We start from the raw sequence: 144179 nt of genomic DNA, 5'->3' as shown, positions 1-144179 counted from the left end.
ATCACATGATTGTATGGGCATGGAAGTAAGGTCGCAGTTCTGGACGCGACCAGCAGAGCAAAAGCTAGTCGCTCCATTTCCGGATACGCATCTCGGCATCCGATAGACGCTAATGCATAATTACTGGCCACTGAGCCTTTCCTCTTCCCGTATTAAAGATGCACTGACCGCGAACTGGGGAGACGGACAGGTAGATGAACAGGATTTCCTGTGGAAGAGGTTTAGAGAGGAGAGATGGCTTCCAAGGTGTTCTTTTATACTCTGGAATGTCTGCTCGCATTCGGGAGTCCATTCGAATTTCTTATTGGCCTTCAGAACATTGAAGAATGGTAAACAGCGGTCTGTTAGCCTTGATATGAAGCGACTAAGTGCCGCTACCCGCCCGTTCAGACTCATGACCTGCTTTTTGGGTCGGGCTTCCATATCGAACAGAGCTTGAATCTTCTCGGGGTTTTTCTTAGCCCGCTGATTGACCATATATCCAGGAACTTTCTGATGATACCCGAAGGACATTGAGAGGGTTCAACTTCATTCTGTAGAGTCGGAGTATGTCAAAATCTCGCGGAGATGCGCAATATGTTCTGAGGCAACCTGAGATTTGACCACCATGTCTTCCACATAGACCTCCATTGTCCTCCCGATATGGTCGGAGAACATTCGATTGAAACCTCTGATAGGTCGCACCCCGCATTCTTGAGGCGAAGGGCATGACTTTGTAACAGTATAGCCCCCGGTCCGTAATGAAGGTCGTATGCTCCTCATCTGGTCTATACATCGGGATTGTGGATCCCGAGTACGCATCCATGAAGCTTAACAGCTCGTGCCCGAGGTGGCATCAACGAGCTGGTCGATTCTGCAGGGGGAAGCTGTCTTTCAAGCAAGCTTTGTTGAGGTCGCTGAAGTCTACGCAGGTCCCCACTTGCCATTCGGCTTCTTTACCAGGACCGGGTTGGCAACCCAGGTCGGGTAGAGAGCCTCACGAATGGATCCATTTCGGAGAAGGTTTTCCACTTCTGATTTTAACGCGGCGTACCGCTCGGATCCATCGCCCTTCTTTTTTGGCGAACTGGTTGGCTTCACTGCTGACATTCAATGAATGGCAAATAATGTCTGGGTGATCCCGACCATATCTGCGTGCGACCAGGCAAACACGTCAATGTTCTCCTTTAAGAAGCTTACCAGCTCGGAAGTGAGTTGTGGGTTGAGACAGCTTCCAATCCTTAACACTCGGCTCGGCTCTTTCGGATCGACCGAAACCTCGGACAGATCACACCAAGCCGCTGGGGGGATTTCTTGGATTCGCGGACTATGTTATCCTCCGCTGGACCAGGTGTGGCTTGATCCGGCTAATTGCCATAGCCTGGCGGGGCACACATCGCAAAACGCCCTTATCTGCCATTTGTACCGCTTTTACATAGCATTCGCGAGATGCGCTTTGCGATCCGCTTACTTCTCCGATCCCCGTTGGAGTGGGAACTTTTCTTGAGGTGATAAATGGAAGTGACTGCCCTGAAGGTTCTCAGCAGAGGTCGCCCAAGATCCATTAAAGGCCGACGGGCAGTCCACGACCAAAAATTCAGTAACCCTAGCACCTCGTGTAGTCGTCGAGCGTGACTGGAAGCTGGATCGTCCTTTGGGGATCAGGTGATCCCCTGTAAAACCGTTCAGAGGCATCGAGGCTGGCTTAGGTCGGCTCGATAGGTTCATTCTATCGAAAGCGGACTTGAACAGGATGTTCACACGCCGTTGTCTACAAGCATGCAGACATTATGACACCCTATCAGGGGCGTGATCACCAGAGCATCCTCATGAGGATGGTGCAAGCGAGCTGCTCCTTCTCGAGAAGGTGATTGGTTCTCCTTTGGCTTTTGAGGGTGCGCGAAGTGTCATACCCTGATCGGGTCGTGATGCGCTTCGCGAGCATACCTTCCTGCGCTCCTCGTGTGTTTCCCACGAGGTGCGGACCTCCGAAAATTATGTTCACTACTGTACCCGCTGCGATCACCGACGCTTTTCTTTTGCTCCCTGGTTTCTTTTGGGGAGTCATCAATGTAATCCTTGAAGTGCCTCTTCTTGATGAGCTCTTCGATAGCGCTTTGAGAGCTCGGCATTCATCAGTGTGATGCCCGTTATTCCGATGGTAACGACAGTATTTTTTGCTGTTTCTGGCCGTAGCAGGAGTTTTCATTGGTTGGGCTCACCGAGCAAGCTGGCCTCCTCAGATTGTCGAGGATTGCAGATATGGACACGTCAGCGGAGGGTATGATCCTGTCGCGGTCGCGACGAGGAACGGGAGCATAGGATTTTTTTGGTCGTAGCGGGGTTTCTGCCCTTTTCGCTGACGTCAATGTCTCCTTTGCGATCAGCTCTCCTATATCTCCCCGACCAGACATACTACTGGAAGTGCCGTGATCGCAACGGCGGAGTGCCGCCAATGAATTCTCTATTCGGAGATACTTTTCTACAGGTTGTAGAATCTGGTGAGGGAAATATCGTCAGCAGCTGCAGTTCTTTCCACAGGTCGGTTTTGCGGGCGAACTCCAGCTATTATAAGTGTTCGGATGGACTTTTTGGAGCGTGGGCCACCTTGTGAGTTCCCTGTGGAATCGGTCAATGTAAGAATGCAGGGATTCGTCTTTTCTGCCTTATGTGGTGAGGTAGCTCAAAGGCATCGAAAACTTCCGATTAGCTTGGAAATGCCGCAGGAACGTCGCGCTCATCTGAGGCCACGAACTGATCGATCCCGTCGGGAGCGACCTTAACCACCGCTGGCGTGAGAAGTCAGTGTCACGCCAAACAACGGCATTTTGCAAGGTCTGAAACTAGTGGAGCTCCATCAGGTCGTTGAACTCATATAGTGATCGCGGATCATAGTTCCCATCAAACGGTCGCATATCTGGCATTCTGAACCCTGGTGGAAGTGGAGAGCTAGCACTTCGGGAGAAAAAGGGGATGCAGAGGTGACCTGCGCCTGTTCGTTTTGCTGCTCCCAACCTGTCCAAAGCTGCGTGTAGCTCCTCAATTTGTGGTAACGGAGCCAATGGGGATTGCTTTCACCCGTGCGAGTCCGGCCTTCTCGATTGCGGTTCAAGAAGGTCCGGAGGTCAGATTCTCCTCGCCTCGGCCGACATTTTCAGCCGCACTCGACACACGCTGACTAGAGGCGTGTGAAGGCGGTGGATTGTGGGGCATTTTCACGACCCTGCGGTGGTACGAACCGCCCCGCGAGGTGTGGGGGCCACCCGCATGTAACGATCGGGGTCGTTCTGCTAGTGGTGGATAGGAATCATGCGCCCAGCATTTTCGCTTGGGTTTGCCGCGAAATGGCATGGGACAGCTCGGGATTCACTCTTTCGCCGAGTCTCAGCTTTGCCGATACCCTGCTCGGGGCACCTTTTGTGTTGCTGGTCTTGGGAGCCCGTAGGCTTACTTTTGACTTGTTACCCTTGCGCCTACGCGCTGCAGTGCTCGCGGCACGGGCTATTGCCTTTGCCGCGCTTTCGCGACGACCTGCAGACGTCTTTGGCGGTTGCACCGCCCTAGCTGTGGTAGATGACATGCCTTGGTCCAAAAGGTCCAACCTTTGGTTGACCGTCTGGAGAGTATTGTCGAACCTCTCCAGGTAGTTTCTGATGGCAGGTCAAGTTGTGGAGCTGCCGGGACATCCCCCGCAACATTTTGTGAAACTGGAACTTCTTTACTACGCTGATTAGCTTGCTCTGGCTCAGATTGGCTGGCCATTTGCTGTTGTAGGACCAGTAGGTCAAAGATTCTCCTGATGAAGGGTAGACGCTAAATCAGGCCCCTCCTTCTAGCGCCAAACTGTTGATGCGAAATTTAGACACCAACTAACTGTCACGTGGTGGAACGTTGATTGGTCAAAAAGCACACGTGATAATGAATATAGAAAGCGAAATAAATGCAATGAGGGTTTTAAAGTGGTTCGGATGCTAAGGTAGCAAATCCTACATCCACTTATTTGTATTGATATGGTGGGTCAGGTCGCTAAAAGCGGACTGACTTACAAATGATTGAAGAGTAAAAATACAGAGCTTTCTTAGAGAGAGAGAGTCAATGTCAAAGATGATCCCCTCCCCTTAATGAAGGGGTAGTCTTTTTCTTATACCAAGCGGAATGCATGTAATCATCATTAAATCCTTGGGTTTGTCTGAATGTCAGAACGTAATCAGGCTTTACGTCCCATTACCCACTTTCCCAGCAGATTTTACGCGATTTGGAGCAGGTAAGCGGACACGTGGAAGCTCTAGGATGCATGGCAGGCCTGACGTGCGCTTATCATTCTGATGGGAGCAGGCCACATCTCGTCACGCGCTCCCACGTCAACTCTTTATTTCCCAGGCATAACAGGGGATATGTTTTGTGGGGTGCACCGATATCCGAAAGAACATTCTTGTACTTTCGATTTCAAGAAAGCTGATACTGAAAGTAAAATAATAAGGATAAAAGTGAGAGAATTGAGAGCTGTGAGACTCAACTGATATTTATATGAGAATGGCTTGTTACAAGCTCTCGGATTGAGTATAAACACAATTCTCTGAGCTCTCTTTGTTTTGTGGTCCCATTTTTTTCTGAATTTTTGAAATTTAAAATTGGTCGTAATTACTCTTCAGCTAGCCTTTTGCTTAATTATTTTGCTTAAAAATTAAAGTTCAAACTTATATTTATGCATATGAGCCATAATCATGGAGTTTTATATATAAAAATGGTATTTTTTTTTATTTTTTAGAAAAAACTATATTTCAAGTATGGTAATTAACGTCAATCTCCTTGAAGTTTCAAGGCCCCTCTACTGTTTGAAGCTTTAACTAATTTCATACATTGGCATAAATTAATGGTGATCATGCAGGTTCTAATGGAGACGCTAAAATCATTCGTGAAGGAAACAAACAAAGCAAAATCAACCCCAGCACCGTTAATACAAATAGTATCAACAATATCAATTGCAGCTACAACAAAAACAATAATACCAAAAGACAACGTCGCAAAGTTAGAAAGACTGAAGAACAGCTTCAAGATATGCAGGCCACAAGGAAGCGTTATATGGCCAGACATGGCAATGTTTCATGATAAGGCTGAAGATGCGGTCCCTCTTGAAGATCTCATTATGGTCCCAACACCTATGTCAATTTCCTCTTTCTCCACCCCACCACCACAACTCCTCCTCTCTCCCGGCCTTTCCCAAATGGGAAACCATTCAATATCCCTGGTCAAGCCACGGCCTGAGAGACACCCCATTGTTGTCACTTTGATTAATATTCTCTTCCTCTTGAAACCACCACCACCCAAACCCAATTTGTGAAAAATACAACTACTGCTGTTACCATTAGTACAAGCACCAAAACTTCTCTTATTAACCTCAATGTTAATGGATGGGTAGTTCAAGTTTCGACGTGCAGCTCGCTCACGCTTGTGGGCATTTTAGTGGCCGCCCAAAGCTCGAGACTTGTTGAACTTTCTGGGACAGTAGAGGCATTGAAGAGGGAGGTGGCGGAGGTTGGTGGAGGGGGAGGTGGTGAAGGTTGGTGGTGTTGGTAAGGGTGATAAGCTTGTTGTTTGGTGGGTCTTTGATTGTCGGAGGTGAGGAAGTTGTAAAAGATACGGTTTGCCATTTTCAAGGAATAACAGAGTCTCACTCTCACTGTGGTGTGGGCAGACCCAAAATCCGTTGTGCTCTCTTTGTTTTCTGGTCCCATTTTTTTTCCTGAAGTTTTAAAATTTAAAATTAGTCGTAATTACTCTTTAACTAGCCTTATGCTTTATTATTTCGCTTAAAAATTAAAGTTCAAACTTATATTTATGCATATGAGCCATAATCATGGAGTTTTATATATATATATATAAATGGTATTTTTTTTTTTTTTTTTTTTAGAAAAAACTTTATTTCAAGTATGGTAATTAATTATCGTCATCTCCTTGAAGTTTCAAGACCCCTTTACAGCATGAGTTGGAAGGCACTGTTGGCGGTCTGATTGCAGTCACATGGAAACCAGATTCTAAGAGATGCCTGCTCCATAAAATTGGAACAGTATGAAGCAATTGTAGCCATGGCTTTAAGCTCTCAAACCAGAAAGAGCTGAGAGAGAAGAAAGAAGATACCTGCTAGCTAGGAGGGCCTTCTGTTAACTCCCTACAGTAAGAGATATAATTGGACTTGAGATTCGGATTCCAGTAAGAGCATGAAAGTCTTGAACCTGGTTCCAAATAGCCCTTCTACGCCATGTTTCCTATTTTGCACCAAACATTATATACCAAGTTAGGGCAATGAAAAGTTTGATATGTTTTAGCTTCAAAAGCTAATATGAGAATATGTTTTAGGTTGTTATATTTCAAATATGTTCATCAAAAGGAAAATCCTATGAAGACCAATTAAATTTATGAATCTATAATGACTTAGAGCGGATTCAATTAATATCGTGGGGTATTGTAATGGTATGAAGTTGAAATCAAAGAATAATGTGTAACGGAATAAATGTCTAAGTGTAGTGGTAATTAAAGTCATGAGTAATGTAAAGTGTTAAACTTATACTAATAGTAATAAATTTTTAGGTCTAAATTTTATATTTACTACTTCATTTTAGAGTAAACGACATGTTTCCACCCAAGGTTTGACGAAATCCCAAGTTAGTATCACTGGTTTCATTTATTCCAGATTCTCACCCTTAAAGTAACGGTGTTATGAATTTTTAGGGTTTAGAGGGTGCAATTACCATAATGCCCTTAACCCTAAATTAATAAATTATGTTTTAACCCCTAAATTAGTAAATTAGTAGAATTACAAAACTTACCATTTTATCAAAAACACCCTCGGTCACTATACACCCTCGCCGGAAACAGCCCGATTTGGGCTGTTTCCGACGACGTCAAACCCCCTGGTCACCTCCATCACCTTCCCTGTAGTCCGTCATCCAAAACCCCTCTGGTTCCCGACTCATTTGCCCCTCCAATTGCCGGCACTGTTAGGCTTAGGGTTTTGGTGTTCTTTACAGGATTCCGATCGATTCCGGCAGTGAAAATCCAATTGGACACCACCAATGCAACCACCGTCCCCAAATCTATAAAACCCTATGTCCCCAGCAACCGTTTCGTCGTCATTTGCCGGCCGAGAGTTCGTGTTCATCGACCGTTTTTCGTTGTCGTGGCCAGAGATCGGCGAGTGATGAGGGGTTGTGAATGGTATGGTTTTGTAGAGGGGAGGATTGGAGTTCAAATGGTGGTGACAAGGGTGATTTTGGGTGGAAGAATTGCTGGAAAAAAACGAAAAACGTCTGGAACGACGGCTGCTAATGTGCGCCGGAGGACTGTTAGAGGCGGTGGTCTGCTAACGTGTGTCGCCCATGTAAAATGAACAATTTACCCCTTTACCGTTACATCAAACGTTTTTCCGTCACTTTAAGGGTGAGAATCTGGAATAAATGAAACGAGTGGTACTAACTTGGGATTTCGTCAAACCTTGGGTGGGAATATGTTGTTTACTCCTTCCTTTTATAATAAATAGTATAATTTAATATAATTTTCTAATTAATGTTTTTAAAACTTTTCCTTTTATAAAAATTTAACATTTTATTCTCTTTTATGGAAAATAAAAGAGTTACTTTCCAAAGTTTTTTTCTTCATAATATCATTCAAAACTATACATAGTATTAATATAATCATTCTCTAATGTGAATGTGGTAAATCTTAAGACATTCCTACTTAATAATATACAAATATATTATATATTAGTTGTCAAATCTAAAAATATTTGAAATATAACAAAGTAAAACATACCCGTGCGGGTTTTAACCCTATTTACATAAATACTATCACATTAACTTCAATAACAATTAATAAAAAAACACTACTTATTTACTAAATATATTTTATCACACAAAGCAACAATAATTAAAATAAAATTCTATAAACATACCCGTGCAACGCACGGGCTTTAACCCTAGTAAACCTATAAGATAAAAGATAAATTTTAAGAGCTCTAAATTATTGCATTTATAACTAATAATATTTTTGTAAGAATTGGTTCCCAGAAATGAAATTAATAATAATTTCCTTGAGTTTGCAGTAATAAGAAGAATCTCCCTTCTGTTAAGTTTTATTTGTTAAAAGAAATGGAAAGATGACAAATATTTATGTTCACTCATGGTAGAGTAAAATTTAACAGTTCATTAACAACACAGGGGGGTTTATGTCTTTTTCTGAAACCCTCAGATGGAATGTTAATTAACTAAACCTCAGGGCCAGATGAAGAATAAAAATAAGAGAGAGAGAGAGAGAGAGAGAGAGAGAGAGAGAGAGAGAGGAATCGGCCCATTGGAGTAGGACCTTGGCTTCCCTTCGATGTGGGTTTAGGAAATCAGCCCAACACACAACTCTGGAGAAACTCCTCTCTTTCGTAACAAGATGATTAAACCCATCAACTCATAAAGAAGTATTTCTTGTAATATTTACTCCCTCTTCCGTTTTCTTTCAGTACTAAATTTTCAAAATACAAGAACAACTAATATCCACAACATCTTTTTTTTTTTTTTTTTTTTTTTTTTATGTTGAACGAAGGTGTCTAGGTCAACTTACGTGTATTTCAACTAATCTTTTCAGACCTGAAGTTGACAACCGAGTAAATCCTCTCAGTGGTCACCCCTATTAGGGTCTGTGGAGACTTGAACTATTAATTAAGAAGAATAATACTAGTCTCACTAACACCTCTCACTAACCCCATGTGATAACTTGCGGGACCCATACGAGTTGACCAATTGTAAGCCAACATGTAACGTTTGTGAGAGAAAGTTAATGAGAAGTGTTTGTGAGTGTAGTGTCTGATTGTTAGTATCCACGATACCCAATACGTATCATACGATATGATTCGATACAAGTTGCCAACGATACGTATCAGAAAGTGTATCATAAACCTTTCGATACGTTGATATGTATTTTACGATACGATATGATATATATCCGTTCATATCCTTAAAAATATCGATATAAATCAATACAACTTTATTAATTTGGGCCAAAGGCTCAAAAAAAAATACGGTTCGAAACCAGATCACCCAACCCGATTCACTAAAACCTATTCAAATTTACCTATTTTGTATGGAGAAAGTGAATAGGAATATGTGTTACTCATTTTACATAATAATAATAATATAAGTAGAGATATAGATATTGACATTGATCTTGGAAATGATATGAATGGTTGAGAAAAAATATTATAAATTCTTAATTTTGATTACGTAATACTATAATTTAAAGCTAATAATACCACAAAATTATTTAATTAATCTTGGGAACGATATTAATTTTTAGAAAATTTTGATTATTTTATTAATTTTTTTGAAAAAAGTGTATTCTACGATATGATATACGATTCAAAAAATTAAGCTTTCGATATAAGATATGATACGCTATTGACAATCATGGTGTAGTGTTACTCAATTAAGAATTTAGTAAATTTACAATTATCAAATCTTGGTCGTCCATGGAATCTAGCAGAAATCAGACAACCACATTCATCAATTTAATATGAAAGAGAGAAGCTTGAATTATAAATTATATAATAATCCTCCCCATATGAACACAGTTTGTTTCTAATTAGTAATGATTAATTAACTAGAAATTATCTCCACTAATCTCACAATAAGTCAAAATGCACAGCCCCCATCATTTCAATTTTAAATTAAATACTGTCTCTGTCTGGACCATTAGACGTGGTCCAGTAGGAAAATTTGTCTGCTTTCGAATTACATTTAATATTAGATTTAGGTACGATTAACAATATGTTTTAAGTAATGATGTAATTGGAGGAATATTAGAGGATTATAATTAGTTTTTTTGGGTAGTAAGTGTAAATCATCATTATTATATATTATATGGGCCCTTGCCTACTGATTTTGTTTTCTTCTTTAAATTTCTAATTTATAAAAATTAATAAATAAATAAAATAGCTTTATATGAATACCCTATTCCACAAGGGTTCAACATTTTATTTGAAATAATTAAAAAGCATTTACATGTCTAATAAATAGTTTTTTTATGAAGCGTTAACCCCAAGAGGGGTAGCTTTTGACTGTTAAAAGGTATGTGTTCTTCTTTAGCTTATAGAGTGTTCAATAGATCTCGAAGATTAGTTAAAGTACATGCAAACTAACCCAAACACTTCGATACCAAAAAATAAAACACCATTGTAGAACCATTTAACATTATTTCTTATATATTTACTTATTAAAAAACAATACCCATAATTTTTTTTTTTTAATTTAAATTATCTATTTTAAAAATTTTATAAGCTTTGACCCAATGGGCCAATGAAAAAGACAAAAAGGGTTTAATTTGTTGCATTTGTGCTTTTTTCCTAGAAAATTTGTCAAAGTATTTGGTGCCCGAAACTGGCTCTTTTTAATGGATTAGAATTAGATGCCCAGACAAGTAGATAACGAGAGGAAAAGAACAAAGAAAAGAAAAGCCAAATGCATGTGAGGTTGCATAAAAAAACCATTATTAAATAGCAGGATCAATTATTCTTGGATCATTTATACCTATTAACAACCACTATCCATAATTTCTTTTCATTACCAAACCAAAATTCTTGCCTTTAAACAATCATTTATCCAGCCTCCTCCTCAACCCACCTAAAAGTAAACAAAAAATCAAATACATCTAATTTTACCCTAATCTGTTTTTGAATTCTCTTCTAGTGGAAAGTGTAGTTACATGATGTGAGACATCAGTAAGCATTAAAGTCACAAAAAAACTGCATAATAAGTATAGCAATCCATTTCACAAGAATGGATTTCAATTTCATTTACTATCAAGAGTTGTTGTATAAGTGAAAGTAAAAAAGAGAGATGATGAAAAGAGAGATTAATGATGGAGGATGATTGAAAGTGAGAAGATTCTTGTATAAAGAGAGTTGTGTTTTCAGTACTAATCATTATACTTATTCCTTTTGAACAAGAAGATAAGTGGAGAGAACAATGAAACCATACCATACGATTGAAAAAGCTCTCCTTTCTGGTTGGTGAGCAGTCAACATTACTGACCTTGCCGACAGGATCCTTCCTGCATATCTCCACCAAATTGAGTAGCCAAGGTAAATACAAACTCTACTAATAAACTTGACTATAAAAAGTGAGAATCCAATTCGTTTTCACATTTAACTCAATAAGGTTATTTCACTTTTACTGAAGAGAAAAAAGGTGGGTGAGCGAATTTAAGCCCATGCATGGAGAGAGAATGAAGGAGGGGGTAGGGGGTCCAAAGCTCAAACTGTTTTATGGGGTCTCCTATGATAAGAGAAAATGATGGAGTATGATTTTTCAACCAAAAGAAAGAAAGAAAGAAAGAAAAGAAAAAGGAAATCTACCAAAACTACCATTAAAGGTCTAACACCAAACATGATGAGCATCTGAAAACTAGAGCACTGTTTTACTACTACTGGAACATAATAATAGCAACCAACTAATTATCCCATATGCTATTTTGTCACCCATCTGTAATTTTCAGTCATAGTTCCCTCTTCCATTTGACAATGTTTCCATCTTCATGGATTATTTGTAACATGGGCAGTAGAATTTAATGTTTCACCTGCCATAAACTGCATTTCATGCATTCCACCAACAAAGTTCTGCAAGTGATAGGAAAAGGAAAGAGAGCAAATCATTCCATGCATGTGCTTTTTTTACTTTTTTATTTTTATTTTTTTCTGTTCTTATATGTTTTGAGTTTCGATGACTCTGTTGGGGATAGCAGGGAGAAAAGGATCAAGGGACATATTAGATGCTTACTGGTCAATACCACAACCTATATTGTGTTTTCAGCATTGTGTATAACATGTAATGTTTAACATTGTCCCAACCACATTAGTTCAACAGCCAGTCTAAATCTTTTAGCAAACCATTATTATTATTGACTCAAAAGATCTCAATTTTAGAGTAGAACATTGGCCCTAGATCTTGGATGAGGATAAAAATGCTTCAATGTGTATACACATAACCACATGACAAGCCAAAAAGTTAACTACATTTGACATAAAGAAGTCATCACCATTGTAACCACCAACCTGCTGAGTTATAGTCAACAACACTTGCTGAAATGTAGAACCTGCTAACACGTTCAAAGTTGCTGCAATATACCTATCAGCCATCGTATGTGCCTCCTTATGCCGACAAGCCTCCTTGCTTCTGTTTTGCTCAATACTTTTTTGGTAATCATGGCTACTCTAACGGACAGCTCTCCACGGTTTAATTTTCAACCTTGACATCAAAATTTTGAAAAAGGTCCCATCAACAATGTAAGAATGTCACAATAATTTGCACTGTTTAAAAAAGAAGCCACTGGATTTGATGCATTATAAGCCTAGCAAAAACAATAAACAAATAGATAAATAGTGAGAGAAAAAGAAATGATGGGAAAGAAGGCCCCTTTGTCCTCACTTTTCTTTGACTATGACAATTAAAGCACTGAGATGGACATCCACTCCTCACGGTGGGGCTCCACATTTTTAGAAACAGACACCTTAGGTGATTCAGCTGACTCATATCACCAAGAAGTGCAGCTTCGGCAACAAAGATCTGCTCTCCATTTCTTCCGAGGTTGACCCATGTCAAGACCCAAGTCTGATTTGCCATTTTCCCGACCGGTTCAAGCAATCCCTGGTCTGCAGCAAAAATATTGTATCACATATTTCAGAACAAAACTATTTTGTGTCTTTTTTCAACATCTTCTACCAAGAATTAATCTTATAACAGTGGCCATTCCAGCCCAAACATATACTGGTCTCTTGCTTCTGTCACCAAACAGTCAAATATGCAACATGACAAATTTCAGCATATTCTGTTCCTTTCAATGTTGTAATAAAAAGTTCACCAACTATATAAAGATTCTACTTTATTTTTTACTTAAATATCGTTTGAACACAGATTATAAGGTTTTTTTATGTTAGTTACATATGCTCTCTGTAGAAATCAGAGAAAGAAAAAAGATAAATACCAAAAAGATGAAAGAGTTAAAGAGTACAATAGTTATGAAAAAGGATAATCTCGAACTAGAGTATTAGTTTTTAGTCAAGAATGTTGGATCATGAATTTGAAATGGTTCATGCCTGTCTTCAACACTTTTATATTGGGTTTTAATAGTTATGACAGATGTTGGGTGAGTCACAGTCTCTAGGTACTGAATTCCTCTAATTCTGAATCTGAGGACATTAGGACATGGTTCAACAGGCTACAGTGTAAAATTGTCAGATAGAAACCTAGGTGTTGTAATGTATAAAAAGTGTGATGTAGGCGCCTATACAGAAATAGTCTAAGAGAAAAATTAGGGATGCCTTCTCCATAGTCAGGCAAGCTCTTCTGCTATCTGCTCTAAAACTTCTTGAGAACATATACTATAATCTTGTTCCATATTTTGCCAAAGAAGTATTTCGTGTATTGAAGTGTGAGTATAGCATGGAATAACAAAACTCCCTCTAATCAAAGAGTTTTACAATAGACATTTCAAGCAAAGCATTTAAACATTTTGTCTCGGGGTCATAAGATGACTAGAGCAAACTTCCTAATATAAGCAAAAACTGAGGATTGTATGAGAACTATTACAATTGACAGGGAAAAAGTTACATTTTCCTCTTTGGCCGAGACTCAGAATATGTAGCAAGATAAAAGGCAGTGGATGATTGTGCTCATGATATAACTAGCCGTGCCCTCGTTGTTGAGATCAAATGATCACTTGCATAATAAGTTATATCCTCATTTATCAAGAAATGCAAGTGAAAATTTAATTACAAGTTAGGTGGGAGTAAAATGAAGGTAATAACTTCAAACTGGAAAAGTGTCATTAAGCCACAACTAGGTCTTTTGAAAAACTTTCACAAATGAAGAATATCAACCTACACTTGCACTTATGCTCTCACTACATGTTATCACATCACATAATGTCTTTTTTTTATTACATCACAAAATCATGTAAAACCACAAGAGATTTGACCATCTATATTAGTTGGTATCCTTTTAAAATCACTGATGTGATGCATAATGGTATTAGTTTGAAAGAAAATTTCTTAAAATGAGTATTACATGAAAAAAATGATATCTAGAACCTCCCCGGGGATGAATAAGTTCAGCCCTTATTATGTCTTCAACATCCAACCATCTGCTGCTCTTAATTTAGCTAATTTTACCTTTTGGTTTATATCATTTTCCCTAATCTCTTTCTATTGATCCAGACAATTGTACATGCATCTCTGCCAGTCACCATTTTGGACAGAAAAACTAGTAATAAAGTTCTGTTCTTTTCAGAGTAGCATACGTTTAGCAACATGTCCACGTTGATTCGTGCTTGAGTCTATTATTCCATTGATAGTCTTCAACAAATGAAAAATTACTCACCAATTCAAAAAACGTAAGCAGTGAAATTTATCAGGAAGGCATCTACCAGCAGATTGTAGAAGATGACCTTATAATGTCTATTCACAAGAACAGTATAGATATTAGACACACAAAGGAATGTAAAAGCAGTAATAAATGTCAGACAAAGTCAGTAAAACATTCATTCTGGTTAGTATTTACAAAAAAACATTGATTTTGAACTCATAAACATGAAATATTAACAAAAATTAGGATATAATAAAATATATCTCTATTATTCTACCACAAAGTTCAACATCCTTCCTGTTATGATCAGAGCCTTTTTAATGTTATGTTTATAAACAAGGAAGGGTCTCTTCCCTACAAACTGTGCTGCAGGAGATGTCAAATCCCTTCCTATATATATATATATCTGTGCCAGCAATAACTCTCTAAATCTTCGACTATGTAAAGATGGACAAGAGAAGAGCAGTGGAAAAATAATTCAATAAATCCTACAGCTTCATAAGTTTACAGGAGTTAAAAAGAAAAACATTACATTGATGAAGCATCAGCAAAGACTTCGTTGAGCATGTCATCCTCACAGCCTGATGTAGCAAAGAGCTCTGCATCCTTTTCTTCCTCATTAGAGAAATCCCGTCTTTCAAGCTTGGCATGAGCTGCAACAAATATCATCTTCTGAGCCCTTTCAAGGCCCACACGTGAGTGTCTATGCACACAAACCCACTTCGTAAAGGACCAATTACATTTAAACCCAGATGAGGTTGCATGTAGGAAAATTAACCTCACTGCAACTTTCCCTAACGATTTGTACTCACTAAGGCAAGTTTCCCAGACAAGCCTACTGCTCTGGGGATTTGCAATTTTCATCTTTCCGGTTATAGGATCTCTCTGCTTAACCTGGACAGCCTGAGCATAGAGTGGGTCCAGCCCTTCTGATCTCCATTTCATGAGCTCCATCAATGCGAGATGAGCTTCTTCCCTTGAAACAAGCCGGGTTATGAGCTTATCCACATCCTTTTCCTGCTCTTGTGTCAAGCATTTGAACGGGGGAAGGTATTTTCCGCTATTGTCCCTCACCAAGTAAAGAGGGTCAAGAATAAAAGCAGCCGACCATGCTGGATGATAGTTTTTTCTAAATCTTTTTTCAACTATTTTCTCAACAGGTCCTTCGCAGATACCAAATTTGGCACACCAATTCTTGACTTTTGATTTCAACTCCTCCCAAAGAGGGAGGCATTGTCCAATTAACGGTCTCTCAGCCTCAATCTCTTGAGTCATCCCTTTGATGAGCTTCACAAGGGAATAAACAGCTTCCAGTTCATTCCAAAACACCTCACTTTGAATCATTGCAACAACTTCCCTAGCAACTGGATCCTCCATGCAACTTAACTTAAACGACTCATCCAACACAACCATTTGAAGCACACGGGCAGAACTTAATATATCCTCCAACATTGCAAAAACAGGTACAAAGTTGTTTTCACAATCACATTTGTTTGAAGGAACTCGAATCAAACCAACATACTCAAGCTCCAACATCTTGTACTTCCGTAAACTATTCCTAATCTGCGATTTATTATTTACAAAATTCGCAATCCTCAAGCAATTCTCAGTAACAGTCCTAAACACCGGAAGGTCTTTGCTAAAATCTTTAATCAAACTAACAAACCCCTGAAGCTGGCATGAGAGATTAACCATCCACTGATTCTGAATCTCTAAATTCCTCAATGCCTTAGCCTTATACTTATCAGCAACTATCCCTACACATCTCTGAACACCACTCCCACATATTCCAGTCACCGTCTCCCATAAAATCTCTTCTGCATACTTAGACGAAACTAATCCTCCAGTAATGACAGCCTTTTGGTACACACTAGTCCCATTAGGTAAATTAACAGTAAACTTAACTAAATTATCTTCACCTCCACAACTCTTAATCTTCCACCCATCAGAAGCAAGTTGAAAAAACATAGCCTCCCTAATTCGAGCTTCTGACTCAGTTTTAGCCTCAACAAACTTGCTATCAAGTCGAGCTTCCAAAACCTCCCTACGGGACACGAATGGCAAACCCACTTGATTGAGGAAAGCCTTGAACTTAGGATGGTCGAGACTCGAAAATGAAACTGACCCACACGAATCATAAAACCAATCAGCTAATAATTCAACAGCTGAATCAATCTGGTCCTTGCTTAGGACAGGACCAGGCCTAGTTTTAGGACTCTTTAGCTTCTTGACACTATCTTCCAACATTGCTAACGCTCCCAAGTCTTCTTTTCCACCAGATAGAACCAAATGTTGCTGAGTCTGCCCCGCATTACTCGGAGAATAACTCAGTTCATTACAACCACGAGTTGACTCAACTATCGCTAGTGAATTGCTGTTGCTAAGTTGGTGATAATGAGAAGAGTTACCTGTTTCTGATTGGTTCTTACTTCGCTTTCTGTTAATGTTGTTACTATTATTGTTCATAGAATTGTTATTAACATGAACAACAGAAGGCGAAGCCAAGGAAGATAACGGTAACGGAGAGAGAGAATGGTTGGTTCTCAAAACGGCACTGAAATTGGGGCAGGTGCCGCGTTTAAGGTGTTCGGAGGCCGTCCTTGAAGGGTTAGACGCAGAGAAAACGGCGTCGCATAACGAACACTTGAGTTTGACAGCTTTAGAGATATTTGTGTCCGGGTTCTTAATAAGGATGGGCTCTAGGTGAGCCCAGTACCACGCTCCTTTCCCTTTTATAGCCTTGGTTCGGACCATCATCAGACCTTCGAATCGCTTGTTCACGGCCTTCGCTGCAACGTCGTCGTTTGTCGAAGATGACGGGTCAGCTGGCGGCAGTAGCGGTGGTGGCGGTTGTGGAGGTGGTGGCGCTGGTGAGCTTGTTGAAGCCATAATTTTTTTAAAAAAATATTAAAAAAAAAAAAAAAAACAAGAAAAAAACAAAAACTAGGCAGCTTTTGGATGTGATTTACTAATCACTTTGAAGGGGTGTGAAAGTGAAAGTGGTTTTTGCTCTTCATAAGTGTGATCAACCAAACAAAAAAAAACTGAAAGTGAATTGAATTGAGAGTTTTTGCAGAGGAAATGCGTGAGTGTGAGAGGTGTTTGTGGAATTGTTTTAGCTTAAGTTGACGTTAAAGACTTGAAGGAGAGAGAGAGAGAGAACAAAGGTGCTATGTTTTGTTTGATTATACTCGTGGCTAATTATTATATAATAAGATCAAAAAGCTGAATATATTTTTCTCTTTTCTACTGTTAATTTATTATACAGTAATAATTAATAATAATAATAATAATATTTATAGGTTATTTCATGAACATTTTTAGCTATTATTTATATTTTCCATATTATAACAAAAACAGCAATTCAGAATCTTAATTTTTAACTCATTGACAACTTGAATGTTTCTTTTTATGAATCCGTTTTCTGTATTTCAAATTATTAATAATGATTAGAAATACGAAAATTAAAAACATATTTGTCTGAAAAAAAAAAATTTAAAATATGGCTTATACCAGAGAGACAATTAAGATAATCGAAGTATATTCAAGAGATATATTTGAGAGGGTAAGAGACACATCTAAGAGAAATTCAATTTAATAGTATTAGATTGTATTGAGTTTTTTTTTTTTTTTTTTTTTGTTGACCGAAGGTGTCTGGACGAGCTTACGAGTACTTGAACTAATCTTCTGGAGCCCTGAAGTTAACAACCGAGTAAATCCCCTCAGTAGCCACCTTTATTAGCGTTTATGAAGACTCGAACTCGGACACTCAAATTGGATCTCTTTACTCTTTTACTACCTGATCATCTAATGGTGGTTAGATTGTATTAAGTTGTTCTATTTGTAATTTTGTAATAAAAATATTGATTTAAAATTAAATATCGATTTTATGAGAGAAGAGGAGTAAGATAAAAAGAAAAGGAGAAAAAATAAGTTTATAAATGAATATAAGAAACTAATTGAAAGTATTAAAAAAAATAATAATAATAATAATAAAAATAAATGATGGTTAATTAATGACAAGATTTATGCAATTATGATATAGGAGGGTTGCTTATATTGGGAGTAAACGGGAGAACAAGTGAAGAGGGATGGCGTGATTATTGCATAGAATATTGAAAATGGAAGCTTAACCCATGACTTGATTTGGGTATAATTCTTATTTCAAAATAACTATTTGTTATAATGTTTAATGATGATTACACTTAAAAATGGTGTAGAGAGAAATGATGGAGAGAATTAAAAAGCATAATTGGATGTAACTAAAAGTAATTAAAATAAGTGGAACTAGGCCTTAACTATTTGATGGTGATGCCTAAATCATACTATATGGTTTGGTGAAGTGGTTACAACATAATAATACTATTATATCACCCTTCTCCAATCTCCCCCTCTTTTTCTCTAACAATCTCTAAATCCACATAAATTATATTTATTTTTTTTTATTATTTTTTTTTTTTATCAAAGGTATCCGAACAAGTTTATGTGTCTCTTTTTCTCTAACAATAATTCACTTCACTAATCCTTAAGGACCTTAAAATCACAGGCTGGATAAGAGCTCCAATGACTATCCCTATTAACAATTGAGGGTCACGTATATATATTCGGGGGTCCCGTCGACATAGGCAATTTTGACCTTTTCCATTAAGAGTAATTGCAAGATTTCTCTAAGTTATTAATTCATTATTAGGCTTGGACTTGAGCTTAGAAATAGAAGTTTTTGTAATATTATATTTTAGTCTTTTAAACCTAATATATAAACATACATTTTCTCTTGTGTGAGTAATAGAAAATCATAAGATAAATTACATTCATTGTAAACAAGAGAGGTGGGACAATATTGCAATAATATTGACTCTACTGGACAGAACCTGTTAATTTAGTGAATCAGGGTAAATCACAAGTATTTTTTTTTCTCTTAACTATCTGTGGTTTACTATTTTTTGTTTCATATTACTCTCTATTCTTTCAAGAGAATATACCCAAGAGTTTTTATTGAATTACTCGACCAACTTGAAATACTTAATTATATTTGATCTTCTTTTACTGTGAAGCGAATTATTGAGCAAACAGTTTTGTTGTTTTTGAATGAAAATTTAAAGGAGAAAGATGATTGCCAGTATCTATAAACAGTTGAAAAAAATCTAAATAAACAAAACAAATATTATAATAATATATAAAATAAAAATAAATAATGGTAATGATGAATTACCAGAATAATGGAAACAAGAATCCATGAACTTTTTAATAAAACCTGAAAATTGATACAAAAATACAAAGTACAGGCAGGTATATGTGATTGTGGGGTGTGATCAAAAGTCAAAAAAGTGATTTTGTAACGATGACAAGTGATTGGTATTTTCACCTAAAGCTAACCAAATTGGTGCTGTGTTGTCTTCCTGTCTGACCCCTCAACTTTCATAAATTTACACTTTAATGCCCTTCATTTCACTTTCATTATGAGTGAGAAAATTTTCTCTAATCATTTTAAAGTTTGAAGGGTTGAGTCCATGGAGGACCCATTCCACTTTTATCTTCTCATTATAATGCCAAAGATTCCCAACATTCAAATTCTAGGCATTTCTATTCATTTACCTCCTCTCTTTTTCTCTAAAATTGACTGTTGTAAATGTATTTGTCGGTCTTTTCACAAATCAAGATTACTTGATTACGTTAAGAGAGAAATTTGTGTTTGAAATTTAATAAAGTGAAGTTGAAGAAAGAAATTTAAGTAGACGTGTTGTTTTTATGTCGTGGTGTTTAGGACACTTTACATGCGTTTCAATTAATTTCTTAGGATCCTGAAACTATCAATTGAGTGAAAACTTTAGTGACTATCCTATTAGTATTAGCATCTAAGGAGAGACTCGAACTCAAGAGGGGTTAATTTCATTTACCTCAATATTTAAAAAAAAAAAAACTTTTTATCAAGGGTTTTTCTGTTTTTGATATTTTATAAAAGGTTTTGTGATATTCTTAAGGGTAAGGGTGGAATTAGAATTTAATTTTTAGGAGGGCCGGCAACAATTTGAAGTATGAATTAAAAAACAAAAAATTATGAATAAATCTCATTAAAAAAAAGAAAATATTTAATATTACGAGTTTTGTCAATGAAGACAACACCCTTATAATAAATTAAATTTATAATAATCTTGTTGAAAAGAGAATAGGGTATGAAAACAAAAGAAAAATAAAATGGTATAAAATGCTAGCAAAAACGTGTTGAAAAAAAAAAAAAAAAAAAAAAGAACTAATGTTTTCTTTTTGATGACTAGGGGTGTTCGGATCAGCTTATATACATATCAACTAATTCTCTAAGATCTTGGAAATACAAGTCGTGTAAGAGCTCTAGTGACTATCTTTATTAGTAATCGAGGAGAGACTCGAACTTAAGATCTAATGAGTAATACATCAAAGACTCCTATTAAACCACAAATGACCTAACATTATTTGTTAGAGTTCAGATTTTTTTTTTTTACAACAAAAAAAATCTAATGATATTATATAGTAAATTATAATTTTAAATAGAATTATAAAATTATAACATGTTTAATTATTTTTTCTTGGAAGTTTCTTCCATGCTCGACACTTACAAAATTTTATAATTCCAGAAAAATATATAATAATTTTTTAAAAATCACTAGACTCGATAGGGAATAAAATTACCCATAAGTTAACTACTTATAGATAATCGAGTGATTCGATAAAGACTTTTGAGTATATTATTTAAGAAGTCATGAGTTCGAATCTTTTTTTTATTATTAATAAAGGGTATTATTGGAGTTCTTACTTGACCGATAATTTCAGAATCTTAAAGGATTAATTAGATGTGTATAAACTGATTTGAACACTCAAAATATTAAAAAAAAATAAAAAAAAAATATCACCCTTAGGTTTAGAAATGAGAAAAGATATTTTAGGTTTAGAAATGAGAAAATGGTTTCGTTATACGGCGTAAAAAGAATAGTATATACATTTTAGGTGGCGACAAAAAACTCAAAAGTTTCGGCGACCGCGAACATCACATCCAACAACCAGGATCATAATGAACACCATCGCATTCATTTCTGTGTGAAGAATTGCGTTAAGCCGTCAGTATTAATATATAAATATAGAGAATATATAAAAATCTATGAACAAGTGTCCATAAATAATACTATGAAAGTGAAATCGGATTACTGTTCTTCATTCAATAGCTGTAGAGTATAAATAAAGATATTAATTAATTAAATATTTTTTGTTTGTCGTTGTTCCAGAATTTGAAGCAGATTATCCCCTTGTCCTGATGCTTTTCAAAAGAATATTTTTTGAAGCCTGGGTTTACGGTTCTCTTTTCTTCGTCTGACTTCACGTTGCTTTTTCCGGGTACAAAAGAGAGAAAGAAGAAGAATAAATAATTTATTTTTTTATATTAATAGTAGAATTACATTCGAACATATATATATATATATATATATATATATAAGCTTAATATTTATATTATAAAGATTGAAAAAAAAAAAAAAAGGTGGGGAAAATACCAGCTGGGCAGCTCTTTTCATTGTTCCAATAAGGAAATAGTGTGGGGGCGAATAAAAATTTACATCATTATTAATCATTATAAATTGAGACAAAAAGAATCATTATATTAAATGGATTAGCACACGTGCTTTGATTATAAGCTCTATACTATTGAATTTTTTTTTTTTTATTTCTTTTGGGAGTGCAGGTATAGTGGAATCCAACAACTCTAACTAGATTCAAATTTATAATTTTTAATATAATTAAAATATTTTGATTATGTTTCACTCTACCTTATAACTATTAATTAATTAACTAATTAACAAATCTTTATAATGTGAAAAATCAAATGCTAACTTATCATATGGTCAAAATCAAATCTTCTTGTATATACGGAGAGAGATTGGAGATGGCTTTTTCGTAGACCCAACATTTTAAGCTATTAACCATCATTGGATGGTTTGATGACAAAATAGGGAAAATAGTTTTATGAGCTCCTGAGTTCAAGTCTCGTCACTAGGGTTTTTATTCGACATACAATTTCAATATTTGGGGAATGAATCAAGGTATGTACAAGTTGGCTCGGACATCCTTGACGATAAAAAAAAAAAAAATTAAGTTATTGGGTTTTTTGTTTGTGGTTTTTTCGCCAACCTCGGGTCAACTCAAGGATATAACTCGATCCAAAATGAGCTCGGCAACTATGATTGATCGACCCAAAATAAGCTTGTCGAGCCATAGCTCGACCCAACATAAGCTAGTCGTGAATAATTCAAGGAATCATTCAATCCATCCCCATATTGTTTCAGATTCTAGATATTGCGGGGAAGACTGGATCAACGGTGATCATTGTGCAATCACAGCGCCCAATTGCTTGGATATCAGAATTATGATTCGAATCAGTTGTAATTCCCTGAATTTCGTTTCTTCTTTTGTACAAATCTTGTATATAAACCCCCCTCAGACAATAAGGAGGGGGTTACAAATTTCAGATAAAAATCGCTTTGTAAGCTGTCACAGCAAATATAAAGACACAGTGGACGTAGACTGTTAACCTGACCGAACCACTTTAAAAATCTCTTTGTTCTTAGTTCATTTCATTCAAATTCATCGCTAATTTTCATTAATCACGCAAACATCGGTTCCGATTCCAACAAAGTCGATCGGATCACGCTGGCTGGTACAGAATTTTGTATCAACAAGGCTCACCGTGGTTACTTTAAACATTAGATTAAGTTTATGTAATACAATTTGATTAAATAGAATTGAAGAAATTGTGTTTCATAATTCATATATGTTAAAAATTGCTTTCACAATCAAGAAGAAAGCACATTTTTCTTATGTGAGGAAAGTTATAAAATTTAGTAGCGGATATTAAAGGAACCCGGCACTAAAGGCTGCAAAATGGGGTTGGGGTCCACGTGAGAATCATTTTGATTGAATTGCAAAAGTCTTGAGATTCGATGGGCCTATTTGAAAACCAAAAAAAAAAATGTGGAAAAAAAAGCCCATATGAACCCAATTCCCATTATCCTTCCTTTGTCTTAAACCCACTAAAATCATATTTAATATTATTCAACTAATATGATTCGGGTTTTTATGTTTAAAGAGTGCTGAGAATCGTTATATGATTGCCATTTAGGATGTCGTTAATTGGTTTCCATGTTTGTTGCTTATTGGTGTTGATAAAATAGGGATGATTCACATGCATTCAATTAATATATGCAGTATAGATCTTTCACATTCCTCTTTTAAAATGCAGGTGATGGAAGATCAAATTGAAATTGTCAGTTTGTAATTTAGCAGGAATTCAACATTATATACTTTTATTTTAATTATGTTATTGATAACAGAGGGAAAAAGGAAAAACTATATACATAGCGTTTTTCTAATTATTTTGATGTCTTATCTGTAGTTCAACCTCTTTAACAGCAACTAAAAACTCATATCGAGTTAAATCAGAGATAATATCCATGGTTGAACTCATTAAATATAAGATATATGGTTCAATGTTTATTACCGTGTGTTGTTGTTCTTGATACTTCTGTCATTGCGAATAAAATTTTTTAAAGTAGAACAAAATTAGTATTGTTTAATATTTCAAATTGTATTTTGTTATGTTTATATAGGAACAACAAAATGCGAAAAGGCAGAATAGCAAGAGATTGTTTCTCATAAATAGTTACATTTATTGAACATATTTAGTGCATAGTTTCCGCTAAATTGTTGGGATAATTGAAGGGATGATAAATATTATCATGTTCAGATTAAATGTACATATGTAGAATATCAATAGTTAAGAGATTGTGATAAATAGTTAGATTTAGTGAGTATATTTAAAATATTATTTTGAGAAATTATTACTGGTAATTGAAACCATGAAGTCAAAAATTATCTGAATTTGCAGTTTAAATATAAATAGGTCGAATTTGAACAGTTATTTTTTGCTAATTAGACATAATTGTTGAAGGATGTTATTATGATGGTTGATATAATGAGCACTAGAAATGAAAAGGTGGAAAAAACGTTTGGGTTTCCAGTAATTTTGAATCATACTTTTTTTTTTTAATATGAAAGTTAAAAATAAAAAAAATTATTTTTTTATTTTATTTAAGTTTCTTTAAGTCATATAACTATACAATTTAAAAAATTATTGGAAACATTAATCAGTTGTGTTTGGGTATTCATTTTTGTTAATATAACATTTAATAATTATTATGCATTAACTGTAGAATAAACAATATTTATATTAGCTTTTGGTATCATCATTCAATGGAAACAATATACTGTGAATCTTTTATCGATTTTATTGATAATAGAATTGTTTTATATATAGTTTTATTTTTTTCCTTGAGGAATACCAAGTTCCTTTTCTTTAGCAATAATCAGGGATTCATATTTCCGTAAATCAAATATTACATGCATGATTGAGCCTGTTATTTCTAACAAAGCATTCATTGTATCTATGTTCATCACTTTGGCAGTGTTGAGTTTGTCCAGCATGACTTTAAGGTTTTATAGAATACCTTCCAGTTCAGGTGAACCATCTGACGTTGCTGCTTGACCTGCTAAAAATAAAAAAATGGACATATAAAAGTAGATATGTAGAAGGAATATAAGAGTAATCAGTTGATGTTATTTATCGCACGCTTCTAGTTGTTTGGATTTTGGATTGACAATAGTTGATCTTTTGTCTTCCATTTGTTAATGGTATCTGTGTGAAATGAAAGAAATTTTTGAAGGTGTATAGATTGTTGAATTCTTTATTCTTATATAACTTTAGATGTCATTAAGTAATATTATATGATAATTAATTATTACAACAACTGTTCGTGTTCTTATCAGTGTAATTGGATTATTGCTAATTAATATGACTTTTAATATTTTTTAGTAAGTGTTTGCATGTTATTGGTTATGGTTATTTTGATTTAAATGTTTTATTGCTATTGGATGAGTTTAAAATTTTCAGATTTATATTAAATGCTAAATGATAATACGTTCTATAAATTATAAAACATTTTTCGTTATTATGTTTAACTATATTTGATAAATTTAGGTTGATTCTTTGTTTTTGTATAATTGAATGATTAACAATAAATTGTTGGATCTTCCATTTAAACAATACATTTATAAGTAACTAAAGTGGAAAATAATAGTCGGGTGAAAAGTTTGATAAAACACTTTATCACAATTTGCTTTTGAGTATGCCAAATAGACCTGGCAAATGGATGGGTTGGACGGGTATGATCCGGATAGCAATGGGTCACGGGTCAATAGGTGAAAAATTCTTACGAGTCAATATTTTCATAATTTATACCCGTCTGTTCGGGTACGGGTCACCCGTGCAAATGGAAGCAGCCTTTTACATTTTCCATATTTTCACCTACGCCTGCAACTTTCAGCTTTACAGCCACACAACTTGCATGAACTATGAAACAATTCAATGTTTTCACCTACGCCTTAATTAATACTCACCATTAGCAACACAATTAGATACTTAGATCAAAACATACTCCATCCAGATCTTGCCACGTCATATAATATCACATTAATTTACCATATTCTGACGTGGCGACATATCTGTCCAAGTTGACACGCTGTTGACTGCCACCTGCCTTGCCCTTGCGTTTGGCCTACGAAAATAGTTGAAAGTGAAACCTGCCAAATCCACCTTCTTCTCCAAACTAGAATTCTATTTTATATAAATTTATAATAGAAAATGTAATTTATGAAATGATATAATTTATTGACTTAAAAGTTCTTTTACTAAAATTAAAAACAATTATTTCTACCTCTTTTTTATATTAGAATTGTTTAACCCATGCTATTTATTTTAAAGCAATATTATATGTGATGCAAATCGAAATATATAAACATAATATATACAATATTATGGTTTATAAAGTTTAATACTATCTTTAAATTACAGTAGCAGCTATTATCTGATTGAAAAATAAATAAATAATTTATATCAATGTGAAAATATTTTTTTTTGGGGATTCCAAACATTGTAATATAACGTTGCACTTAACTTTAAATTTGTAACATAAAACAATTTAGTGTGTAAAACTTAAAATTTCAACATAATAAATTAAATATTATGATAGTAAAAAATAAAAATTATAATTTTTATAAAGTATTAAAAGTTATCCATGTTGGTCAAATTCTTTATCTAACCAATTTGTTTTTTAAAGGTTGACCATATTTTTATGAAATATTAAACTAAACCAGTCTTTATAAATTTTTTTATTGAATTACTAAGAAAATATCAATTTGGCTTATTTATATTTTTACTGATGCTAATTGCTGCCCTGCTGCTACCGTGCTGCTGTGAGAGGAGATTTGCTGCTGCAGTGCTGGTGCTACCATGAGAGGAGATCTGTTGCTGCCGTGAGAGGAGATCTGCTGCTGCCGTGAGAGAATGGGCTGCCGTGACCTGCTGCTGCTGCCGTGAGAGAATTCAGAGAATGAGGGAGAGTGGAGCTGCTGTGAGAGTGAGAGAGTGAGGGAGTGGAGCTGCTGTGAGAGGACTAAGGAGTGGTCGTGGAGCTACTGTGGCCTGTGAGAGAAGAGAATGAGCTACTACGTTTTTTAACTTTTTTGTTTTTTTCACTGATAAGTTTTGGTTTAGATTAGGGTTTGACGTTTGAGAGTGAGACTTTGAGACTGAGAATGAGAATTTTTTTTTTTTTTTTAAATTTCAAATTTACGAGTACGCGGGTACCCACGGGTAGTACCCGATCCATCCGCAAAAATCACGAGTGAGCCGGGTACGAGTCAGATTCTCACGGGTCGCAGTATGTGTTACCCGTACTCGCCCATTGGGTACGGGTATCCATTGACCCGCGGGTACACCCACCCGTTTGCCAGGTCTAATGCCGAACAATAGTTTATATAATGGTTTTGGAAAACTAAATTTTGTAACAAAGCAGTTTTTTAAGACAAAATCTATTATATAGGCATGTGATCTATTTATCATATAGGCATGTGATATTATCAATATCTAGATAATATCATGATATATTATGATTTATTGGTTCAAAATATATAATATTTATTATATGATGTTAATTATCGATTTAAAAGTATTTGTATTAGTATATGTTGTTATTATAATCATAAAAAGCAATATAATGCGAAATTGCGAAATATCTATATCTTTTATTCATAATAATAATGTGTACATAGATCATGTCTGATTATTCCATCATGGATATCAAGTGCTATTTCTTTCGCAATTATCAGAGATCGGCATTGATTTAGATCCGAGATTATATCCATGATTGAGATTGTTATTTCTAATAAGCCATTCATCATTTCTCTGCTCCTCTCTCTAGCAGCAGACAGTTTCTCTAGGTTGGCTTTTATGTTTTGCAAGATATCTTTTAGTTCGAGAGGCTTATCTGACATTGTTGTTTCAACGGTATGAATGGAAAACAAACTTGTAAGTGTAGATGTATCGGAGAAATATTAAAGAAATTGTTGGGGAAATATAAGAGATATTTTTCAATGCTATTTACTACTTGCTCTTGCTTTTTTGGCTTCTGGATTGACAATTGTTGGTTTCCTGTCTGCCATTCATTAACGATATGCAAATGAATTGAAAATAGAGATTTGAGGATGCTTGAGTTGTTGAACTGGTTATGTTTACATACATATAAATACTAGTGAATGGCGTTTTACAAAGAAAGAACATAAACGGACATAATGTGAACAGGCAACTGTTCATTAAATAATATTATATGTTAAGTTATGTTTAAAGCAACTGTTCATTCTCTGTACACTGTATTTGGAATCGTGTTTTGTTGGTTTTTCGGTTTCTGGGTTGACAATGGTTCGTCTTCTGTCTGGTATTTGTCAATAATATGTTAGTGATATGATATAATTAAAGCAACTGTTCGTATTTTGTTAAATGTAATTGGAATATTTAATATTTCAACTTTTGAATTATCAATAATATAGTTTCACCAAAGTCAACAATACATTTTATCAATCAGATTATATTTATGTTTATCTTTGCAAGAAAATATGTAATATATGTGTTGAATATATGCGAATCATCATGACTTAATCAAATTAAGATGGGCATGTGAAAGATATTAACAATCAATATTGTTTGTCCAATTGTTATTTTTTTCCATTTTAGTTATTCAATTTATTTGCAATTTTATCAACTAATAACCGTAGATTTAATATGAATGTGGTATGATTATTAATATTAGTAATAATTAATTGAATGTGAAAGGGTACAAATATATTAATGTTAATAAATAATAATAATTGATGAATTTAATTTGATTCATTGTTTTTGTTTAATTGAATGTAAAGGGGTAAAGATATATTAATATTAATAATAATTAATGGGTATAAAAATATTAATATTAATTGATAATAATAATTAATATGCATGAATAAACGTTGAATATTAATGGATTAATAAGGTGTATTATTGAATTTTATGAATGTGAAAAGATATGTTGTATCAGTTAAAAAATTCATTACTTTGAATCCTATATAAATGTCAATATATTAATAGTTTGTCACATGATTTATCTGAAGAAAGAGAGGTAGTCAATTTTTATTTGTTATTTGAAAAAGTTTTCTTTTTCTATCTATATATCTACCCTTTCGTGTTCTGTACCCCTCCACATTCAATTAAACATAAAAACTAAAAACTAACGTATAATCATAAAACATTTATTATGAATTTGAAGAGTTTCTCTTAATCTAAAAATAATAAAACATTTCCATGAAACATTGAATTTATCTGTTATTGTGAAGAGTTTCTCTTGATCTAATAATAATAAAACATTTAACATCCACAAAACATTAAATGTATCTATTATTAATAATACAAAATAACCTAAACCAATAACATGCATACACTTACAATAATTATAGTCTAAACCAATAACATGCTAACACTTGTAGTAATTATATAGTCCTACATGGTGCTCAAATAGTAAATGCTTTAGGATTATATAGATCTTAAATTGAAAAAGGAATGTGAAAGATATGTATTGAATATATTAATTGAATGCATGCGAATAATTTCTATTGTAGAATCTCTTAATATTCATGGAAATCAATAACACACACGTGAATCATTAATAATTTATCAAATTAAAAAAGGAATGTGAAAGATCTCAAATTAAAAAAAAAAAAAATGAAAGATTTGTATTGAATACATAAATTGAATGCATGTGAATAATCCCTATTATAGCACGCCCAATAAACAGCAAACATGTGGACCAATTAACGATATCCTACATGGCGATTATATATCAATCCTATGTGACGTCAGAAGAAGCAGTTTGCTTCAGCATTATATAGATAATGTGAATAATCTATATTATAGCAAGCCCAATAAACAGCAAACATGCGGACCATTTAACGACATCCTACATGACGATCATATATCAATCCTACGTGGCATCAGAAGAAGCAGTCTGCTTCAGCATTATATAGATATATAAACTCTTGTGTGTTTGACCTTTTTTGTATTGAGCATCCACTTGTTTCTAAAATGTAACCCTAACCCCTATTTTTGACGAACTGTTAGGTTATTATGTTTAAGTTTGTAAGAAAATGACGTTTTAACTATTCATCAAAATTCAATAAATCTAACACCAACATTTGTCAACAATGTTGAGGGGTTCATATATTTCTTGGAGGTTAAATTGATGAGATTTCCGAAATCAATGGGTGCTCACTACAAAAAAAAAAGCCTAACACACAAGGATTAGGGTTGCATTTCTGAAACTAGTAGGATCTTGTCACAAGACAACCAAAACACATAAGGGTTGGGCTTTACACACACACACACACATATATATATATATATTACTAATTATGTTTAAATATAATGTTTATAAATAATATTAATATTTCATTATATTAACATTACGTAACTAATTTCTTATGAGTTTGTTACTAAAATTAGATTTATGTTCATCAACATCAAAAGCTGCACATTACAACATTTTTGATGATTTAGATCAGGTATGTTTAGTTATAATATTTGATTATGACAGAAACATAATGATTATAATAAATTAAAATTAGTATATATTTTTTTATTTTACATTTTATAAGAAATAATGTATTAATGATTCTCGAGGAGGAGGTATCAAGAAGATGCAACGAAATATACGATGTTGTGGCATATTATAAATTATTTTACAATTTAGTCTTTTTTTAAATTATTACTTCGGCTATCACTTGTTTAAAGTTTTACTTTTTAATATTCTTACAATATGTTGTGATTTTTTTTTTTTTTAAATATCAATACTATGTAGTTCTAATTTATTTAATTATAATGCCTTTTATTTTTAATGTAATTATTTATTATTTTGTAATTAAATAAATTAAGAAATGTAGTGGATTTAGGAAACGCTCGCTTTATGTGGGGAGTTCTCCGTCCCCGTCTCACTTAAATAATTTGGAGGATGATGTGTGAAATGGGAACCAAATATGGAATGATTGATAATGAAGAAGACCTTACTCAAAGGGCTTTATTGTCATTTTTGATAGAATTTGAGGTGGGTCTGACTCTTTATCCAAGGAGGCCTTATACGTTCCTTGAGGTAGGTTTGACTTCTTACCCAAAGAGGCCTTGGGCGTTACATTCAAGCGGTGTAATAAGGCCAAGCGATTTGAGGTGGGATTGACTCCTCATCTAATAAAGCGTTGTTGAATGAAATAATTATCCTCTTTTATAAATCAGTAGGTTGGAATGTATATAATCGGTGTGAGATTGCAACAATTCTTATATTTAATTAGGCTGTTTCATTTTGTAAAACCCTTTTTTATTAAAGAAAAAGCATTTCTCAAAAAAATATCATGAAATTTTATTTATATCCCGTTATTTCAAATCTCAAACATACACGCACACCACAAATATAAATTTTTGCATATTCTTTCACATAAAGAGAGGTACTTTCGTCCTAGAGGATCATGCGATCATTCAAATGGTACTATAAACGTGAACTTTTCGTTAATTTATGGTAAGAGATTAATAAAACCAGAGTGGACATTTGCGCTAAATCTTTAAATAAATAATTTACGGAAAAGATACAGTCAGGTTATACATCGAATGATGTGATATAATGATGCACTACTTTAGTGACTTTAGCATTTTTCAATAATTTATAGTAAGACATAAATATGACAGAATATTTAGACATGATTATCAAATCGTGTATCGAAAACCTAATTTTTTTAATCGTGTATCGCGTATCGTATCGTATTGTAAGATACGCCTTTTTCAAAAAATTAATAAAATAATCAAAATTTTCTAAAAATTAATATAATCTCCAAGATTAATTAAAGAATTTGTGGTATTATTGACTTTAAATTACGGTATTACATAATCAAAATTAATCACAAAATTTCAAGATCAATGTCAATATCTATATCTCCACTTATATTATTATTATCATGTAAAATGAGCAATACATATTCCTCTTCACTTTCTTCATGCAAAATAGGTAAATTTGGACAGGTTTTAGTGAATCGGGTTGGGTGACCCGGTTTCGACCCGATTTTTTTTTTTTGACCTTTGGCCCAAATTAATAAAGTCGTGTCGATTTATATCGATATTTTTAAGGATACGAACGGATACGTATCGTATCGTAGGATACATATCAACGTATCGAATGGTTTAGGATACACTCTCTGATACGTATCGTTGGCGACCTGTATCGAATCATATCGTATGATACGTATCGGGTATCGTAGGATACTAACAACCATGTTAATCCAAGTCCACTCATGGTTGTCAAATCGTATATCGTATCGTGTATCGAAAACCTAATTTTTCCAATTATGTATCATATATCGTATCATATCGCAGGATACGTCTTTTTCAAAAAAATTAATAAAATAATACAATTTTTCTAAAAATAAATATCATCCCCATGATTAATTAACAAACTTTGTGGTATTACTGGCTTTAAATTATGGTATTACACAATCAAAATTAATCACAAAATTAAGAATTTATATCATTTCCTCTTAACCATTCATATTATTTTCAAGATTAATGTCAATATCTATAACTCCGTGTTATTATTATCATGCAAAATGGGCAACACATCTTCCTTTTCACATTCTCTATGCAAAATGGGTAAATTTGAGTAGGTTTTAGTGAACCAGGTTGGGTGACCCGGATTCGACTTAAAATTTTTTTTGGACCTTTAGCCCAAATTAATAAAGTCGTATTGATTTGTATCGATATTTTTAAGGATACAAATGGATACGTAACGTATCGTAGGATACATATCAACATATCAAAAGGTTTAGATATACTCTCTAATACGTATCGTTGACGACTCATATCGAATCGTATCATAGGATACGTATCGCGTATCGTAGGATACTAAAAACCATGGGTCCACTACCATATTTGGGATGGGTTTGAAAATTAACACATTGAGTTATAATATATTTCGCAGACCCATAGATTCTAGCATGTCCCGTGAACCCAAATGTTAAGATAAATTAACATTCTTCCCCCCAAAACTAACGGACGTCATGAATGTCAAAGTTTTGTGACACAAATTTCTTTTAAAATTAATTAAATATTTATATTATCTGAATTCAATGAAAAAGAAAGAAAAGAAAAAAGAAGACATTTATTGTCACAAATTAAAATACAATACAAACACATTGTATTCGTGCTCATTTGTCATAACACGATTTAACTTGTTTATCACATGTTTAACTTATTTAACAGTTTATTAGGGAGTGTTTGTCTAAGCTTAATTTTAAAATTCTATAGTATACCCTTATTTAATGCAGTACCATTTTTAGTCATTTTATAATAAAATGTACTTATAAACCACATTTTACCAAACACGTCAACTACTTATCAGTCACTTATAAGTGCTTTAACCAAACACATAATTGCTTAAAATTTCAAATGCTTATATTAGCTTATAAGTACTTGTTGCTTATAAGCTAATTTTCATAAGCTCAGACAAACACCTCCTTAATCACGTCTTAATTGTCATAATAGGACATTCGTGTCATAAACAAATCATCGTGTTATAAATGGTTAATTGTGTTACATACAAATAATCATATCATAAATAATTTACAATTCGCATAATTAATTGTCACTGAATGAGTTGTAAGTTGAGACTCTTCAACCCAAATACAACATGATTAATAATCAGGTTGAATTTGTCAATACCAATAGGACACAATACGATTAAGATCAGCCATATTCCATTTAAATTATGTTGAATTTGTGTCATGTCAAAAATTAGCCCTAACCATACCATCCACTTTTGAGATTGATCAAATGCCAAGAGACATAACAAAGTACATATATTGTCTACTTTTTCCAATATGTATAGTTGAACTTCATACAAACAATGATTAGGAACCCAGCCCGTGTGACAACCCAGCTAGGGGACCGGGTCACGGTTTGACTAGCGTTTTAACCGTCAATCCAATAGGTTTAAAATCTAGCAAACACATACTGATAAATACACATTAGTCCCTTCAAAATTGAAATCTAACAAAAACACCCCTACAAACAGGTGACGATCAACGAGCAATCAAGGTTGGGCGTGTTGGGGTTTTTGGTGGGGAGATGTCAATGAGGCCAATGGAGGGTTCGAGGGTGATTTTAGGCACCAGAATCTGTTGAAATGAGGGAGAAAGTGTCAGAATGTGACAGGGGGTGAGTGGAAGAAGCACAGGGTGTTTGTAATTTTGAGGGCTGGTTTCTACCTTTGTCGGTTAAACTGGTGAAGGCCTCAGATCCCTGTTTAACTAGTTAAATCGACCGGGCTGAGTTCTTAATCAGTGCGTACAAACATCCTTAATCTATAATGCCTAATAAGGAGAATTAAAGCTTATAAACTAACATATATTTTATTTGCTAAGGATATAAGACTTGAAAATACACCAAAACTGATCATTAAAAAATAAAAATAAAATTAATTAAATCACAGATGGTCTAATGTATATTTTTACTAGCACTTTTAATATCAGTTTGTTTTAAAGTTTGGGTTTCTAGTTTAATTTTTATTTAATTATCATAAATCACTCTCATCCATTACAGTTCCGTTTAATGTCACTTTATTGTAAAGTTTGGGTTTACAGTTAATTTTTTAGAGTATTTGGATCTAAATTTGACACTAAACTTCGGGGTCTTAAATTTTTTGATTTCAATGTGTAGGGACATGAGCCCATTGGTAACATATATAAAACCTTCTGTAAGTTAGGGTTTTAGCAGCTTACAGTGAGGTGTCTTCTAGGGTTTTAGAGAAAGTGCTCAAATTAACACAATTCTCTGGACCAAGGGCAACCGAAAAAATGGGTTTCTGGGGTCAGTTCTCTCATAAACTCCCAAGAGCACCTCAATTTCCCTTCCACTTGAATTCTTTTTGATCTTGAATTTGTTTTTGTTAAATGTGTTTGGTTGCCAAGAAACCTTGAGAAAGAAACAAGAAAATAAATGATCATTTTATTAAGAGTATTGAGTTCCGATTTTGTTCCTGAACGATTCGATTTCAAGATTATTTTTGTGTTTTTGTTGATTTCCTTTTATATCAGGAATCGAAGTGAAACCTGGAAAACCTCATCCTTATCATTCTGATAACGTGCAAGGAACGCTGCATGTAACTCAGGCATGTACCTGTTTTAATAGACATTAACCTATATTAAATTTCCATTTCTTGTTAAATTTTGCATTTTCAGCATTTCTTTTTATGATCACTTTGCTGTTAATAATTTATGTTTTGGATATATATTAAACTGGCTCTTTCAAATTATCTGAATGGATATACTCTAGATAAAGTTGGGTGAAATAGTATAGAAGGATATGTGTGTTTAGGATTGAGGCTTAGTGGCTATATGTATTGAGGTCATTGGATGTCATAGATGATTTTGTATGTCTATAGAGATTATTTTTCCAAATTCATAAAACTTTATGAGTATTTTGTTCATGCCATGGAAGATGCATAATTTTTTTTTTTTTTTGCTGATACGTGGCTTGATATTAGTATGGCTTGAAATTTCATCAATACTGTTATACAATTGATTTATTGCATCTGTCTCATTCCGATTTAACTATTTATTTTGTAAAATGTTTAAATTGAATATATTATTTTCATTTTTCTTTCTTGTTGACAATGCTTGACATGCAATCTAAGTAAATAATGTGATTTCGGAACAACTCTGAGCATTTTCTGAAATTAATTTTTTTGACTTGATATCGTTAAAAATTTGAAGCTTGTATGCACCCTAATGGGCCCTGTACTTCCTTTTTTGCATCTGGCTAAAACTTGAAGCAGTCTTACGGCTCTGTTTACTGACGGGAAAATGTAATTAGAGTCTAGAGGAAGCACACTTTTGATACTGACATTGAGCTACATGTTGTAGGTGGTCGTGAATTATAGAGAGGCTCAAATGAGCAATATGTAACTGGTTTTAGACTTACTAGTTTTGATGGTTGATGACTTGTGTTGGTGCATTAGTGTCTATTGAAAGAGTAGTTTTTTTAATTGATTTTTGATAGTTTGTACATCTTTGTTTGTCTATTGATCTTAGTTGATCTGTTGAAAGTTGTGTAATCCTAAGTTTATTATGTTTTATGTGATGATTCAGGCAACTTTAGGCCTTGGTTCGTCAACAGAGAAGACCATACTTCAGTGCTCTGTAGGAGATAAGAATCCAATATTCTTATGTTCTTTATTGCCAAATAAGAATGAATCTTGCTCCTTGAATCTTGAATTCGACGAGGATGATTTGGTAGCCTTCTCAGTAATTGGTCCAAGAAGCATCCATCTTTCTGGCTACTTTGTGGCTGATGATGGAGATCACCTTCGAGATGAATATGATTCGTATCTTTTTTTAATATTCCTTTGCTATTGATATTTTATTTTGTTTAATTGTGTGCCAAAAGTATTATTCAAATATAATGGAGGTCATTTTGTTGTTATATTGAATTTCCTTTACTTAATATGAAGTGATTCTTATGGGGAGGATATCATGGAGACTGATACAGATGAGTCCTCTGAATTTGATACTGGAGATGAGTATGAGGATGACTTCGTTGATGATGATGACTTATTCCCACCTTCACCTGCCCGTAATAGTGGAGGTAATTTGCCATTGAAAATTTTCGCTCTTGAAAATGAAACTTTAAGATTTTCTACAGCCTTCCAAACATGATGAAGTTTCAAATAGTTTTGATATACTAATTTTATCCTATTTATTACCTTTAAATATAGTTACAATTGACCTCCAAATTTAGAACCTTCATGAAAGGATTGTTGAAAAGAAGAAGCTGTACTGAATTTAAGAAGATTTTGTCTCTTCTTGACAGCAAAAGAACAATTTAGTCGACTTGATGAAGTTTCAAATAGTTTTGAAATATAATTTTATTGTATTTATTACCTTTAAATGTAGTTACAACTGACATCCAAATTTAGGCCTTTCATGAAAGGATTGTTGAAAAGAAGAAATTTTACTGAATTTAAGAAGATTTTGTCTTTTCTTGACAGCAAAAAAAAATTTAGGTAAACTTGATAATTTTTTCTTTTACCAAATAGCCTAAAATTGCATTTTGGATGTCTTGAAACTGTTAAATTAGGAACGACCGAAGAAATCTTCGCTGAAAAATGGTTGGTTACTAAACATGCATACTCAGCCATGGTCATTCCAGAAAAATGGTTTACAAACACTTCTACTGGGCTATTGTAGATTAACTGTTAGACATAGAAGCAATTTAGATCTCAATTGGTTTATGTATTGGTGCTTTCTCATTTGTGCAGTATATTTGCTCCATATGTTTATCTTCCAACCCTTCAGTATAAGATTTGATGACACTTAAGATGTTTGCCTCTTGATGTTTTATATGCTTTGTTAATGTAGTTGTGATTGAGGAGATAGTGGATGATGAGAAACCAACAAATGGGAATGATCGGTCAAAACAACTAAAGAAAAAGGGTCAATCAAGTGACTCTGAGCGACAAATTGTTGTCAAGAATGGTGCTGGTGTCTCAGTCTTGGAAAGTGAAGATGAAGATGGATTTATGATTTCTAGCTCGCGTAAAAGCAAAGGATCTTCTCAAGATTCCCAAGTGGGAGCAGATGAAGAGACGGATAAGAAAACAAGTGAAAACTCTGAGAAGAAGAAAGCCAAAGACATCAGTGATGATGGTACTGGGAAAAAAAGAAAAGTTAAAAGTGTGGACCAAGATGATCAACCAGAGAAGTGAGTTTATCAGTCTATTGATTTTAATTATGCAATTGCTCCTTTTTTTTTTCTTTGGAGATGTCACTTTTTTATATAGCATTTGAAAAGGAGGCCTTGTTCAAACAAGGACTTGATCTTTTTCTTTCTCTTTTTTAAAGTGGGTGTGCTATTAGGTTAAGAGATTTTGGATGGGACCATCTATTGTTGATTTGTACTTGCAGCGAGAAATTGATTGCTGTCATTGTGTTAGCTTAGATTTATGATAAACAATGGAGCCTGCTAGTAGTGGATTTATCATGTTATATAAGTGGCTTCTAATTTTGATTTTAGGAAAAAGAAGAACAAGAAGAAGAAGAAGCAAAAAGAAAATGGTGAACGGGGACAAGTTAATAAAGTTTTTACCAGTAACGAGACTGAGGATCTCTCTGAGGGTGAAAATCAGCAGGAGTTGAAGAGCCACAACAGGAAACAGAAGTGAGAATTTTCATCTGCTATTTTGTGCTCTTTAAGCCTGCACATTATTACACTGTTACTATTGAATATTGAAGATGACAACATTGCCAAAATTCTTTTTTGAGTGTATTCTTTGAATAGGGAGGGCCAGTTCTTTATTCCATGGTGATTAGCCATTTTGTGTTCATTGGTTACTAGCTCTGTGTTTGTCTATAGGAATTATTTCTGTCCCCAATTCTATTTTTATTCTTCTTGATTGCCTGTACAGTATGATGAGATATTGTATCCTGCATTTTCCGCTGATTGATTAAGTGTTCTCCACTCTAGGAAGTGAGAGATATAACCTATAAACACATTCAAACATCAAGAATAAACAATTATAATATAAAACCTTGGAAATGGCTTAAGGTATACATTTATGTATCTTTCACTTAACAAATTTATGCACTCACTTTGTTAAATGAAGACCTGTCTGTCACATTTTCTGATGTTAATATGCTAGTATTAGCATAATTTACAGGTATAGTTTCTTGAGCATGTTGTTGTATAAGTGTGCAGGGACCTTGACAATGATGCAGACAATGTACCAGATGAAAATCACTCTGAGAAGAAAAAAAAGAAACAAAAGAAGAAGAAGAAGGCTGAGGGGAGTGAAGGGGACAAGAAAACAGATCAGACTGTTTCACCCATGCAAGAACAAACTGCAGCTAAACCTTCTCAAGTGAGATCATTTCCAAACGGATTGGTTATTGAGGAGGTAGCAATGGGAAAGCCTGATGGAAAAAGAGCTTCTCAGGGAAAACAGGTCATTATTTGTCTTCTAAATTCTGTTTGTTTAATTTGACCAACCGTGTCAAGGCCTTACAGTTTTTTTACCTCACATAAATGATCTTTTTACTGCTTGCTTTTCTTTTCTCTGTGGTTCTAGACATTTGCTTTTATTTATTATGTCTTGCATGTTTAGCGAGGTGAGAACATTGTTGAAGAATGATTAGATAATGGAAGTGCCTTGGTAAGTCACCGGCCAATTAACACTGTTTGGTCTGTTGCTTTTATCATACAGTGCTTTAATCGTGTTTGAAATGAATATGCCACACATGTGATGGAGTTTGAGTCTATTATTCATACCATTTACTTTCGTTTTAGATTTTGGGTTGTACCAATAACACCAACAATAGTTGTATCCCTAGACATCACAAAAATTGGCATACATAAAATCCTAATACAGGTTTAATGGATGACTTCAAAATTATTGGATTTATATTAAATTTTCAATTACTGAATGTCATTTTGGTTTCAGGTCAGCGTCCACTATATTGGCAAACTAAAGAATGGGAAAATATTTGACTCTAACGTGGGAAGAGCGCCGTTTAAATTCCGCCTAGGTACCGTCTTATCAAGAGTCAACAGGATTAAAACTTGATTTTGTATACCACTGTTTAATTATTTTCTTTTGATCTTGCAGGCATAGGACAAGTTATTAAGGGATGGGATGTTGGGGTCAATGGTATTCTCTGAATGATCAAGATTTTGCATGATCTATCATTGTTGAATTGTAAATATATCTTCAATGTGTTTACTTCTTTTTCTGTTTGTTGATTTGTTGAATCACAGGCATGCGTGTGGGGGACAAACGGAGGCTTACAATTCCACCATCAATGGGGTATGCAATTGAAATAATATCTAATTCATAATGTTCTTTGTTGTCGCCAATCTTGGTGCTCATTATTTTTAGTGTTCATCTATTCATTGCATTTCCCAATAATTTTTTTTTTTTTTTGGTTTCATTCCTTGTTTTTGATATCCTAATTGTTAGCTATTGATTTTTCTTCATCATTTTTTTCCCAGCTTAAGTGTATTTGTATTTGCTTGTAATTCTATGCAGTTATGGGGCAAAAGGTGCCGGGGGAAAGATACCACCAAATTCGTGGCTTGTGTTCGACGTGGAGTTGGTTGATGTTCGATAGTTGGGCTCCTTTTTTTCTTTGCTCCAGTTTTGAAGTTCTTTGCTGTTATAGTAGCCGACCGGAACTTTGTTGTTTAAAGACATCTATAGGGTTTTGTTTTTTTGGGCAATTGTAAAAGTTCACCCTCATCATATGTTCCAATGGGCTTTGTGAGACGGTGGTTCTGTAAGCACAAATTTTGTGTACAACAACACTACATATTTTCCAACATGTTAGAACCATTGGTTTTAAACCCGACCGGTTAAGGGACCCAGTAAAGCCACTGGGTCTCGAGTTCAGTGGTGGATCCAATTAATGACGAGTGGGGACAGTCCTCACTCAACTTTTGAAAAAATTTCAGATTTTATATTTATTTAAATTTTGCCCCTCCATACCTTTGAGATTTTGGGAACGCAATAACCCTCATGATAAGTTCAGATTTTGTTTTTGTAAAATCCCGTTTAAAATCCTATTATATATGTTTCATATTTTTTCTGATTTATATTTTTATGCAAGAGGATCGGTTAGTTTTTAAAAGTTTTATTATGAGTGAAAATGAAAGGAATTAGAGCTGCTGAGTTTGTATTTAACTGAGGGGAGAAATTTGAGTATTTTTCACTGTTTTAAAACCCGGATCGGAGGGCAATCCGCTTTGTTGTCTAGGTCATGGGCAATTGGTCTAATCGATTGGACCGGTTGGTTGGATCGGTGATGTCATCATGCTGACATCAACACTAAAAAAAAAAAAAAACCTGTTTTTTTAAGAATTTTAAATTTCCATTTTTTAACAACCCTCAAATAACAATCATAACATAATTTAATAACAATCAAAGTGCAAATCCAAACATAATGTTGTGTTCATTCATTACATATTAAATGACAAAATACATAATAATTAATAACAAAACTTTTGGTGCAAAGTGTTTTTTTTTTTATCCATCTCCATGTTGATTGAGCTTCATACACTAGCATCAAAATTCATCATCATCACCACCGTCATCATCATCATCATAACCATCACTATCATCTGCAAAATGCGTATGAATATTGAATAGCTTAATACAAGTTTTACAACACACTTTCATACAATTTTTACAACACAGATGCAAGAGCTCTTTGGTATACATGTACATTCATGTAACTCTCTTTAATATTGTAGAAAATTCTTTTCACTGGCAAAATATTCTAGTATCAATCAAAGATTAAATGAGTAAAATATAAACGAAATAATAGCTTGGTTAGACACAAGCAAATTGAATATCTTAAAATCTAGATTTCAACAATCAATTTCATAACAAATTTGTAAATTAATTTGGGTTATTCGCTACTAAGCTACTCCTTAGAGAACATTTCCATAGATGTTTCTCAACCTAGATTTTCCCCATTGACAATAGGAAAGTACTAGATTTGCAAAAATTGAAGGGGTCATGACTCATGAAAAACTTAGGCTCCATTTGGTTCACAATTTTGTGTTTTTGGGAAAAGTTTTTTGAAAAAAGTTGAATTGGGCGGGTATTACGATGTAGGATTTACAAATGATAAAATACCCCCTATAATAAAACATTAAAAGTTAACAAAAACACCCCCAATCCACCCTCAAATACGGACAGCCGGCCACCATCGCCGAAGGGTGGTCGGAGTCCCCGTATCGGCGCATGACCGGTTGGATCTTGCCAGTCGTGTGCCGATATGGCCTTTTCCGGCCAAATTCACGGTGGATCTGGTTGGCAAAAGCCAGATCTACGGCTACATCTGGCCATTGACGGCTAGCTCTGGCTGTATTTGCTCGTCAACGGCCAGATCTTTGGCCTTAGGTCTGGCCTTTTCCGGTTAGATCCACCGTGGATCTGGCCAAAAAAGGCTAGATTGGCGCACTACCAACCAGATTCAGCCGGTAATGCGCCATCCTACCAGATTCCAGCCATTTTTCGGCAGTGGTGGCTGGAATCTGGTAAATGTGGATTATTGGGGTGTTTTTGCAATTTTTAAAAAAATATTTAGGGGTATTTAATTAAATTAATAAATTTAGGGGGTTTAAAAAAATTAAATAATATTGAATAATATTGTGAGTTTTTGGGTATTTTACTGTTTAACTTTTTTGGGAATACTAAAAGTAGTATTCCCAAAATGCAACCAAACGAAGCCTTACACTTTCTGAAATGGAGTTGTGCTGTTGTCGATTTCCAGCGAGGAATGTCGTCGTCGTCGTTGATATCTAGCGAGGAATAGAGCTTTGCCGCAAATTAAAAAACAGCCCCAATGTCACGCTTTTTTCCTCTGGTTACAAATTAAAAAACCAAAAAAAAGGTCACATAATAATTAATAACAAAATCATTTGCAATATAATCCATAATGAACAACATTTGCAAAATAAAGTTTAACTCTTTGAATACTTTATGCCCAAAAACAACATAAGCACATACACATAGACAATATAACAAACAATAAAAGGGCAATATTCACACAAATGAGCCACCACTCACCAGACCCAACAATCTAAATATCTAATTCGTATCCTCAAAATTCATCTGACCTTGTAAGTTGTAACTTCAGATATTTAGATATTTGCAAAATCTCTTCAGCTGCTTCTGTAATCTGTATTCTGTAATCAAATATTTGTAAAGAACAACAAATGAAACAGCTAAAAATGCTAACTAAATGTAGAAGAAGACGAACTTCAGGATAAAGAGCAAAAAAGCATTTTAGTTGAAGGAAAAGAGAATAGACCTGCAAAATCAGTGAAGAAGACAAAGAAGTACAGGTTTTGTTTGAGTTGAAGAAAATGAAGAAGAATCGATTTCGATCTTCTTTAGTCTTTAGACTTTAGAGTTTCTTCACTTTGATCTTTGTTTGAAGTTGAAGAAGATGCAATTTGGAGCGAAATCAGTGAAGGATGAAGCTCGATTGAAATGAAATAAAGAATAAAATGAAGATGCAATTTGGGAATGCGATTGTTTTAGGGTTATTGTAGGTTTCAATTAGTGGACCGGTTTAAGCCTCGGTCCGATCGGACTGGAGGTTTAAAACTATTCTGCCAGTCTATTATTGATCCAAAACGGTTTTGAATATATTACCGGTTTATATAGTAAACCAGACCGAAGTCATTCTCGATCGAACCGATCCGACCGGCCGGTCCAGTTCAGTTTTTAAAACAATGGTATTTTTACATCAGAAAGCTGATGTGGTGAGGTCATGGTGAGAATAAGAGAATTTTGGAGCAGTTTCATTCAAAGAATTTGTTTTATATATAAACTGGGTTGTTCACCCAAAATGAAGAATAAGAGAGAAAAACCCATAAAGAAGAAAGGAAGAAGAAGCAAAGGAAAAGAAGAAAGAGAAGAGAGGGAAGAATAAGTTTGGCCAGTTTTATCCATATGATTTTTCTGTACTTGAGTTGATGATACTTGAGAACCAGGCTGAGACTTATGTTATTGACATACGTTCTTGTGATACATTTGCTAAGTTACAAGGAATTGGTGATTTGGTTAAGAATTTAGTTCAGTTTAAAAAAGACATTTTGTATATGTTGGTGTATAAGCTTGTGAAAGTTGCATTGGTTTTACTAGTTGTTACTACGACCGCGACAGTTAAAAGGGCTTTTTCTGCAATGAATCTTGTGAAAAGTCAGTTATGCAATCGAATGGGAGATCAATGAATGAATGATTACTTGGTCACCTATATTGAGAAATATGTATTTGATATAATTGACAATGAGATGATTATCCAACGTTTTCAAAATATGAAAACTCGTTGTGGACAATTGTAGAAAAAATGTTTTATTTTTACAAAAATTGTGTTTTTTGAAGATATTTATTTGTATTTTGTAACTTTTTGTTGAAGCTCATCGTAATGAAAAAAAAAAAGTATCGTTATGATTGGTTTTTTTTGCCCCCATAGGGTGAAATTCCTGGATCCATCACTGCTTGAGTTTACCGATCTGACTGGTTAAATTGGTGGTTTGCCGGTGATCCAAAACATTTGAAATCTTGCAAACACAATCCTGAAAAATAAGAATCAATCTCTGCAGGTTTGAAATCTAGCAAATATACTCCTACAACTGTAGTCTGTTTGAGTTTCTAACCCCAACACTTGATTGTCCCTCGTTCGCTAGTCATAACTTGCGTATTGGGTTGAATTTTTCGGCCAAATTCGACTGATTTCAAAGTCCAAAATTCAATTTGACACCACCCCTTAAACCATCAGCCTCTACTTTACAAAAGCCCTCTAATCCCGACACTTGGTAACCCCTCGTTTGTCGGCGATCAAATTAGGGGTTTTATGAATAATGGAAAATGGTAACTTGGAGAGGTTGTCAGGTCCGGACCGGCTGATCCAATCCGACCGGCCGATCTGGGTTTTAAAACAGTGTTTAGAACATATAACATTTTTTACTAGCAATAGTTAAAGATACTAAAATGGTTCCATAAACTCCTTGGGCAGACAGGAAGAGGTTCTTTGCTTCTGATAAGTTTGATCCTGCATTCACAATGTTGGCAAAACGATGACGTTAAATGAATTAACAATTGAAATCAGTTGCTGCACCTAGTGTCAAATATTTGCATTGTGATCAGACGACTGTCATTCAAAGTTTCCCTTAAAAATATTTCAACCAGAAAAGAAGAAAATGGTTCTCCTTGGCAATGATGCCTCTATAATTAGACGACTTGAGGTTGAGGATAATTAAGTCTTTGCATCGACAGTTTCACGTTAGTATATTTGCTGCATTTGATGGGGTAGATTTTGTTCTTGACCAAAGGCATAAGTATCTCCAATTCATAGGTCCTCGCATTTGCCTCTGCAAAATGTCATTTGTTCCCTCAACAAGAGCAGATGTTTATGGAAACACGTAGCCATTCATTAGGGTCTTTGAAATTTCATGTAACAAAACACCGCCACAACAATATTACGAAGAACTCCAAAAAAAATAAAATAAAATCGTCTGCTAAATGTCATTGACTTTGATGAAAAGTGATCTAGAGTAGTTAAACAAACCATAACCATCAAGATCCCGCGGATGATATTATTTCCACGATATTATATAGACCTAATGCATAGAGAGACTATTGATGGCCTTAGTATGGTTCAACTGGAGCTCTGAATTTCGCACCAGCATAAACTGCTGCAGATCCAAGCTCCTCTTCTATCCTAAGAAGCAGCAATTCAAAACCACAAATACTTAGTTGAACCAAATGAAATGCCAGACTATAATGTTTTAAGTGGATGTTGAGAAAAAGAGTTGAAAATATTTTCATGACCAAAAAGTAGCAAGTGATTGTCCTATACCTGATTGTACTTGGCAAGGCGTTCTGATCTGCAAGGAGCTCCAGTCTTGATCTGACCCTGTTTTAACAAATGCATGTAAGTAACAAGAGACTCGTAAACCGATGACGTTGATGTCACTTTCAACTAGAGCTTTTTCCAAAGTAAAATTTTCCTAATCAACATATATGTAGTACACATTACAAGGTGTATGTTAGGTCTTAAAAATCTTTATAGTATCGTGTAGATTCAAAGTATCTCCAACCCGGAAATTCTTGAAAAAAAAAAAAAAAAAAACCCATAAAAACAGGTTCTGTTCCAAATCCGACATATAGATAACGAGTTTAAAGCATTGGCTTGGAAAGAACACTCACAGTTGCCAATCCAACCGAAAGGTCTGCTATAAATGTATCCTCTGTTTCACCACTACATTGAACAAAGAGAACCGCGTCACATATGTTGCTACAAACACTGGAAATTTATTAAAAGAGCTGGATACAAGAACATGTCATACCTTCTGTGGCTTGCCATAACACCCCAGCCAGCGTGTTTGGACATTTTCACAGCCTCGATACTTTCAGTAACGGAACCAATTTGATTCACCTGACGATTCATATATTGGAAGTCAATTTCTATGAGCCAAACGCTACTAATACATTAAACTACAACATTATCTCCAAGTCTAGATCCTCCTTCAAAAAGAAAAGAGTGTTGAGTACTACCTTCAACAAAAGAGCATTGCATGCCTTACTGCTAATAGCTTTCTCCACACGCTGCAGCAGCCAGAGATTTAATGTTAAACCTTTAACATATATCTTACCTCAGATTAGCTCAAATTGTGAAAAAATTTACCTTTGGGTTTGTGACAAGGAGATCGTCACCGACAATCTGCACTTGCCGTCCAATTTCACCAGTCAACTTTGCATAGTTCTCCCAATCATCCTGATCAAATGGGTCCTCAATGGACACAATTGGATAGTCTGATACGAATGACTTGTATACATTCTTCAAACTGTCCCCCGATATTTTTTGTGATCCATCATTGTTCTGCAGCAGAATGAGTTTCATTTTCTCAGCTATTTAATTTACCATCATATATTGATTATTTGTGTCAACCTGCATGTATAAGAAACATCTAGTTGTACACAAGTAAAATAAATTTTACTTATGCAATAAATGGACTACCTCTTCCTTGAAGTTCAAATCATAAGTCCTATTCTTGCTATCATAAAATTCTGAAGCGGCAACATCCATTCCAATAACAACCTAACAACAAAATCCAGGAATTAGATTATAAACTATCACACCACCTAAAGAATGGTTAAGTAACAAGGAAAAATTGGATACATATATGAGATAAGTAACGATGCAAAATTACACTAACCTTTCCAGTATATCCAGCTTTTGCTATGGCAGTCTTCAGCAATTCAAGGCCCTCTTTGTTTTCCTGTAATTCAGACATTGTCTTCACGTTCTCTTCTTATTGTAAAAGGACAATACTGAATATATCATACACAAAGCTTTTGAAACCCCAGAAAAAGAAAAAGGCAGTTATAGCAAGTAGTCTTTCATGAAGAAGAAAATGATAGCAAGAACAAAAATACCGATAATATGAACAATTATCGACCTGAATATTTGGAGCAAAGCCACCTTCATCACCAACATTTGTAGCATCTTGTCCGTACTTCTTCTTGATTACAGCCTATAAGAACATATAAGTGTAGTTTAACATGATGAGCGTGAAAATAATTGTAACTTCAAGCAGCAGCACAAAATTAAAAGCACTTAAAAAATAAAAAAAATCACCTTTAGGTGATGATATACTTCAACACCCATTTTCATTGCCTCCTTGAAAGAAGACGCTCCAACAGGGAGAATCATAAACTCCTACACAAGAAGAAAACTGTAAGAACTTCAACCAAAGAAGGGGATTTAAAATAGTAAAAAAGTTCTTACACCAACATTACCTGCATCGCCAGCTTATTGCCCGCATGGGAACCCCCGTTGATGACATTGAATGCAGGCACAGGCAAGACTAATGTCTTGTTCCCAGAAAGATTCGCAATGTGCTGCAAATTAAAGACAAATATTAGTGAATCTATGTAACATGTAGAAATTAAAGCAGACAATTGCACCAACACCTCATATACCTTGTAAAGAGGGATCTTCTTCACCATAGCACCTGCTTTACAAACAGCAAGAGATACTGCCAATATAGCATTAGCTCCGAGCTAAACAAGAAACAGAAGAAAAAAGAAACATTTCATAACGGATTAATGAATTGAAATGATACTGGAGCTGCTAAGGCCAAATCAAAAGAATTATTAATGAAATAATATATACTTTTTGTTTGCACCAGCCCCATTCATTAGTTGTACCATCAAGTTGTTGCACCATAAAATTGTCAATTTGAGTCTGCTCTGTTGGGTCCTGGGTATTCAGAAACAACAATATCACATTACTTTCATCCCATCAGTCAATCTTAAAAGAGTAAATGATATATAAAATTTCATCTATTACCTTGCCAACCAAGGCAGGACCGATGACTGAGTTCACATTCTGCACAGCCTGAGAAAAAACAAAAAACACAAAGATAGAGAAAAACCCACTTAGATTTTTGCCTGAAAATACATACCATGACTAAGAAGCCTTAATTTTCGATTTAATAACAAACAGACTATAGTGTAAAATGTTCAAATCACACATTTTAATTTATTGTTCTTGATCCTCTTTTAGAAAGGTCAATTCATACAAATAAATCACATACCTTGAGAACACCTTTCCCAAGGTAGTCAGATCCTCCATCTCTCAACTCCAGTGCTTCGTAGACACCTTTTATGATCCATCAAATAAGAGTAAACAACTGCATATACTTATACTTACTAATAAATATGCTCACTATATTTTTAAGAAAGTAAAAGATAAAATATAACCGACCAAAAAGTTGATTGCTCCATGCTCAACATAGAAAACTACTACTTAAAAAAAAAATAAAAAAATAAAAACAACTAGAATTACCAGTTGAAGCACCACTTGGCACAGCAGCCCTAGCAAAACTTCCATCGGAGAGAATCACATCAACCTGTTATTAATTTCATTAACCCAACATTCACTTTCAGCATTCCTAAATATCAAGTCATAGGCAGTGTTTTGGCTTTAGTTAAGTGAACAAAAACAATCAAATTACTCTCTTTATTACATTTTCTCATCAACCAAACGCAACCTAATCCGTAGATAAATATTGGAAAATCCAATAACAGTGGAAAAGAGTTTCTAAAAATTTTCTTAATTTCATAACCCGAAAGAAAAATAAAATAAAATCAGACGGGTGAGAGTGATCGAAATGGAATGAAACATACTTCAACGGTGGGATTTCCACGACTATCGAAGATCTGGCGAGCTTTGACAACCTTAATGGTGGCCATTGTGTTGTTGGTTCGATCTCAACGAGGTTTAGTTCTCACTTCTCAGAGAATAACTAGAATTACCGAAGTGTGCGGTCTTGGAACCGGGGGTTTATTTGAAGAGGTAGGCACGTGCATAGCATGCATGCATGCATCTATCACGAGTTGGTGGAAAAACTAGGGTGACGTGGATGGTAGTGATTGCTTTTGGGGACCATAGTGGGCCCTTGAGGAAGCGCACGAGAAGGAATATGCGGTGCGGATGCGGTAATTGGGTTCCTCGTTACAAGAAATTCATGATTGAAAATAAGGGCAATTTTGGGACTTCAGGAAGTTTCACAAAAGCAGTACCAGGCCTGCTTGGTACAATATATAAAATATGATATTATTAAAAACTATTCCAGACAGGATAAGTTTAGATTAAATCAAATATGATAGTATCTGAAAATATGTTTGGTATATTTTTGAAAAATATTTTCTAAAAATATTTAAATTATTTTTTAACACTATATATTTGTTAATTTAGTCAAACATTCTTCTACGATAAAAGTTTATAAATTAATAAAAACACTCCTACCTTGGTAGTCTTTTACCACCGTTAGACTATGGTCGGTAATCACCAGAATGATGTACGACCAGCTAGATTTGGCCTGTCATGCGTTTATCTGACATTTTTTTACCAAATCCATCGTCTATATGGCTAGAAACAGCTAAAATCTGACAGTTTCGGCCAGATCGACTACATCCAACCAATTATGAATCGTTCTGGCGGCGGTGGCTGGTAGCCGACGATGGTTACTGGTAGCCGACTGTTGTTTGAGTGGGTGGGGCACCATTAGACTATGGTCGGTAGTCACCAGAATGATGTATGATCAGCTAGATTTGGCCTGTCGTGCGTTTATTTGATATTTTTTTTACCAAATCCATCGTCTATATGGTTAGAAACAGCTAAAATCTGGCCATTTTGGACAGATCGACTAGATCCAACCTATTATGCATCGTTCTGGCGACGGCGGCTGGTAGTCGACGATGGTTGCTGGTAGCCGACTGTGGTTTGGGCGGGTGGGGAGGTTTTTTTTAATTTATAAACTTTTATTGCAAAAAGTAATTGTATGTTTTGAGTTGAATATAATATGATTGAATTTTGAATTGAATTCCGTGAATAGAGAAACAAACACGTTTTTTACTTTCTACGATAGGATAGGATAAGAGAAATGATAAAACTATTTGTACAAAATGACGTGACACTCACATAATGACGTGACACTTCATGTGAGTGTCACGTGATATGAAGGCCTACATAACATTAATGTGACATTAAGTTACGTGGGCTCCATTATAATATGGCATGCCACGTGAGTTTGTACTTTGTACAAATTCTCTTTATATAAAAGTTTGTACAAATAACATTACCCTAAGAGAAATAGAGATTTGAAAGAATAATGCTATGTGTATTAACCAAAAACCATATAACCCAAGTATTAATTGACGTGGCATGCCTCTCTTATTGTCACGTCAATTCTCCCAAAAAATAACAAATTTTTTTTTAAAATTTCAATCGTTAGTACTTAGATTAGTACAATTTAGTTAGTGCACATAGCATTACTCGATTTGAAAAGTGTACCAAACATAAGAGTGTTTTGGGTGCTCATTGTTGGGCTATTATTTTTCGAACGGGCCATTATCAGATGGGTTCACTTAAAGAAGCCCTTTTTAATGGGCTGGACCATGAATATCAGGCCTGATCCATTGTCAAAGTTATACACGCAAAGGTTCCCACACCGATGTTTTCAGTAGTTGAAGCTCCAGTTTCTCATAGCAGTACTAGGGTTTAATCAGGGTTTCGACAGGCCGCAACAAAGAGGTATTTTTCTTTCTTATTTCTCTGTTTTAGATTATAAAGTATTCATTTCAATCCTAATTTAGTGTATGCATGACCTGAAAAAAAGAATAATTATCACAGAGCTTCGGATTTTGTTCGTTATTCATGTTTCAATGCTTGGGGGAGGGAGTTTCTTTCTTGTTAGCCAAACGGAGTATTGAGCTAACTGTGGTTTGTTTCGAGGACAATTCTCGATTTTTAGTTGTTTTGGTGCTGCTTAAACGAAAAATTGAACCCAATAACCCGTATGTAGGAGGTGAATAATTTATACCTTTGAATGTAATCACATCTATGTGTAATGAACTTATGATTTTTTTAATGTTTAATTGAGTGTTGTTCTTCCTTGAAGAAGTAAATCGATTCTAATTTAGACTTGTTTAGTGGAAGCAATCTTGAACGATACACAATAGAACCTAGCTGGTGTTTCTTTGATGAATGTGCTTGATTGCTAGAATATTTTATGTTTAATTATATGTATAATATCTTGATAAACAAATGCTAGATTGTACTCTCAAGTTTTCCTTGAGTTTGAATGTTGATTTTGTTTTTTCCTTTTTATTTTGTAGGGTTTTTTAATGGGTAAGCCTAATAGAGAACCAGCTTTGTTTGATGAGGATAAAATTGAGGATGAGGAAATGAGTGATCTCAATGAGGAAGTGTCTGAATCAGAATCAGAACCAGAACCAGAATTGGACTCAGAAGAAGACGAAGACGGAGATGTTAAATTGGCTGAACCATCAAAAAAGGCTGTATACAATAGAGAGGGTCTTGAGGAAAAACTTCAAGATATTAGTTGGCCAGAAGATGTTGGATGGATACACAAGCTTTCCATAGATATTAATCAAGAGCAAGAGGTGGATGTGAATGATGACTTAAAAAGAGAGGCATCTTTCTACACACAGGCACTAGAGGGAACAAGGCTGGCCTTTGAGAAGCTTCAGTCAATGGGATTACCGTTTCTTAGGCCAGCTGACTATTATGCCGAAATGGTTAAGACAGATGTTCACATGGAGAAGGTAAAGCGCCGACTTCTTGCAGAACAGAAGGAGATTGAGGAGGCTGAGGAGAGAAAGAAGGCTAGAGAGGCCAAGAAACTATCTAAAGAGATTCAGGCCCAGAAGACGAAAGAGAGAGCCAAGCAGAAAAAGGAAGATATTGAATCTGTTAAGAAATGGAGGAAGCAAAGACAACAAAGCGGGTTTGCTGGTGATGTCAATGATGGCGACTTGAGTTTGGCCTTCGAAGATGGCAAATCATTTGAGAGGTCAAATAAGAGACGGCCAGGTGTGGCTCCAGGAGACCGGTCAGGTGGGAAGGCGAGACAAAGTGGTGGAAAGTTTAAGAAAGGAATGGATAAGAAAAGGAAGGGTAAAGAGTTTAAAAATTCAAAGTTTGGATTTGGAGGGAGAAAAGGCATGAAGAAGCAGAACACTGCAGACACCACTGATGCTGTCGGAGGGTTTAATAAAGGTGGTGTTGCCGGAAATAAGAAAAGGAAGAGGTGATAGATTTTCTGATTGTTGTAGCCCATGGGGAGGGTTTTTGATTCTTTTAGCCTATGTAATCTTTTATGCTATGATGCTTGTGGTGTTTGTTTTTAAAGTAAAAACTAGTTTGTTTTATGGTGTTCTGATTGATTAATCCTAATTACTCACAATTTTGCTGCTCTAAATTTAGCATTTGATAGTTTTATGTTGAGCGAGACTGCTATGAGTTTATGATTTGCTTTCATTTGAAGTTACAGATATGATAAATCCGTGTTTAACAATGAAGTCATCTATCTCATATTATTTGGTACTAAATTATTTTCCCATGGATGCATGAATCGGCCCTCATTGATTCCAAAGGAATTTCTGGTATAATCAGCAGAGAAAGTCAACTGATGCTTGGTTAGCAAATAATTGATCAATCATCAGTATTTTTGTGTCCTAGATCAGAATCATGCGTGTGCGGTTGTGGTTTTAGTTCATTTATTTATTTGGTGGGTTATAAAATTGGTGTATTAGATACAATTGGAATGGACATATTATGCATCATATCTAGTTTGTATTGTAAGTCCCTTATTACTTCTATATAAACTTTTTTTTTATTATTCTAATTGATGTGCTGATGCGTATAACCTGTTATAATCTATCAGTTTATAATATTGTTTAATTAGTGATCATCATACAGAGTTATTATAAGATTAATATTATTAATATTTGGATATTCTAACTAAATATCCTGTCTCCATGTCGACATTTTGCTTAATCTTTGAATCAGAGGCGAAGGCAGTTTTGTCTGTTTATGATCGTTTTCTTTTGGATTTTCATATCTGGAAATGGAATACTGTAAACAGTGAGCTTCATTAATAATGTTATCATTTCTAAAGTCAACTGGAAAATAAGAGGAAACAAAATTCATCCGGCTTCAAATTATTGTATACATGAATAATTGGTATGGGCTGTTAGAATTAAAATTTTCTATTTTCTGATTGGTGCACCAAACTTATTAGATTATTAATGTAAGTAATCATGTTTGAAACATGATCAAGATCTTGATTTGCACTAAATCAATATACTATCTTGAGATTAAAGAGAGAAATATAATTGAAGGGAATTGTTGAACATTACAGAAAAGGGTTTGGGTGATGTAATTAGGTGACATGAGAGTGAAATAAAAGAGGGAGAAAGGCACCATGTGAGGTTCTTATTTGATACAAAAGACTTTTGATTAGTTAATGAAGAAAAAGCCCCACATCCCAGTTGTCAAGAAGCTTCCCCTATTGCATTTGTATACAAATTTTGATTAAACAAAAAGCAACGTGTTGTCATCTTTCTTTAGCTTTCACACCACACATGAGCCCTTAACTTCTGCTGCAAAAAGCTTCCAATGCACACTTTTTCCTTCCATATACAACACAACCCTCTTAATATTTCTCATTCTACTGCAATCTTTTGCCTCATACTCTTTGACTTTGTAGTTGTCACAACAATGTTTGATTCAGCCTTGGAGTTGATTAGTCAAGCTGCTTCCAACTCTCTTTTCATCTTCTGTTGCTGCAATTTGATCATTGTCATGATTCTCATGGGGTCCAAACCCAGCTCCAGTTTTGAACGAGGAAGAGAAAGTTCTATTCCAGTGGTGACAAATACATATGCAAATGATAATCAAGTACAAGGAACTAATTATTGTATGCATTCAGTTGATGAGAATATAAAGAGGTTGGCGGATGTTAAGGAAGTGTCAAATGTCGAGGAAGAACAAGAACCTGCTGCTGATGATGAGGAAGAAGAAAGTAGCAATATTGTGAATGATAACAAAGAAGATGATGAGTTCAGAAGACGAGTTGAAGAGTTTATTCACAAAGTTAATAGCGGATGGAAGGCAGAATTGCTCAGGACTTCTCGTTTAGTCTAACAAAGTTACTTTAATTTCTTACCATATTAGGCTTGACCAACTTTAAAACTTGAAAGACTTTATTTTGTTTATGATACCTCAAACTTCTTGTATATATAAGAGGTTTCCATGATGCTTTACTGAACAAGTTTTGATTGTATCTTTGAAAGTGAATTGGTGGTCTAAAATCTCAGTTTTTTTCTTTAGTTTTGGTCGGTATTCTTATGTGTTTGAGAGCATTTTCAAACAACAGAAAGCACCTTGGATAATTTTGCAGTGTTTAATTAAATTAAACAAGAAATGCTTGAAGAACTTTTGAAGAAACAAATGTAAGATGTGAAACTATCTTAGGTAGTTTGACAGTTTGTTTGAGACTCTTGGGTATATTATTCAAGAAGTTTTGAGTTCGAATCCTCACGATTACTAATAAGAGCTATCTACTAGATGTTTATCTGGCCGTTAACTTCAGAGTCTCGAGAGATTTGTTAAAGTGCGTGCAAGTTGGCTCAAACACCTTGGATACCAACAAAAAAAAATAAAAAAAATAAAAAAATAAATGTAAGATGTTTTATTTCAAATCAAATGCATTGTAGTTTTCGAAAACTTTCTGCGAAAGCACTCTTTGCCCACTGCATAATATTTTATTCGAAGGGTGGAAGTTATGTGTAAACAACTAAACATATATGACTATCGTGGCATGCTTTGATTTTGAATAAATAAAAGAAAAAGACTATAAGCTTGTTAGGCATAAAGTTCTGAAGTTGACTTGGATTCACTCCTCAGTCACATGGATAAGAAGGACATCAAAGCAACAAGTGGAATAAATGAGGGAAAAGGGCATATTTGAAACCAACCGTTGATGCTTTTCTTGTTAACCTTTCGTTTTTAATTCGAATCAGTATAAAGGTTCTTCTTAAATTTCTCCATGTTCTTTAGGGCATCCACTTACATTTATTAGAATGGAGGCGTGCTGCTATGAACTCCAAGTCCAGGCCACTTTTCAATCACAATCTTTTACTAGTTTACAAGAGAAGTTATTTATCAGAGAAAACTCAACTACTTCTTTCCGAGTTCGCCTACAGAGCGCAGTCAGATCATATTTTGACTGGAAAAACTAAATTCAATCAGTTTCACCATCAAAACAGTAAAAAAACATTAACTTAAATTCAATCTTAATGATACAAAGTACCCAATGGGAGGAATGGCACACCAGTTTCATAGATTAAAAATGCTACACCAATAAGACAACATTAAAAAATACATGATAACAACAACCACAGACACAGGGATCCTAATAATTAGAAGTCCTACCTAAGCCTAATGAGAGTACAATTCTGGGTTAAAACCAACATCATAATAAACCCTGCTTTGCCCTTAATATATGGCCATTGGGGTTTGTTTGGTTTCTGAGAAGGTTGAGAGAACCTAAATGCTGTTGTGTCTGCAGATGAAAAAAAATTGAAGGTACAGCCAGCATACAGTCTCCACACGATCAACATGAAACCTCACAGTTTGATTGGCTTGGGCCTTTCGATTCTTCACTAGGTGAAGGTGTTTTATTGTCAGCAGCCAAGTTCTTGAACCCCTGCAAAGGGTTCAAAGAAGCCGAATTGTCTCCAAGGAAGGATGAAGATGTGACAATCGGCTTTACTCCACCATAGGACCCCTTTATCTCTTCTACTACAGGTAGAGTAGTGATAGTCATAGGAATAGGGGTGGTGACAACTGGTGCAGGCACAGTTTTTTGCTTCTTGTGCTTTTGCTCCTGCTGATGACCAGGCAAAAAACTGCCCACGACAACCTGTTGTACTCAAAACAATTTAGAAAGAAACTATTTGAAAAATGACTACTTAAAACTAGCAAATGCCTAAACATGATTAAGTGGTTATGATATACAGTTATACACGGTGGTACAGTTGTCTACCATTTACTCATGATATTTGACTATTCACTTGTTATTATATTTCAATTAAAATAGATATTTCAAGTCTTCTAAAAAAATTCAAAAAATTAAAAAAAAAAATGAAAATTCTAATACCTGCACAGGGCCAGCTGCTATCAGCAGGCCAGCAAGTCCTCCACCCACAACACGACCATCTGGGCCTGCCAAAGAGACACTCATTCCACCGGATCTGCTCTTTGTTCCTCCATTCTCAGTAGGCATAAATGAGCCAGACAAGGAAAGTATCTCAAATCTACCCTGAAAAAAAGTTAAAAGTCAGAGTGGTGCATGAAATTGGAAGAATAACAATTTGATCTTATCCAGGCAAAGTTGATAAGTATGAGATGTGAGGGAGAGGAGAATATAAGAATAGAGAGAGTCGGCAACCACAAGTCCATCTCTTAGACATTGGGAGATGATGAATTACAAATACTAGAGTAGACTACAGATACATGGATGCTGGTATTTCATAGAGAGACAGGGTTGCATCTAGTGATTTTGCTAATGATACTTCTTTAGACATAGCTCTGATCGTTCCATTCATCTCCTCAATTCATATCAATGAGAAAATCCATGAAACTGGAAAAGCTCACCAAATTAAGAACACGAAAAAGGTGTGAACCGCCATGACAGGGATAGATGTGCTGAAGATATATCTTAATTCATGGCTGTTTTTTGAGAAAAATTTAAAATTCTGCTCAGATCTAAATTCCATTCTAACTTCCCTCTATATTTCAACTTAAATCTTGTTCATTTTGTTAAAATGTGTTGTTTACTAGCAACAAACAGAAAAGAATGTGCATGTAGTTTTGCTTATATATTCAATGAACAGAAAATAATTTGCTTTGAGTACGCTTCAAAACATTGCTTAGATACAGTAATTACAGACATACACCAGTACTCAAGACCCAAAACAGTAACTACAGACGTACACAAGGAGTCAACTCCCAAACGAAGTCAATGTAACAAATAAAATACAAAATCGTTTGACATTTATTTCTGGAGACATTTTTAGAATAGAAATGTAAACAAAGGGCATTCTCAAGGCTGTATCCGAAAAAAATTTATCCGTCTCTCAAATCTTGTTAGCAATAAACTTCTATGAAAATTATATTAGAAAAGCATGAAGGGCCGCACCTCATATGTTAGAGTACCCCCAGAAGATGTAGGCTGGCGAAGTGTAACATTTGAAATTGTTCCATTTGCAGACAGAACGCAGATAGCGCGAGCTCCTTGTTGAGAAAATGACATAATCTTCATCATAACATCCTGAAACAACCACAATGCAAGTTAAAAATGCAAAAAGGGTGAAAATTCAATCACTGAACAATGGAAAGGATACTCATTCATAACCCCACCAAGACCTACAAACAGACAAAATACATAATGATAATAAAAGAGGTTCCAGAGATAACAAAATTGAAACACTTGTGTCCACTTGCATTATTTCTGTTTTTGGTGTTCTAAGAAGTGGAACCAAACACAATTTTTCTGACTTCTTCCATTATTTTGATGAAAAAGAAATAAACGAGGTCATTCTTCTTCTGCTACCTATTTCACTAGACAGTAAAAGTGAAAAACTTGTTTAATGTAGATAATGTTTCTGGCTTGTATTTCTTCCCTAGTCTAAACTGGAACAAGAGGTTAATAATGTGGTCCTCACACCATTATGAATATAATGTTGTAGGTGTGATTAAACCTGTAACATGTGGCTTGGGCACAGACAAACCAAACAACCTGTAAGTTTCTGCTTATATTAAAATTTTATGATACATGATTTCAAACCTAAGAATAAGGTCAACATTGTAGTTAAGAACTCCAATGCAAATGAAAAAATAAACAGGATAGAACCAATAGAGCAACAATTCAACCTGAAAAATTGCAACAAGTTTTATATCATGTATATTTGAAGGCTTACTTCGCCAGTATTAACAGTGAGTACATGGGGCGTGAAGTTTGCACCAACGAAGTATGAAATCTTGTCACCTACAAAATCATTTTTAAGAAATCAGTCTAACCAAGAGAGACCTTACAACTTTCAAGTTGCATGATTATGACTTTGATGCATACCAATCATAAATCAACTTAATATGCCAAATTATTTAACTTTAAAGATGGTAAAAAAAGAAAAAAACAGATTCAGCAAAGTGCCCAGGTTCACAGAAGAGAGAAGAAAATTTCACAATCACTGATTAAATATGCTTAATTGGTTGCTTAATAAAACTAACTTTGTTAATATAACGACAAAACTTCCGTACCCCACCATCCTCCCCACAACTGTGACATTATTGAATGTTCATACCTCTTCGGTGAGAGCGGTCACAGTTATATCCTTATGTTAGGCACATATTATACCACGAAATGAAAATCTTAAGTGTGAGAAGGAAAGAAATGACTGACTGTTTCCCTTTTTTTTTTCTTTTTTTTTTTTCTTTTTTTTTTAAAATTCTTATGACTTGAATGGAATTTCAAATGAGCACTATCAAAAGGTTAATTTTAATTTTAGAAAAGTTGTCATAAAGTTCCTTTTTCAGGTAGTATTTGAACCCATGATTCCCTCTCCAACGAAGACATATTATGCCAGGTTCTTATTCCAATCTTTGACCAATACACCTATGACAGCTTTCACCAAGTTCGTTCCAATCTTTGACCACTATATATATATATATATGGAGAAATAGCTTGTGCTCTTTTAACTTGTATTTCTCACTGCAAATCTTTTGCAATTAGATTGGTAATCCCATTATTCTCTGGGCAAAGTCAACCAGTCTAAGATTACTACAATTAGGTTAAGACAGATTTGGGCCCAGTCACATCAGCTAACGAGGGTATTTACCAACTAAACAAGATGCCACCTCTAATGACCCTCCCTCTCTGTTTCCATACAGGAGTCTGTTATTTCCCCAACAAAAAAGGCAACACAAAAAGTGTTCTACTCAGAAGAGAGAGATTCCTTCATTTTTACAGTATCGTCACCAAATCCTCTTCTGTCTCACAGTGACCATTAATTCCAGATATGGGCAGAAATCAGAGATAATGGTCCCACACCTAGATCAAACCCCACAAAAATCCTCTTAAATTCAACTGTAAAGCTCAAAAATCACAAACACCCCACCCCACATAACCAAACTACCACCAGCTCCAACTTTTTCGCCAAACTAACAACTCAAACGTCAATAATTGCACATAACTTAGTTATTGCAACAAAAACATGAATCTCCAATGTAACAGTGACATCTGAAACATATCTATATAAACATAATTACTACAACTTCAAACATTCAAATATGAAGAATCTAAAAACGAATATATCCCATTACCTGGAGTCTCATGTTCAAACTTATAAGACTTCTTGATGTTATCAAGCGGCCGCCCTCTACTCCGTTTCCAAGCAGAAAAGTCTCCCGTCAAAGGAATTGACGAAGAAATCGGCATTGGGGATAATGCCATTGATAATTTCCCATCGGGACCATACTTTCTGGGTCTCCCTCTCTTCTTCTTCATTTCTGAGCCCGAACCCGGAGCCGAGGCCGAACCTGGGGCCGAGCCTTGAGCTGAACCCGACTCCGGCGGCGCCGACGTGGCGGTGGCTGGTACAACAGTGGGCCCCGGAAGTGGGCCTGGGCCTGGATTTTCAGTGATTGGGGCAGCCCTGAAGCTATCTGGAGCTTCATCTGCCTTCACTGTAGCCCCTGAACTTACATTATTCTCTTCTTTTGCCTCCATTCATAGATCAACAAAATAAAAACCCTAAAAATAATAAACTCTCTAAAACCCTAAAAACCCTAAAATATATAAACACTCAGCATTAAAGGTACAAGATTTTTCAGTGAATAACACCCTGAAAAACTAAAGCAAACGTTTTGAAACAGAATTTAAAAAAACAAATTGAAACTTTATGTTGAAATGAGCCAAACAACAAATCCACAAGCCCAGAAAAAAGAATTAAAAACTGGTCAAGTTAAATTAAGAGAAAATTACAAAGAAACAAACCCAGAAACTTGTTTGAGCCTGGAAAGATAAAAAAAACACAGTAAGACAGATAATTCTCAGTATAAAATACAATTCTGTGACTTAAATCTCCACCATTGCAGAGAATGCACAGAGCTTGAATATTGACAGTAAAATTGGGTAAAAAAAAAAAAATAAGAAAAAGTTACAAGAAAATGAAAAATTGTTTGACTGATTACAGAATTTCTATCAAGCGAAATGAATTTAGGGTTTTGCAGGAAAAGGAGAAGAAATAAATAAAGAAGAAAAAATGGAAAATTAAAAAAATAATAGTAATTAAAATACATAAATGAATTAATTATTGGGGAATTTGATTTATAAATAATTAATATTTTAATTGCAAAACTCAAAGTATGAATTTTGGTTAAGAAAATGGTTGAAGTCCGTCTTGGAAATTTAATAAAGGTGAATTAATAAATGAGAGAGATAAGAAATTTGAAATAAAAAACTAATTTTCGATTGGGAAAAGAAAAAAGCTTTAATTATTTTAAATTGTCAATTTATTTGTTTAAAGCTAAAAAGAAATATTTTAAAGCTGTAAAGCTAATGTTAGAGCCATGCCATTTATCCAACTACTGACAACGTCTTTGTCTTTTCAGTTAATTAAAGTTGACTATACAAAAATTTAAATCAAATGCCCTTTTATTTTCAATAATCTACTGTTAATGCCACTTAATTTAACTTAATTTCTACTTCCTCCTCAAAACAAATCCCCTTTCTCAACTTCTGTTCTACGTTATCCTCAACCCACCAATCGGAGTAATAATAAATAATAACATAACTTAAGGGCAACAACTTAAAATGAACGTGTGGAGTTATTGTTTAAAAAAAAAAAAAATTTAAAAAAAATACTTGTCGATTATGGATTGGGACACACCAACTAAAAACATAACTAATACATGTAAGTCATCGTTTCAGTTGAATCCACTTTTGTCTCAACCTATTTGTGGCAGTTAAACTGAAATAAATACATTCCTAAATTTGGGGAAACCTGTTCCAACTAATTATGCTTTAATTTGTTTTTTGTTGCAGAAAGTATCAATTGGGTCTGAACAATTTTAGTTACTGTAAGTTCAAAAAGGGCATCACCATTTGAAGCCATTCCCAAAGTAAAATCTCAAATTAAGCAATGAAGATAATTTTTAAACAACTTAGTCCACGGTCAGAGATCGTAGACTATGTACACAATCTGAAAAAAAGCCAATTACAATTGACTTATACCCCACTACAGTTCTAAAAAATTTGAGAATAAAAACAATATGGATCGATTCATGTTGCTGAAACATCAAACCGGTATCATTGGCTTAATTTGGGATTTTGGTAGAACAAATCCGGCTCTTCTTTCCTCAAATGAATACTCGATCTCTTCTGGAATTTCATGAACTGGATTAGCACTGAAAGGGATAGGTGCAGTTGGTGCAGGAGCAGGAGTCATGGCCGTTTGCATTGGCACTGACACTGTTGAAGGTGTAGGGGGCAGCAGAGGAATTGGCATTGCCTTGGGAGTCCTGTTTTCTTCATCCACAACAGTAGTTGTTTTCAAAGGAGTTGTGCATGACAAATCATTAGGTGGAATGGTTTTGTGTAATGTCGTCTCACTGTTGTTGGTACTAAAATCATCCAACAAGTTTGCCATATTGGATTTTGATGACGTTGTGGAAGAGATGGGTGAAAATGGTTTTCGTATCAGTGGAGACTCTGGTTCGCAAGCATTAAAAGCATTACTGCCTAAGGAGTGTTTTTTCATGGGAACACCAGCCATGTCCAAGCATCTTCTACCTACAAAAAATGGCAAAAAGACATTGTCAGTGAGTGAAATGGAGTTATCTGATGAACTTCAATGCAAACTAGTTGTTGATAACGACATATCAATTATGTTAAAGAAACTAAATAGAATTCCACATCAACACGAACGTTGAATAATTTAACTGTTTAGGCAGAATTTTACAGAGAACAATATCTCCCGACAAATTTTTGCTGGGAAAATCACCAGACAGTCCCATATAGAAAAGCCAGAGGAAAAGGAAATTGTGAAATCATGACAAAATCATTTCGCAACCAAGGATTACCGCAAGTTATTATTTTGTATTGCAATCATTATTGTGCCTGATATTAAACCAGAACATATATTCTTCAATGAGCTGTTAATTAATGATGCTTCCTTTGACCAGTACGAAAAAACTAAAACATTTGAGCAAGAAAATTGCATGTAGGGCTAAAGGACCAGTTGTGCATACCAGCTGATACAGCAGAGAAACCATCATCATGTTGGAGATTTGAATTGTCATTTTGGAGTATCCGGTCAGTTTTTCTTATTGGACGTGAATGGGGAGTAGCTTTTGCGGAACCAAGTACATCAGGTTTAGGAGTCTGAAGCATTGTTCCTCCTACTGAGAGTCTTCTACTGCTTGCAGCACCACCAGTTGAAACTCTAGGGGCTTTTTTCACACTCTGAACCTTTGAAGGGCTTGGTTTTGATCCATAAAGTGCCTCTTGCTCTGCTATAAGTTGACCCTGAAGTTTCTTTTGGTCCTAAAAGAGAGAAACAATTGTAAATCGATCATAATCAGCCCAATTTCAATGAGCAATTGTATAAGTTTATCCACAGAGCATAAGTTTTGAGTAATGACAGGCAAATACCCGCTGCCTACGACGTTCTTGTTCCTTCTCTTGTCGTAATATCGTGTATTCTTCAAGCANACATTTGAGCAAGAAAATTGCATGTAGGGCTAAAGGACCAGTTGTGCATACCAGCTGATACAGCAGAGAAACCATCATCATGTTGGAGATTTGAATTGTCATTCTGGAGTATCCGGTCAGTTTTTCTTATTTGACGTGAATGGGGAGTAGCTTTTGCGGAACCAAGTAGATCAGGTTTAGGAGTCTGAAGCATTGTTCCTCCTACTGAGAGTCTCCTACTGCTTGCACCACCAGTTGAAACTCTAGGGGCTTTTTTCACACTCTGAACCTTTGAAGGGCTTGGTTTTGATCCATAAAGTGCCTCTTGCTCTGCTATAAGTTGACCCTGAAGTTTCTTTTGGTCCTAAAAGAGAGAAACAATTGTAAATCGATCATAATCAGCCCAATTTCAATGAGCAATTGTATAAGTTTATCCACAGAGCATAAGTTTTGAGTAATGACAGGCAAATACCCGCTGCCTACGACGTTCTTGTTCCTTCTCTTGTCGTAATATCGTGTATTCTTCAAGCATGGAAAGTAAACGAACCTGGAAATGACAAGAACAAGAAAAGTTACAGACAGTTTCAGAAAGAATGAAAGTTCAACTATCAGTCAGGGATATAAACCTCCAGAAACAAATCAGAATACTTACACCATCATATAAGAACTGAACACCTCTGTCCTTTTCCCATGCTAAGGTTTTTGAAGCCAATGCCTCCACCATTCCTGACAAACATTCAAGAGAGCTTACAATTACAAGAATTATAAAAGAATATATGTAGAACTTGGAATGGCAAGACATATAGATGCCATGGATGGAAATGGTTTAAAAGATAAACTGCATAGAACTTGTAATCATCAAAAACAACTCGGATTCTATTAATAGCAGATACATGAGTTGATGTATTAAGCAGCATTACCTGGAAGTTTATTAACCAAGGAACGAGCTTTCTCAGCACGCTTTAGAATAAGATGAGCACCTTTTCCAGCATTGTATCGGTTTTCATCCTGTACAACCACCCACAGATGACAATTAAGCTAAGCAATTAAGATATAATAAAATAAAACACAAGGAGATGGTGTAACAGCCAACCCTGTTGTACTCCTCAAGCCAGCACTCCTCTTCGCACGCTGCCAACCATTTCTCAATCTTTTCGAGTATTTCTTTCCTGCTAAAAGCCTCCTCTTTAACCTTGGCTATTTGAAGTTCAATCTGTTCAAGAATGCTAGCTGGGTCCATGGCTCCTGCATCAGTAGAAATTGTCAAACATTCAGAAAAATTAGAGATAAAAGCAATAAAAGTGGTGCAATGACTTGTATCATCGCAGAACATACCAGACTCGATGGCTTCAATGGCATATTCCATTGAACTATCATATTCTGGAACCATGTGTGTTTTTCTGCAGATCTCCTCTAGCTCTGATCTCTTCTTCAAAACAAGTTCTTTCATTTTGCTCGACTTCAACTCTTCCAACCGGGACACCTCTGCCTCCACCTGCAAAATCATCAGACTCTTTATCACTCCCGAAGCAAATCCACCCAGAATTTGCAAATACAGAATCAGAAGAACTGGCAGAAGCTCAGGATAACCAGTTTTCAAATGCTTATGACTTACACAATTAATGAAGTCCACAGAGAGAGTGTTGGGTTCAGTTATTTCATGTTCAGAAGCAGCAATATTACAGGTAACATTCTGAAATATCTGCTGCTCTTCAATCGGTGTATCCATCAAATTCCATAGCTCCAACATGGTAGTAGCAAGATCTTGCAGCTGACATGACTCAAAGGGTCAATATGGTAAAAGAGAAAGGATAGAATGACCCAACAGAATTAAATATCAGTTTTTGGATAAATGGTTAACGCTTCAGGTACCTTCTGCATTCTCTGTATCTTAACCTCTCGCAGTTTGTGTATTGCAATAGTCAATCGTTCAATAGTATCATTACTTATACTCCTTGATCCTTCAGAGTCACCTAAACTAGGATGGACTTCACTAACTGTGGGCTTGAAATCCGTACCAAGCACTAAGCAAAGAGAGTTCAAAGTGTTTAGGAGTTCCTGAACCTGCTTCAACCGATCACTCTGCATACAAAGATGATCCGAGCAGGAAGTTCAGAAATGTTGACAGTTCGCATCTAAGGTCTGATGATAACCGAAAAAAAAAAAAAAAAAAAAAAAAGTAGATATATATATAGTTGAGTTAACCTTCTCTTTCTGGAGTTCAAGGAGCTCTCTGTGAAATTCCTCAAGCTTTCTAAGAGATAAATCTGCTTCATCCACAACTGTTTTTGAAGAAGTATANACTTCACTAACTGTGGGCTTGAAATCCGTACCAAGCACTAAGCAAAGAGAGTTCAAAGTGTTTAGGAGTTCCTGAACCTGCTTCAACCGATCACTCTGCATACAAAGATGATCCGAGCAGGAAGTTCAGAAATGTTGACAGTTCGCATCTAAGGTCTGATGATAACTGAAAAAAAAAAAAAAAAAAAAAAAAGTAGATATATATATAGTTGAGTTAACCTTCTCTTTCTGGAGTTCAAGGAGCTCTCTGTGAAATTCCTCAAGCTTTCTAAGAGATAAATCTGCTTCATCCACAACTGCTTTTGAAGAAGTATATACTGCTGATCCATGAATCTCATTTTTTATCATCTGTATTTGCTCCACAACATCAACGAATTGGTTTCTTCTGTCTATTTTTCTTTTTCGCATTTCTTCCACTTGAGGAAGAATTCTCCTAAGCTCTTCCTTCAAGCTTCCGATATTTTGATCAGACTGAAAATACAGGCTCGTTAGCAAACAAATTTCAATAAAACAAAATGTACTGAAATTTTGAAAAAAAAAAGGTTGACAGGAGTAAAAGAAAATAATTGGGATCTCCAAACAAATTATGTTTCAACTATAACCAAAATTTTAAATTTTACAATACTTTGCAACCTTTCTAGTTTCTCATTTACAACAAAGTTTTGCAAGATGATCTTGCAAAATTTCTAACCTTAGTCTGACTGTATTAAATATGGTCAAATAATACACCAATCAACTTCACTCCAATATTTTCTTTCCTAGTGTCAGTCATGCCAACAATCATTGGAAAACTGAATGCAAAAATACGCTAATTATATTATATCCTAAGTTCAGTTTTCATTATTCACAAAATTTACAGACGCGAAGAACTTGTAAGAAATCATCATTTAAACCACTGCCAATTCACAGAGCAATGCCACAATCACTGCACGTGATTCAAAATTATCACACCCAGTTGAAATCGTTCAATCATTTCTAACCTGCCTAATATGTACTGGTCGCTCCCCCATTGCAGAACAAATGGCTGCAAGTTCGGCTTCAGAGTCTGCAATTGTCTGCCTCAGCTGCGCTCTACACCGGTTCGCCTGATCCACCTTTCTTCTGTATACTTCAAGACATTCTTGCTCGAGCTCAAGCAGCATTTTATCCCTATCAGTGTCTGTCTCGCCAACTTCATCCCAGATTATCTGATTTTTTCCCACAAGTAAAAGAAACATAAATTACACAGTTTTTGCTGCCAGAAATTAAATAAAGAACAATTCAATAAACAAGTTCAAACGCATGATGAATTTGGGTTTATGCATAAATTTTAAGGCTTTCTTTTTCGTAAGGGCTTATAAGCAACCTGAAGTTCATATAGAAGTGTTCCACAAGTTGTCTCCACTTGCAGAAGCGGATCATTTTGAATGCTGGACATGTTGCAGAACCTGGCCAGCCAAAACCATACAGGGAATTAGTTAGACAAAAATAGCACCAGATTTCCCAGAAAACAACAAAGTGTAACATAAAATTTAGCTCTAGCAACCAAGAAGTACGTCCTAAAGAACCGAAATGAGAAAAATATATATCAGAACCAGTGCATAACCTAATTTCTTCAACTCATAATCATAAAATATGGATTGCAAGAGTTACATTTCTCACCCACATTTTGGGAACTTGAAATTCCCAAATTTTTAGCTTCTTTCAGCAGGTTTTTTTTTATCTCTCAATTAGAAACGCTTACCTAAAATTACTTTTATCTATAAAATCTTTAGCTAACATGAATCGTTAACTAGAATTGCTCATCAAATTCAAAGCGCAACGTAGGACATTTTCAACGAGGGGAAAAAAATAGAAGATCATTTCAAAAACGAGAAAAAAAAAAATTTAAAGTAGGCTCAATTTAATTTAGTTTCTCCGAATCGCTTTCCTAAACGACAAAAACATTCGAAGTCCTACAGATTCGCTTTACTTCCAGTTTCCTGCACTTTCTCAGAAGCCAAACAGAAAATTACGAAATAGAGAAGGAAATTGAAGAGAATGTAAGTAAAGATCTAAAAACAAACCTGTACAATAGAGAGCGTTTCGGCTTTCAAATTTTCGTCTATCTTTTCAAACGTGTAATTTCGTGTAATTTTCTGGAAAACAAACAACACAAAGTTTCTTCAATGAAATGTCTCAACAATGTGAAATAATAGAATTAGCCTCCGTCAAATGTAGTTCTCATAATCTCGAAAACAGCAACAACAATTTGAAGTATTACAAATTCTGCAAAAAAAAAAAAGATAAAGAACAGGAATAGTGGAAGTATAGATCTGAAGACAAACCTGAAGAATAGAATAGCCTGAGAGCTTGGGCTTTACAAATTCTCCAATTCTTAGCAAAGTGTTTTGAGTTTTTACTTTTCCTGAGAAAATATTTCTTTTCCTGGAAAATGAGTTTGGTAATAGTATGCGAGAATTAAGGTTGAAACTATTTTTGATGCAAAAGAAGTTAAGAGAGAGAGTGAAGGTAGCCGTTTGTGAAAATTGGACCGTTGAAGAGCGCTTGTTAAGCGTATGTTTTAAATGATGGGCGTGATTTGATCCTCAGGGAACCAAGTTGATTTGAATTTCAAATTCGAGGTCATAAAATCAGGTGTAGTCGGTTGTAAACGCTGACGTGGATCTGAACCGTCCATTGGTTTGGCAATAGGTTCAACGGTTTATCAATCTAGCGGCTTTTATCATGTATATGTAGATCCATATTTGTATTTGAATATTGGCTTATAGCACTTCAACACGTCAGCAAACAGTAGTAACTACTTTTAGTGACGTGGACGTGCTTTATTGGATGGAGATTCTTATTGTCAGATTAAAGAAACTTCTCAGAGAGAGAGAGAGCGACAAACTCCAAAATTATATGAAATGGATCCTAAAGTCCGTTGCATTTGTCATTTAGCTACGTAGCCCAATATCTTAAGGACCCGTTTGGTTTGTTTAGAATATAGAAGTGCTTTGGCAAAAAGCATTTTTTAAAGAAGTATTCCTTGTACAAATGTAATGACCACCAATGCATAGGACATTAACATTACAGTGATACAAGCACTTTACCAACTTCTTAATTTAAAATTTTCTCTCTTATCGAGAGTTATTTTTTGGCTTTCAACTTTTAAGTATTGCATTTATGCAATTAATAAATGAGAATTTGTATACAAAAGTAAAAAATTTTACGTTTGTTGAAACGGTGAAAGCGATAATTAACTAACCATGGACCATGGTCAAAGTATTTTTATAGTATTAATCCTCTGCATTAAGAAAAACCATTTAAAGCTGGCCATTCAACTGAATTTAGTATAACTTAAGGTAAGCTTTACAAATCACTATCACAGAAATTAAATTAAATTGAAACTCAAGTATATATTTTAGTTTATTCCGGAAGCCTCTGTCCAAAAATACAGCTACTAGATGCTGATCTCTAGATCTGTAACAAAGGAGAATTTCTCTACATACCTTTTTCCTATAAATGAAATTTGATAAAACAAATGGAATAGACTGTAACATAATTTAGATACTACTAAAAGTTTAACCTTTTGATCACAGAAGCACAAGAATGCAGATGGCTGATCACTTCGCAATGGAAACATGTCAATTGTTAGATAACGAGCTTTGGTTGCCCTCAAATTCTCTCCTTATGGTTTCAAGCACAAGTTCGTTCCAGGTGTCGACTGGACCTGGCATGCACCAGTGTAAGCAATCCTGCGGTGGAGGCCTTCCATCTGGGCCCCGTTTTGTGATCTTATTTGGGTCAGGATTTCGATAGGGACCCGGATGTCCGTCATGGCGGTACCCGAAGGCTTCAGTGATATCCATCAACCTCAATTTTGATTTATTCGTTGCCTTCTTAAGTGCATTGTTGAAACCTGTCACCTGTTTCTCGTGCATAATTTCTGTGAATCCGTTTTTCACTAACTCACCAGGTGCAAGAGGCTTTTCCTTTCCGGTGCATGATCCACCTGTATTCCAGGCACCACCTTCATAATGATCAGGTGAATAGGAACGCACAATGGTAAGTCCTGTGTAGTTTGGATGTGTAGCGATGGCAGTGAGAACTGTCTCAACAGATATACCAAATGCTTCAACATTATTAATTTGTTTTGGCTGAGAAGTATTCGACCACCATAACTGTCCTCCCACAATCTCATTGTTCAATATATAGACTGACTGCTTGGCAAACCAGTGCCCTGAAGAAAGAACAATCACATCAAATTCTAAAATATAATTCATGAAGTATTCATCTGGACTATCAAGGTGGAGCTTGTCAACACCAGCAGGAGCGAAATCAAATGGTTCATTAGTTTTATGTACAAGCCAAGAGGACCATATCCGGACAATCATTACAGATGTTGACTTGAAGTACCATCTTTGCATTTTGCGATTCCCTCTATTTTTTGGAGCTTCGACCTGAAAATATCCAATGATTATTTAATTTCATTGTAAGAATCTACCCCCAGATAATTAAGTGTCATACAAAGACAAAATATCTCATTCGAATTGAAAAACCCACTGATTCTCAGGAGATCTGACAATTAAGCACACTGATTTAAGCCTCACATATTATGCAACACAGGCCAGCTCTAAGTATGTAGAGGAACAAGAAGAAATTTTTCCTTTTCTTTTTCCTCTTCTCAGATTTCTTTAAAGCATGAATCAACAAAAAGACTTGATATGAAGAAATGCCTTAGTTAACACATGGTTTAGGAGCAAATATGGATTCAACTGTACAATTGAACCAGATAAACAACAATAACAAATGTGAATTAGCCAACCAATTCTCTGAACCAGGCCATACGAATAGGTCCAAAGTGCAAGTTACAATCTTACATGTCATCAAACCAAACAAAGTTATATTTCAGGTCTTTTTTATTTTTTGAAGTGGGGATGGGTGGGGCAAGAGTAAGTGCAGGTGGGTTGGGGGGATATAAATTTTGACCTATTCTTCACCAGCTCTAATTTTCAAATATAAGACACATCACATGTCACTCGACCCTACTTGACCATTTAAGCCATATCCCAATTGTATCTTGTACTGTTATTTAGGACTCTATGTAATGTATGCCATAGTCATCTCTTTACAATTACTCAAGTATCTCAATTGGTGCCGTAGGTTTCTGCCATTTGTAGAATTAGTATTTTGATCGTTTCAGTTCTCTAGGTAAATTGAGTAATAGTGTTTGTTCACAATCTCAAAACAGAAAAGAAAAGAAATCACCACAATCAGCATCATAGAGCTTAGATAAGAAAACACACTCAAAATCATCAGTATCTAATGAAAGAAACCCCTCAAGGCTGCAAATCTTGCTACAAAGAATATTGGTGCAAGATAGTTCCAGTTACCCATTTTTGAGATATGTCCCAAGCTTTTAAAGATAATTAAATCAAGATGTGAACAGATGCAGCACAAGATATTGTTAATAATATAACAACACCACAGAAACTATAGATACTTGCCTGCCAGAGAAGGCACAACATTGATTCCATCTGGTTTCGAGCAACAGAATCTCCAACAAAAGCTAGCGTCTTCCCCCTCATCAACTCCAGAAATTTCTTTGCATCAAATCGGGGGAGCTCACATTGAGAGGGTTTCCATCGCCAACTCTCATAGTCCTTGTCAGGTCTCCCATTTCCTTGGCAGTTCTGCATCTGTGTCAGGACAGGGCACGTGTTGTTGGTGTACAATGGTCCAGACGAATCATAAACCCAACTTCCTTGGTACAGATCACAACCTAGACATTAGATATTCAAGTTGCAAATTAGAAGCTCGAATAAATGAGTAGGAAGAATAAGGGGGAAATACAACTGAAAAACAATAAAAGTATTGCTTGTACTCTACAGCAATCCATGCTGATCATCTACGTCTGTACATGAATAATGCTATCAACAACTGACATATATCATTCAACTGGCATAACTAACTTCTTGCAATCAGTATATCAAAGCTAACCCTAATTTATTAAATGGGGAAGAAGGCAATGAGTTTTAATTTAGGAAAAGATTATGGCTAAACAAACTGCATCATCATTAACTGAATAAAATCCTTTTAGCCATTTATAATAAGTAAGCCGCAAAAATGTTAAGTAACCACACCTACTTTCATTTTTCGTGGCTTTTATTTCCCGATATTTTTTGCAATCTGCTGGAAGAATTCCATACTTAATTTGGGGGGGAATGGTAAAGGTGAATTGAAGTATATTAATGACTGGAGAATAGGTACATGGTTGTTACAAATATTAAGGATGAATAGCAAAGGTACCATCTTCAGACTTCAGTAAAGAGGTAAACACAATGAATCAATTCTTTAAACATTTTCCAAATTTGGAGCAGATTCCACCATAGATGAAACAACATGTATGGCAAGTAATAAATCAAATGCAAGAAGCAAATAAGATGTTTAAATAAGACAATAGAAAAACCTGAAACAACTGAACCAATCTTAGTTGCATTGCTTCCCACAGTTGGTGCGGCAGCCCTTGCTCCAGATTCATCAGAAGATCCGGTTTGACTATTAGCATCACCAGATCCTGCATCTCCACCATCTGACTTATCTGGTGAGCCCGCAGAATCCACTTTCTTATTTTCAACATCCTCCTTAACCTTGGAGGCTACAGAACCATCTTTTGCCTCTCCTCTTGGAGGACTAGCTGACAAATCTATCTGTGAACCATTTCTACTGTTGGACACTGACCCACTAGACTTAGGTGCTGAAACATTCTGATCAATCACATCCCTAACTTCTAAATTGACCCCTGATGACGAGTTCTGACCAATGGCATCTACAAAGTCTTTAATGTTTGTTTGATTACTAGAAATGTCTAATCTTTTCTCAAAACCATAAAAATAAATGTGTACCGTAGAACCAACTGGGTAAGACACTAGAACCCAAGAAGCAAACATCAAAAACATGGCCAATCCTCCCACTGCAATTGCAATGGAGGAAAGAGTCCGCGGATAAAAAGCCACGGGAGACGCCCCCGAGCCCGAAGAAGCCAAAGTCATGGCTTGATTTAAGATCCTAAAACGAAATATCAACCATGGACACACTCTTAAACTAAATTTTCAACTCCTAAGCCACAATAAAAATAAAATCGTCCCCCTAAAATCTACTTTGAAATTAACCAAGCTACCAATCTAAGGTCTAAACCTCGCGAGGCAGTAAAGATTAATAACAGAACCGCTGCTTCGATCTTCAAACTTTGCTTCAGAATTTCAATTCCTTCAACAATCTGAGACAGTAAGAAAGCAAATTCAGCAAAAAATTGACCGCAAATTCAGCAAAAAATTGACCGCAGTAAGAAAATTTTAAAGTTTAAAGATAAAATATAATTATAATTACTGATTAACGGACAGATTAAGCAAAGAAGATTTTACAGAAAATCGTCCACTTCTTCGTCAAAATTCTTCAACAATAATTAAAAAAAAAATTACTCGTAAAAATCAAGAACCTTAAATCCAACGAAAAGTAATCTTCAATAAACATATTAATAGAAAGACAATGCAAGTAGAGTTAGGTACCGAAAACAAGCTCCAGCGTCATCAAACTCGGCGAGTGTCGTCAGATTCAAGATTTTTTTCGTTGGACGAAGTGAATTTCCGTTTTGTTTTTTCTCCCGCGAAACTTTCGCAGCCGTGTTATACAAGGAAAGAAGATCTTGATAATAAATGATTACGAATCGTGATATTATATGTAACTTACGGAAAATTAGGGATTGAAATTGTAAAATGAGTTTCGATCAATGTAGAACTTGGCTTTCATTCCAGGGAATGAGAGACAGAGTTTATGTGCGTGTGAAACAGATAGCTTATGTGTAATTACTGAAATGCCCCCAAATTATTACAGCGTTTTTCTGTCTTATCAAATATGAACACCGCAATTAATTCGCTCAACAATAAACTACTTCAATTAGTTATAACTGAAATGTCGTAACCTCTGTAATTTGTTAAATCATTATTATCTAAATATTCAAATTGTAATTTAAATAATTTTATATTTAATAATCTCTGATATCTTTTGATATAAGATTTTCGAGACAGAGCCTTTATTAGTTTGCTGAAGTTGATTATTTAGGACAGCGTTAAAATTAGTAAATAATAAATGTTTGTCACTTTATTTAAAGGATATCTGTTTATTTAAGTTGTTTGAATTCTTTTACACCTGCTGCAAACACGCAGCGGGTACGGGTTCAGTAATTCCTATTTATGAATACAGGTCAAACAGGTAAAAATTATGAATGGATATAAAAATATATCACCTTTACTTGATCATGTGGGTATAGGTGGATCCGTGAATCACCCATTTCTTTTATTTTTTAGTCAAACAAAATATGATCATATAAAATTATATTAGGGTTGTTGGTTACCATAAACATAAATTTAGTGGAACAAAATAGGATCATGTAATTCAATTTTTTAAAATATATTATCAAACATTTAGAATTTATATTTATGTACAAACGATTATTAATAAATTAAAAGGTATATATATTTTTTCCGTCACAAAAATTATCTTTTTGCATTAATATATAGTCTCTTTTAATAACTCAGTTCATTTTTCATTATACTGCAGCATAATTTCTTGGCATCGTAGTTTTAAATAAATATATATAAATAATTCATGATCTCGAATAAGGAGTTGACTACCTATAAGACATTAATACCATGAGAAAAAATTATTTTTAATTTGATCAGACTTTATCTGTACTCAATTCTTTTATTGTTTAAGTCGACTTCCAGACACCATATATGGTAACATTAACATGATATTATATGATCTTTAATTATTATTTTTACATTATTATTATAAAAATTAAAACGTTAATGAATTCCCCTGTACAAAAGCGTAATTGCGCGCGTCCCTCACGGTTTGCACTTTGCACTCACAATCACAGGTCACATGTTTAGTGGGGCCTCATATTCATTGGAGAAAGCATAAAGTTACGTGTGATTCTATGATTGATCTGATGTGTAGATAATAATTAGGAAAAAAAATTACGGCAATGGTTAATATTTATAAAATAAAACTACGTGTGTTAATTAATTTATATTAAGTCAAATACTAATATTAAAATTTTAAAATTTTTTAAAAAAATATTAAAATTTTTAATGTTAGTATAAATTAATTAGTATCCGTAACATTACACATATTTATAAACCCAAGTGGCTCGTGGCCATGAAAGAGCGTGACAAAGAGAAAACGGTAATCAAAGAAGAATCAATGTGTCGAATGCCGATAGGTTTTATTTACAGCACGGTTAAAAAGAAAAAATTGAAAATTAATTAAAATAAAAAAAAATCCTTCATTGAATTTAATGAATTCAGGTTTGGGGTAGTGGGGCCCACGCAAATTGCCTCCTCTCACCGGAACCGGAAGTGCGTGCGGCTGCTTTTAACTTTCAAATTCGGCGCCTGCTGGGTGGGATCCACACGGCTCCCGCATATAGGCTGGGCTTCATTTTTAAATTTAAAAATCTTAAACGGGTACAGGTGGCAATCGTAGAAACTTCTGGATAAGACTGTGTAAAAAAATCTGGATCAAGATCCGATCCGCTCCGATCCGAAAAAACCAAAGATATCCGAAAATTCGGATCAATTCGGATAATAATTTTAAAAAATCCGAATATCCAGATCGGACACCGGATCGGGGTTGCTAAAAAAAAAATATCCGTAACCGATTCGGATTTTACTAAAACTACACCGTTTTCATTTTGATGCACACCCCTTTCAGCACACCCCTTTCAAATTTCAAATATCACTACAATTTAACTTTAACTTAAACTCAACCTACGTTTTACTCTTAACTCTCTCGACAATCACAAACTCACCATCGCCGTCTTCATTCTTCACTTACAGTCACCAACTCTCCATCGCCATCTCTCTCACTCACTCCTTCCATCATCAAAGCCGAGATCGTCATCAACATTGGAATCAGAGAGCCCCAATTCGTCAGTTCCTTTCCTAAATCCCTGATTGAAGCCCCAAATCGAAATTAATTTAGGGTTTTACAATAATCCCTAAATTGAAGCCACAAATCAGACCATTCCAGCATTCCTACTTGTGATTTCTTGTACTAGAAGGCCCGATTCGCAAAAGCCCTCAAATTTAAAAGGTAAATTTTGTATTTTTTCATCTTCTTTTATATGAATCTATCAAAGAATTGTGATGCTCCATGAAATGAATAACAGAACATTAAAGCTTTAACAGAAAACCTCAATGACCCTACTCAATGCCTCAAAGGCTCAAACTATATTCCTCCAGCCATTTATTTATGCTCCTTCAGTCAATTTCAGGTTTGTTCTTTCGACCCTCTTATTATTATTATTATTATTTTGATAAACCCTGACAAAACCCTATTGTATGCATTATTTTGAAAAGTGAAATTGAGCTTCAATTTTGGCTCAAAGAAAGAAGAAATAAATTGGGTTTTCTTTAATTTTTAATGCATGTTTATTTATTCTCAGCATGCAAGTTTGTACCTTGTTTGGCTTCATTGTATTATTAAGTTTTGCGTTTTTTTATAGTTTTTAGAATTTTCTATCAGTGCTTTTATCAATTATGTCTTTCTGCGTAATCTTAGATAAATTTTATCTTGTATGTTTATATTTTCTTTTTCTGTAGGGAGATTGAGAATATGGGTATGTTGTTTCATTTCAGCCAACAAAATGTACTTTTTAATGCTCCTGATGCCAATGTTAAAATCCGAGGACGAGTGGGGGTAACAATTACTCCCAACTCTCTTCTAGTCACACAATTACTTTGTAGTTTGTAGAATAAAGAAGAAATTAAATTAATAATAAACTACTTCTGTGCCTGCACAAACCTCCCTTCTTATCTTCATTTTTTTATATTACTAGATTATTGAATTTTTATTGTTTAATTAGTTTAAACAAGAATAAGATTTTTTCCCCAAATACAATTTAATTATATATGTTGGATAATGAATGTTGCTATGTTAATGTTATTGATGTTTGTTTCGTCACCATTTTATTTGATGTTGTATGGTGTAATGAGTTGATTGTTGAAGTGGGCAAATCCAACCAATTGGTGGGGCTGGTTTGTTTGATTAGAAAAATAGAAGTGTTTTCCTTTATGAGTATGAATTTTTTGGCTGTAAACTTGTTGTTTTGGATTCATTAATATTGGTTTGGCATTTTGGAGGTTGCTAACATAATGTTGTCTTTATATATTAATAGGTTGAATTAAATTTTAGGGATGAATGATAAAAGAAGCATAAATTCTAGACTTATTGTTTGTACACTGCAGGTTGGAAGCATAAAGATTAAGGCAAGCTTTAACTTGAGAATGAAGAACCATGATGGCAATTTAGTCCGTGGAGGAAATAGAGGGAAGTTGGTGTGATGAAGTTGGCATGAAGAATTGAAGATTAGAAGATGTATTAGTATTAAGTTGGCTGCTTTTTTTCGTCTTTCTATTAAATTTGTAATTTGTGTAATAGAGTATGTGTTAAATTGGTTAAGCAACTTGTGGATTAATTTGTTGGTATCCTGCATGATATAATTTCAATTTTATTGCTAGAATTATTTGATTTTAATAAGAAAATTTTAAAATTCGGATCAATTTCGGATATCCAATTATCTGATCTGAATAATCGGATATCCGTAAAACCGGATATTCACATAATTCGGATTGGATTTGGATCAGGATATAGCTTGATCCGAAAATTCGGATCGAATAAAAAAAAGGCCTATTCGAATGGGATATCTGGATTTGAACAGCCCTACTTCTGGAAGACCTCTGTTTTATATTTTTCTGGTATAAAACCATGTGTATTGATATGACATGTCGTCTAGAAACTATGGAGTTATTGAATGTCCTTCGGAAATATTTGGGACCACATTCATTTCATTAGGGATGGGCGGGGGCTAGGGTGGGGTCGGGGACCCCTGTCTCCAGCCTCGGTCGTAGCCCACATGGAGAATTCGGAGAATTCCCAAATTGGGTCGATACCTAAATAGGAAATTCGGAGAATTTCGGAAATCCTTGTTTGGAGGGTTTTGTATTACATTTTTTTTTTTTAATTTATACTTCTTCCATTTCCAAATAAATGACGCTTTAGTTAACTACATACTTTTTTATATACTGATTTTTTTCAGACTAGACTTCGCAAAACAGGTGGGTGGGTCGGGTACGGGTTAGGTCATCATGGATACGGATACAGGTATATGGGTCGAAAATATTGGACCCATACCTTGCCCTCTGCAGGCACGGGTGGATCCGCGGGTACTCGTATTTTCTCTCTCCAGATTTTCATTTTTGTACTTTCACCCCCAATAGTTTTCAATTATGATAGTTACACCCCTAAAATTCTATATTAAGATATTGTAAAGCCCTTTCTTCCTACTAGGAACTTGAAATAATTGAAAGCAGCTCTACTTCACAACAAATACTTTTATTTAATATAATCAATGTGTAACTTCAATCAACCCCACACCACACACTCCTTTTTCAGCAAATAAACGTCCAAGCCCTTGTTTAGGTTTAAGAAAGTTGTCTTTTGTAATAGATAATAATGTTATTTATTTAGAAAATTGAATCAATCTACCACTTAAATCATCACAATATCACCACCAACAACAAAATCAATACAATATCACATCCCTAGGAGTGAATGGTAGAGTTCAATCTATTCTTCAAGAAAAAGATTTTATTTAATTACATTAACTCAATATCATATTTACAGGGACAACCGGATAGCTATTACTCTAAAAACAATGCCTGCAATTCACTAACTCTAAGCACAAAAATCCTCAACATTTACTGTTCATACAGACAGAGATTTCACAAACTGTAATCAGCCAAAATATACAAATCTTGTGAAAGATATTCTACCCAACAACAACATGATCACAAAGGTCAATTAAGCATCAAACAAGCTGCTGCTTTTCTAGAACAAAGATGGATACAATAAAAACAAATCTTGAAACCCAACTCACCGATCTACGACTGCAATGGTGGGGAGGAGAGCTACAAGTCTTGCGACGGAGAGAGAGAGGAGATGACGAGCCAACGCCGACGACGTGAGAGAGAGGAGATGACGAGCTGATGCCTGAGTCCCGACAACGTGAGAGAGAGGAGATGACCAACCGATGAGGATGAGTGAGGGTGACCAGCGACGGTGGGACTGGGAATGTGAATGAAGGATGAGAGATTGAGAGTTTATAGAATGAATGAATCAGGATTCAGGTGAGGTATACTGATGACTGATGACTGATGACTGATGAGAGATTGAGAGACGGGAGAGAATTGTTATTTTGATTTGTTTTAGAGTTATTGAGTTAAGGACTTAGGGTTAGGGATTTGCAAAATTGGGTACCCGCGGGTTCACCCATATAACCCCTTAGCCATACCGGTTGGGCCAGGTATGGGTTTAAAAAAAAGGTCCAATATATTGGACCCGTACCCTATATTTTTTACCCGGGTATGGGCCCACCCGCAGGTCTGTACATGTTTTGCCAGGTCTAGGTCAGACGGCCATAATCTTAAGAATAACATATTTTGATTTGATAATAAAAATTAAATTAGAGATATTTCATATAAAATATGTGATCTAATCTAGGTTTCAGGGTTACCGTAGGATAAGTTAAAAGCTTATGAACTTTATTAAAAAAATTAATGCTAAAAGTTGGTGCAGACACCACCCTGTCAAACATATTTTATAGTTTCTCTTATACATAAATATATTTATATTTATTTATTTTCTGCTTTGATTATCTTGTAGGGGCCTTCCTAGGTGGGACTGAGTTTGCCAGAGTTGATCTCCTTGGTGTTTTGGAAGACCCTGCGAAGGACCCAGTCGCTTATCTTGAAAGTACAGATCCTCACGTTGCAGTTATAATGTCGGGCAGCCTGTTGCTGGTAAACTGCATTGCAGATGCTCGCCCGTTCCGTAGCTCGTCCACGGTGTCTAGATTCTGGCAGAGGTTGTGACTGTTTGATTCCTCGTCCACCCATTAAAGCCTGGCGGACGGAACTGATACTTTAGTTGGGATGACTGCTTCAGAACCGTATGTGAGGGAGAACGGGGTTTCGCCCGTTGATGAGCGAGTCTTGGTTCGGTATGACCAGAGGACTTCGAGTAGCTCGTCTGCCCATGCACCCTTAGCTTTCTGCAATCGCTTCTTCAATGTCTGTATGATGGTCTTGTTTGATGACTCGGCCTGGCCGTCAGACTGGGGGTTGCGGGGTGTTGAGAAGCTCAGTTTGATTCTCCACTTGTCACAATAATCCCTGAAGCCTAAGCTAATAAACTGGGATCCATTATCGGTGACGATCTCCTTCGGTATCCCGAACCTAGAGATGACATTCTTCCAGATGAAGGCTTTTACCTCTCGATCTCTGACTTGTGTGAAGGCTTCGGCTTCGATCCACTTGGTAAAGTAGTCTGTCACAGCCAACATGAAGACTCGTTGCCTCGGTGTAGTAGGTAGCTGTCCCACGATGTCCATTCCCCACTTCATGAATGGCCACGGTGTGAGGATGGAATGGAGTCGCTCTGGTGGGAGGTGTGAGACATGTGCAAACCTCTGACAGCTGTCGCACTTCTTCGCGTAAGCGATCGAGTCGGTGTGTATGGTTAGCCAATAATATCCAACGGTGATCACCTGGTGTGCAAGACTACGGCCCCCTGCGTGGTTGCCGCATTCGCTTTCATGGAGTTCGGCTAGAACACTTTGGGCTTCTTTTAGGCTTACGCATTTGAGATAAGGGCCCGAGAATGACTTTCTGAGGAGTTGGCCCTCATGTATGGTGAATCTGACGGCTTTTGCTTTCAGTCGGCGTGCTTCGTTCTTTTCAGCCAGAAGTTCATCGTTTTCCAGGTATCTTACTATCGGAGTCATCTAGCAGTCGGCTTGTTCAACGCCCATGGCTTCTACGGGAGACTTGTTCGGTGGTTGTTCCTTCCAGTTGGCTGGCCACTGCATGAATAAGAGAGGAATTGATGATTGGGAGGAACATGGGAGTGCCGAGCCAAGGTTGGCGAGAGCGTCGACATGGTAGTTCTCAGCTCTGGGGATCTGTACAATGGAGAACTCTTCGAATTGGGCCTGCAGCTCTTTGACCATGCTCAAATAGGATGTCATCTTTGAATCGCGTGCTTGATATGTGCCTTGTAATTGATTGACTACGAGTTGGGAATCGGACTTCACTTCCAGTCTTTTGGCTCCAATTTCTCTGGCCAAGGAAAGTCCAGCTAGGAGGGCTTCATATTCGGCCACATTATTTGTGCACTTGAACCCACACCGGATTGCTCGCTAGACGATGTCTCCCTCTGGTGAGATCAGTACTATTCCGAGTTCGCTTCTATTGACATTACTCGATCCATCTACTAGGAGATGCCACTTTGAGGGTGGTGCGCCGTTCATGCATAATAACTCTCTTTTAGCCTGGGTGGTGGCGCTTGGTGTGAAGTCGGCAATGAAGTCTGCTAGTGCCTGGGACTTGACGGCAGTGTGGGATTGGTAGGCTATGTCGAACTCACTGAGCTCTACTGTCCATTGCATGAGTCGGCTTGATAGTTTTGGTTTATGCAGTATCTTCTTAAGTGGGAAGGAGGTGATTACAACAATGGAGTGGCACTGAAAGTACGGCTTGAGCTTCCTGGATGCATGGATGAGGGCGAGGGCCAGTTTCTCCAGTTGACTATACCGAGTTTCTGCGTCGAGGAGTGACTTGCTCACATAGTAGACTGGTAACTACTTCGATTCTTCTTCTCGAACTAGCACTGCTGAGATGGCTGTCTCTGAGACCGCTAGGTAAGAGTAGAGCTTCTTCCCGTCCACAGGTTTTGAAAGAAGCGGGGGTGTGGTCAGATACCTCTTCAGCTGTTGTAGGGCTTCTTCGCAGGAGGGGTTCCAGTCGAACTTTTTGGACTTCTTGAGGGCATGGAAGAATAGGTGGCACTTATCAGCTGATTTGGAGATGAAGCGGCTCAGAGCGGCCACTCATCCTGCAAGGCACTGGACGTCTCTGATGCAAGTCGGGGATGGTATGTTGAGGATCGCTCTGATCTGGTTGGGGTTTGCTTCTATCCCTCGCTAAGTAATCATATAGCCCAAGAATTTACATGATGAGATGCCGAATGAGCACTTGGCTGGATTCAGCTTCATGTTGTACTTCCGGAGGACGGCAAATGCCTGACTAAGGTGGTCAAGGTGTTGTTCAGTAATCAGGGACTTGACGAGCATGTCATCGATGTAAACCTCCATAGTCTCTCCTAAGTGGTCGGAGAACATTTTGTTGACTAGCCGTGGGTAGGTGGCCCCGGCATTCTTCAGTCCAAACGGCATTACTTTGTAGCAGTAGGTTCCCCTTTCTGTGATGAAGGCTGTCTTCTTTTAGTCGTCCAGATGCATCAGGATCTGGTTATATCCCGAGAAGGCGTCCATGAAACTAAGGAGTTCGTGCCTTGTTGTCGCATCTATAAGAATCCTTGGGGCAGACTTTGTTTAAGTCAGTGAAGTCGATGCAGACTCTCCACTTCCTGTTCTTTTTCTTTATGACCACGACGTTTGCTAGCCATTCGGGGTTAGTGGACCTCTCTGATCATGCTGTTGCTTAGGAGCTTTTCAATCTCTTCATTGATGATCCGGTTTCGGTCAGGTGCGAATTTCCTCCTCCTCTACTTCACTGGTGAGTGATCCGGATCTGCCTTGAGCTGGTGGACCATTGCATTTGGACTGATTTCGGTCATGTCAGTGTGGGACCAGGCGCATGAGTCTTTGTTTTGTTTGAGAAATTCTATCAGGTTCTCTCTTGTCTCGGGTTTGAGGCGGGAACCTATATGTGTCTTTCTCTCTGGGTCGTCCGGATGTATCTGCACTTCATCCAACTCTTCAATAGTCGGTTGGTCAGGCTTGGTCCGAGGGTTTGGATGAGACTGTAATTGCTATGAAGAGTTTCCTTTACTCTTGAAGGCGTTCTTGTAGCAGTCTCTAAAAGCTTTGGGGTTGCCCTTGATCTCTCGTACCCCTCACTTGGTTGGAAACCTGATCGTCTGGTGGAAGGTAGATAGGACTGCCCGCATGTCGTAGATCTAGGGCTGGCCCAAAATGACGTTATAGGGAGATGGGCAGTCGATCACCAGGAAGACGGTCTGTTTGTTTACTCTGCTAGCATAGATGGGAAGGACGATCTCTCCGATAGAGTATTTCTGCTCCGAACTGAACCTAACCAGCAGTGTCGGTCGCCTGTTGATGTTTGCTTCTTCTAGTCCCATTACCTTGACTGCTTCGAGGAACAGGATGTTTGCTGACAAACCTCCATCTACGAAAACCCTTTTCACTAGGATGTTGGCAATCTGCAGGGAGACCACTAAAGCATCATGATGAGGAGCGGCCAGGGTGACCGGTTCATCATCTTCAAACTGAATTACCTGATGAGAGTGTGATCACGAGATCGGATGGATGGACTAGACTTCATGGTGGTGGTTGGCTCTAGCATACCGCTTGGCCGATGAGTAACTTACCCCACTGATCTTTGATCCTCCGAAGATAAGCGAACAGAAACCTTTCGGTGTGGGTTCTCGTGGAGGGGGTGATGGTTCTTTGGAGCTTTTCTGGCTAATGGTGTTCTTCCCTTTGTCAGTAAGTAGATCACAGAGATGTCCCCTTTTCAGAAGTGCAACAACCTCGAGCCGCAAGGCAATACAGTCTGCGGTGTTGTGCCTATGGTCACTGTGGAAATCATACCACTTGGTTGTGTCTCTCCTTGCCTCGGGATTGAGCTTGCCAGGCCACTTGACGATGGATCCTAATCCTTTCATTATTGCTACGACCTGGGTTGGTTCGACGTTGAGGTTGTACTCTAGTATTTTGTGTCGGTTCGATCCGAACTGCTTGTTATCATTTCTCATGGGTTAGCGATCATAAGGTTTCCTGACTCCGTCCATATTGAGTGCTGGAGGTTGGTAGCGATGCTCTACCGGTCCAGGCTCTAGCTTCCTGTCGCTCCGCCTTGATTCATATCTGGAGTGAGCAGCTTGGTTCATCTCATCTTCCTCCCATCTTATCTAGATAACCACCCGGGCCAGAGCGTTTTCCATTGTGGTGCAACCCAGCTTCGTAAGTTCTTTGTACAGCTTTCCATCCGGGAGGAGGCCTTTCCTAAAAGCGTCCACAGCAGTCTCGGGGTTACATGAGGGGATAGAGATCTTTTCTCTATTGAATCTACTAACATATTCTCTCAATGGCTCTCCCCTTCTTTGGTATATTCGGTATAGGTTGGCCGACAGTTTCTCTAGTTTCTTACTGCTGGCGAACTATTCCACGAAGGTGTCGGTAAGCTAGGCGAATGAATCGATGGATCCGTTCGAGAGGTTTGTGTACCACTGGAGCATCGGGCCGGACAAACTAGAACCGAAACTTTTGCACATGCAGGCTTCCCTAAGCGGTTGGGGTATTGAGATAGTGAACATCCGCTGCTTGTATGAGGCTATGTGGTCATCTGGGTCATTGGTACCATCGTACGGTTTCATGTTGGGGATGGTGAATTTCTAGGGCATGTCGGCTAGAGCGATCTCATCCACAAAGGGTGAATCAGCGTAACAATGGGGTCTGCTCTTCTTGGTTGGGACCGGCATTCCTGGAATGCATCTCATCACTGTCTCGACATCGGCTAGTCTCTTGGCCAGTACTTGTTCCATAGGAGAGGGGGATACTACCGGGTCATCCCGTCTTACTGGGTCTGCTACTGCATTCGTTCTCGGCACATTTCGTTGGGTCATCCCTCGGGGGGCGATCTGATAGATCATTCCGTCGTGCATTCCTTGGTAGCATGGATCTTCGTTCATCCCTTCCGGTTGGATGACTCCCATTGTCACTGTTCTATTATTCCGCCCTACAGGAATGGTCAGGGGAGTCGACTAGTAGTCGCTCAGTCTGTCAAGATGGATGAGCTCGAGTGCTGGAGTTGGTTTGGTTTGGCCATTCAACCCACGAGGGTGAACCGAGCCGAATGGGGTTTGTGTTTGGGTTGTTGACTAGAGGTGGAGCGGGATGGTAAGGATGGGCTGGTCTTGCGGATGTGGGCTTTTTGTTATTGGATTGTCTTGGTCACGAGGCTGGGATGGGTCGGCTGGATGGTGTTCTGTTGGCATATCTTTGTCTCCATTAGTCAAAATGGAGTCGTCGAGCGCCAATGCGCTTAACGGACGCGGCCCTTTACCGGAGATCGAGGGCTGATGCTCTGGTGTGGAAAGAGGTTGCATGGATGGGATAGGGGCACGGAACCGATTGGGGGGTACTTGGTTGGGCAAGAATTCAAGATCATAGAATTGACTCACCTTCTCTTTTCGAGATCGGTTTTTAGTCCTAATGGATGCGTTTTCGGTCTGGATTGCATTGTTCTCGGCTTCCAATGCGGCCACCTTGTCTGATTTTGGTTGCATGAGAGAGGTCAAAACCTCCAATCTGGCCTCAAGGCCGGGGTTAACGTTGTCGGGATTGTGAGCCATGGAATGTTCCTCCACGTAGCAAGGTTCGTCGAGCCGAATGATTGTTAGAGGCCTCACGGTGGGCGCCAAACTGTAGACATAAAATCCTACCTGTACGGAAGGGGGGTCAGATCCCGTGAAGTTGAGGCCACTAGCGATCTGTTGCACCTACACACGTAGAGAAACACATGCGTGAAGCGAACGGGTAACTCCGAGGTGGTGTTTGCCGTAGGCACTCCGACGCTCAAGTCAGCAGGGCCAAGAGGCTAATATAGTGAAGGCTAGGGAGTAAAAGGTTATCGGAAGTCTAGTCGGGGACTGTGACTACGGCGGTGATGTAAAGCTCTCAAGTAAGAGCTTTTAGTGTGAAGGTATCATGTCCTCTCCTCCGTGAGAGGGCTGACCTCTATTTATATAGTGACTGTCTGGTCTCCCAATCCTGGTGGGAGTAGGAGTCCTAATATGACTCTGATGCAAACCCTAGAAGAATTAGGGGCGTGGCAAGCTGTCTTACTAGTGTCCGGATAGGAAAGTGATTCTGATCAGGAAAGTAACTTCGAGTAGGAAAGTGTTTAGAACAGGAAAATGACTTTGAGTAGGAGATTGATCAGGAACAGGAATATGATCAGTGGGCCGTGGGCTCGGAACTCGCCTATAGGCCCAGGAAGTAAACTAGAACTGGGAGGCCCGTGCTCAGATGGTTTGGGCAGGCCGTATCTCGTATCGAATGGGATTATTCTGGCTTGGGCCTCTTTGGGATTTAGGCTTGGTCTTCTCTTCACAAATGGTCCTGCTTTCCTATTTGGGCCGAGGACGATTTTTGGCCCTAACAAAAATCAATGCTAAAAGTTGGTGCAGACGCCACCCTGTTACACTTTTTTAATTAAACATATTCTAAAGTTGGTCTTAAACATTACATTTTTAAAATCTTGGGTTAACAATTTTAATTCTACAGGCAACTTGTGGATAAGGAGAAGAGGAAGCACGTTCCAGCATGAATGTACAGCTAGAAAACAGGGATTAATTCTTAAATTTAAATCCGTTAATTATGCCGTCTTATTTAGATTACTTTTTATTGGAGAATCTAGACTGACTAATTAGGAGGAATCTTGATATACACAACAATGAGTGTTTAAAATTTCCGTTGTTATTGGATGGATCAATGCAGGAGGCTTTTTTTAATCAAATATTTTAGAATTAGAAGCCAAGTTTACCTAACTATTCTGTAATATATTTCTTTCTATAATATTGAAGATTCAACATTGATGTAACACTGGAATCTCATTTCATCACTCTTTCCACGTACCTTTCCTCTAGCTAGTGATTTAAGGAAATCTTTCTTTTAAACGGTCAGATTGGAATATGCCTACAAGAGAAGCACATTATCAAGATGAACATGTATATATATAGTGCTGGAGCCAGCATGGGCCAGGGTTTCTAATTTAATTATAGGTTAAATAAAAAATATAGTTATAACAGACGTCAATTAATTTTACTTAATAATAGAATATGTTCATTAAAATGATTACGCCACATCAGTGCCTCAAGTAGATGACAAATCCTGAAGAAGAGCAACAATGTTATGTAGTTCCTTAATTCAATTACAAATCCTGACAAATCAAAATATACAATTTTATTTGAAAACTATATATATAAATAGAGAGAGAGAGAGAGAGAACTACAAAATGGGATTCCTAAATTCAATTGTTCCCTTATTTAATTATAGCTGCTAATCTTTAATTACTTCCTTTGGAGATGGAACAAACTAGCTCTGTATCCTCCAAAGGAATCTTATGCTTAGGATTGCTTAAATATATTCAATTTTAAAGAGGCATCTTGTATATATATATATATATATATATATATATATATGACAAGGAGTGTTTGTACATATCCAATTGTCACTAGATGGGTCAATGTGGGGACAAATTTTAGGTAAATAGTAGAGTTACCGAAAAGTGTACATCAAAATTATGTACCGAATGACGTAACAAAAAGATTTTGTCATGTCATTCGGTACACACTCGTTGATAACTGTAACATTACTCCAAATTTTATCAAATTAATATTTTATAATTAAAAGACAATTTCACGTAACTATGACATAATATATATGTTTTTCTGTGTATTAAAGATTTCATGTAATGACATAACAGTAAAATCTTATTTTATGGTTGACTTTAATCTCACTTTTCTCGTTGTTTAGATTGAAAATTTGAAATATATTACAATCCAATATTAATGAGAATCATATCTCATTCTAAGTCTCATTCATCTCCACTAGTGATCAAACATTGTCTAATACTCTCAACTTTTTATAAATTGAAAGAACATAAAATTGTTCTTTCTCACCAACATTTAATGTTATATAATTGTCAGTATTATTTGTCACTTTCTAATTTTATATAGGCCGACCTCACCTATCAATTTAATCTTTTAGGTGGAATGGCAACTTAACATTTAAACATATTTTGCTAATTAAACATATTATGTAGTTGGTCTTAAATATGTTTTTAAAATCTTGGGTTAACAATTGTAATTATACAGGCAACATGTGAATAAGGACAAAGAGGAAGCACGTCCCAGCATGAATGTACAGCTAGGAAACAGGGATTAATTCATAAATTGAATTCCGTTATTTAATTATGCTGTCTAATCAAGATTACTTTTTGTTGGAGAATCCAATTTCTAATTGCGAGGAATCTTAATGTATACGACATTGAGTATCTAAGGTGCGTTTGGTTTATTATTTTAAATAAGATTTTGAGAATAATATTGGATAGTTGAATAAAGGAGTATTACGAGGTAAAATTTAAAAAATTATTAAAAAATCCTTAGGCTTGCTAATTTAATTAAACACTCCAATATATAAAATGATAAAAACACCCTCACTACCCACAATATCAGATTCCGGTCAGCACCACCGAAATATGGCCAGAAAATTGTGTTACGATATAGACCGATCGGATATATGTCGTAATACGTCGCTATAGTCTTTTTCGGCTAGATCTACCATGGATCTGGCCAGAAAAGGCTAGATCTACGACCAGATGTGGCCATCGACGGTTGGAAAAGGCCAAAGAAGTCTATCTTTGGCCGTTAGCGACGACCAAAGATATGACCAAGATTTGGCCGTCGCTAACGGCCAGATCGGTGAACTACCGACCAGTTCTGGTCGTGGTGTAAGCCGTTGTATAGATTTTGGCTACCACCGACGAAACTGTGGTTGTTGGAATCTGGCAAGTATGGGTTGATGGGGGTGTTTTTGTTAATTTTTAAACTTTTTTTTGGAGGTATTTAATGAAATTAATAAACTTAAGCGGTCTAAAAATAATTAAAAAAATATAGTAATATTTCTGGAATAATATGCCAAACAATATTTGGAGAATAGGATTGGGAATATGGGTAGAAATAGGGAGCCAAACGCATCCTAAGATTTCCATTGTTATTGGATGGATCAATGTAGGACTCAAATAGATGACAAATCCTGAAGAATAGTAACAAAGTTTCGTAGTTTTATAATTCAATTACAAGTTTTGACAAATCTGAATGTACAATTTTATTTGGAAGTTAGGCTATCCAATTTCTTGAAATGCATTATACACAGTAACACAATGACGCATTTAAATTGATAAATCTATAATGAAATTTTGTGGAGTCAATATAAATTTAAGTTGGGTTAAAATTATAAATATTATAAAATATAAAACCTTTTTTTAATTTTTTTTTAAAGTTTGAGTGAGTTTAATATGAATTTAAGTAGTGTTAAAATTTTAAATATTATAAAATAATTTTTTTTTTTTTTTTTAAGTTTGAGTGAGTTCAATTAAACCCATATAAAATAGTATCGCCATGTCCCTGGTTACACAATCACATCAATTCTTGTTGTTTCCCCCAAGAAATAAATTGCAAGGGTAAACCAATTTCAATAGGTCTTTCTACGTATCGGTAACATCAGGGCCGTCTCTAGAATATTTGTGACCCTAGGCAAGAGTTATTTTGGGGCCCTCTAATAATATAAGCATATATTAAAAAAAATATTATTATTATTATTTTTTTTTGCCTTTTGAGATAAAAAATCACTAGGAGAGGTGGTGGACAGCAATCGACAGGCTAACAAGGTTAGGTTGGTGGGGGGTTTTGGAGAGTAGATGTTGGAAAAGTGATGGGTGGTGAAATGGGTGATTTCCAATGCCAAGATTGATAAGAAAAGGCTTGAGAAGTCACGGCTCAAAAGGTATCAATGGCCAGCGATTGGCAGAGTAAACGGATAAGGTATGATAGGGGTTTTGGTGAGAGGGCTAAGGGGAGGAAGATGGTGGTGTCGGGGAAGACCAACAATGTCGGGTACATGCCAAAAAGGCTGGAAATGGCTGTCGTGTGGTGGAGTTGGGTTACGAGATTCATCAAAAATTAGTCAAATCAAGAGCTATCAAGGTTGGGAAATGATAAAATGATGATTTTGGTGAGAAAATCGACCGGAACCAAAATTGACCGAAATCAACTCTAAACCACTGGCGGTAGAAGAGGGCTGGAGATGATTTATGTGAATGTCAAATTTTTGGATTGAATTGGGGGTGAGTAATTTGAAATATGTAAATGACTATTTTAGTGTTCCATAGTTAAAAGAGATTCAATGTGTTAATTTAGGGGTATAAACTAGAATATATTAAACTAGAGGTACAAACTTGCTAGTTTGTTAAACTTTGGATGGGAATATATGTAAAAAGTTTATAATAAATTTAGGTTTTTTTAGCTTTTTTTTGGGGGTCCCTTGACTTAGATAAGAAATTATAAACCATTTTCATTTTTGTAAGATATTTAAAAAAAAAAAAAAATTATAAAAAATTTGGGCCCCCATTTTTTTGGGGCCCTAGGCAAGTGTCTCACCTGCCTACCCCTTAAGCCGGCACTGGGTAACATATAACATATTTTGATTTGGGCAATATAAATAAAAGATAATTCATATTAAATATATGATCTAGTCTAGGTTTTAGGATTGGATATTATATATGTTATCGACTGTAGGATAAGTTAATTAAAAGCCTATGAACTCTTGCTAATTAAAATGATTATTAGAAAAATCAATGCTAAGAATTGGCACTGCAGAGACAACGCCATTACCTGGCATTCTAACGTACCCTTGCTAATTAAACACATTTTATAGTTGGTCTTAAATGTAACATTTTTTAGGTTTAGGGTTAATAATTGATAATTACATAGGCAAATATGAGCCTATTCCTCTTGAAAACTATAATCTTGTATATATATATATATATATATATATATATAGAGAGAGAGAGAGAGAGAGAGAGAGAGAGAGAGAGAGAGAGAGAGAGAACTACAAAACGGGATCCTACATTTAATTGTTCCCTTATTTAATTATGACTGCTAAACTGGATCAAACAAGCTCTTAAGTTGCATTCTCAAAAGGAATCTTGTGTTTAGAATTGCTTCAATAAATTTAATTTTCAGGAGTAATCTTGATATATATACGGCGATGAATATTTATAAATTTTCATTGTCACTAAATGGATAATTGTTTTATCCGATTACTATTTTATAAGTAGAACAATTTGATGTAACTATTCTGTAATATTTTTCTTGTCTATATACTAAATATTTCATGTCCTAACATAACCCTAGAATTTTATTTCACCACTCTCTCTCTCTCTCTCTCTCTCTCTCTCTTTTTCACATGCCTTTATCTATTTTGTTTGGACATTATAACATGTCAATATTGGTTCATTTTAATCTCACTGAACTGCAGAACTTTGCTGCTTTTCTTCAGGATTTGTCATCTACTTGAGTCACTGATGTGTGGTATTTTAACATACTCATTTTAGTTAAACATATTCTCTTATTAAGTAATCGTCCCCCACTTAATTAATTAACATTAGTCATTGTACAAAAGGATGGGTATCGAGTTAAATTGGGAGAAAAACAGAGAAACGGGGGCAAAAATGCTTTCTTGATTATTAGCTAAAGAGAAGAGTAAAACAGTTATACATATCAGTTCAATAGCTACTTCAGTAGCTCAACTGCTTCTCAAAACGACAACGTAAAAGTACAGAACTTAACAAACTAAACGACAGCGTACAGGTGCAATTCTTAGCACTTTGACTCATTTAGGGAACATCAACTTTGTATGGTCAATATTCCCCCTTAAACCAAACTACCTCTAATATGAGCTTTTACTAATAGCTTCTTCTGAACTGGTGGTTCAATCATCTAGTTCAATCATCTGATTCAACTTTGTATGATTGATATTCTCCCTTGAACCAAACTACCTCTAATCTGAGCTTCTACTGGTAGCCTCCTCTGAGTTGATTCAGCAATTCTGGAACTGCTAGTGCAATTATTAGATTCAATAATGCTGAGTATAAAATGTTGAATCAATGACCTGAGCTTTCTGATTATTGAGAGAACACTTGAAGCAGACTTATAAGCAATCTGTAAAAAATTGATAAAGCATGCACAAACTTGCACAACAGATCAATTGCTTGTTCATTTTGCAACAACCAAAGAAGGCTGGATCAGACTTATGACTGCAGAGCTAAAAACTACCATTTGCAGACCATAAGAAAGTAAGCGAAATAGTTCACCAGAAACTTGCAGAACAGGCCAATAACTTGTTCATTTTGCAACAACCAAAAGCTGGATCAGACTTATGATTGCAGAGCTGAAAACTACCATTTGCAGACCATAAGAAAATAAGCGAAAAAGTTCACCAGAAACTTGCACACCAGACCAATAGTTCAATAACTTGTTCATTTTGTAGCAACAACAAAAAAAAGTTTAGACTTGATCAGACTTATGATTTATGGGCAAAAAAACTACCATTTGCAGACCATAAGAACTACTAACATACATTAACCTCACATTCATTTGCAGCTATCATCAAGTGATATCACATTAAGTTTGAACTTTAACTCACTAAAATGAGTAGCTGACAGTGCCTTAGTAAGAAGATCTACAATCTGTAATTTGGAAGGAACATATTGGATAGCCACTTTCTTTGCCAAAACTTGTTCTCGAATGTAATGAGCATCAATCTCAATGTGTTTCGTTCTGGCGTGAAACACAAGATTGGATGCAAGTGCTCCAACATTAACATTGTCACACCATATCATAGGAATAGTATGAAAAGACAGCCCCAACTCAGTAAACATACTCTGTAACCATGCTACTTCTGTGGCAGTTTAAACAAGGGCTCGGTACTCTTTGTCAATGGAGGAAAGAGCAACGACTTTATGTTTCCTAGAACTCCACTGAATCAAGTTCGGTCCTAGGTAAACACAACAGCCACTGGTTGATCTTCGATCTTCTAAATTATCACCCCAATCAGCATCAGCATAGCACTATACATGTAGAGTACTTGCTGGTTTAAAATGAAGACCATAATGCAAAGAACCTTTTTTATACCTTAACACCCTTTTACAAGCTTGCCATTGCAACTCAGTAGGAGCTTGTAAGAATTGGCTTAGCTTATTCACTGTGAAGCTGATATCTGGTCTGGTAAGAGTTAATTATTATAATGCCCCTACAGTACTATGATATAATCTAGGATCTTGAAAGAGTTCACTGTCTGTGGAGCTAAGCTTGACACCATCAGCCATCGGAGTGGAACAAGCATGTGCTTCCATCATTTTAGTTTTTGTCAACAAGTTAGAAGCATACTTGGACTTCCTTAGGTGAATAACATTTGAATTCCTAGTTGCTTCCAGCCCTAGAAAATACTTAAGGGAGCTAAGAGTTTTTAATGCAAAATTATCATTAAGATCCTTCATCAATTGAGCAATAAAGGCCTTATCAGAACAAGTAATCAATATATCATCAATGTATACAAGAACATATATATTACCAGAATTTTGCTGAAGAGTGAAAAGGCTTGAGTCTGAGACTGAATTCTGGAAACCTTTGAGTTGTAGGGCGGCCTTCAACTTGTCAAACCAAGCTCTAGGGGCTTGCTTAAGACCATACAGAGCCTTGTTCAACTTACATACAGCATCAGGAAAGACATGATTCTCAAAACCAGGTGGCTACTTCATGTAGACAGTTTCAGTTAACACTACATTAAGGAATGCATTATTAACATCAATTTGTTGCACATCCCACCCATGAGTTACTACAAGAGTCAAAACAATCCGTATAGTGGCTGGTTTGATTACTGGGCTGAAGGTTTCGAAGTAATTAAGACCAAGGGTCTATTGAAACCCCTTAGCAACTAGTATGACCTTATATTTTTGTAGTGTTCCATCAACATTGAGTTTGGTGCGAAAAACCCACTTGTTTCCTACTATATTCATATCAGAGGAAGACAGCACAAGAGTCCAAGTATTATTGTGGACAAATGCACCAAATTCAGACTGTATAACAGCCTTCCACTTGGTACTTTTAAGGGCTGCAGAGACTGTTGTAGGTTCAGCTTCAATTAGTTTAGGTGACTCTAACTCTTCAGCATAAAGAGCTAAATGACAATCATCTTGACAATCAGATAAATAATAGGTCTTAGTGGCTGATTTAGACTTGGTAATCATAGGGTGTATATTGACAGTTGTAGATGTAGTAGGACATGATACTATATTATGTGTGCCCAGACTTGAACTAGCTGAAGCACTAGCAAATTGGGAGGAAGTAAGATTAACAACAAGTGGACATGGTGAGAGATAACAATCTGTAGACCTTGTAGGGATAGCAACTTGTATTTTTTGGTTAGTGGCAGTAGTGGTTTCAGAAGAACAACCAGGTTTGTTACAGTGTAAGGAACACTGATCAGGAGAGTTATTAGTTGTAGGTAATGGTGTAACATTAGGTTGGGATGGGTTGTTACAATTAGTATAAGCATGTAGTAAAGGAGGAGAATATGTATTTGAATTGAAAGCATGAGGGTTAAGAGAAGAAGAATTCTTACCAACTACTGTATCATCTGAAACATGGTTGTCAGGAGTAATGTTTATTGCAGAGGGATCAGTGGCTGCTAAAGACTATAAGGAATAAGGGACAGACTGAAAAGGAAAGAATGAAGTGTTTGTGTTTGTGGAGGTATCAGTATTATGAATTGACCTAGAGAGTGTAAAGTTAGAAGGCTGAAATGAAGAATGTAAAGAATTGATAACAAAAAGGAACTCACACTCATTGAATTGAACACTAGGAGTAACTACAATCTTACCATCAGGAGTTAGACACTTGTATCCCTTGTGAATCAAACTATACCCTACAAAGACAGTCTTAATGGTATGAAAATCAAATTTATGTTTATTGTAGTTTCTTATGTAGGGAAAACAAGTACATCTAAAGACCTTCAAACCATCATAAATAGGAACCTTGTCAAATAACTTTTGATAAGGTGACATATTACAAAGAGTGGCAGTAGGCATTCTATTTATCAAATATACATCAGTTTTAAAGGCTAACCACCAATATTGAAGGGGCATGGATGAAAGATGGATGCATGAAGAATCAAGCATATCATGCTATAACAAGTATAGTCATAGTTAAAAAAAAAATTTCAATCAAATTGAAATAAGTAAGGTAGAACATGTTACCTTAAGTCCTTAGCAACCTTGGAGACTCTTAATTTCAAGAGAAATTAAGCAAAAGAGTATCCACACCAAGGGAAGAAGAGATTTGACCAAGAGGGAGATTTAGGGTTCTTAGAGATTTTTTCTCTATACAAAAATTCATATATCATTTTCTTTATATAGGAATCCTTGTAAACAATTCAATAATTGTTTTGGACTTCCTTAAACAATTCCATAATTGTTATGAAGTTGTTAAACTTCTTTAAATTATAACATTGGATTAACATTTAATCACAATTAACAATTTAACTCTTAAATTGTTTACATAACAATTTAACCCTTAAATTGTTTACAATTACAACCCCTTGTAAAATCCAATTTAATATAAAGAAAATGATTAATATAAATAACTTTATTACCTTTGGTAGGTGCTAGCCAACCTTGGATAATCAACTCTCTTTGGCTATTTCTTCATTCTCCTTAGTTTTTATGTGTGACCTCTTAGGTTCACTGTGGCCTAGCCGTGGGCCCAATATCACAGACTATTTCGATATGTTTTGTCATAACTCTTTATGAACAAAACTCCCACTGATTATGGTAGGCATCTAGCAATGCTCCATAACCCCTAAGTCACAATGAAGATATACTCCAACGAACCTTTTACAATCATACATGTTGTATAATCAAATCCTTCCGTTGTCTAATCCTAATTAAGAATGGATTCATGGTATGTCAAAATCCTTATCTTAATTTTAATTCAATACATATGGAACGTGTCACCATGAAACAACCTTTCATGTAACATTTTATATACCCCGGCCGGAGATTTCCCTTTTCCAATGTATCTTGACATTTGTCTTGGAACTTGATATCAATCTATACCAAGTCAACGGATCCCATCTTGACTATCACTTGTCCTCACACATAAACAACACATGGCCAAATCGGCTTATTAACACATGGCATGATTAGCCTCATGTTTATACACCATATGAACCATATGCGTTTATGCAGAATCCAACCGTGATATCTCAGGTCTAAGGATTAAAAATACCCTAGTACGATCTTATGATAAATCATTGACTACATTTTAAATGTCCATGTGATTCATCATAAATGGCCATATTCGATAAACAGTTCACTAACCGCGTATCCATGCTAATGCCCTAGTGATATAACTTTTATAATCACCCACACCAATACCATCACATGATATTCTACGGAGGCATTCAGCATGCCTACTATGTAATATTATTGCCCAATTAATATTACCTATGTAGGGAATACTTTGATGATTTTGATCTTCTAAAGATTTGTATCATCCGGACATTTCACATGTAATACATATATATAAATGAAGCAATAAACCACATGTGAAATAAGAACACTTTCTTTTATTGATAAGATAAAATGTATATACAAACTATATACATTCACATATATATACAAAACATAATGCCTCGGAACCGATGACACGATTGGTTCCTAGGGCATACACTAACAATGGATGCATAAGCAAGCAATGTTAATCCAGATTCTATAACATGCCTATGCTTCCTCTCATTTCTACCATTTTGTTGGTGAACATAAGCACAAGATTGTCTAATTTGGATACCTTGGTCAACTAGGTAGGATAGGAGAGCCTTATATTCTCCTCCCTGGTCAGGCTGTAAGCTTTTAAGCTTATATCCAAACTGCCTTTTAGCTAAGTGCTGAAATTTTATAAAAACTGACCTAACTTCAACTTTGGTTTTTAGAGGAAACAACCATGTGAATCTACTATAGTCATCTAGGAATTGAACGTAGTATTTAAAACCTTCAATGGATGTCATAGGGGCAGGACCCCAAACATCACTATGCACTAATTCTAAGGGTGTTGAGGCATGAGAATGTGAAGCTGGAAAAGTAGTGTGGTGTAATTTGCCTACTTGGCAGGCATCACAAAAAGTATCATGAAAGCTAGTTGAAATGTTTAATTTTGAAGGAAACTTGATATGCATATTGGTTAGTATGTGACGTTGAACTTTGAGTGAGGATGGCCCAGTCTTTTGTGCTAAAGTAAGCAACCATTAGTGTTAACACTTACTGTCAAGCAATGTGGAGCAATGGTATGTGTATGTGTAGTGCAATTTTTGGTAATAAATGTGCAAGCATTGATATCAGCAGAAACATAACACAAATAAAAAGCATGTGAATGTGCGGTGCAATTTTCGATAGTAGATGTGCAAGCATTGATATCAGTAGAAACATAACACAAACTAGAAGCATGTGTTTGAGCAGTGCACTTATCAGAATAAGAAGTTTTATTGCAAGCATTGATATCAGTAGAAATAGAACACAGATTAGAAGCATGTGTTTGAGCAGTACATTTATCATAAGCATGTGTTTGAGCAGTGCACTTATTAGAACAAGAAATTTTATTATTTAGAGATGAACTAGATTGATCAGTATTAGGATTATGGACTACATCATCATTGTTTATGCTGGGCACGTACTAATTACCAGTATCAGACTCAATGTATCTAACAGGAGTACTACAGATTTAATTGAGGTCACATTGACCCTAAACATCAGACTCAACTGACACAAAAAAGCATCAAAGTGACCTTGAACATCAGGTTCAGCTGAAACAAATGAAGAACCAGACTCAATTGAAGCAAATGGATTTCTATAATGTTTTGATTGATGTTGAAGACCTTGTAGAGCAAGAGCAGGAGTATTGGTAGAAGCTACATTAGATGATGGTGCAATGGCAGAGAACAAATGAGGGACAAGTAAGGGCTGAGTAGAGGAGGAATTTAGCTGGTACAAACCACCTTTAAGGTCCCCTTGCAGTGAAATTGCTCTTGTGTACTTGTCCTTAACAACACAGCAGTTAGAGTCAAATTCAATAATAACATTATTGTCTTTAGTGAATTTAGAGATGCTAAGTAAGTTTTTTGTTATCTTAGGCACACATAGAATGTTTTTAAGGTGTAAACACTTAGAATGAAAAGAATTTGGAATAGCAGAATGGCCAGTATGGGAAATAGGGAGATACTCACCACTGCCTACTTGAAGTTGATCCTTTCTAGAATAGCCTTTGCTGAGATTCAGATGATTGAGGTCTAAGGTAACATGATCAGCTGCTCTCGAGTCCATATACCATATTGGATCAGTGGGTGTGAGTGATGTAGCAAGAGCAAACTGTGTAAGAGGTGTTGAAGAGTGATAATGTTGATCAAGTGTTGAGTTTAAATGAGGACCAACATTTACAAAATGAGCTTGGCTTTGACTTGGCACCTGTTGACTAGGAACACCAAAACCATTAACTGCAGCATTATCAGCAGACAGAGCAACACCAAAATTAAATCTATCAGATGAAGTTCCCAAATGAGAAGTGTGGGACTGTTGAGAATGAGGTAGTCCTCCAAATCCACTATATGGAAAATTGCCAGATGTATACTGTCCAATGCTATTATACTGTCCAGTGCTATTATACTGAGGAGTATTACGGTGAAAATGGCTGTTGGGTTATGGAAGAGGTGAATTTTCATAAAAGGAGCTTGGCTGTTGTGATGTGTTTGTTGTAGAGGGTTGAATCATGCCATTATAGGCAGAATTATACCTGTGATAACACTGACCAGCAGAATGTCCTGCTTTGTTACATAGTTGACAAATCAATTTGCCTCTCCCAGTATTTCGACATTTGCCCCTACCATGTGACATTCCTCCAAAGGCAGGTGGTCTGTTGATATAGAGATTGACCAAAATTTTGCCTAAGATTCTGACCAAACTGTTAAGGAGTAGCTAAGAGAGGATATTGGGGATAATGAGGATGACCTAGTGACATTAAGGTAGGTGCAGCAGGATAAAGGGAACTAGGCACTCAGTCAGATTGTGAACCTTCTACCTCAGGTTTGGAAACACGATTTATGTCACTAGTGGAACCATGTGAACTATTTAAAGTACCAGTTGAGGCTATATGTGCTGAATAGTTGTACAAATCTATTGCATTGAATTTTTCAAGTCTTATTTCATACTTCTGCAGTAAAAATTGGGCCTCTTGTAGTCTGAAAGAATCGAACTTTGACCCAATGCGTGATGTTAAATTCACTACCATAGCATCAAATTCAGGTCCTAGCCTATCAAGAACATATTGTAAAAGATCCTCATCAGCAATTACCATTCCACTAGCTGACAATTTCTCAGCAATTTCTTTCATTTTCTTAACATAATCACCTACACTTAGATTATCTTTTTCCGTAGTTTGAAGAAGATTCTTAAAATGTAACACTCTAGCCTTTGAGTTAGTAATGAATTCATTCTCTAAGGGAAACCATGTTTCAGTGGAATTCCTACACTTTGATACAAATCCAAACATACTTTCAGAAATTGATACTAAGAGCCAGCTGACTAGAAATTTATCAGTTCGTTTCCACATTATATAGGCAGGATTTAGTTGTTCATTTACAGAAACATTACTTGATTTAACCTCACCACTAATTTGACCTAAATCTTGAGTAATTTTAGAATCAGCAACGATAAGAGGTGAGGGGCATGCAATCTTACCAAGAAGATGATCCTCAAGTTCGTGTGAACTAATGGTAGATAATACCTGAGAACTCCAAAGGCGATAATTGCTTTGAGTGAGTTTGGGATTGATGACTTGTAAGCTGGTGGCTAGAGCTGATGAAGTTCGATTTGTTGAATGATTCAATAATTCGTTTGAATTGTTAAGTCCATTAGTAGTGTAAAACTCAAAGAAGAATAGACGATGAAAGAGAGAAAGAATCTCTATTGATTTTTCATTAAAGAAAATCAGTTACAATTAGCTCATGTTTTATATTGAAAACGAGCTTAAGCAAAGATGAGCTAAAGAAGATGAGCTAAAGTGAAACTTAGCTAAAGTATCGTTACAAACGACGTAAAACATCAAGAGCAAAATGACACCGTATTCAAGAGATGCAAAAGGCAAATTACAAGGAGATTCTCAACTCTTCATTTTATGACAAACACTTCCCCTTAAACTATACAACTCTGTTTTTCACCAAGAATTACTAAAATTCCCTTGTAGACCAGACCACTCAACTGCTGTGACTAACATCCCCTCGTAAATCAAACCACTAGTCTTATTTTAGTAAACTGCTCTGTTCTGGATTTAGTTTCTGGACTTCTCTATTCTTATTTTAGTTTTTCATCAGAGCTTCAAAAAATAACATACTCAACAACAATACTTGTGGACAGAAAACATGCAGTTCTTACTCAGAGCTAGGTTCCTACACTCAACTTATACAGTCATGCCAACTTAGTTCTTGCACTGAGCTTCAAAAGACAACTTTTCAACACAAGTTTGGTTCCTGCATTTAACTGCTCATGTTTCTTTTACTTGCTTCTTTATTCTTAAAAAAAAAAAAAAAAAGCATTCTCTAATCTGAACTAAACTCAAGTTTCAGCATAAAGGCTGCAAATATGCAAACTGCATAGTGAATCACTATTGCAACGTGAAAAACTTGTGTTACAGCTGGTAGTAACTTGACATCAATTTCAATAGCTGATTAAGATTTTAGATCAATGTATTGTGCCTGATACTAGTTTCAAGAACTGAGTAAGTTTTCAAAGCAAGCAAAAAACTTAAGTAAACCAGTGAACTGAACCTAACTGAGTTGCAAGCAAAAATTGAGCAAACCAGTGAACTGAAACCAACTGAGCTGCAAGCAAAACCGAGCTAAGCTGTAAGCAAAACTGAGCAAACTGGTGAACTGAAACCAATTGAGCTGACTATAACTCAAACTAGTGAACTGATTAAACTCTTCAAACCAGGAAAGCAACTAAGCTGATTATGTCTTCAACAACTGATTAAATTTTTCAAACCAGTTAAACTAACTAAGCTGATTATATCTTCAACAGCTGATTAAAATTTTTGAATCAGTTAAACTAATGCTTAGAGCTATCCCTACTGCAACTGATACTAACTTCAACAACAACAATTGATACTTATTTCAACATTATCAGCAACTGACACCAACTTCAAACCAGTAAATTGATGATACTAACTTCAACAATAGCAATTGATAATCATTTCAACATTATCAGCAACTGACACCAACTTCAAACCAGTAAACTGATACTTAGTGCTACTGTAACGTCCTACTTGAGATACATAGCCATTGTTTATGTTATGGCCTCAAGGTTTACTGAATTGCCCCTAAATGAGGTTGTATCTTATTCATGTTGTTTGGTTGGCCCTTGGTTGAGTTTATGTTTTGGGTTTGGTTGAGTGTTTACCCTGGAATTGATAAAGACTTAGCGGATTTTGGAGTTGCAGTCTTCGCCACGGCAACATTGGCTTTGTGTATGGCGGTGTCGGTTCTGTAATTCTTCGTTGGGGTGATAGAGAATCCTTCGCCGCGGCGAAGGGCCGACTGAGTTTTTGTTTGAGTTTCTAGAGAATTCTTTCCTAAGGGCAAAATGAGCATTCTACCCCTAATTAGTAGGAAAAGTGGGGAGTAAAATGCAAGAAAATTTCATGGAGAATAGTGGAGAATGGGGGTGAGTTTGTAAAGAATTAAAGGATAAAGGTGAAATTTTTAGGAAAGAGTAGGGGCAAAATGGGAAAGAGTGTATATTATATGAGCTAATAAGGGTTTAGTTCTCTAAACCCCTTCATTTCACCCATTTCCACCGCCTCTTCATCTCCTATTTTTTCTCAATTCCTCACTCAATCTTCTAAGGGATTTTTGAGAGTTTTGAGTTGAGATTTGACAAAGAATTGATCCTAAGCAAGAAGAGGAAATAAGGGAAAGCTAAGGTCCAACAAGAGTAGAGAGTTTTAGTGAAGACTACTCAAGTATGAGATAAGTAAATCCAACTCAAGTTAAAGTTTAAGAAATCCTTGAGTAGAGATTTTCTTTATGCATGTATATATGATGCTTGTTGAGAAATTGAGTAGAGATGTATGTCTATTTGTTGAGAAATGGAGTGGAGATGAATATTCATGTTATGTTTGTTGGACATGCTTTCTTTATGAGAAGTGTTGATGTGTGATGAGTTTGAGATGAAGTTGGAGGAAATTGAGTAAATTTTTTAGGAGTGTTCTTCTATGATAGGAATTATGTCCATAGAAGGGAGTTTCTTCCCATTTTGGATGATTAAAAAGAGAAATAGAGTTGTAGTTATAGAGGAGTTTTTGTATGCACATGAGTTGTTTGATGAAATGCCTAAGTGAAAACATGTTACCAAACTGCCCTGTCATAGCTGTGATTTTCTGAGTTATTTTTGGGCATCTTACGGATTGAACTGGTTTAGACAAAAACATAAAAGTTCTAGCCCTTTCTCTAAGCTTTAAAACGAGATAAAAATTGTAGCAATCCAATGTGTATAACTCAAGTTATGCCTTTTTTAGTGTGACCTGCATAGAACGATTGTCTTTGATGCAACATTGATATTGGCATTTCCTAAGTGCATTATTGAGCATGAGCCATCCATGTGCATTAATTGTGCATTGAGAAGTAGCTTAAGAAAGAGTAGAGAACTTTGTGAATAGACTGCTCTAGGAGTTAAGCTATACTATGAGTACTAGCTTGAGGAAGAGAGGAGTATTAGCTTGAGCAAGAGTAGAGAATTTTGAGTATAAGCTATACTATGAGTAATAGTTTGAGTGAGAAAGAGTAGAGAATGTTGAGAATAGCAACTCTAAGAGTAAAGAGAATAAGAACACTCTAATAGTAAAGAGAAAGAGAGATTGAGCACTAGCGAATAAAAAAAAGAGAAAAGTGCTACAAAAGAGAATAGAGTAGGTTGTGCGATGGGGAACCCTTGAGTGATGAGTAAAGTCACAAGAGTGGGTGCTTTGTGATCCCCAGCCGTGCCTCTGGTTAGATGGGGCCGTGACATTCAGAGAGAGAGAGAATACACTCACGTGGCCAAGGGTTCCGAATCCATGCATGACCGACTCCGATCGACAGAGAATGAGTAGAAGTCACGAAGAGTGGGTTGGTGCTTTGTGATCTCTACCCGGCCGTGCCTCCGGTAAGATGAGGCTGTGACATGCAAGCGAAGAAGAATGAGCAAACATGAGAAAGAATAAAGAGAGACAATGAGTAGGGTTATGAAGAGTGGGATAAGTACCCAGCCGTGCCTCCGGTAAGATGAGGTCGTGACCTACAACAAAAAGTTAATAGAAAAGAGTTATGAGAAAGAGAGACAGAAAGATAATCAGTAGAAGTCACATAGAGCGGGAGAAGTCCCGACCGTGCCTCCGGTAAGATAGGGCTGTGACATTCAAAGAGCGAGTTAGTAGAAATGAATTATGAGAAATGAGAATGAGATAATGGAGAGAATGAGAAAGCTTGAGAAAGCTTGAGAAAGAATGAGATAGAAAGAGAGAGAGTATGAGAAAGAATGAGAGAGTTTGAGTTAGTAAGAATAGAGAGTAGAAGAAAGAAACATGCAATTCTTTTGCATTAATTGCATGTACATCTCATACATGCATGCACCATGAGTTTCCATGGTTAGTGAGAGTATAACGAGAATAAGAGAGAGAACCATGATTTTCCTTCATGGTGAGTGTGATGAGAATAAGAGAGAACCATGATTTTCCTTCATGGTGAGTTAGAATAAGAGAAGGAGAAAAGAGAATAAGAACAGAGAGAAAGAAATAATAAAAAGAGCAGAATAGAGTTAAAGTAGAATAAAAGTATTAGAAAGAAAGAGAAAAACAGTGAGAATTAGAAAATAGAAGAACGATAGAGTAAGGAAAGAACCAAAGAGTGAGTTGCAGGGACAGGTAGTAAAGGATTCACTTACTGAGCATTGTTATGCTCACCCCATTGTTCTTCCCTGTTTTGCAGGAAATAGGAGCAGCGGTCGGATAAACGTCGAGGAGCGGAGAGTATTGGCATTACTATCCACCAGTTATGATATTTTGTATTAAGTAGAAAGTTTTTAATACATAGTATTTTGTATTTGTAAAGAATTATATTTTATTGAGTAAAGAAAAAATTTGAGCCCACTATTTTCCATACGCTATGTATATCTATAATTTACATAGTATGAACTATAAGAATAGTAGTAGAGAGCAGATGTTACAGCTACCCATTCTCAAACCAGTGAATGAAGATCTCTACAACAACTAAGTTTTCAACTCCACTACAACCATTGTCAGCCTACCTTTTAATTCCTAAAAGTGAGAAATGGAGAGAGCCTTTGTCAAAACATCAGCTATTTGCAATTTAGATGAAACATATTACACCAGGACTCTCTTGGCTAACACTTGATCTCTTATATAGTGTGCATCTATTTCTATATGCTTTGTTCTAGCATGAAATACAGGATTAGATGCTAAAGCTCCTGCACTTACATTATCACACCAAATTATGGGAATGAAGCTAAGTTTCACATCTAATTCAGAGAATAGACTGTCCAACCATGCTAACTCAGTTACTGTTTGTGCTAAAGCCCTATATTCAGCTTCAGTAGATGAGTGCAACCACCTTTTGCTTGTGGGAACTCCATTGAACTGGATTAGGTCCAAGATATACACAATACCCGCTTGTGGATCTTCTATCATCCAAGTTACTACCCTAATTAGCATCAACATAGCATTCAACACAAAGAGAGGTGCCTGGTTTGAAGATTAAAACATGGAATTTTGTGCCTTGAATATACCTCAACACACGTTTACAAGCGTGCCATTGAAGTTCTGTTGGAGCTTGAAGGAATTGACTTAGTTTGTTAACCGTAAAACTAATGTTGGGTCTTGTTAATGCAAGTATTGAAATGCTCCAATGGTGTTTCGATAAAGACTTGGCTCCTTAAACAACTCACTATCTCCAACAAAAAGCTTAGTTCCAACAACCATGGGAGTTGGGCAAGGATGGGTATCTTGCATCTTTGTCTTGACAAGTAAATCTGCTATGTATTTGGACTGCCTCAAGTGAATTCCTTCATCAGTCCTTGTAGCTTCTAAACCCAAGAAATAGGTAACTGATCCCAAGGTTTTCAACACAAATTGGTTGTTTAAATCATGAACCAACTTGGTAATGGAAGAGTTCTTGGATCCGGTAATCAAGATGTCATCTACATAAATGAGTACATACAAAATCTAACTTGCATCCTTACAAATAAACAAACTAGAATCAGAAAATGAATTTTGGAAACCTTTTTCCGGCAAGACTTGCTTTAATTTCTCAAACCAGGCCCTTGGGGCTTGTTTAAGGCCATATAATGCTTTGTTAAGCTTGCAAACATGTAAAGGGCATGTTAGACTCTCAAAACCACCAGGTTGTTGCATGTAAACAGTCTCACTCAATGTGCCATTCAAGAAGGCATTATTGAAATCTATTTGTTGTATATCCCAACCATAAGAAACAACAAGTGTAAAGATAATGCGAATGGTACAAGGTTTAATAACCGGGCTGAAAGTTTCAAAATAATCTAGTCCGGGGGTTTATTGGAATCCTTTGGCTACCAACCTAGCTTTATATTTTTGCAATGTACCATAAACATTAAATTTTGTTCTAAAAACCCACTTGTTACGAACTATGTTCATGTCACAAGTTTTAGGAACAAGAGTCCAAGTATTGTTCCTTATAAGTGCATTAAATTCATCTTGCATAGCATTCTTTCAGTCAACATTAGCCGAAGCTTTAGGTATAGTGGTAGGTTCTGGTTGTATGATGGCTACAGATTTGGAGGACATTAGGACTATTGTAGTTTGACCAGTAGACTTAGCTCGAGTTACCATGGGATGAATAGAGGTTGTTTCTGGTTGTGTTAATATTGGTGAGTGTGAGTAGATGCTAAGGTTGTAGAACCTAGTTGTTGTTGTAGGTTGTGACCTGATGTGGTTTGTAACAATGTGGATGGTAGAACTTGAAGTTGTGATGGTGTTAAATCAACCACAAGTGGAAAAGAGGGCAATGACTCTAGACTGGTTGGATGAGTTTTTAAAGAACTATCTGGTTTATAATTGGTCAAATCAATAACTACTGAACAATTATTTTGAGTTTCAGAAAAAAAAACCTGTTTGGGGAGGATTCTGATATGTGAAAACTAGAAGGTTCTTGTGAGTTTTGTGGTTCAAACATTGAATGGTGAAGTGAAGAAAAAGGTAAGGCAGATTTAGGAGACGGAAATGTGGGTGGATTTTGTCTAACAGACAGAGAAAGAGCTGAGAAGTAGTTAAGTCGTGAGTCTCAGAATTTTATGAAGAGTAGATGACAGTGTTTAAGGTTTCTAGTTTGTTGAAATCATTACTGCAAAGAGCAGTTACAGGGTAGCCATGATGCAAGGGAGTTCTTCTGCTGGAGCTGCGATCAGTTGCAAATTTTTCAAAGATAAATGGAAGACTGGGGGCTGGAATTTCAGGACTAGTACTGGTTAAACTTACTTGTTCAACAGGTGAATTTGACTCAAGAGAGTTGGAACCAAAACCTTTATTAAAAGGAAACTCTGACTCATTAAAATGGACATTAGGGGTGATAAACATTTTACCTTTAGAATTGATACACTTATAACCTTTGTGTATAAGACCATAACCAACAAACACACATTTGGAGGAATAAAAACTAAGTTTATGTTTGTTAAGGTCTCTAAGATAAGGGAAGCAAGTGCAGCCAAAGGTTTTAAGAGAGGAGTAAAATGGTTTTGTTCCAAACAAGACTTCATATGGTGATAGAAATTTCAACACAGCAGTATCAAATGCACACCACCAATAATGCAAAGGCATGATGCATGAGCTAACAATGTAAGACCAGTTTCAGCAATGTGCCGATATTTTCTCTCACTTCTCTCATTTTGTTGGTGAACATTTGCACATGAATGCCTAAATTGTATACCAGCAGTAGTGAGGTAAGAAATTAAGCCTTTATACTCTCCCACTTGGTTTGATTGTAAGCATTTGAGCTTGCAATTAAACTGCCTTTCGACCAGGTGATGGAATTTAATGAAAACAGATTGAACTTCAGCTTTTGTTCTTAAAAGGAATAACCAAGTGAAGCGACTATAGTTGATGCGTTGTTACTACAACATGCAAATATAACAAGTGCGCTAGTCGCACAAAGTAATAAAGTGATGAGTGAGTATCGTTCCCACAAGGATTGGTTGCTAAACACTGAATTTCCTATTAGTTTTCAAGTTGGAGAAACCGAATATTGTTTGGATTTATGGGAGAATATAAAACTAAACTGAAAGCAAACTTTACTAAATGTAAAAACAACTAAATTATGAAAGTAAGATTTAAAACAAGAGTAATATCTATTAAAACAAACGGTTAGGATTTGACTTCATTCAGACTCTATGGATTAATTCTGTGGATTATTCTACTATTACACTCACATGCACGGATTGTAAACTGAATTCTCTAAGTTGTAAAACATACCTTCTCAGGCTATGAATTCCTACTTTTCCCTATTAATCTTCCGCACCCAACAAATTGAAGATTAACAATCAAGTTCATTAAGCTAATGGAATCCTAGATTGATTTCATTGTCTCTCAAATCTATCTCTAGCATTCAAAATAACAATGGTGATTATCCAAGAAGCTCAACATGACTCATTTCTCAATCTCATCATGTTCAACAAGTAAAATCAATAAAATTCGGAATAATCACACAATCTATGCAATAGAATATAAAAGCAACAATAATCAATTGATTAATCCATAAAAATCCAAATTACATCAAAACCCTAACCCAAAATGGGTTAGTTCATAACTAAATTAACACAAACAGCAAGAAAAACAATAAACCCAGAAATCAACATATTGAAATACAGGGAAAAGAGTAGAGATCTCCCCTAGTTGAAGAATCCACAAGAGTCAACCTCAAATCTTCTGCCAAATGTAAAAGCTATTCTAACCCAAACGCAAACCAGACTAACTCTCTCAAAATGGCAAGGTTTTTCTTATATAACTCGCCTAAAAGACCTAAAACTTTCCTAAAATAAAACTGTGCGTTTTGGAGAAAACACAATTTCGCAGACTTCGCCGCGGCGAAGAAAGAATTTCGTCATGGCAACGAACTAAAATGAATCTCGTGCTTAGCTGCTTTCGCCGCGGCGAACCTTCCAGAAAAGTTTTGAATTTACAGAATTGCCCCTGCTTGCTTTCTCCTTTAATCTTCGATCTTCGATGCTTTCTCATGGAAACAAGCTTTATAGTGCTTCACTTCGCTTCGAAACTTTCCTAATTTTGAGATTCGCTTACTTCTGAGTCCAGAAACTCCAGTTCGCTCATTATTTGCTAAAAATGCGCGTGTCGGCCTGAAACATAAAATATATAGAATTAAGTAGCAATTCAGGTATAAACGAACAAAGAAATATCTAAAATCCAGCCAAAAAACCTAAATAAAATAGTATAATCCTCGGATTATCAAACACCCCCAAACTAAAGACATGCTCGTCCCCGAGCATCGAGTATAAAACACAAAGAAAGAAAAACAACAAACAACCAAAAACCAAAAACAACAAAACTGAAAATGATAAGACAAAAATTAGACTCAAACTCAACATAAGAATTGCCTAGAATTTAAACAAGTCTAAAAAATTGTTAAAAAATTATTACTGAAAAATGCTCAACACTCCAAGAAGTTATAAGTTGCATCGACTATCTTTCTCTATTGGTCCCCTAAGTAGGTGATCCCCACTTCAGTTCACATTCTGGCTTCCTGGATTATTTTATGCAGAAATGCAAAGTTTATCAAATGGCATCAGACTCCATAAGCCTAAGTATCGAACTATTTTCCACTAATGAGGATTAGACATCACTAAAGATTAAAAGGTCTTTACATGCTTGTAATGTTAGGCTCGTTTAGTGGGCTTCAAGGAAAAGGAAAGGATAACTAAGCAAGAGAAATCGGTTTCCTTTAAGCAAAGAACAAGACTTAAATCAACTTCCACTTTCTTCCTCAACCACCACTTAAGATATCAACCATTTAATAACCCCCAAGCATGTGCTCTCATTTTTGCTACTACAATGCAATTCTCAATTTTTTTTTTTTCTTTTTTAATATAACAGTAACCAATTTGAGGTTAATTACCCCTCTTATTCTTCTTGCCCTTCTCACAACCCCCAAACTATTCTTTTAGCTCATTCACACAACTCTCCAAGCTCTTTGTGTTTGCATTAGGTTTAGATTGCTCTTAAAGGTTGCAGACGTGTTTAGGGTAAAAGGTTTGTGCATTATTTGTTGCACAAGAAAGATATGACAACGATGAATTCATAAGGCTCAAATGGGTAACTAGGGATAAAATCTATGGTCGGCTGGAAAGGCTCAAATGTTCAAAAGAATTACCTAAATCACTTCCTTAATAATGTCTATTCCTAGAATTTTGTCTCAAGTACTTCTCAACTAGGTTCTAGAGTCCACCAACATTATCAAGACTTTACCTAATCACATAAAATGTTTCTAAGCATGTCGGAATAATGAAAATGGTGGTTGAACCACTCAACAAACCTTAAGCTAAATTCAGTCAACCAACATAAACTTGAAGCAATACTTAACATTTTTCAACAATAACATCCTATTAATCATATTCTCATCATAGACTTATGTAATTCATCATTGGCATACATGACAAAACATGAAAACAACTAAACACAATAAAAAAAAATTGTTCACATTTTTCCTACCCCCAAACTAAAGATGACATCGTCCCCAATGTCACATTATACACAATGTAGGAATAGAAAAACAGAATTTACAAAGGTACGAGATAGTTCCTTGATTAATCCGTGAAGTCGAAGTTTTGCTCAACAGCATGCACACCCTTTCATTGGCTTTCTCATCACCATAATCTATAAAACAATTGAAATGCTGTGGTATCCACTGTGTTAGAAAAATTCACTGACTAATATGAAAATATTATAATCCTAATCTCGCCCTTACGACTACTAAAAATTTCAAGCAAAATTAAACAATCCAAACCAAAAGAAAATTAGTTCAATGTCCAAAATAAAAGACAATACAACTGAAAATAAAAATAAACTACAAAATAGGTGCTCCAGTTTCATTCTTCGGCCTCCTCCTCTCCTTCGATGTTGTCATCTTCTGTGTCGGAGCCCATCCATTCCTCTGAATCCCAGTCTGCCCATTGGAAGCTCGAAGTATCAATGTTGAGCTTGGAGAAACAGTTGTGCTGCATATCATACATCATCTGGGTCTGCTTTGCCAGCCAATCTTGACGCTTTTCCATCCGTTTCATCTTACCCAACATCTGCTAGATCAGCTTCTTTACTGTGGATGTGGAACTGGATGATTGGTAGCTTCTGTGGTTTTTTGTCTTTTTGTTCCGAGGTTAGGTCCTTCACTAGGAGTACGCCTAAGTAGTTTCCGATAGTAGGCTGTGTCGAGAACTGGGGCAGGATGGATAAGTGGTTCATCATCTGTCTTCTCTACTCCTGCTTGAGTGCACAACTCGGTGATGAGATGTAGGAAGGGGAAACTGCCTCGCCCTGGTTGGGCTACATTCTGTATACTATTCATGATAATCTTCCCCACATCTGTCTTCTTTCTGGTGGCAATGGAGTAAAGCAGCAATGCCTTGTCAAAAGTTACTAAACTATAATATGTCTCTGGAATCATCCTCGCACACACAAAATACTACCACAACCTAGCTGTCGGTATCAGATTAGTTCCCTTGATGCTCTTCTTTCCCTTCTTCGACACCTCCCAAGGGGTATCCGGTTTTGCTACAACTTTAAGTATCTCATCCTCCTGAAATTGTTTCTTCTGAAACTCCAAATACTCATCACAGTCAATTTGAGGTAGGTTATAAAAGGCATTGATAACCTTCACATCAAATGCACATCAGTACCCCTCACAAACACATGACCAGGATCACACTCAGAGAAGCTGGCGTAAAACTCTCTTACTATAGGCTCGACAGCCGCATGTCCAGGTTCACTCATAAATGCATTCCACTTTCGCCCTTGACTTCGCTCTTCCGCATAGATAATGGTCAAATGCTGCTCGGCAATAAACCCTTTATCCTTCCTTTTGATTGCTCCTTCATATCGTTGCCGAGCCTTATCATTTACAAATCGATTGTCCACCCTTTTCCCTTTTCCTTTACCCTTGGATAGTACTTTGAGCGGCATTTTCCCAAACTACAAATCTAACTCGATAATTCAACGCTAAACACCCTACTATTAACCACAATAACTCCTAAAAGAACACCAAGGTTTCAAAAAATTACACCTAGACCTCCAAACTAAGATTCTTCTAAACTCACAAAACACTCCCAAAATTGCAAATCCAAACTCCTCAACACCACACAATTCAAAAATCACATTTCTTCAATCAAAATCAAAGCACAATAACACTAAAAATCCATAACTCACTCAAACAATCAAAATCTCAGATTTAAAACTGTAAAACTCGAAATTGATCAATTAAAAGCTTGGAGAATTCGAAATCTTACCAAAACTAAGAAGTATTCACCACCAATTTAGCCAAATTCGACCTAGATCGCAAGATCCCCAAATTTTTGAACTCACAAATTTCTTCAATTTTTCACATAGATCTTTGCTAAAAGGAGTTGTTTTGGTGTTTGTGAAGGTTAAGGAGTAAGGAAAAGTGATGGAAAATCACTAGAGAAGCTCTGGATCAAAGATGGAAAAAGTTGTCTCTTGCGTTTGAAGTGTTTTGCGAAAATGAAGAGTCGTGCTCGCTATTTATAAAAAACAGATTTCGTCGCCGCGAAGAACAATTTTCGCCATGGCGAAGTTCTTCATTTGGGAAAAAATTCAACCTAGTCGATGCCACAGCGAAGACAAATTCTTCACCATGGCAAAAATTTCCAGTGCATACAGCGTCGCAGTGAAAAACACACTTCGCCATGGCGAACTTCCTTTAGCTCAAATTCGCAAAACTTTTTCTGCTGTGGCGAAGAAAATTGTTTTGCCACGGCTACAAATTCCACGGAGCATATCGCCTCGGCGAAGAACAAACTTCGCTGCGGTGAAATCTAGGACTTTTCGAATTCCATTTTGTGCAAAATATGCTTCGCCGCCGCTGCGAAGAAAACTGGAAAATTTTCCCTTTTTTCTGCCTTAGTTTGAAACTTCACCTGACACACCCAAAAACACACAAAATCAAAATCATTCTAAATAATAAGAAAACTAAACAAATTCAAACAACAATTAAATGAAAAACAATTGAAAACACTTGGCTTGCGTCCCAAGAAGCGCTTGTTTATAGTCGGAAGCTCGACTTTTTGGAGTCCTCATTTCGGGATGTCAAGTTGGATGGGGAATGACTTGCAACTCATCACCCCATCAATGTATGGCTTCAACCTCTATCCATTGACCTTAAATGTGCCCTTCTCTTCATGTGACACCTCCACTGCCCCGAACGAGTAAACTCTTGTAACTTTGAAGGGTCTGGACCATCTAGACTTAAGTTTTCCAGGGAATAGCCTAAGTCTAGAATTATACAACAACACTTTCTGACCCACTTCAAAGTTCTTATTTCTGATATACTTGTCATGCCACCTTTTTTTTCTTTTCTTTGTAAATTTGAGCATTCTCATACTCTTCGTGACGAAACTCATCGAGTTCATTCAAAGTCAGCATCCTTTCTTCCCCAACAGCTCGTAAATCCATGTTGAGCCGCTTGACTACCCAGTATGCCTTGTGCTTGAGCTCCATCGGCAAGTGACATGCCTTAACCATACAACATCCTAAATGGGGACATACCAATAGAAGTCTTAAATGCAGTGCAGTAGGCTCATAATGCATCATCCAACTTCCGTGACCAATCCTTTCTAGATGTACTAACTGTCTTCTCTAAAATTCCCTTAAGTTCTCTGTTCAACAGTTCCACTTGCCCACTAGTCTGTGGATGGTACGATGTCACAACTCTATGTTTCACTCCATACTTTCCCAATTGCTCATCCAATTGCCTATTGCAAAAATGCGATCCTCCATCACTGATGATTGCCCGTGATACCCCAAATCTTGAGAAAATGTTCTTTCTCACAAAATTAACCACTACCCTCGCATCATTGGATGACAATGCAACTGCTTCCACCCATTTCGATATGTAATCCACCGTTACCAAAATGTACATGTTCCCATAAGAATTAGGGAAATGACCCATGAAATCAATTCCCCACACATCGAACAACTCAACCACTAAGATATTATTCAATGGCATCTCATCTTTCTTCGAAATATTTCCACTTTGTTGACATTGGTCACATTCCTGAACCATCCGGAAAGAATCCTTGAAAAGGGTTGGCTAATAAAATCTAGATTGAAGGACCTTGGCCACTGTCCTAGTTCCTCCAAAATGACCACCCAATTCTCTCTCATGGCAATGTCGTAGAATACTCTCAATCTCCTCTTCCGGTACACACCTACGTATCATCTGATCAGCACAATGTTTGTACAGAAATGGTTCTTCCCAGAAGTAATACTTCAAGTTAGAGAAAAACTTCCTTTTCTATTGAAAGGTCACTCCATTTGGGAGCACTCTCGATGACAAGTAGTTTACAAAATCTACATATCACGGTGCTTCTTCCACTCTCATCAATTTCTCATCCGAGAAAGTTTCTTTATTTGGAGTTCCTCTTCACTTCCCTAAATTGGTCGTTCAATCCTTGACAAGTGATCGGCCACCACATTTTTTGACCCCTTTTTATTTCGGATTTCCAACTCAAACTCTTATAGTAGTAGGATCTATCTTATCAACCGAGGTTTCGCTTCTTGCTTTGCTAATAGGTGCTTGAATACTGAATGATCAGTGTAGAAATATGAACGAAATTTGTCAAATGCAAAAACCACAGCTAACAACTCTTTTTCAGTGGTGTGTAATTCAACTGTGCATCTGTGAGTGTCTTGCTAGCATACTGAATTATGTGCAACACTTTGTTCTTTCTTTGTCCTAACACTACTCTTAGAGCAAAATCACTAGCATCACACATCAATTCAAACGGTAGTCCCTAATTGAGAACTTCAATAATAGGTGTAGACACTAATAATTTTTTTAGAGTTTGAAAGGCATGCGTGCATTCATCATCAAATCAAAAGCAACATCTATGATCAATAAATTGCTGAAGGGTTTAGAGATTTTAGAAAAATCCTTGATAAATCGTCTATAAAACTTGCATACCCTAAGAAACTCTGATCTGCCTTAACATTGGACGGTGGTGGCAGCTTCTCAATCACTTCTGTTTTTGCTCGATCCACTTCTATGTCGTCCTCTGAAATTTTGTGATCGAGCACAATTCCTTCCTGTACCATGAAGTGACATTTCTCCAAATTGAGCACCAAATTCGTCTCCTGACATCGCTGCAAAACAAATGAGAGATTAGATAAGCAATTGTCAAAAGATGAACCAAAAACAGAGAAGTCATCCATGAAGACTTCTATAAACCGCTCCACCATGTCACCAAAGATAGACATCATGCATCTCTGAAATGTGGCCGATGCATTGCATAATCCGAAAGGCATCCTTCTGTAAGCAACGGTGTCATAGGGACAAGTGAAAGTTGTCTTCTCTTGATCTTCAGGAGCAATGAAAATTTGATTATATCCTGAAAAACCATCCAGGAAATAATAGGAAGCATGCCCTGCCAATCTCTCCAACATTTGATCGATGAAAGGAAGTGGAAAATGATCCTTCCCTGTTGCTTCATTTAATTTCTGTAGTCAATGCACACTCTCCAGCTCGTGACCATCCTAGTTGGTATCAATTCATTGCTCTCATTCTTTATCACTGTGATACCACATTTCTTCGGAACTACTTGCACTGGGCTCACCCATGGATTGTCTGAAATAGGATAAATTATGCCCGTATCTAGAAGTTTTACCACCTCCTTTCTCACCGCTTCCTTCATTGAAGGATTCAATCTCCATTGTGGTTGCACCTTAGGCTTGATATAATCTTCCATAAGTATCTTATACATGCAAAAAGATGGAGAAATTCCTCTAATATCCAAAATAGTCCATCCAATTGTTGATCTATGTTATCTTAACACCCGAATCAACCGCCCTTCTTCTAATTTGCTCAACCTTGAATTGATGATTATTGGGAAGGTTTTGGATTCACCAAGATACACATATTTAAGGTGGGAAGGTAAAGGCTTTAGTTCAAGTTTTGGAGGTTCTTCATTTCTTTCCTTTTCCTTTTCCTTCTCTTTCTCAAAATCAAATTCCTCAAATTCTAGATCTTGTCTCTCACCCATCGGCTGAAGTGCTTCTAACAATCTAGCACATTCATTCATTGCCAATTCATCTACCTCTATTATTTTTGACTGGTCAATACATGCTTCTAGAGGTAGTTACAGAGTGTTCTATTTAATAGCCTCTATTACTAGCACGAATCCAATTCTGATGGAAACTTCATAGCCTCAAAAACATTGAACGCTACTATTTCATCTTGAACTCTTAACATTAACTTTCCTTCTTGCACATCAATGAGAGCTCTTCTGGTGGCCAGAAATGGTCTCCCTAAAATGAGAGGCATTTCCTTATCCTCTTCCATGTCCAAAACAACAAAGTTCGCCAGAAAAATAATCTTGTCCACCTTCACTAACACATCTTCAACTATACCCCTCGAATGTTTGATGGATCTATCTGCCAGCTGCAACGACATAGTCGTTGGCTTCACTTAACCAATTCCCAATCTTCTAACAATAGAAAAAGGCATTAGATTGATGCTCGCACCTAAATCACACAAAACTCTATCAAAAGTAATATCTCCTATAATACAAGGAATAGTAAAACTCCCTGGATCTTTGAGTTTCGGGGGCAGCTTCTTCTGTGAAATTGTGCTACACTCCTCCGTGAGCACCACTGTTTCCTCATCTTCTAACTTCCTTTTGTTGATAAAATCTCCTTGAGAAATTTCGCGTAGCTCGACATTTGTTGCAATGCATCTGCAAAAGAAATGTTAATATGCAGTTTTTTAAATATTTCAATGAACTTGGAAAATTGCCATCCTGATTCTTTTTCTTGAGTCTCTAAGGGAAAGGCACAGTAGAGGTGTGATGTGCCAACTCTGGTGGTATCTCGGGAAATGACAATTTCTCTTTTTTTTGTCTTTGCCTCTCTTCCCGCTTTTGTTCATCATCCCTAGAATTGGTTAGTTTCTCTTCAGCAACGATCTCTTCATCAACTTCCTCATCAGAATCTTCCTTTTCCTTTGATAGACTTTCTTCTTTCCCTGATATTTCCACTTCTTCCAAAACTGTCCCACTCCTCAGAGTTATTGCATTTGCTTGCTCATGTGGGTTAGTCACTGTGTTGCTTAGTAGGGAACCTTGGGGTCTCTCATTTAGCTTATCAGCCAATTGCCCCACCTATACCTCCAAGTTCCGAATGGATGCCCCTTGATTTTTGAAATTCGTCCTCGTCTCATTCATGAAACATGTGGTCTCTTGCATAAATTTTCCAAACATATCCTCCAATTTGGTCACTTTTTGCTCTCTTAGTTGATTGTTCACCCCTGCTTGGTTGTTTGGCATCGCTCTTTGGTTCCATTGATTGTTCTGCTGATTCTGTTGATTCTGATTGCCCCAAGATAGGTTTGGATGATTCCTCCAACCAAGATTATATGTGTTGGAGTACGGATTGTTCGGTTGCCTTTGATTTCCTGCCAGGTAGATAACCTATTTTGCCGATGAAGACGTTGAAGCAAATGTGTTCCCCACTTGACATTCACTACTTATATGACTACCTGCACAAAAATCACAAGTTAGTTTAGGTGTTTGAATAGAGTTCACCTGCGTACTTCGCAACTGCTTCTGAAGTGCTGTGAGTTGGGTTGAAATGGCCATGTATGCATCAACTTCATGAAGACCCATAGACTTCTTCGATTGCATCCTCTCATTCTATCTTTGATAGTTGTTACTTGCCAGAACTTCAAGCAACTTATGAGCTTCTTTTGGTGTCTTATTTTGCTGTGCTCCTCTTAATGCTACATCAACCATGGTTTGTACATTAACCATCAATACGTTATAAAATGTTTGGATGCCAACCCATGGTGTGGACACCTCCTTAATAATTCCTTGTATCTTTCCCATGCCTCATATAATGATTTAGACTCTTCCTATAGAAAAGATGTGATATCATTTCTCAGTTTTGCCGATTTTGCTGGAGGAAAAAATTTGGTCAGGAACTTCTGTGCTAAATCATTCCATGTTGTGATTGTTCCTGATGGTAGTGCCATTAACCATCCTTTAGCTTTATCCCTCAATGAAAACAGGAACAGTCTCAATCTGAGGGTGTCATCTGACACTCCGTTTGACTTGAAAGTATCACAAATCTCCAAAAAATTGGTAATGTGCAGATTTGGATCTTCCTTCAAATCTCCCTTAAACTGTACCGACTGCTAAATCATTTGGATAATTGCTAGCTTTATCTCAAAGTTGTTGGCTTGTACAGCTAGTCTAGTTATGCTCGACCCACTGCCTTCAACTATGGGAACTGAGAATTCCCTTAATGTTCTATTTTTTGCCATCTCAATAACTATGACCTCTGGTTCAACTATAGCCTTTCGTTCTCTTCTCTCTCTGTTAAGTCTTCTAGTGGTTCTCTCAATCTCTGGATCAATAGGAACCACTGGCTGACGTCTTGCTCTTCGTATAAACTACACAAAAAGAGAGAAAAAGCGAGATCACAAACTAACAAATAAAGAAAAAAAAAAAAAAAAACTCCAATCTCACTTACACAAGAAAAACTCAATGTTAACACAAAAATCAATCCCCGACAATGGCGCCAAAAACTTGATGCGTTGTTACTACAACATGCAAATATAGCAAGTGCACTAGTCGCACAAAGTAATAAAGTGATGAGTGAGTATCATTCCCACGAGGATTGGTTGCTAAGCACTAAATTTCCTATTAGTTTTCAAGTTGGAGAAACCGAATATTGTTTGGATTTATGGGAGAATATAAAACTAAACTGAAAGCAAACTTTACTAAATGTAAAAACAACTAAATTATGAAAGCAAGATTTAAAACAAAAGTAATATCAATTAAAACAAACGGTTAGGGTTTGACTTCATTCGGACTCTATGAATTAATTTTGTGGATTATTCTACTGTTACACTCACATGAACGGATTGTAAACCGAATTCCCTAAGTTGTAAAACATACCTTCTCAGGCTATGAATTCCTACTTTTCCCTATTAATCTTCTGCACCCAACAAATTGAAGATTAACAATTCCAAGTTCATTAAGCTAATGGAATCCTAGATTGATTTCATTGTCTCTCAAATCTATCTCTAGCATTCAAAATAACAATGGTGATTATCCAAGAAGCTCAACATGACTCATTTCTCAATCTCATCATGTTCAACAAGTAAAATCAATAAAATTCAGAATAATCACACAATCTATGCAATAGTATATAAAAGCAACAATAATCAATTGATTAATCCATAAAAATCTGAATTACATCAAAACCCTAACCCAAAATGGGTTAGTTCATAACTAAATTAACACAAGCAACAAGAAAAACAATAAACCCAGAAATCAACATATTGAAATACAGGGAAAAAAGTAGAGATCTCCCTTAGTTGAAGAATCCACAAGAGTCAAGCTCAAATCTGCTTCCAAATGTAAAAGCTATTCTAACCCAGACGAAAACCAGACTAACTCTCTCAAAATGGCAATGTTTTTCTTATATAGCTCGCCCAAAATACCTAAAACTTTCCTAAAATAAAACTGTGCGTTTTGGAGAAAATACAATTTCACAAACTTCGCGCGGCAAAGAAAGAATTTCGCCGCGACGACGAACTAAAATGAATCTCATGCTTAGTTGCTTTCGCCTCGGTGAAAAACAAACTTCGCCGCGACGAACCTTCCTGAAAAGTTCTGAATTTACAGAATTGCCCTCTGCCTGCTTTCTCCTTGAATCTTTGATCTTTGATGCTTTCTCATGGAAACAAGCTTCATAGTGCTTCACTCTGCTTCGAAACTTTTCCCAATTTTGAGATTCGCTTACTTTTGAGTCCAGAAACTCCAATTCGCTCATTATTTGCTAAAAATGCACGTTTCGGCCTGAAACATAAAATATATAGAATTAAGTAGCAATTCAGGCATAAACGAACTAAGAAGTATCTAAAATCCAACCAAAGAGCCTAAATAAAATAGTATAATCCCCAGATTATTAATAGTCGTCAATAAAATGAATATAATATATATATCCTTCTAAGGAAGCAATTGGAGATGGTCTCCAAACATCACTATGAACAGTGTCAAGTGGGTGTATTGCTCTAGAGTGAGACATTGGGAAGTTATTTCTATGAGGTTTACCTATCTTACATGCATCACAAAATGGTAATTGAGACATATTGCCAATAGGAGCTTGCTGAAAATGGGACAAGATTTTGTGCAGTGTTTCAACATGTAGATGTCCTAGTCTGTTGTGCCAAAGAGATAATTGATTTTCTTTATTTACTGACTTGAAAAACACAAGGTTTATTGTTTAACAAAGGCTGATTGATATTGTTAGGCTCAAAAGTATTATTGGTGTTTGTATGTAATGCATCATAAGGTAAAGACAACAAAGAAGGTAATACTGAAACTGTTTTATTTATAGAATGCATATTACATGAGTGAGATGTTTGGCAAAAATTTGAGACAGTAGCATCTGACTTACAACTATCATCAGAGGACTGTATATCAGTCATGATGTAAGAACAACATGCATGCATGAAGAGTGGTGGAAATGGAGAAGAAAGCATGAAATGATGGATTCAAAAACCGGTTTTTAAACAAAGCATGGAAATGAGATTATACCTTCTCCTTTGCTTGGGATTGATGAAGATTAGCCCCAAAAAGATGAGACCTCCACACTTTATTATGCTACCCTTTGAATAATCAATATTATTCAAGGGCCCATGTAAACTAAACTAGTTTACATTAACAACCCAAAAATTTACTCCTTTTTACCCTTTAACTATTAAAAGGTTATTTTTGTTCATCTCATTAATCTTAACACTTTAAGATATAATAATTAAATATAATTAATTATTGCTTGACCATTTTAACCCTTAAAATGTCATAAAAAATTTTCTATGTAACTATTACTATAGAAATCCCGTCATTACCCTCGGAAGGTGCTAGCCCTTTTCGAATAATCATTTCTCTCTCTCATCCTTCTCTAACTTCTCAAGGCTATTGGTGTGACCATGTAGGTCCACCATGGATTAGCCGTGAGCTGGTTTTGGATGAATCTGGAAACCTGTCTGGAGGCCCAACGACTATGGTAAACATCTAGCAATGTGTCATAGTCCCTAAACCACGATGAAGAAATACTTTATTGAACCCATTTCAGATCATACGTACCATGCAGGTAAAGTCTCTCAATTGAGATGTCCTGATCGAGCATGGATTCATGGAATGTCAAAATCCTAAACTCGATCTTCTACCAAATCGTCGATCAATATGTCTGAAACTCGTCATCACAAACTTGCTTTTGTATGACTAATAATAGACTATGGCCAGAGATTCTGTTTTTCGACATTTATCGATGTTCGTCTAGGAATTTGAATCTGAATGGAGTCAGCGGTACTCTCGAGCCTATATTTTCGAGTCAATGGATCCCCTCTTGACCATTGTTCGTTTCCACATATGAACAACACATGACCAAATAGGCTTTATTATACGAAACATGATTAGTCTCGTACTTATACACCGTATGAACCATACGCATCCATATCGGATCCGACTACAATGTCTCAGGTCAAAGGACTACATCGTGCACTGATATAACCAAACGATAAATCATTGACTACATGCTTTTCCAAGTGATTTGTCGTTATTCGGTCATGTTCGAAAAACAGTTCACCAACCGTTAATCCATCCCAATACCCTAGTGACATGACTATCATCATCATTCGTACTTATATCAACTCATGATATCTTTCAGAAGCATCCGATATGCCTACTGTACAATATAATTGCCCAAATTATATTGTTTCCGTAGGGAACCCTTTTTGATAATTCATTTACTGATTAAATGAATCATCTGGACAATTCATATACATACTTTATTTTAAATGCATGACTGAATAAAAGAAGCAATTTATATATATGAATTGAAGAACTCTTTCTTCCATTATTTATGATATATATAGATACAAGACAAAATGCTTTGAAACCGACAACACGAATGGTTTCTAGGGCATGCACTAATATACACTAACACATGATACAACCTTTATTGATATAACTAGACCTATTTCCTTCTTCTAAAACATAATCTAAAGGTTGATTAGCAACTGCAGTAACATATGACTGAGGTACTGAATCAGACTGACTATTGGGAGCAACTGTAAATGGTGGGAAGGAAGGAGAAGTATGCGATGGTAGGCTAGAGGGTATTTGCAACTGATACAGACTAGCCTTAAGTCCTCCTTGTAGCAGGACTGTTCTGGAAGCATTATCCTTTTCAGTGCAAGAATCAAAATCAAACTCAACAACTACATTGTTATCTTTGGTAAGTTTGGAAATACTAAGCAAGTTTTTTGTAATTCTAGGAACACAAAGCACATTTTTTAAGTAAACAAATATAGATTTCAAAGAACTAGGGAGTAAAGAAAAGCCAATATGAAAGATGTTTAGAGACTCACCATTGCCTACTTGTAGTTGATCATTACCATCAAAACTTCAGCTAGTTGTTAACTGATTTGGATTTGATGCCACATGATCTGTTGCACCAGAATCCATATACCATGCGGGGTCAGGAGGTGTATTGGAGGTGATAGTGGTGTGATAAACAGGTGTAGGTGAGTGAGCAGCAAAATAAGCTTGATTTGAAGGTTACATCTATGGACTAGAAACCTGGAAGCCTGGCTGATGGTTTAAGTAGGAAGAGTACTTTTGCTGATCAATGAATTGATGCTATGGAGACTGTGAATTATGACTCCCATGTTGTTATGGAGAAGAACCATACTAGTGATTCCTGGTACCAAAGGTGTTTCTGAAGGAATTAGCACCAATGCAATCATATTGAGAAAATCCAAAAACTAGAGTAGTACCAGAATAACCAGAAATTGAACCACTACCAGAGTAACTAGAAATTGGACCACAACCAGAGTAACCAGACACTGGACCACCACCAGAGTAACCAGAAACTGGACCACTACCAGAATAACTAGAGGTTGGAGCACCACCAGAATAACCAAAACTATTGAACTGAAGTGCTGAGCCATTATAACTGGAGTTGTAACGATGATAGCATTGAATGGTTGTATGGCCCATTTCACCACATACTTGACAAATTGGTTTACCTCTGCCATTAGCAATATAGCCAAAAGGTCTATAGGAAGGAACATTGTACTGACCAAGCTAATTTATAGCTTTGGGTAAGTAATGAGGAGTGTTTTGATTCATCAACAATCCACCAGCAATTAAGGGATAATTTTGGGAAGGCACATGCATAGCATTCTGCTATGGTATCATATGATTTGTTAACCAAAATTTACAGATCTAACACTTCCAAAGGAACCTTCAGCAAAAATCGTGGAAGCTGATGTAGAGTTAGAAATCTAAGCCTTGTTCACGTTGGAACTGAGTGCAACCACATTGACTGAACAGTTTGGAAAGTCATGAGAATTAAACTTCTCAAGTCTCAGTTCATACTGCTACAGCAGAAACTGATCTTCCTGTAACATAATTGAATCAAACTTGGATTCAATTCTGGATGTCAAGTTAACTACCACTGCATCAAACTTTGATCCTAATTTGTCTAAAACATACTGCAATAGGTCTTCATCTGAGACAACTTGGCCACTAGATGATAAGCTCTCAACAATCCCTTTCATTTTCTTAACATATTCAATGACATTCATACTGCCTTTTTGTGTATTTTGAAGCAGATTTTAAAATGCAGGGCTCTAGCCTTAGAGTCAGCAAAAAATTCATTTTCTAGTGCAAACTAGATATCAATAGCAAACTTACAGTTCGATACTTGACTGAACATGCATTCTAAAATTGACGCTAAGAGCCATGTGACAAGAAATTTATCTGTCTTTTTCCAGGTTATATACTCTGGATTAATCCTTTCTTTTCCTAGGATTTCTTTAATTTCATTTGAGCTTAACTCTTTCAATTCATCATCTGAAACAATAAGAGGTTAAGGACATGAAACTATACCTGTTAGGTGTTCTTCAAGATCGTGAGTGCTAACTGTGGAGAGAACTTGAGACTCGGTAATTGTCTCTAGTTAATTTTGGAGTAATGACTTGAAGATTGGAGCTGGAAATTGAAGAGTGAAAACTGGTAGAGCTGTTAAGCATCTTCTCTACATTTTTGTTAGAGAGATTATGATCAGGAGTTCTTGCCATTGACGTTAGTCTTTGGCTCTGATACCATGTAAAACTCAAAGAAGAATAGACGATGAAAGAGAGAAAGAATCTCTATTGATTTTTCATTAAAGAAAATCAGTTAAAAACTTACAATTAGCTCATGTTTTATACTCAAAACGAGCTTAAGCAAAGATGAGCTGAAGAAGATGAGCTAAAGTGAAACTTAGCTAAAGTATTGTTACAAACGATGTAAAACATCAAGAGCAAAACGACACCGTATGCAAGAGATGCAAAAGACAAATTACAAGGAGGTCCTCAACTCTTCATTTTATGACAAACACTTCCCCTTAAACTATACGGCTCTGTTTTTCACCAAGAATTACTAACAAGTAGGTTTAGAAGGATTCGCCATTGACGCAAGTCAGTGGCTCTAATACCATGTACAAAAGGACAGGTATCGAGTTAAATGGGGAGAAAAACAGAGAAACAGGGGCAAAAATGCTTTCTTGATTATTAGCTAAAGAGAAGAGTAAAACAGTTACACTTATACAGACCAGTTAAGTAGCTACTTCAGTAGCTCAACTGCTTCTCAAAACGATAGCGTAAAAGTACAAAACTTAACAAACTAAACGACAGCATATAGGTGCAATTCCTAGCACTTTGACTCATTTAGGGAACATCAACTTTGTATGGTCAATAGTCATAACTATAGTTTTTTCTTTAATCTGTAAATTGGAAATTGTTCGATAGGTAACACGTCCTTTAAGAGAATTTCTAGCGTCGTTCAACAGTGAATATGACGAAATTTTGTCAAAACCGGCAATCTTGTGGCTTTGTTTAAGATGCTTCTTCTAGTAGTGTTAATCATTTACCATAATCATCTCTTCGGTTTCTTAACCACTGTTTTATATTAAATCAATCATTAATTTCATTAAAATCCATTTTTGGTTGTTAAATCAATCTTTAATTAGATAAGAAAAAACCATTAACTTTTGTGAAAATCAGAGAAAACAATTAAAGAAGAGGTTACTATTAGTTATTGCTAAATCTAATACAATTCTCTAATCCACCATGAAAAATTTTGCAAGGCTAAACAAGTTTCAGTACTACAGCGTTAATAAAATAAAATAAAAGATAATTCGTATAAAATATTCGATCTAGACTAGGTTTAAGGATTGGATATTATATGTGTTCTCAACCGTAGGATAAGTTAATTAAAAGCCTATGAACTTTGAAGAATAATTATAAAAAAAAATGAATGCTAAAAGTTGGTGCAGACATCAACCTGTTAGCTGGCATTTTAACATATTCTATTTTTAAAATCTTGGGTTAACAATTGTAATTAAATACAAGCAACTTATGAAAAGGAGAAGTGGAAACAGGGATTAATTCTTATAGTTAATTCTGTTATTTAATTATTGGAGAATTCAGATTAACTAATTACGAGGAATCTTGATACATACGGCAAGGAGTGTTTAAAATTTCCATTGTTATTTGATGGATCAATCGTAGGAGGCTTTTTTTTTTTAATCAAATATTTTAGAATTAGAAGACAAAATTTTCCTAACTATTTTATTCTAATTTACGGGCTCCATTAAACACCTTACAAGCCCAAATAGCCATATAAACCATAATATTATGACGGTAGTTGACTCCAAAGTTTGAAGCTAGGAACTCACGAAAGTGAGTAAACCTCCTTGATTGTTAAACCAACCCCTTAAGGTTTATTTCTTCCCTCTTTCCCCATGCCTTTCCTCTATCTATTTGACTTTCAATTTAAATTGACCCTATCTAGCTAGTGATTTTAATAATAGAATATGTTAATTAAAATGTGTTAGAATGCCGCATCAGTGACTCAAGTAAATGACAAATCATGAAGAAGAGCATCAAAGTTCCGTAGTTCTATAATTCAATTACAAATCCTGACAAATCAAAATGTACAATTTTATTTGAAAACTATATATATATATATATAAAACTAATACTCATATATTTCACCTAATTACACAATTATCCTATCTATATAAACCCATATTTTCTCAATTTCCTTCACCCTAAACAATTGAATTAGAACAAACCCTAACCCATATTTATGTATAATTAATTACGTTTAAACGATTAATTTAAATGTTTGTTATATGGACGAGAATTAATTATTGTGTTTGGTAATACTCAAATTAATTTATGTTTATGTAAAATTAATGGGGTGGGGACCAACCTCCAACATTCCCTTTTGGGGCAGGGAAGAAGAATTCTTGTCATCCCCATAACGGGGATGAGGCGAGGGTGGGGAGTGATTTTGAGGGCGGGGATGGTTACGGTGAATGAGATCCCCACCCAGTCCCATTGCCATGCCTTATCTTTTGTTTAGGATTGCTTAAATAAATTCACTTTTAAAGAGGAACCTTGATATATATATGACAATGAGTGTTTACATAACCCATTGTCACTACATGGGTCAATGTGGGGGCAAATTTTATCTAATTAATATTTTATAATTAGAAGACAATTTCACGTAGCTATTCTATAATATATTTCTTTTTAATATTAAAGATTTCATGTCATGACATAACAATGAAATCTTATTTCATTTTAACATTATAACTTATAACATGACAATCATGGTTGACTTTAATCTCACTTTTCTCTTGTTTAGATTGAAAATTTGAAATATATTATAATCCAATATTAATGAGAATCATACGCCATTGTAATTCTCATTCATCTCCACAAGTAACCTTAATCTGCATTCTCGAAAGGAATCTTGCGTTGAGGATTCCTTAAATAAATAAAGGAATCTTGATATATATACGACAACAAATGTTTATAAATTTCCATTATCACTAGATGGATCAATGTGGGGGAAAGTTTTATCCAATTAATATTTTATAATTAGAAGACAATTTGATGTCACTATTCTGTAATATATTTCTTTTCTAAATATTAAATATTTCATGTCGTGATATAACTGTGAAATCTTATTTCATCACTGGTTTTTTTTTTTTTTTTTTTTCACATGCCTTTATATATTTCATTTTAACGTTATAACATGACAATAGTTGTTAACTTTAATCTCGCTGAACTACTGAACTAGGTTTAAGTATTGGATATTATATGTGTTCTCAACCATAGGATAAGTTAATTAAAAGCCCATGAACTATGAAAATAATTATATAAAGAAAAAAGTCAATGCTAAAAGTTGATGCAAACACCACCCTGTTACTGTTAAGTTACTATCCCACCTAAAAGCTTAAGCTTATAGGTAAAGGCTCAACATATACTGGACTAATAGACCCCTCACATCAAACTTGGGTTTTTTTTGTTTGTTTTTTTTCTATCCAAGTTGTATGTGGGGATTTGAACTTGAGACATTTGTTTTTGATACCATGTTAAATTGTCATCCCACCTACTTAAGCTTGATATATACGACAAGGAGTGTTTAAAATTTCCATTGTTATTGGATGGATCCATGTAAGAGGCTTTCTTTTATCATATATTTTAGAATTAGAAAACAGAGTTTACCTAATTATTATGTAATACATTTCTTTCTATAATATTAAAGATTTTATGTTGATATAACAGTGGAATCTTATTTCATCACTCTTTCCACATGCCTTTCCTCTATCTGTTTGACTTTCAATTGAACTTGACCCTAACTAGCTAGTGATTTAAGGATAATCTTTCTTTTAAACAGATAGATTGGAATATGCGCACAAGACAAACACATTATGAAGGTAAACAACTATATATATACAATGACGGAGCCAGCATGGGTCAGGGTTTCTCATTTAATTACAGATTAAAGAAATACTAGAATATGTTAATTAAAATGAGTACACTAAAAGGCCACATCAGTGACTTAAGTAGATGACAAATCATGAAGAAAAGTAGCGAGGTTCTGTAGTTCTATAATTCAATTACAAATTCTGACAAATGAAAATGTACAATTTCATTTGGAAGTTAGGCTATCTAATTTCTTGGAAATGCATTACAAAATCACTACGATATAGGTCAGTTCTTCTTGTTTCCACCAAGAAATAAATTGCAAGGCTAAACCAATTTCAGTATGTCTTACTACGTTATTCGTAACATGTAAAGGATAATTTATATGAAATATATGATTTAGTCTTGTTAGTATAATGGGATGTTTTTGTAAGGATTAGAAATGATACATGTTGGTTTGTAAAATGAATATGGGGTGTATTTTGTAAAATAGTAAACTAGGACATCGAAATCTCAGTGTTTTGATATAATGGCTTAATATAAAGGTTTCAGGATTTGATATATATATATATATATGTTCTCGACAGTGGGATAAGTTAATTAAAAGCATCTGAGCTTTGAAAAATGATTATTAAAAAAATCAATGCTAAGAGTTGGTACTACATGCAGATGCTACGTTGTTACCTGGCATTTTAAAATGCTCTTGCTAATTAAACATATTATATAGTTGGTCTTCAATATAATATTGTTTAGTTCTAGGGTGGTTAACAACTGATAATTAAAATATGAGCCTATTCTTCTTGAAAGTCAATAAAAATTGGACAAGGTCAACTTGTAGTTGATGCATGCATATGGATCAAACATAACCTTAATCTACATTCTCGAAAGGAATCTTGTGCTGAGGATTCCTTAAATAAATAGATGAATCTTGATATATATACAACAATGAACGTTTATAAATTTCCACTGTCACTAGATGGATCAATGTGAGGGAAAATTTTCTTCAATTAATATTTTATAATTAGAAGATAATTTGACGTAACTACTCTGTAATATATTTCTTTTTAATATACTAAAAATTTCATGTTGTGACATAACTGAGGAATCCTATTTCATTTTAAAGTTATAACATGACACTTGTGGCTAACTTTAACCTCATTGAACTAGGGAACTTTGATGCTCTTCTTCGGGATTTGTCATCTACTTGAGTCACCTGCTTAATTAATTAACGTCAACTATAACCACAGTTTTTCTTTAATATGTGAAAATCAATAAATATAGGTTGACAAATAAATCTTGCAAATTTTCTCTTACAAACCCAATATAATAATTGCAAATTAGTTTTTGATGAATTCATTAGATGAAAAAATTCATCGAAAACCAAGTATCTATTAAAATCTGTAACTATTCAAAATCACACCCACCATTACGTTCCGTTAGTAAAATCTGTAACTATTTTACTGTAAAGACAAAAATACCCTTTGCTATTTGACTTAAATTTTATTATTTATTAAAATTTGACTGACCAATGAAATGTCTTTTTCACTTTTATTAATAATTATCTAAATAATACATATTCAAAATCATCTTCATTATTCATCATTAACTTTAAATTAATTTTTAAATTTTGATTTTTATAGTACTATGTATATTGACCATCCTACCCTTCTTCAAAACGGATTTTCTTAATATGACATAACGATGGGTGGGAACATTTCATTTCGCCAAACCTTGGGTGGGAATATGTCGTTCTCCCTTGAGTCAAAGTACACTGTACACTTATTATTGTATCACATTAATGGGAAGATATACTTAATATTGCAATTATGGATTTAATTTAATAATATTTTTATAATAAATTTATCTTTTTAACCTTACTGGAAAAATAATTGCTAATTTGCAATGTTTTTACAAATAATGTAAAATGTTTATTAAATAAAAATTTTAATATCTTAGAATTAGAATACAATTTCATCTGAACAATTTGTAATTATAATATACCACAAATTAATATATTTATGTCATTTATTACTATTTAGGTAATTATTAAATTGACTATTTGTGTGACCATGGTACCATATAGGCATATACTAACATTTAGTTAATTATTATTATTATTATTATTTTCTTTTAACCAACTGAACATGACCCCAGTGGTTGAATCGACTGTAATTAATTTAATTTTCATGATTGATTATGCGGATAATAAGGGAAGCACATTATGAAGGTGAACATGTATATATATATATGTGCAACGAAGATGAAGAGGAAACCACATTGCAAAGAGAGAGGGAGCAATTAGCTAGAGAGATACCATAAACATTAACACGTTCCTTTGGGCTTCGGCGGCAGGACTCTGGACATTGGTGCTCTTGATACCGACTAGACAACCATTTTTTTTCTAGCGAAATTACCCAGGTTCTCATGCACTTGTTTTTATTACTTATTTTTCTTAATGATTTGTTCGAGTTATTTGCCTTTTGTGTATTTTTAACTTACTAATGTTCAGTTTGGAGAAATTATTAACCATTAATGAAAAGGAATGAGTTTCGTTACTTTTTCTAACTATATAATCAGTATGAACATATACATATATGAAGTTAACTCTTGTATGGAAGGAGGTAAATACTCAGACATTCCTGAATTATGCCTCTAATAAAAATTCAGAACACTTTTATTTTTCACTGGTGAGATAGTCTTTCAACCTAACAGAAGGTATTAAATTTTGTTCTTTGAATCAGAATTTTTACGTAAATTCTAAAATACCCCTAATAAGACAATTTGAAATAAATATAAAACTGGATTTTTATTTTAAACTATATTATGCTTTATTCAACTTTAACAAAATCCTAAAACTACCGATTAACTGTCAAAAGCATATCTCTATACATTATCAAACCCTAATTTGTTTACATTAAAAAATTTAATTTAAAAAAAAAAATTAAAAATATTGAAAACCCTAACCCCAGAATTAACCATCTCCCTTCCCGCACCAGCGCTCCCACACGGCCGCGACATCCTCTCCTCTTTTCTTCACCACCCACTCGTATTATTCACTCTCTCCTTCCTGAATCTGTCACGGCTGCCTTATCCTCTATTAGACCCAGTGCACCAAGATCTCAATACCCACTCTCTCCTTCCTGAATCTGTTTTTTTAATTTTTTTTATCTTAAAAAAAGCCCAAAAGAATTAATGTATGACAAAATAGACCAAACCCAAAAGGACTAAAATGTTGTTGACTGTGCATGGAAGTGTTGACTTTTATTTGAAAGTTTTTGTATTTTTTGTTAGTTAAACCCTGAAAATTTTGTCAAGTAGTCCTATATACTTAACTATACATATGTGGTATAGGCGTATAGCTAGCTACTGGGCCATGCATGGTTGTTTCGGTTTCGTTTTTAATCTATGTACATTGGTTTTTGGCATGGTTTGGTATTTCAGTATATTATAACTTCTCTTTGTTTGGTTAACGAGAAAATGAAAAGCTAGTGAAGGTTGAAAAAATGAAGAGAAAGTAAATGTGTGTTTGGTTAATGAGAAAATGGAGAGAAAGTGATAATTAAAAGAAGTTAATTAGGGTTTGATTTGTTAATAGATGGGGTTAACTGATGATATCCGAAATATACTGTGGTCATTTTTTTCCTCATCTAAACTTGAGGTATTAATCATGAAATTAAGCCTTAAAATGCTGTGTTTTTTGAAATTTATTATTAATTTAAAATGGTGTGGTATACTCTTATTACTTATATAGACGATATGATAATTTTTGGAGTTTAAAGGGTGTAAGTGTTTTAACGCTTAATAATTATAAAAATTTAGGAGTATTTCCTCTTTTAACCTTTATCCTATGAAACCTATCCAAAGAGTCCTAACAACCAGTGTTTGAAGCAATTATTAGTACATATATGTGTGTGTATATGCGCGCGTTTGAACATACACACGTAGTTATAATTGTAGGATTAAACTAATTTATTATTAGAAAAATATTATAACTTAATAAATATATAGTTATAAAAATCACTGTTTTGATTTTTTATTTTGTAATTCACGTTTTAGTAGTATGTATTAAGATTTTAATTCATTATTTTAGTAGTCATTGTTGTAATTAGATAAGAAAAGAAAAGAAATAATCATGAAGATGATAGTACGAAAATACAAAAGTTTCGTGCTAAAAAACTCTAAACATGTTTGGGAAGTTAAAAATATTTTGACTTCAACAAGAAGATGTCTATGTTAATGAGTTATTACATATCCACAAATTAAAAGACGTGATAAAACTTTAAAACATAACTGATTATTCCAAACAAATTTAGATAAATATTTTATTTCATCTTAAACCTTTAATGTAACATAGCATATAATTTTTTACAATACACAAATAATTATTACTATGTGGAAGTAATTTTCTTAAGACGTGAATTAGAAAAATTATAATTATTATAAAGTGAAGTTTATTCTTATTTATAACTATCTTAAGGTTGATCTAGAAAGTTTTATGATTATACAGAGGTTATTCCTATATATATATATATATATATATATATATCAAATCAATAAAAATTTATGCACAATTTGTCTTATTTTATATATTCATAAAATTAATTCTGAATAATATTTCTTGTAATCAAAGACCAAATGATCTGACGTTTATTTTATCATTGTTTGTTATGTTATTAACTAAGATTTACTGCATAAGAACATGAAGGCTGAGTTCCATCCGTGTCGAGTCCATGTGGCTGAGTTCCATCCGCGTCGGGTCTGTCAGGCTGAGTGCAAAGGCAGGAGAATTAAGGGAGACTTGGACCCTCGTCCTGAGTGTTGTATTTATAGGGTCCATAAAAGTTTTCGTAAAGTCAACGAAAGAAGCCTACACCCCCCAAGTAATTTCAATAGCCCCTTTTCACTATGGTAAAGAGAATTAAAAGACATGGAAAAGCTAAAAGGGAGATATAAAAGAGTTTTTCATACGAACAACTTGTGAGAAACGTGAGCAAGTTTTAGCTTTCATCAAAGACAACGAGCAAAAGATACGAAATTGTCATTCAGAGACCTGTGAGCTTGACAGTCATGATTATGTGATGATGATTCTACGTGATGCTATTTTTGTTATAGAGCTCCTCTTGAGGAATTTTGAGGAAGATGAAAGAGACTTTCTGTTAGTTATACCAGCAGAAAAAAATGCTTTAAGGTTGGACTTGCAATTACTGGAAAATCAACTTCCATATTTGTTACTTGAGGGATTATACAAGTTAGTAATAAGCAGCCCTTCCTTCATGCATCTTTGTTTTAAATTCTTTGAGGATCAGATGTTTGATAGTGTACCTGAGGAAACGGTGTTTAAACATTTCACCGATTTGCGAAGAAGTGCTCTAGTGAAAAGCTACCCGAAACAGAAGTTTGAATATCCTGAAATTGATTTACCTTGTGCGGCGAAGTTACATAAAACAGGAGTGAAATTTAAGGCTGTTCATAAAACGGATCAGTGCTTGCTTGATATAAAATTTGAAGTAGATGAGTTGAGAATACCACATTTGAAAGTTTACGACGAGACAGAAACTATACTTCGGAACATAATGGCTGTGGAGCAATGTCTCTATCCAGATGATACACGGGTTTGCTCTTATATTGAGCTAATTAATGGTCTTATTGATACTAAAAAATATATGAATTTTTTTGCTGATGCCGGTATCATAAGTCATTTCATGGGAGACGATGCTTCAGTAGCAAATATGTTTAATAGACTTTCCTTGTATATTCATACTAAAAAATTCAGTTACTAGCTAGGGATGAGCCACGAGCCGAGTAGCTCGCGGGCTCGGCTCGCCCTAAGCTCGAGCTCGGCTCGAAATCAGGCGAATCGAGCACGAGCTCGGCTCGAAATCAGGCGAATCGAGCACGAGCTCGAGCAGCTCGTGAACAGTGATGAGCCGAGTTTGAGCCGAGCCGAGCTCGGCTCATCAGGCTCGCGAGCTTAAACGAGCTTAGGGGGTTATTTGCAAGATTTTAAAAGTTTTTTTATTTTTAAGTTATTAAAATTTCAAATAGCACCCATATAGACAAAAACGCAGAAACAGAAGTGCAGATTGCAGAACCCATTTCAATTTTTCAAACTGAAACAAAAACTCATAAAACCCATTTGCGATTTTTCGTTAACCCTAAGTCCTAACTCTCTACTGCCATTTGCCGTAAATCAGTCACGCCGCCGTCCTACAATTTCCCCGCTCCACTTCCCCACCACCTTCCCTCCCCGCATCTCCCGCATAGCAGCACCAACCCACCCACTTCACTTCTCATCGTCACACCACATCCCTCACTTGCTCTTCAAAACCCACTCACACACCGTCCACCCCTGCTCGCCGATTGCTGCCTGCAGTGCCGTGATTGTTGTTCTGTATTTCAAGTGGTTGTTGTTCTGTATTTTCCAATTTTCTTGCCGTGGTTTTTTTTTTTTTTTTGACATTGATGGAGTATTCTGAAGTTTGTATTGAAGTTTGGGTGTTGTTTCGTTGTTCATTTTGAGTGTTCTTGTGTTTGTTCTGGCCGGATTAACCCTACCAGTCGCCTCTGTTCACTCCTGAGCCCAGCCTGCACACTACCTATTCGTTAAGAATCCCCACCCAACTTTCCCTTGCCGATTTGGTTGGATGGTGACAAATTTGAAGACTTTTGTTATAGAAGGGAATTATGATGATAATTGTATTTAGGGAGGCTTTCTTCGGTGACAAATTTTTTTTTTTTTTTTTTTTTTTTTTACTGGAAATGTAATTCTTGATAAGTAAACTGAGAAGAAAATCATTAATAAAGTTGAAAAAAAAAAAAAAATGAGAAGAACTGATATGAGAAAAAGAGAAGAAAATGTAAATGAAACGTAAATTCAATAAGGCTCGAGCTCGAGCTCGAGTGCTGAAGCTCGATTGAGCTCGAGCTCGAGTTCGGTACTGTTCATCACGAGTCGAGCTTGAGTACCGAGCTATTCGGCTCGGCTTGGCTCGTATACATCCCTAGTTACTACGCCATTTGCAGGGATCTGAAAGAACACTATAAGAATCCTTCGAACCATACCAAGGCAGCCTTTATACTCTGGTTCGATGATCCTTTGAAATCTTCCGGAACATTTTTGGCCGTTTTCACCATGGTGCTTACTTTGATACAAACCATAATTTCCATCATAGAAGCTGCCACGGACCTGCTTGTTGTACGCCTTGTTGTTTATAGTTGCATTTGATCAGCTTGTCATTCTGATAATAGTGGGTTCAGTCCTTTTGCGCGCAATGTTTTAATTTCTTCTTAAAACAAGCATTTTGTTAATAATCCTTTTATGAGAAAACAATAATTAGACTTAATTGCTCTTTGGAAAGGGAATTATTTCCCATCTTTTGAGTGTGACATTACTCGAATTTGTTCAAGTAATTCTTGTATTATAACTTTCGCAAGGAACTGAAAGTATACTATAACAATCCTTGAAACGAAACTTAGGCAAATTTGAAGAGTTATTTATTTCAGCAGTATCCGCAGAGGCACACCTGTTTCGGCAATTAATTTTACTCATGTTGCTCACTGCGATACAAATCATACGATTCTGTCATGCAATTAGTTTTACTTTAATAATGCATTAGCCCACCATCTAGGGTAAATAAGTTAAATTGAAACCTTCTAACTGATTTGTCATTCTGCATTTTAATTAAATAATTATTTTACAAGGGTATTTTAGGGATTACACATTTTATAGGATACTTCTAATATTTTCCCTATACATAAAGTGTGATCATATTGATCTTGAAGTTATTCTTATTCCTTGGTTAGTTGAACAACTAAAAAAAGGAATTAGCATTACTTTCATTTGAGTTTATCCAAACCAACCTATAAGAAATCCTAAGTTCTTTCCTTGCGTGCTCGACCAAAGTTGTGTTTTGCTAACCGTTGGATTATGTGCGGACAAAAGAGGAAGCAGAAGAGAGAAAACGCATTATCGAAGAGAGATCAGGATAAGAAATCTCTGTGAGCTTAATATCCGAGAGGAAGGTCTCTGGAACTAGAAGGCGCTCTAGAACTTCAGCTATTAGGTTCACAAACACTTTACTTTTAATTTTTTAATATCATCCTATTTATTTATAAAATTTAGTTATACTTTAAGGTGATGTTTGGTCAACATAAAATACCATAAAATGTGAGGAGATTCCTAAGATATATGTTCTTTCTATATTGTTGCCATAATTAGCTTTTATAGTTAAGAGTTCAGTTAATATTTCAAATTTTATCCTATATGATGTATGTCGATGTGGTGTTAATATTTAACTCTTCATTTACATAACAAAGTCACATCTGACAACTATTACTGTAATGGAAAAACTATTTGGGATATCATTTGAGAAGTTTAGTACTATTCATTAAATATATATTCCTAACAATGGGTAAGAATCTTAATCTCATTTATTTATTTTTAGCAAAATCTCATAGGAGATTAAGCCTAACATTATTTGTATTTTCTAACAAAAACATAAATATACTTCTTGATTTATCTGATTATATCAATCCTTTTTTTTTTTTTTTTTTTTTTTTTCGATGATTATAAACTGGTATCATTACTTTTAAGAGGGGTTATTTTATTTTTTAATATTATCATAAATGTCAACTTCATATAAGTTGCGGCTATCATGATAATTAAGCATACAATAATGCTATGTACACAAAAATGGGATCTCAACTTTGTATTCCAACTTATGGGTGATAGTTAATTTGGAAACCTTGTCTTAATTCTAGGATGGAAAAATAAGTAAAATAATTTGTCAAATCAAATGCCGCATGGATTAACCTTTTTCAAAAAATTCTTACAGGCCGCATGCAACAGATTTATATGGCACATGTGAGCACATACAATTTGTTTGTGATTTATATGAGAGATTGCCTAAAATTTTGAAAATGATTTCAAGTAAAACCAATAGGCAAATAATGATTTTCTTTTGCTAGTTGATCTTAATAATAAACTTCATTGTTAGCGACTTCTCTCTATTTGTCATAATTAGGACAATGAACTTGGAGATGAGTGCTTCTATTGAGGATCAGAATAATATCAGAGAGTGGCATATTGACATTGAGGAGCATATTGACATTGAGGATACCTTGGAGTGGACTAATCAAGGGTATTGTATTTTCAGGGTTCCTCAAAGTATTCGGAAAGTAAACGAAGAAGCTTACACTCCTAAATTGATTTCAATAGGCCCTTTTCATCATGGTAAAGAAGAATTAGCTGAAATGGAGAAACAAAAACCAAGATATATGGAAAGTTTCCTTAAACGTATAACTATGATAAAGATGGAGGAAATTTCAGCCTTCGTAAAGAACAAGGAACAATGTATTCGTAATTGTTATGCTGAGACGTTCATGGTTCCGAGGGATGAGTTTGTAAAGATGATTCTAGATGATGCAATTTTCATCGTCGAGCTCTTTTGGAGGCATCACAAAGGTGATACAAGTGATCTTTTGCAAAATATACCTGTCGTGCATAATGCTTTAAAATTCGATTTTCAGTTACTCGAAAATCAACTTCCATACTTTGTCCTCGAGAAAGTGTATAAGTTAGCTTTTGTTGGCCCTGGCATTGCTGACAATCCTTCCTTCATGGATCTTTCTTATAAGTTCTTCGGGGGCTACTTGTTCAAGAGCTTGCCCAGGTCACCTATGGAAGTTAAACATTTCACCGATTTGAGAAGAAGTGTTCTACTGATCAAGGAAGGCTGCTTTTCTAATAGTCGGAGTGACTCGAGAGTGAATTCTAATGTAAATATTGGAAGTTTACCTTGTGCAGTGAAGCTACGTGAGTCAGGAGTGAAGTTTATAGGAATTGAAAGAAAAGATTTACTTGACATAAGATTTAGAAAACGGTCATTTTTCAACATTCATGACCAATTGCAAATACCATGTTTGGAAGTAAGAGATGAGACAGAATGTTTATTTAGAAACATAATGGCTTTGGAGCAGTGTTACTACTCATTTGATACTCGGATTTGCAATTACGTTGATATGATAGACTGTCTTATAAATACTGAGAGAGATGTGGATTTGCTTGTTGGAAAGGGAATAATTTCCAATCATTTGGGGGATAATGCTTCAGTAGCTAATATGTTTAACAAACTTTGTTCTCAAATTTGTTTAAGTAATTCTTGTTACTATAACCTTTGCGAGGAATTGAAGGCACACTATAACAATCGTTGGAACAAAACCAAGGCAAAGTTGAGGAGTGTGTATTTCAGCAATGTTTGGAGAGGCACGGCAACAATTGCCGCAATTATAATCTTGTTGTTAACTATCCTACAAACAATATGTTCTATAATGCAAGTAATTTGATTTCTTGTATTAGATCCACCTTCTACTTTTAGTGTGATTTTCCATTTCAAGCTTGTCGTTATTCTAATAATACAAGGACTTTGTTTTTAATATATGTTATATAACATGACTAGATCCTTTATCTTCCAAAGATGGTAATCGCACACACAGAAGTAAAAATAGATGCATAGTATAAGGTTTTTCTATATTCATAGTAATAACTATAATCATTTGAGTCACAATTAAAATCATTATAGCTTTTAAATCAGTCACTATTTCATGAGAAATAATATATACATATCAAAAATCAATTAACGATAAAATCCTGAGTTATATATTGAATCTAATTAACAACATTGGTTCGATCATGTTAGTAAAAATTATAGAGTTTGTGAGGAGAAGACTTTGATGATTTTCTCTATTACTAGCTGGGCATAAATAGCCACCATACAAAGCTTTAGATCCTATAGTTTAAGAGTGATTGACTCACTATAAGCAAACTATAACTGTCGAGATACAATCACACATTTACAAGGATTCTAGTAATTCTAGTCTATCTATAAGGGATGTACACGAGCCGAGTATCTCGGTACTTGAGCTCAACTCATGATGAACAGTACCGAGCTCGAGCTCGATCGAGCTTTAGTATTTGTGTTTGAGCTCAAGCTTGGTACTGTGAAAGTGTACTCGAGTTGGAGCTCACTTAATCGAGCTCAAACGAGCTTGAGCCTGATCGAGCTCAATACTAAAATATTGTATTTTCTCTCTCCCCTTATTTTCTCTTTCGTCCTTTCACAGGCTATCACCTCATTTTTTTTTTTCTCTTTCTTCTTTTCACCTATCACCTCATCTTTTTTTTTCTCTCATTCTCCCCGTCCTCTTCTCTTTCTGCCTCATTCCCTTCTCTTTTCTTACTTCTTCAAATCTTCTCCTTCGTCTTTTTTTCTTTTCTTTCTCCCATTCTCTTCTCTTTCTTCTTTACTTCTTCCATATTCTCTTCCCTATTCTCACCTCCTCTTCTCTTTCTTCTTCTGCTCCTTCAGATTTTCTCCTTCATTATTTTTCTTTCACATTCTAAGCTTGAATGGAACCGAGGATGAATGAAGGTGAAAGAGAAGATGAATGAAGTTGGATTTTTGAAGCCGAAAGAAAAAATCCCAAATGGGTTTTGAGTTTTTATTTGAGCTTTGAAATGGGTTTATTGTTTTTGTCTGGGAATGGGTCATGGGTGTTGTTTGTAATGTTGACAACTTAAAAATAAAACTTTTAAAATCTTACAAATTGGCCCCCAAAGCTAGTTTAAGCTCACGAGCTCGATGAGCTGAGCTCAACTCGAATTGAACTCGGCTCGTTATTGTTCATGAGCTGCTCGAGCTTGAGCTCGACTCGACTGATTTTGAGTCAAACTCAAGCTTACGACGAGCCGAGCTCGAGTAGCTCGCGAGCTACTCGGCTCGTGTCTCATCCCTATGTATAGCTAGCAGTAGAGACAAATTAGGGCCTTGAATATTGGAGAACCAAGTTTACCTTGTGTAGTGAAATTCCCATTATCGCCAAAATGTCAACTTCGATCGTTGTAGCGTGGGAAATTCCTACCATCCGCGGGTCGGTTCACACCACCGGGGAGGTCGGGAAGGTTCCCTAGACCATTCAGCTCCATTGCATGACTCTAGCCAATGTGTGTCAAGAGCGACTAAAACTACCGACGGAGGCGACGAGGAATCCGACCTTCAGACTTTCCTTAACCGCAATCACGAGAGTGGAACCTGCATGGGGGAAAGCAATCCCCAAATGGCTCCGCTACCTTAAATTGAGGAGCTACAGCGAGCTCTGGATTAGCTAAAGGCTCAGCAAAATGAGCGAGGGCAGGTCGTAAAGGCGTCTCCCTTTTCTCTGACTGTGTTAGCCGCCCCTCTCCTATCCAGATTCAGAATGCCTGATATACAGGCATTCGATAGGAATTCTAATCTGCATGATCATTTGTACGAATTCAATGACCTGATGGAACTTCACCAAGTTTCTGACTTGATAAAATGTTGATGCTTGGCAGTGACTCTTACATCTCATGCCAAGCGATGGTTCAAGTCGCTCCCAGCAAGATCGATTAGCTTATAGAATCAGATGAGCTCGACATTCTTGAGACACATCTAAGCAAACAAGAAGTTCTCAATGCCTTTGAGCTACCTCAGCAACATAAGGCAAGAGAGGGATGAATCCCTCCAATCTTACATCGACAGATTCCATAGAGAGCTCCATAAAGTAGCTCACACTCTCGAAGAATCCGTTCGGACTTTTATCATCCCGGGAGTTCGTCCACAGACAAATCTATGGAAGGAGTTGCAATCAGAGGACGATGTTTCCCTTTCTCGCTTCTACAGCCTTACAAAGAAATAACTTCGTATTGAGAACTCTGTGGCAGTGCTCAACCACCACAACCTTGGTCCGTTGGCTAGTACGCCAGGTCGGGGGGGGGGGGGGGGGGGGGGGGGGGGGGGGGGGGGGGGGGGGGGGGGGGGGGGGGGAATATGAGGGCTGATCGTCGATGGGCTAACGATAATTAGCGAAAATAAAAGAAACCATGGTTTGAGCCCAAGAAGTCTTATTGACACAACCCGTCCCGAATTTCCTCATCCCATAGGATCCGGGCGCTCCCACAAGACTCGGATACTAGAGACATGCCATGTAGAAAAACTGTGAAACCTGTTTAAAGACATACTTTTCCTGAATAACATCATAGTATTTCCATCTCCAACATCTCAAAAAAGACATGCATCATCTTTCGTTTTACAAAAGAAAAGAGTTAGGGAAACTTTTGGTATCAGGTTTTCCACTTATACTACACATTCCAAAATATGAAACAAAAGGAAATACATGATGGAAAACATGAGTTCTTGAAACGAAAGTCCAAATTTACAATGCGACATAAATATAAAACCCACATAAAAGATGTCAACGCGTGGCACAACCCTGAGCGGAGGCTCACTGCTCGGCACGATCTCCGAAAGGTCCTGGTGGGGGGAAAAACATTTAAAAAAGGGGTGAGCTGAAATACTCAGTGAGTGGGGAAAAGGGGGAGGTTTATAAAAGTTCTTTAAAAAAAAAATAATGCTAACATGCAACAATTTTCAAGCAAATCATGGCAACAATATAATTTTTATGAATATGCAATAGAACAACCAGCCCGTTCTCGTATACAATATATATAATTTATTTCTAATCATCCTGCACTCAGTAAACTGTACTCTGACTTACTTCCTTTAACTGTATCGGATTCTATATAAAACCTCAACATTTATTATTAAACCTCTCACCACAACTAGTACCCTGGGGAAAATCTGTCATACCTGGTGGGCGTCCCACACGCAGGCAGAGCAAGGGACGTACCTGTCATACCCGGCAAGGTCTATCATCGCGCGGGTAGAGCCTCAAAAACTGTCATACCTGGCGGACCACTCAACGCCTAGGTAGAGCCAATAAAATCTGTCATACGCATGCGCAGAGCCAAAATCTGAAACTATCATACCCGGCGGAATCCTGCATCGCTCGGGCAGAGCCAATAATCTGTATCTCTGGGGGATGGGTACTTTGTAGGGTGGTTTTAGCACCAAAACAATCTCATGCATAATCTCAAGTAACATGTAAGTCAAGAGTATATTACGTATGTGCTTATAAATCATAAACAAATATCACTTTTAAAAATCAAAACTCATATAACACAGTATAATTATAATTAAACCCAAGAGGAAAATAATAATAATAATATATGAATATTTCCTATAAGGATAAGACATGCCAACATGTGAGATTTCATGGAAAATAGGGGGTAAAATGCAAGTTTTTAAAATATACTTTCAAAACTGACGAAAAGCACCCCATTTGCCCTTTTTACCGAGAAAATTATTACTAACCCCAGTCTTTTCTTTAACATTTTAACAACCAAAATCCCTTAACTCCCAGCATTTTAAAACACCATGGAAAACAATTTTCTCAAAGACAGTCCAACTGGAAGCATACAAGTGTATTTAACCAACCAACTTTTAGTCCAAATACATAACTCAAGCATCTCTCAAAATGCAGTCCAGCCGAGTGCATGCAACCGAAAATATCCAGCCACCATCACAGTTTATTGAAACAGCCAAATGCATGCAAGTTTAATTAGCAAGCAAAGTTCATTCCATTTTAAAACTCAAAACAACCGCTCTAGAATCTGTCCGAAAACATGCAAAGAAAAAATAAACCAAGCAAGCTTCACATTTAGCTCAAACCTCATCAAAATACAAAAATGGCATACTAGAAATTAACATGCAAGCATAGATCTGAAATTTTTAAGGAAAGTTTTTATTAAAACCACTCACTCTTCTAATCCTATAATTGGCTGCCTATTACAGTGCTTGGATTTCGATCTCCACCGTTCAGAATGTAGAGCTGTGTTTCATGAACAACATATCCAAAAATCAGAACGATCGGACGGCCAATGAGCTCCAGATCACGATTTGATGATGCACTGTTCACAGACTTAAAAACTAATATATCCTCTCCCTTTCTCTTTGTTCTTCTTTTATTTTTTTTATTTTTTTCTTCTCTTCCTCTCTCACTCTTATCTCTCGGCCAAACCCACTCTTTCTTCTCTTCTCCCCTTTTTTTCTCCTTTCCTTTCTTTCTTCTGCTCTCGTTTTCTTCTTCTTCCTTTGGGCGAACTGCCCAGTTTCCTTCTCCTTTTAAACAACACTTTTCTGAAATTATTTCTGCCCCCCAATTTCTCTAGATTTCAATTTAACCCCGCCACATAAGCTTTCCCTAGCAAAAATGTCCAAATTTTTCCCTCTTGATACATGCAAACCCATCAGGATTTATTTCTTCGATTTCACCCCTTAACGCAGCTTTAAAAACTAACAGAAATACCCCTATCTTACCACAATACCAAAAATCAAATAAAAAAAAAAAGAATTAATTAACTAAATACAATTCATGATCTAACTAAAATCAAGAATGGGGTTTTACACTTATGCTCCAGTTCCTCATGACGACCGCAACAAGAATCAATATACCCTTTTGAATGCATCTGTCTCGGCTATTCTTGACAAATCAGAAAAGGCCAGCCTGCTCGGAGAACCTGAGCCCATGAAAAATCCCCCTCAGCTAGAAATATTAAAAAGTACTATCGTTATCATTGATATAATGGGCATCACACCGATGAGTGCCAAGCTCTCAAGTAGGCAATCAAAGACCTTATCAATAAGGGGTATTTCAAAGAGTATGTTTATGACTCTGCTCCTGTAAGGGAGAAAAATCGAAAGGAACCAGGCAAGAAGTGTTGTGATCGCAAAAGTATCTATAGCATGGGGATAATCTTTAGGGGACCACATCTCGGGGGCAACTCGTGAGGTGCCCAAGAAAGATATGCTCGCGCAGCTCATCACAACCCTATCCATGTGATGAACACGATGCAACGACCATCAAAGGTTCGCAAAGAGGAGGAAATCACCTTCTCCAAAAAAGACGTAGTTTGATTGCATCATCCCCATGATGATGCTCTCGTCATCACACCCCAAATAGGGCGCTACGACGTCCATAAAATGTTGGTGGATAACGGAAGCGCTATGAACATCCTGTTCCAGCGAGCTTTCGAAAGGATGAAATTGGATGAGGCCGACCTGAAGCCCGCCTCTATCCCCCTATATGGTTTTACAGGGGATCACCTGATCCCCAAAGGAATGATCTCGCTTCCAGTCACACGGGGTGACTTTGACGAGGTGACCAAGGTCACTGAATTCTTGGTAGTTGACTGCTTCTCCGCTTTCAATGGCATCATAGGGCGACCTCTACTAAGAAGCTTCAAGGTAGTCACTTCGATCTACCATCTCAAGATGAAGTTCCCCACCCAGACGGGAATAAAGAAAGTAAGCGGATCTTAGCACGTATCTCGCGACTGCTATGTAAGGGTAGTGCAGATGGCGTGCAAGGGGAAAGGCATCCCCCATAGCATTCCAGAACAGGCAATGGCAATCAGTCAGATCGAACCATAGTCTAGCCCAACTGAGGATAATATGGATCCTCGAATCCAAGAACTTCTAGTGGGCCAGTTGAGGATCTATCGAAAGTGTTAGTCGACCAGAAAGAGTCAAGCTGAGCCGAGTGTTGAGGATTGGAAGCAATCTCAACCCCCAGCTCGCTAATGACCTGACCAGCTTCCTCAGAGAAAATATTGATGTGTTCGCATGGATGTATGCCGATATGGTTAGGATCAGCCTGGACATCATTTGCCATGCCTTGAACATTGATAGTGAAGTTAGGCCGGTTCGCTAAAAAAGAAGAGCGATGGATCCAAAACGATATGCTGCCTTGAAAATCGAGGTAGATAATATCTTTCAAAATGGGTCCATCCGGGAAGCGCTCTACCTGAGTTGGGTTGCCAACCTGGTTCTAGTAAATAAGCCTAATGGCAAGTGGCAGACTTGTGTTAACTTCACCGACCTCAACAAGGCCTGCCCAAAAGACAACTTTTCCTTGCCCAAGATCGACCAGCTCATTGATGCCACCTCCGGGCACGAGCTAGTGAGTTTTATGGACGCGTACTCAGGATATAATCAAATCCTAATATATGCACCGGACGAAGAGCATACCTCCTTTGTTACAGATCGGGGGCTGTACTACTATAGGGTTATGCCCTTCGGCCTAAAAAATGTTGGAGTAACTTACCAACGGCTAGTTAACCGAATGTTTTCCGAGTAGATCAGGAAGTCGATGAAAGTCTATATTGATAACATGCTAGTCAAGTCGCATGTTGCTTTAGATCACATAGAGCATCTCGCTAAGATGTTCGACATCCTCCAAAAGTATAGAATGAAGCTCAATCCTTTCAAATGCTCATTCAGAGTATCCTCAGGAAAATTTACAGGGTATATGGTTAATCAAAGGGGAATAGAGATCAACCCCAAGAAAAACTAAGCTCTCTTCGATATGAAAAGCCCAACCAACCGAAAGCAGGTTCAGAGTCTCAACGGGCGAATAGCGGCACTCAGTCGCTTCATATTGAGGGCAACAGATCGTTGCTTGCCTTTCTTCAACATCCTTAGGGCCAATAAGAAGTTTGAGTGGACTCCTGAGTGTGAACAAGCATTCCAAAGCATTAAAAAACACCGCGAAAAACCACCTCTTCTATCCAAGCCTCTACCACAGGAAATTCTGCTCTTGTATCTATCTGTCTCGCAGTATGTGGTCAGTGTAGCTTTAGTTCGGAAGGAGAGCAGGATTCAATAGCCAGCTTATTACATGAGCAAGCGTTTGTTGGATGCCGAGATGCGGTATCCAGAAATGGAGCGATTGGCTTATGCCCTATTGATCGCCTCCAGAAAGTTGCGACCTTACTTCCACGCCCATACAATCCACGTAATGACCAGCTACCCGCTCAAGCAAGTCCTCCAGAAGCCAGAGGCATCGGGTAAATTGCTCAAGTGGGCCATGGAACTAAGTCAGTTTGATCTGTAGTATAGACCAAAAGCAACTATCAAAGGGTAGGCTATTGCCGATTTCATCTCTGAATTCTCATATCACCCAATAAAGGAATCCGAGCAACAAGCCAGTGAAGTCACCCAGAAAACTGTTTAGAACCTATCGACCTGGAGCTTATATGTCGATAGATCATCAAACACGAAACGGGCCAGAGCAGGCCTTCTCCTCCTCAATCCCGAAGGGACTCGCATTTATGGCATTCTCCGTTTTGAGTTCAAAGCGACCAACAATGAGGCAGAAGCTCTACTCGTTGGATTGCGGTTGGCAAGAGAAATGGGATCAATTACGATCAGCATCCACAGTAACTTCATGCTGCTTGTCAACTAGATTTTGGGGGAATATCAAGCCAAAGAAGAAACATGATCGGCTATTTGAAGAAAGCTAAGGCCGCACTCGAGCAGTTTAAGCATTTCACGATCACGCAAATTCCTAGGAACAACAATTCTATCACTGATGCCTTGGCAAAGATAACCTCATCGTTGGATTCGGACGCGCCAGAGAGCATTTTTGTTCGATTCATAGAGGCCCCCAGTATCAGTTCGCTCGA

At 36.0% G+C, this 144179-nt stretch overlaps 12 protein-coding genes and 1 non-coding gene across 17 annotated transcripts; 6 read left to right on the top strand and 7 right to left on the bottom strand.

The window, feature by feature from the left end:
• Positions 1-10784: 10784 nt before the first annotated feature.
• LOC116133018 lies at positions 10785-17291 on the bottom strand. 4 transcript variants are annotated; one of them, XR_004128484.1, is made up of 4 exons: positions 14911-17291; positions 12444-12667; positions 12071-12263; positions 10785-11070 (listed from the first exon to the last, which is right to left on the bottom strand). XR_004128484.1 is itself a non-coding variant. In XM_031418700.1 (1 exon), exon 1 carries the CDS (start codon positions 17265-17267, stop codon positions 14907-14909), a length of 2361 nt encoding a protein of 786 aa, XP_031274560.1. In that variant the 5' UTR covers positions 17268-17291; the 3' UTR covers positions 14648-14906. The 4 variants fall into 4 exon arrangements, 1 of the variants encoding a protein (XP_031274560.1); XR_004128485.1 differs by lacking the exon at positions 10785-11070 and adding an exon at positions 11350-11605; XR_004128486.1 differs by lacking the exons at positions 10785-11070; positions 12071-12263 and adding an exon at positions 12290-12366 and having other exon boundaries at positions 12526-12667.
• Positions 17292-34594: 17303 nt separating this feature from the next.
• Positions 34595-40231, top strand: LOC116133001 (peptidyl-prolyl cis-trans isomerase FKBP53-like). The gene is made up of 11 exons (XM_031418681.1): positions 34595-34719; positions 34947-35020; positions 36000-36235; positions 36362-36495; positions 37269-37611; positions 37924-38067; positions 38605-38851; positions 39347-39431; positions 39512-39553; positions 39661-39709; positions 39932-40231. The coding sequence occupies exons 1-11, from the start codon at positions 34707-34709 to the stop codon at positions 40011-40013; spliced, it is 1449 nt and encodes a 482-aa protein (XP_031274541.1). The 5' UTR covers positions 34595-34706; the 3' UTR covers positions 40014-40231.
• A 4686-nt stretch (positions 40232-44917) lies between these two features.
• Positions 44918-48744, bottom strand: LOC116132970 (enolase). Its single transcript, XM_031418646.1, has 17 exons — positions 48611-48744; positions 48270-48333; positions 48019-48083; positions 47772-47819; positions 47595-47681; positions 47402-47482; positions 47219-47320; positions 47058-47138; positions 46879-46953; positions 46636-46698; positions 46437-46517; positions 46104-46298; positions 45974-46024; positions 45766-45854; positions 45626-45677; positions 45276-45332; positions 44918-45145 (listed from the first exon to the last, which is right to left on the bottom strand). The coding sequence occupies exons 1-17, from the start codon at positions 48674-48676 to the stop codon at positions 45065-45067; spliced, it is 1338 nt and encodes a 445-aa protein (XP_031274506.1). The 5' UTR covers positions 48677-48744; the 3' UTR covers positions 44918-45064.
• Positions 48745-50488: 1744 nt separating this feature from the next.
• On the top strand, positions 50489-52238 carry LOC116132987 (probable rRNA-processing protein EBP2 homolog). The gene is made up of 2 exons (XM_031418670.1): positions 50489-50519; positions 51104-52238. The coding sequence occupies exon 2, from the start codon at positions 51113-51115 to the stop codon at positions 52040-52042; it is 930 nt and encodes a 309-aa protein (XP_031274530.1). The 5' UTR covers positions 50489-50519; positions 51104-51112; the 3' UTR covers positions 52043-52238.
• Positions 52239-53354: 1116 nt separating this feature from the next.
• On the top strand, positions 53355-54222 carry LOC116133048. Its single transcript, XM_031418710.1, has one exon. The coding sequence runs from the start codon at positions 53409-53411 to the stop codon at positions 53934-53936; it is 528 nt and encodes a 175-aa protein (XP_031274570.1). The 5' UTR covers positions 53355-53408; the 3' UTR covers positions 53937-54222.
• Positions 54223-55052: 830 nt separating this feature from the next.
• Positions 55053-60079, bottom strand: LOC116132978 (AT-hook motif nuclear-localized protein 6-like). Its single transcript, XM_031418658.1, has 5 exons — positions 59178-60079; positions 57776-57843; positions 56995-57126; positions 55954-56115; positions 55053-55716 (listed from the first exon to the last, which is right to left on the bottom strand). The coding sequence occupies exons 1-5, from the start codon at positions 59581-59583 to the stop codon at positions 55408-55410; spliced, it is 1077 nt and encodes a 358-aa protein (XP_031274518.1). The 5' UTR covers positions 59584-60079; the 3' UTR covers positions 55053-55407.
• An 880-nt stretch (positions 60080-60959) lies between these two features.
• Positions 60960-67351, bottom strand: LOC116132993 (65-kDa microtubule-associated protein 3). The gene is made up of 14 exons (XM_031418676.1): positions 67155-67351; positions 66894-66965; positions 66194-66275; positions 65829-66035; positions 65068-65319; positions 64420-64629; positions 64163-64318; positions 63883-64042; positions 63641-63792; positions 63468-63555; positions 63200-63273; positions 63020-63094; positions 62620-62911; positions 60960-61647 (listed from the first exon to the last, which is right to left on the bottom strand). The coding sequence occupies exons 3-14, from the start codon at positions 66263-66265 to the stop codon at positions 61154-61156; spliced, it is 2232 nt and encodes a 743-aa protein (XP_031274536.1). The 5' UTR covers positions 66266-66275; positions 66894-66965; positions 67155-67351; the 3' UTR covers positions 60960-61153.
• An 849-nt stretch (positions 67352-68200) lies between these two features.
• LOC116132957 (protein YLS7-like) lies at positions 68201-72249 on the bottom strand. 2 transcript variants are annotated; one of them, XM_031418635.1, is made up of 4 exons: positions 72234-72249; positions 71279-72088; positions 70317-70591; positions 68201-69269 (listed from the first exon to the last, which is right to left on the bottom strand). In XM_031418635.1, exons 2-4 carry the CDS (start codon positions 71859-71861, stop codon positions 68454-68456), a joined length of 1674 nt encoding a protein of 557 aa, XP_031274495.1. In that variant the 5' UTR covers positions 71862-72088; positions 72234-72249; the 3' UTR covers positions 68201-68453. The 2 variants fall into 2 exon arrangements, with proteins under 2 accessions (XP_031274495.1, XP_031274487.1); XM_031418627.1 differs by lacking the exon at positions 72234-72249 and adding an exon at positions 72211-72227.
• Positions 72250-81912: 9663 nt separating this feature from the next.
• Positions 81913-82641, bottom strand: LOC116132922. The gene is made up of 2 exons (XM_031418604.1): positions 82345-82641; positions 81913-82251 (listed from the first exon to the last, which is right to left on the bottom strand). The coding sequence occupies exons 1-2, from the start codon at positions 82639-82641 to the stop codon at positions 81913-81915; spliced, it is 636 nt and encodes a 211-aa protein (XP_031274464.1).
• A 15060-nt stretch (positions 82642-97701) lies between these two features.
• On the bottom strand, positions 97702-98256 carry LOC116132914. The gene has a single exon (XM_031418598.1). The coding sequence runs from the start codon at positions 98254-98256 to the stop codon at positions 97702-97704; it is 555 nt and encodes a 184-aa protein (XP_031274458.1).
• A 17537-nt stretch (positions 98257-115793) lies between these two features.
• LOC116133054 lies at positions 115794-115900 on the top strand. Its single transcript, XR_004128489.1, has one exon. It is a non-coding gene; the product is annotated as a small nucleolar RNA R71 (small nucleolar RNA).
• A 14975-nt stretch (positions 115901-130875) lies between these two features.
• On the top strand, positions 130876-131577 carry LOC116132903 (putative UPF0481 protein At3g02645). The gene has a single exon (XM_031418590.1). The coding sequence runs from the start codon at positions 130876-130878 to the stop codon at positions 131575-131577; it is 702 nt and encodes a 233-aa protein (XP_031274450.1).
• Positions 131578-134824: 3247 nt separating this feature from the next.
• LOC116132895 (UPF0481 protein At3g47200-like) lies at positions 134825-136141 on the top strand. Its single transcript, XM_031418579.1, has one exon. The coding sequence runs from the start codon at positions 134825-134827 to the stop codon at positions 136139-136141; it is 1317 nt and encodes a 438-aa protein (XP_031274439.1).
• The last annotated feature ends 8038 nt before the right edge of the window (positions 136142-144179 follow it).

Source organism: Pistacia vera, unplaced genomic scaffold (assembly GCF_008641045.1).
Source record: "Pistacia vera cultivar Batoury unplaced genomic scaffold, PisVer_v2 Contig1075, whole genome shotgun sequence".
In the NCBI taxonomy this organism is placed as follows: Eukaryota; Viridiplantae; Streptophyta; class Magnoliopsida; order Sapindales; family Anacardiaceae; genus Pistacia; species Pistacia vera.
This window is presented reverse-complemented; position numbering and strand designations above follow the sequence as displayed.

Coding starts and splice junctions, on each gene's coding strand:
- LOC116133018 (XM_031418700.1), bottom strand. CDS start 17,267: ATGGCTTCAACAAGCTCACCAGCGCCACCACCTCCACAACCGCCACCA.
- LOC116133048 (XM_031418710.1), top strand. CDS start 53,409: ATGCACACTTTTTCCTTCCATATACAACACAACCCTCTTAATATTTCT.
- LOC116132993 (XM_031418676.1), bottom strand. CDS start 66,265: ATGTCCAGCATTCAAAATGATCCGCTTCTGCAAGTGGAGACAACTTGT. Junction 65,320..65,828: donor GACCAGTACATATTAGGCAG/GTTAGAAATGAT, acceptor CTGTATTTTCAG/TCTGATCAAAATATCGGAAG. Junction 63,095..63,199: donor TTCAGTTCTTATATGATGGT/GTAAGTATTCTG, acceptor TGTCATTTCCAG/GTTCGTTTACTTTCCATGCT.
- LOC116132922 (XM_031418604.1), bottom strand. CDS start 82,641: ATGAAAGGATTAGGATCCATCGTCAAGTGGCCTGGCAAGCTCAATCCC. Junction 82,252..82,344: donor GAGGATCAAAGATCAGTGGG/GTAAGTTACTCA, acceptor CACTCTCATCAG/GTAATTCAGTTTGAAGATGA.
- LOC116132978 (XM_031418658.1), bottom strand. CDS start 59,583: ATGGAGGCAAAAGAAGAGAATAATGTAAGTTCAGGGGCTACAGTGAAG. Junction 57,844..59,177: donor GTTTGAACATGAGACTCCAG/GTAATGGGATAT, acceptor ATGATTTTGTAG/GTGACAAGATTTCATACTTC. Junction 57,127..57,775: donor TCACTGTTAATACTGGCGAA/GTAAGCCTTCAA, acceptor TGGTTGTTTCAG/GATGTTATGATGAAGATTAT.
- LOC116133001 (XM_031418681.1), top strand. Junction 36,236..36,361: donor CTTCGAGATGAATATGATTC/GTATCTTTTTTT, acceptor CTTAATATGAAG/TGATTCTTATGGGGAGGATA. Junction 36,496..37,268: donor ACCTGCCCGTAATAGTGGAG/GTAATTTGCCAT, acceptor TTGTTAATGTAG/TTGTGATTGAGGAGATAGTG.
- LOC116132987 (XM_031418670.1), top strand. CDS start 51,113: ATGGGTAAGCCTAATAGAGAACCAGCTTTGTTTGATGAGGATAAAATT.
- LOC116132914 (XM_031418598.1), bottom strand. CDS start 98,256: ATGTGGAAACGAACTGATAAATTTCTAGTCAGCTGGCTCTTAGTATCA.
- LOC116132903 (XM_031418590.1), top strand. CDS start 130,876: ATGATGATTCTACGTGATGCTATTTTTGTTATAGAGCTCCTCTTGAGG.
- LOC116132957 (XM_031418635.1), bottom strand. CDS start 71,861: ATGACTTTGGCTTCTTCGGGCTCGGGGGCGTCTCCCGTGGCTTTTTAT. Junction 70,592..71,278: donor GATTGGTTCAGTTGTTTCAG/GTTTTTCTATTG, acceptor TCTAATGTCTAG/GTTGTGATCTGTACCAAGGA. Junction 69,270..70,316: donor TGTTGTGCCTTCTCTGGCAG/GCAAGTATCTAT, acceptor GGATATTTTCAG/GTCGAAGCTCCAAAAAATAG.
- LOC116132895 (XM_031418579.1), top strand. CDS start 134,825: ATGAACTTGGAGATGAGTGCTTCTATTGAGGATCAGAATAATATCAGA.
- LOC116132970 (XM_031418646.1), bottom strand. CDS start 48,676: ATGGCCACCATTAAGGTTGTCAAAGCTCGCCAGATCTTCGATAGTCGT. Junction 46,954..47,057: donor AAGTATATCATCACCTAAAG/GTGATTTTTTTT, acceptor ATGTTCTTATAG/GCTGTAATCAAGAAGAAGTA. Junction 45,333..45,625: donor TTTCGGTTGGATTGGCAACT/GTGAGTGTTCTT, acceptor TTGTTAAAACAG/GGTCAGATCAAGACTGGAGC.